This window comes from Quercus robur, chromosome 6 (genome assembly GCF_932294415.1).
Source record: "Quercus robur chromosome 6, dhQueRobu3.1, whole genome shotgun sequence".
NCBI classification, from domain to species: domain Eukaryota; kingdom Viridiplantae; phylum Streptophyta; class Magnoliopsida; order Fagales; family Fagaceae; genus Quercus; species Quercus robur.
The window spans coordinates 49,048,564-49,167,895 of NC_065539.1; the positions used below are offsets into that span (position 1 = coordinate 49,048,564).

At 35.6% G+C, this 119,332-nt stretch overlaps 9 protein-coding genes, 1 long non-coding RNA gene and 1 other non-coding gene across 14 annotated transcripts; 5 read left to right on the top strand and 6 right to left on the bottom strand.

The window, feature by feature from the left end:
• Positions 1–13,165: 13,165 nt before the first annotated feature.
• Positions 13,166–13,783, top strand: LOC126690321 (protein DMP2-like). The gene has a single exon (XM_050385429.1). The coding sequence runs from the start codon at positions 13,166–13,168 to the stop codon at positions 13,781–13,783; it is 618 nt and encodes a 205-aa protein (XP_050241386.1).
• Positions 13,784–22,076: 8,293 nt separating this feature from the next.
• Positions 22,077–23,952, top strand: LOC126690322 (protein DMP2-like). The gene is made up of 2 exons (XM_050385430.1): positions 22,077–22,663; positions 23,934–23,952. Exons 1-2 carry the CDS (start codon positions 22,077–22,079, stop codon positions 23,950–23,952), a joined length of 606 nt encoding a protein of 201 aa, XP_050241387.1.
• Positions 23,953–30,406: 6,454 nt separating this feature from the next.
• LOC126689224 (protein DMP2-like) lies at positions 30,407–31,332 on the top strand. The gene has a single exon (XM_050384342.1). It carries the CDS (start codon positions 30,480–30,482, stop codon positions 31,095–31,097), a length of 618 nt encoding a protein of 205 aa, XP_050240299.1. The 5' UTR covers positions 30,407–30,479; the 3' UTR covers positions 31,098–31,332.
• Positions 31,333–34,276: 2,944 nt separating this feature from the next.
• On the bottom strand, positions 34,277–36,995 carry LOC126689227 (uncharacterized). The gene is made up of 4 exons (XM_050384343.1): positions 35,725–36,995; positions 35,123–35,330; positions 34,776–34,905; positions 34,277–34,681 (listed from the first exon to the last, which is right to left on the bottom strand). Exons 1-4 carry the CDS (start codon positions 36,630–36,632, stop codon positions 34,404–34,406), a joined length of 1,524 nt encoding a protein of 507 aa, XP_050240300.1. The 5' UTR covers positions 36,633–36,995; the 3' UTR covers positions 34,277–34,403.
• A 964-nt stretch (positions 36,996–37,959) lies between these two features.
• On the bottom strand, positions 37,960–40,034 carry LOC126689228 (uncharacterized). Its single transcript, XR_007644446.1, has 2 exons — positions 39,631–40,034; positions 37,960–38,454 (listed from the first exon to the last, which is right to left on the bottom strand). It is a non-coding gene; the product is annotated as an uncharacterized LOC126689228 (long non-coding RNA).
• A 13,417-nt stretch (positions 40,035–53,451) lies between these two features.
• Positions 53,452–53,544, bottom strand: LOC126690695 (small nucleolar RNA SNORD116). The gene has a single exon (XR_007644731.1). It is a non-coding gene; the product is annotated as a small nucleolar RNA SNORD116 (small nucleolar RNA).
• A 5,730-nt stretch (positions 53,545–59,274) lies between these two features.
• Positions 59,275–60,515, top strand: LOC126689229 (protein DMP2-like). Its single transcript, XM_050384344.1, has one exon. The coding sequence runs from the start codon at positions 59,402–59,404 to the stop codon at positions 60,038–60,040; it is 639 nt and encodes a 212-aa protein (XP_050240301.1). The 5' UTR covers positions 59,275–59,401; the 3' UTR covers positions 60,041–60,515.
• A 13,233-nt stretch (positions 60,516–73,748) lies between these two features.
• On the bottom strand, positions 73,749–77,503 carry LOC126689230 (uncharacterized). The gene is made up of 4 exons (XM_050384345.1): positions 77,138–77,503; positions 76,926–77,027; positions 75,768–75,894; positions 73,749–74,371 (listed from the first exon to the last, which is right to left on the bottom strand). Exons 1-4 carry the CDS (start codon positions 77,342–77,344, stop codon positions 74,151–74,153), a joined length of 657 nt encoding a protein of 218 aa, XP_050240302.1. The 5' UTR covers positions 77,345–77,503; the 3' UTR covers positions 73,749–74,150.
• A 1,851-nt stretch (positions 77,504–79,354) lies between these two features.
• Positions 79,355–89,542, bottom strand: LOC126689231 (pyruvate, phosphate dikinase, chloroplastic-like). Of its 3 annotated transcripts, none has more exons than XM_050384346.1 (21): positions 89,378–89,542; positions 88,615–88,903; positions 87,092–87,148; positions 86,701–86,934; positions 86,387–86,524; positions 85,882–86,044; positions 85,489–85,724; positions 85,238–85,366; positions 84,851–85,030; positions 84,260–84,397; positions 83,660–83,824; positions 83,406–83,567; positions 83,226–83,315; positions 82,552–82,690; positions 82,155–82,332; positions 81,503–81,632; positions 81,044–81,172; positions 80,709–80,846; positions 80,487–80,564; positions 79,940–80,031; positions 79,355–79,852 (listed from the first exon to the last, which is right to left on the bottom strand). In XM_050384346.1, the coding sequence occupies exons 2-21, from the start codon at positions 88,882–88,884 to the stop codon at positions 79,810–79,812; spliced, it is 2,889 nt and encodes a 962-aa protein (XP_050240303.1). In that variant the 5' UTR covers positions 88,885–88,903; positions 89,378–89,542; the 3' UTR covers positions 79,355–79,809. The 3 variants fall into 3 exon arrangements, with proteins under 3 accessions (XP_050240303.1, XP_050240305.1, XP_050240304.1); XM_050384348.1 differs by having other exon boundaries at positions 88,615–88,906; positions 89,378–89,539; XM_050384347.1 differs by lacking the exon at positions 89,378–89,542 and adding an exon at positions 89,033–89,325.
• A 13,358-nt stretch (positions 89,543–102,900) lies between these two features.
• On the bottom strand, positions 102,901–110,747 carry LOC126689233 (putative E3 ubiquitin-protein ligase RF298). Of its 2 annotated transcripts, none has more exons than XM_050384349.1 (4): positions 110,579–110,746; positions 110,240–110,280; positions 107,818–109,971; positions 102,901–103,658 (listed from the first exon to the last, which is right to left on the bottom strand). In XM_050384349.1, the coding sequence occupies exons 3-4, from the start codon at positions 109,963–109,965 to the stop codon at positions 103,116–103,118; spliced, it is 2,691 nt and encodes an 896-aa protein (XP_050240306.1). In that variant the 5' UTR covers positions 109,966–109,971; positions 110,240–110,280; positions 110,579–110,746; the 3' UTR covers positions 102,901–103,115. The 2 variants fall into 2 exon arrangements, with proteins under 2 accessions (XP_050240306.1, XP_050240307.1); XM_050384350.1 differs by having other exon boundaries at positions 103,635–105,004; positions 110,579–110,747.
• Positions 110,748–114,651: 3,904 nt separating this feature from the next.
• LOC126689234 (uncharacterized) lies at positions 114,652–115,961 on the top strand. Its single transcript, XM_050384351.1, has 3 exons — positions 114,652–114,819; positions 114,936–114,981; positions 115,586–115,961. Exons 1-3 carry the CDS (start codon positions 114,691–114,693, stop codon positions 115,627–115,629), a joined length of 219 nt encoding a protein of 72 aa, XP_050240308.1. The 5' UTR covers positions 114,652–114,690; the 3' UTR covers positions 115,630–115,961.
• The last annotated feature ends 3,371 nt before the right edge of the window (positions 115,962–119,332 follow it).

The window sequence follows — 119,332 nt, forward strand, 5'->3', positions numbered from 1 at the left end:
CGCAACAAATCATAGGTGGTTTGTTGTTATTGGTTCAAATTTGAACCTAACATTAACATTACTTTTTTTCCCTAACAATAACAATCAGTAACAACCTATCACTTAAAATTTGTTGTAAAAATGTTAATAAAATTTGAGAACAATTGATGGTCAGATTGAGAGAACATTGCCATAAAGGTACACAACACACGTCCATCACATGCCATCCTTAGATTTGAAATCTAACCGTTGGATTCAAAGAGTGTAAAGAAAGGTTAATTCTAGTAAATTATGGTCACAATCAAATGGTTGGATTTAGAGAAAGGTGCAGTTAAAGTTTAATTAAAGTTGGTCAAACCCGGTCAAACTTAATAGATGGTCCTGAGACCACTAGATTTTATGAAATTCATATTCGAATTTGGATCATTGGGATTTAAAAGTATGGTGACATATTGGTGTTGGTGAAATTTTAGAACAATTAGATGGCCAGATTGAGAGAACATTGCTATGAAGGTACACAACACACATCCATCATACGCCAATCTGAGATTTGAAATCTAACCGTTGGATTCAAAGAGTGTAATGAAAGGTTAATTATAGTAAATTATGGTTACAATCAAATGGTTGGATTTACAAAAAGGCACGGTCAAAGTTTAGTTAAAATTGGTCAAACCCGGTCAAACTTAATAGATGGTCCCGAGACCACTAGACTATGTGGAATTCATATTTGAATTTGGATCATTGGGATTGAAAAGTATGGTGACATATTGGTGTTGGTGAAATTTGAAAACAATTGGATGGTCAGATTGAGAGAACATTGCCGTAAAAGTACACAGCACACGTCTATCACGCACCATCCTTAGATTTGAAATCTAACCGCTGGATTCAAAAAGTATTATGAAAGGTTAATTCTAGTAAATTATGGTTACAATCAAATGGTTGGATTTAGAGAAAGGCACAGTCAAATTTAGTTAAAATTGTTCAAATCCGGTTAAACTTAATATATGGTCTCAAGACCACAAGAATTTGTGAAATACATATTCGAATCTTGATCATTGGGATTGAAAATTATGGTGACATATTGGTGTTGGTGAAATATGAGAACAATTGGATGGTCAGATTGAGAGAACATTGTCATAAAGGTACACAGCACACGTCCATCACGCGCCGTCCGTATATTTGAAATCCACCCATTGGATTCAAAGAGTGTAATGAAATGTTAATTCTAGTAAATTATGGCCACAATCAAATAGTTGGATTTAGAGAAAGGCGCGGTCAAAATTTAGTTAAAGTTGGTCAAACTCGATCAAACCTGGTCAAACTTAATAAATGGCCCCGATACCACTAGACTTTTTGAAATTCATATTCGAATCTGGATCATTGGGATTGAAAAGTATGGTGACATATTGGTGTTGGTGAAATTTGAGAACAATTGGATGGTCAGATTGAGAGAACATTGCCGTAAAGGTACACAACACACGTCAATCATGCGCTATCCTTAGATTTGAAATCTAACCGTTGGATTCAAAGAGTGTAATGAAAGGTTAATTTTAGTAAATTATGGTTACAATCAAATGGTTGGATTTAGAGAAAGGCGCGGTCAAAGTTTAGTTAAAATTGGTCAAACCTGGTCAAACCTGGTCAAACTTAATAGATGATCCCGAGACCACTAGACTTTGTGAAATTCATATTCGAATCTTAATCATTGGGATTGAAAAGTATGGTGACATATTGGTGTTGGTGAAATTTGAGAACAGTTGGATGGTTAGATTGAGAGAACATTGCCATAAAGATACATAACACACGTCCATCACGTGCCATCCTTAGATTTGAAATTTAGCCGTTGGATTCAAAGAGTGCAATGAAAGGTTAATTCTAGTAAATTATGGTCAAAATCAATGGTTAGATTTAGAGAAATGCATGGTCAAAGTTTAGTTAAAGTTGGTCAAACCCGGTCAAACTTAATAGATGGTCTTGAGACCACTAGATTTTATGAAATTCATATTCGAATCTGGATCATTGGGATTGAAAAGTATGATGACATATTGGTGTTGGTGAAATTTGAGAACAATTAGATGGTCAGATTAAGAGAACATTGCTATGAAGGTATACAACACACGTCCATCATGCGCCATCCTTAGATTTGAAATCTAACCGTTGAATTCAAAGAGTGTAATGAAAAGTTAATTCTAGTAAATTATGGTTACAATCAAATGGTTGGATTTAGAGAAAGGCGTTGTCAAAGTTTAGTTAAAATTGGTCAAACCCGGTCAAACTTAATAAATGGTCCCGAGACCACTAGACTTTGTGAAATTCATATTCGAATCTTGATCATTGGGATTGAAAAGTATGGTGACATATTGGTGTTGGTGAAATTTGAGAACAACTGGATGATCAGATTGAGTAAACATAGCCATAAAGGTACACAACATATGTCCATCACGCGCCATCCTTATATTTGAATTCTAACCATTGGATTCGAAGAGTGTAATGAAAGGATAATTCCAATAAATTATGGTCACAATGAAATGGTTGGATTTAGGGAAAGGCACGGTCAAAGTTTAGTTAATGTTGGTCAAACTTAATAGATGGTCCCGAGACCACTAGACTTTGTTAAATTCATATTTGAATCTTAATTAGTGGGATTGAAAAGTATGGTGACATATTGGTGTTGGTGAAATTTGAGAACAATTGGATGGTTAGATTGAGAGAATATTGCCGTAAAGGTACACAACACACATCCATCATGCACCATCTTTAGATTTGAAATCTAACCGTTGGATTCAAAGAGTGTAATGAAAGGTTAATTCTAGTAAATTATGGTCACAATCAAATGAGCGGATTTAGGGAAAGGCGCGGTCAAAGTTTAGTTAAAGTTGGTCAAACTCGGTCAAACTTAATAGATGGTACCGAGAACAGTAGACTTTGTGAAATTCATATTCGAATCTTGATCATTGGGATTGAAAAATATGGTGACATATTGGTTTTGGTGAAATTTGTGACCAATTGGATGGTTAGATTAAGAGAACATAGTCATACAGATACACAACACATGTCCATCTCACACCATACTTAGATTTGAAATCTAACAGTTGGATTTGAAGAGTGTAATGAAATGTTATTTCTAGTAAATTATGGTCACAATCCAACTTTTAGAAATAGAGAAAGGCACAGTCAAAGTTGGTCATGCCTGGTCAAACTTAATAGATAGTTTCGAGACTACTAGACTTTGTGAAATTAGGTTCAGTGGGAAGGTTTTCAGTGGATTATTGGGTATTGGAGTAGTTGTTAGAAAAATTTAATAAAGAAATAATTTTGAAAGATGATGAACGTCATGTTATCATTGACTTAAATAAAGTTGATTAGGCAAAATGATGAAAATTTTTATTATTTTCGCTCATACATCATGTATTATCACCTCTGATTTTAATTAATTTGAATATGTATGTTATAAATATATTTTAATTTGATTTATTTACTTACTTTTGGTAAATATTATTACATAATCGATGATTGAATTGGTTATTAATTGAATATATTATGAATTTATAATGAATGTACCTTTCATATTGACTAATACCTTTCTTATGACACATGATACAGAAAAATAAAAAATTGATTCATGATACGATTCACATTTTGATAACTATGAGAATTAGTCAGTATTTTGAGTGGAATCAGAACTTTCTCAATTTTTATTATTTTATTGATTTCAAGTTTCAAATGGGTAATGTGGGGTCCAATAGTTTATGGGTCCGGCCCACGCGCTTATGGGAAGCCCACCGGTCCTAAACTGAAGGAGGCCAGGGCCCAAGCTCGAAACTAGGAAACATAAAAAGTGGCCCGAAGACACAGCCGAGGACGGTTTCGTCCTCGGCAGGTCCAAAACCTCAGGGATAGGAATGGAACACGAGTAAGCTAGAAAGATCAGAAAATATCCTGGGGAAGTTGTCTTTAATACCCTTCCCTGACATGACACTGCCCCTAACAGAGCCGGGATCTTAGGCTTTATGGATCATCTCCAGCAATTTTTGGGATTAGACTGATGGGACAGATATCTGTCCTGGAAAGATCGACCCTACACGTGGACGAAGGATAACGAACGTAAGCTAGTATAAAAGAGAATGTTATGTGACCAAAAAAAAGGGGCTCTCTCCCATCTAGCTTCTTGAGAAAGACTTGATGAAAGAGAATGTCTGGATAATATACGCCGGACACCACATAAAAACCCTCCGACGGGTAACCGGGGACAGCACCATCGCTCCTCGGACATGATCCGAGGAGCCAAATCCTCCTAGATACAAGATTGAAGGGCCTGAATATCCAGCCCAAAGCTCTTTCTCATATTGGTTCTCCTATAGTCCGGCCCGAAATGTCGCCCTGTGATCCAACGCTGGCCTTTTAAGCCCACTCTCTACAAATATTATTGTGAGGGACTTTCCGTGTGCGAGCCCAACATCGTTGTTGGGCCGTTAAAGATTTTGTGTCCTTACAATTGGCGCCGTCTGTGGGGAAGGCTTGCGCGTTGGCACGGGTGGCGCATGAATCAGCTCTCCAGCAAGCAGAGGTTCACGAGTTTTTCCCATCTCCGGCGACGTACAGTTGTTGCTCCGCCATAAGCCTCTACTAGGGGCTACGCCTTGCACTGCCAACGGAGCGGACAGCTCTAGGGGCTTGCGGCCTCGAGCCAACTCCTCCCTCCCTGGCCTAAGGGCTGACCTTCGAAAAATAAATCAGTATAGAGAGAAGAATACTTAAAGAGATCTTACAAGTAATGGACAGAACCAAGGTCTTGCATGGTCCTCGAACCCAAGCCTATGGGGAAACCAAGTACAAAAAAGAAATCTTACAAGTAATGGACAGAACCAAGGCCTTGCATGGTCCTCGGACCCAAGCCTATGGGGAAACCAAGTACAAAAAAGAAATCTTACGAGTAATGGACAGAACCAAGGCCTTGCATGGTCCTCGGACCCAAGCCTATGGGGAAACCAAGTACAAAAAAGAAATCTTACAAGTAATGGACAGAACCAAGGCCTTGCATGGTCCTCGGACCCAAGCCTATGGGGAAACCAAGTACAAAAAAGAAATCTTACAAGTAATGGACAGAACCAAGGCCTTACATGGTCCTCGGACCCAAGCCTATGGGGAAACCAAGTACAAAAAAGAAATCTTACGAGTAATGGACAGAACCAAGGCCTTGCATGGTCCTCGGACCCAAGCCTATGGGGAAACCAAGTACAAAAAAGAAATCTTACAAGTAATGGACAGAACCAAGGCCTTGCATGGTCCTCGGACCCAAGCCTGTGGGGAAACCAAGTACAAAGAAGAAGTCTTACAAGTTTTGGACAGAACCGAGGCATTGCATAGTCTTCGAACTCAAGCCTATGGGGAAACCAAATACGCAAATGAAAAACCAGATACACAAAAGCACGATCGGAGTACCCTACTTCTCGTTCGATAGATCGGATGGATTGTGAGGAGGTCATCACTCTTGGGCGACATTTGCGCGTTTATCACAAGAGTAGTCAACTGCTACCCCGGTCAGTTTCCTAAGTTTGATTTATTACAAATTATCGATATAATGCCTGATAGTGCTGATAGATGAGAGTTGATTAGATTATGCTTTAAAGTAGCTTTGTTACAAATATTCTCAAAGCAACACATACATAGAGCACATTCGTTCACAAAGTTGTATTGCCCAGTAGATCAACGCTTAAAACATGTAAATCAATTTCCATTTTTATTGCAACGAAGAAATAGTACAGTGTACAATGAAAAGCTGGAATCAGCCTACGTCAAAGCTTACTACATAAGCAAGAAAAAGAAAAATACAAGAAAGCTGGAGAAAGCCGAGGAGGTATGTCGGAGGAAAGGTTGGCTACAGCTCCGAGACCTTATTCTTCCCCCGCGCTCTTACATGCCCATAACTCAGGCAGCCAAAGAAACCCAACTTGAGCCTGGCACCGTTGAAGGAAAGGTGCAAGGAGTGGGAAACTACGGGGCTTTCTCTAAATATTCGCCTGCTGCTAAGCAGAGGCGCTGATGGCAGAGAATCTTTCTTCTGACATACCAAAGTGCTGGCATGAACAGAGCCTGCTTCGGATTTTGACTAAAAGAGGGAGAGACGCCGTTCCCCCTCGGTGGAGCTGGAGTACTCTCCTGAACTTGTGCTTCCTGTGCCCATACCTTACTGTTATAAGCCTCATGAGGACACGGCGCTTCTGCGGCGGAGAAAGTTCTTTCTTCCCAACCCTCGTTTTCAACATGTTATGCCAAGAAAGGAGAACTCCGGATATGGGAAGCGTGATGTGAGAGAAAAGTAAAAGGATGGGTGTATATATAAAGCAACCCTCTCTCCCTCCTATTTATTTGAAAAGACAAGATAATGGCAGTCAACTCACGCGGCGTCCCAAGGAGCACTACAGACAAAGTAGTCTTGGCTCAACTTCCAACGTCAACTGCAGCCAAGAGACTCAAGGAGCCTCGTAAAGGCGCGCCTCGACCCTTGGGGCGTCAGAGAAGTACTGCGTGGCCAGAGGTTGCAGAAATATCTCTTAATCCGCGGATTCATTGAATTCACGGCCCAAGCCCGCTTGGCGTGAAGGCCCAGGGACACCCTGTTTGGCACCTCGGGAAATGCTCAATGAAAGGGAAAATCTGAACTCAAAGTCTTGGACAGAACCTAAGGCTTGCATGGTCCTCGGACTCAAGCTAAAAGGGAAAACCAAGTACTGATGCAGACATTGGTCTTGGACAGAACCTAAGGCTTGCATGGTCCTCGGACTCAAGCTAAAAGGGAAAACCAAGTACTGATGCAGACATTGGTCTTGGACAGAACCTAAGGCTTGCATGGTCCTCGGACTCAAGCTAAAAGGGAAAACCAAGTACTGGTGCAGACATTGGTCTCGGACAGAACCTAAGGCTTGCATGGTCCTCGGACTCAAGCTAAAAGGGAAAACCAAGTACCGATAAAGACACAAGTCTCGGACTCAAGCCTAAGGGAAAAATCAAGTACATAAGATAAAACGCATAAGTCCTGAACAAAACCCAGGTTTTGCAAAGTCCTCGGACTCAGGCTTCTTGGGAAATCAACTGCTCGAATGAAGAAATTTCTCGGCTTAAACACTGGAAAAGGTTAAGGCTCGCGTATCATGGAGATGGCAGAATAACCTAATGATCGTCAACCTAAGGAGGCCATTCATCCGGTGGGTAACATGTCCTCGGATAACTACTTCTTACACCTTATCGAGCATTTAACATCCATCACGGCTAATTTTAAGATAAGTCTCATTCCTCACTGGTCGGATTGTTATGTTGAATAATAATTTTGTTAAAGTTATCGTGGCATCTTTTTATCAACGATTACTTTGGCCTTAGTTATTATTGATTCAAATGCCATACTATTATGCCGAGCAGCGCTTTCACATTTGTTAGAATATATAAACAAGACATACGAAATAGAGTAACACTAACTTTTATTAATATGAAAAATTGTTACAACGTACAAGGAAGGGCTTAAACAAGCCTATACAAAAAGTGAACTGCTAAAACAGTAACAACATCCGTAATACAAATAAGTAAACCATCAGGTGTCTTCTGAACTCGCCTTCAAAGTCTCTCTGAAATCTATGCCTCAGTACTGCTCATATCAGGAGAAGAACCTTATACAAAAATAATGAAGGAGAAGGAAGAAGAATTGGAACACATGGAAGCACTTCAGCAAGCTCTTGTCGCTGAAGAATGCAAGGGAAAAAGAAGATGGAGGACATGAGCGGGAAGGAGGAGAAGAAGAGGGAAGCAATGAAAAGAAAGTAAAAGGAGCAAAAGAGGGAGAAGGGGAGCCATATTAGGTATGCTCATGAGAGAGCAGATGGAGATGACAAGGGAGGTTTTCGACTCAGTCACACCAGAAATGGGGTGTGACGAGTCCCTGCTTCGGATTTTGGCTAAAAGAATGGGGAGGCAAATCTTAAGCCTCCGTCATCCTTGCCCCGACCGAGCCATCTCGAGTTTTGTTAGGACATGGCGTTTCTGGGAAAGGAAGGATTTGTTCATGGTGGATTACTATGAGAGAGGTATTATTGAATAGGGAGTAACCGGATGGAGGAAGTGGACTCTGGGAAGAACGTGAGTGATTCGGATATGAAGAAGTCACCCTCTGTCTTCTCTCTTTATATAGGAGACGAAGAAGAGGGCATGTAACGCACTCAGATCCCCAGGGAAATCCAGAGTATAACGCGCCGCTTCGTTCTCCTACACCATCAGTAACCGTTGTATCTGGGAGGTCTCGTAAATGGGAAGATATTAAATACACGTTGCAGATAACCACGCGGCATAACGGCAACGTACGCAAATCCAGGAAAAACGGCTCGTAGACCGGTACGTTCTTTGGGGAGGGGAAGAGTCGCCAGTGTTGATCAAGATCCGAAGAAAGTGAACGGCAATAAGGGCTTGACATCATCAAAATCCACCTGTCCTACCATGACGTTGGACAGCAGGATTTTGAGGGGCTAATGTGGGGTCCAATAGTTTATGGGTCCGGCCCACGCGCTTATGGGAAGCCCACCGGTCCTAAACTGAAGGAGGCCAGGGCCCAAGCTCGAAACTAGGAAACATAAAAAGTGGCCCGAAGACACAGCCGAGGGCGATTTCGTCCTCGGCAGGTCCAAAACCTCAGGGATAGGAATGGAACACGAGTAAGCTAGAAAGATCAGAAAATATCCTGGGGAAGTTGTCTTTAATACCCTTCCCTGACATGACACTGCCCCTAACAGAGCCGGGATCTTAGGCTTTATGGATCATCTCCAGCAATTTTTGGGATTAGACTGATGGGACAGATATCTGTCCTGGAAAGATCGACCCTACACGTGGACGAAGGATAACGAACGTAAGCTAGTATAAAAGAGAATGTTATGTGACCAAAAAAAAGGGGCTCTCTCCCATCTAGCTTCTTGAGAAAGACTTGATGAAAGAGAATGTCTGGATAATATACGCCGGACACCACATAAAAACCCTCCGACGGGTAACCGGGGACAGCACCATCGCTCCTCGGACATGATCCGAGGAGCCAAATCCTCCTAGATACAAGATTGAAGGGCCTGAATATCCAGCCCAAAGCTCTTTCTCATATTGGTTCTCCTATAGTCCGGCCCGAAATGTCGCCCTGTGATCCAACGCTGGCCTTTTAAGCCCACTCTCTACAAATATTATTGTGAGGGACTTTCCGTGTGCGAGCCCAACATCGTTGTTGGGCCGTTAAAGATTTTGTGTCCCTACAGGTAACATTATGATTTGAGAGTATTTTGAAGCAACAAGCCCTTTGTTGTCTCATATATATATATATATATATATATATATTTTAACAGATTTGAAAGTTTTATGTTGCTTTGGAGGTTTCAAGTTTATTTTGGTCATTCGATAAGTTTAGGGGTATTTTGGTCATTTTGACGAGGTTAATGGTATTTTAATCATTTCAAATATTTTAAAGGAATTTATGTGATTTTAAATATTTTAAGAGGCATTTGGAGGATTTGATAAAAAAAAAAAAAAATCATATTTCATCAAAATTGTTTTAGCCACATATTAGTGACGACAATCTTTGTCTTCATTAAAAGATCCCTTATAGCGACGACCGAATTCGTTGCTAATATATAATCTGCTTCCCTCCAATAATTCCCACCACTTTTTGAGAGTGAAAATTTTACCCTCCATTATATTTAGGTAGATATATTTGCGACGACATGTTGTGTCATCGCTAATAGCCTTCTAATAGCGACCACTAATGTGTCATCGCTAATAAATAAAGCATATATATAATATACTTACTATATATTTTTGGCCACATATCTGTGACGAAACATAAGGTCGTCACTAAAGATGATTATTAGCGACGACAGATGTCGTTGTTAAAATAAACCTTATTTTAGCGACGTAAATGTCGTCGCAACAAAATTTATTGTCGTTGCTAAAAGTTTCCCTCCATTTTCCAAAAGTAAATAAAATTCCCTCCATGGCGTTAGTGACGACTTTTTAGCGACTACCTTAGTGTTGTCGCTACAATACATTTATTAGCGATGACCATTTATTATTGTCGCTAATGTATGCCTAATAGTGATGACTTTTTAGTCGTCGCTAAAACATTGGTCGCAAAAGACCAAAATTCTTGTAGTGAGAATCCTAACAAACTCCCCCATGGGTAATTTCTTGACAAAACACTCTTTAATCTCTTTACACCTAGACTAAAGAGATTAAGTCGATGCACTCGACAAACGTACCTGTGTTTTCTGAAAACATTAAACAGACACATTAAATACATGAGACACAGGCAGTGTTTAAAAAACAAATATCGATCAAGTATATCAATAGAGCGTTACAACCCATACTTGACCATACACACCAACAGCCATCAAATATCTACAATGACAAATCAAACATGAGATTGATCATCCAAATATGTTAAGCATGCATGTAAGAATAACTACCAATTGACTGAATAATAACATGTCCTATAAACATGGTTACACGCACTCAACTAGAGTCAAACCATGGAACAAGTAACACAATGCATAGTAGTGATAAACAAGTTAAGCTCAATGCATAAAACATATGTGCTTCCCATTCGATAAAAGAATAGAAACCTGATTGGAAAGGACAAAATCCCAAGATCAGACTTATTGTTGTTTCCATCTGCAACTTGTTTGATTAATTATTTCGGTATGCTTCTCATATTTTCTGGCTCATCATGTCATGCATCTTTTGGAAATTTTTCGTACTGATTAAGCAGATGTCTTATTGTCTTAAATTCCCAAGTGATTGTTTACTTGCTAGATGTAGGGAAAAAGATAATGAAAACTCCAGTCGTGATTGGAAATTGGACAGGCTTTGCTATTAATAGCATTCTCTTGAAAAGTACAAACTTGCCTATGAATGAGATTGTGACAGAGTGTGGAAGAAAACTTTCTTGGCAAAGGTAAAAAAACTGAAACAAAGGCTAGACATACCTCTAGCACCAACTCTTTATAGTTTGAAGTTGAACTGCATGAGTAGCTAGGTTTTCCCGGTGGAACTTAGTTAGCTAATCAATCTACACCATCTAACCACCATAGAAAATAACCTTTCTTGTTCAATTCAAATATGTATAATGTAAGTTTTTTTTGGCTAAGTCCGTAATGTACGTACTTTCTACCTTATAGCATCATATTCAAAGTCAAATTCAAATCATAGCTACTCTTGTCGAAAATAGCGATGTATGCTTAAACAACATAATTGGACTAACATAATGTTGTAGCTGAACCTTATTGCTTATGGATATATTAGTCTATCTCTTTCAGGAAACCCCACCATGGTTCAAGGTCTCTCCGCGTTTGTTGACCCTATATCTCCAACAAGCATGTTGAACATGAGATAAGTCTAAATAAAACAAGAAACAGATTAGATGCCACTTTGATGAACTATTTAGTCATTAATTTGTAGATATGAGATCGAGCAAGCAACGTTTATTGGACACAACATATGGCACTTGGCGTCTTGGACATGCATTAATATTTCATCCATTTATTCTAGATAATTAAAACTTCATACAATATTAAAGTATGCAAATGTTGATTAGTTGACCAGGAAAATAAAGAAATAGAGCATTACGTAAATTAAATAGACTGTCCTCATCAATTTGCACTTATAAGAATTAAGAATATGAGGATCAGGTAATTAATTAATGTGTACTAAAATTTTCAAGCAATCCTTTGAAATTGGAATAAATGTATAGAAATGGGCGAGAGGCATCTATTTTTTACCATATCTTTTTGTTTGTATAAGGAAGAAATTATATAGGTTTCCCCACACGCTTTGTGAAAGTATATGCTCAGACAAAGCTTTGGATTGGTTCACCCAAAAAATTAAATAAAATAACTGCATGTTTGGTCAATCAAGATTGATTTAGCTAGAGAGCTCCAAGTCACTCTTTTATTAATGTGTGTGGGGGCTAGTGTTTGAACTTTGAAGTACTGTTTACAAGTGTAACAGAATAAATTCTGAAAGCTTGATTTGATAGAAATGTTGAATATAAAATCAATTTGAAAAATTTAACTAAAAGTAACGAAACACAAATAAAAATTTAATTATTATACAAAATATAATGTAACTTAAACTCAATTGTGATGCAGGATGCAGAAACGTTAAGAAGCAGAACACTTCTCCTTCTAGAAAATAAGAAACAAAACACATTTACTTCTAAACTAACCTTGAATATACAAGGGCCATCCTTGAATCTATAAAGAGAAAGAGTTCTAGAATCCACCAGAAAAATAATAAATAAAAGCTAGTCTGAATTTTTATTAATTTCGATAATTCTAAAAAAGATTTACAGATTTGAAAGACAAAAAAATGTATTTTAAAATAAACCCTAATTAATACCTAACCATAATAGGAACTAAATTTGACCTAAAAAAAAATATTAAAAACATCTAAAAACAAGGAAATAAATGCCATAAATAAAAAATAATGAAAATTACACAAAAGTATCAAAATTAATAAATTACAAAAATTAAATAGTAAATATAGTCCTACAGCAAATTGAAATTGGGAATTAAAAATTTTCCATGCTTGTTTTTTTTTTTATAAGAAAATTTTTCCATCCTAAACAAGTATACATGCTACATGACATTCATACTTGTAATCCATATGTGTAGATACCACATACATACTTTCATCTTGAGAAAATATTCTCTTATACTCATTTTACATCCATAACTTTATACAAAATCCATAATTAATGCACTGATTACATATTTTAAAAGTGTGGACATGAAAAAGTGTTTGTGAGAAATAAAAGCCCCTTTCATCTTATATATTACAAACTAACAAGCGTATGTAACACTATTCTTCTCATCTCATGTTAGTGTGTAATCTTCAGCAAAAAAAAAAAAAAAAAGTGTAATAGTAAACTTCACATAGACGTGAATGTGATGTAGAATGTATATATCCATAACACAATACTTTTTGCCGCCCATGAACTCACCCTAGGTATTCCAACAAGGCAAAGCTAGCTACCCAAGCCTCTCTTCAATTTTAGGCAGACCAAATCATGAAAGCTCTCTCTATATCAGCTTGCTTGCTCTGTAAATACCCCAAAACTTAGTTGCTACTTACAAGTCCCATAACCCAAAAACAAACACCAAAGCGTTCCCAAATGGGTGCCTCAAAGTCCAAGCAAAGCTCTCAGTCGTCTCAGACAACAATCAAAGACAAAACATTATCGGGACTAGGCAACCTCATTAGGCTCCTTCCAACAGGTACAGTCTTCTTGTACCAATTCCTCAGCCCTGTCCTATCCAACAATGGCCACTGTGCTACAACCATCTACAAGTACCTCACCGCTATTCTTGTCCCTGTGTCTGGCTTGTCTTGCTTCTTTTCTTCATTCACTGATAGTTATGTTGGAGATGATGGGAAAACTCACTATGGGGTTGTAACATCGAAGGGTCTTTGGCCCTCGACGGACTCTAAGAACGTGGACTTGTCGGCTTACAAGCTTCGGATTGGGGACTTTGTTCATGGCCTTTTTGCGCTGTCTATGTTTGGGGTTCTGGCGCTTTTGGACCCAAAAACAGTGGGCTGCTTCTATGCGGTGTCTGATTCGTCGGAGAAGACTTTGCTCAAGGTGTTTCCTCCAGCTGTTTGTATGGTTTTGAGTGGGCTTTTCATGTTCTTCCCTAACAAACGCCATGGAATTGGATACCCTTCAAGTACTGACTCTTCACAGGTTTCCAAGTTTGGTGGTAGCGAAGTATCATTGACGAAAGCCTAAGCAAGTTCTGAGTGTGGTTTCTTTGGTTTTTTCTTATTCTGAATTTGTTGCCTTAAATTCATGTTTCCCTGTTGTATTTACGCGTATGTAGGCCGGGAAGGATATTTCCTTATAGTAGATGTACGTAGAAATCATGTTTGGAAGTGAAAAAAAAAGGGGTTTGAAATATCACATATATTTGTACTTTTCTCTCCTTCTCGATCTCTCTGTTTATATATGGGTTGGGCTCCTAGTGTAACTTTAATTATAGGTATATAAAATTAAACAAACGCATAAAAGAAATCCATAAAAAAAAAAAAATACCAGGGACACACCACACACACAAAGAAATCAACAAGCCTTCCTTCCCCTCCCTCTTGAGCACATATCTAGCTCAATCTCTACTCAAATACATTTCAGCTAGCCAATTAATCACCGTACTTAAAAACAATACAAGAATTTCTCTCATTTTCAATGTGGTTTTAAATATTTTACTCATTCCTTATTTTCTATATTAACTCACCTATCTTTATATTTATATTATCATATTTAACAATTTTAATTACATAATATTAAAATGCTACAACAACTTGTTATTAAAACATATTGACAACTAGAGACTGTTATTAGAAACATGTTGACAACTAGAGATAGATTACTCCAGGCTATAAAGGATAAGTATGTTGTGAATTCTGCGGAGCTTACGTGGAAGTAGAAGCCGTTTATTTTTTAATGTTCATTTACAAAAAGAATTTAGAAGAAAATCATATAGGTGTGGCAACTAGGTGGATTGGGTCATAAATAGATTAGATACACAATCACCCATTTATCTATTTATGACTCATATAAATATAAATTAAATTTCATTACCCACCAAACCCATTATAATTTGGATGGGATCCAACCCACCCATATAGCTCATTATTAGATTTATATATATATACTTACAAATCAGTGGCGGCTCTAAGATTTTTTTCTAGGGGTTTCAATAAGAAGATACATCTCACGTAAAATTTGAATCTTATGGTCTAAATGGTTTTCTTATTACAAATTTGTCTAAAGTACATTCTATAGGTTTATATGACATTTTTCTTAATATAATGAACATGTTAATTGTTGTTGTTAAGTGAATTTTAATTATTACTGTTTAAAATACTTTTTTTATTAGCTTATGACAATTATATGTTTACATTGTACTATCAATGTAAGATTTATATTATAAATAATTATACTACACTCATTTGCAAAAACTATACAATTTTGTACACATTTGTTTAGAAACAATGTAAATATTACAATGATAGTACAATGTAAACTATGAATTTTTCATTAGTTTATTTAAAATTTATTACGATCTAAATGGGCTTTTTAAAACGATTTTAGATGGGAAAAAAAAAATTACTTTGTTGTTGGGCTTACTATTTCTCCCAAATTTTAGATAAAATTGGATTGTTGTTAGGCATTTTTTTTTTGTATTTAAAAAGATCAAAATATTGTTAAGATGATCATAATTAAACTTATTTCAAGTGGGTTTTAAAAAAATTTGGAGTCAAAGTGTTCAAATTTTTATTTAAGAGGGTCAAATAAAAAAATATATATTATATTTAAATAAATAAAAAATTGCTAGCACAGGGGGGTTCATTTGAACCCCCTAAACCATACATGGCGCCGCCCGTTTTACAAATACCAAAAACTTATAAATTGAGACATGGAACCCAAGGGCTTGGAGATTTTGAAAGTCTCAAAGGAGAAAAAGGTAGAGGAAAATTTTTGAAAAAAAAAAAAAAAGGAAGTATTGTGTAAATATTGTCATAAGTCATAACCTAATCTAATATGTAAATAATGAATAGATAAATAAATTTAAACACAAAATTGAATTTGTTTTCTTAAAAATCTATAAAAAAAAATATAAAAAAAATACACCAATGAGATAAGAAAGATGAAAAGTAATATAAAATATACGTAAACGCTTAAAACAATTACTCAAATATCTAGAAACATCATATAACAAAGACATAACAATTTACTACTAATTTTTTAAATAAAATATTTACAAAAAGTGAAAGGAAATTGCACAAAAACAATCTCTTTCAACTGCACAAATTGTTCTTCATTATTGTCTAAACTATCCTATTATTTTTGAAATAAACCAAAACCTTACAATAATACAAAATATGACATATTATAATATGATTTTCTCTCAAATTAGGTCAACAACAAACACCATTCATTAAAAGAATTTAATGTTGTAAATAAATGATAAAAAATACTTGCATCAAGGAATACATATGAATTAGTTAATAATAGGACAATGGGGGTACAAACCTCCCGCAAGAGATCTATAATGCACTTGATTCAAACTCCTCCTATAGGGTGGTTGTCAATTTGTATCTTTTCTACTATCAAATATTAAGCAAGACTTGTTAATAACTTTTTATAGACTTTTTATTTTAAAAATTTTATTCTTTAGTGATTTCGTTTTTCAATTATAAACATTTAAATTAAATTAGAACATGTAAAAGAAAAATTATATGTAAAGTTAAAACTGTTCAAGATGAATATGTATAGACAATTTTTTTTTTTAAATTTTTCATTAATTTATTATTTAGTTATAGTATTAAAAATAAAGTAGATGAATATGTAAAGTTAAAATTGCCTAAGATGAATTTTTAAAGCCAATATATTTATATATATTTATTATTGTCAAAAAAAAATTAAAGGTGAATAAAAAAATGATATTGTGGTGGATGAGATGCTTCAACAAGCGTAACAATAATAAATGTTAAACTTAAGTTTTTAGATATATGTAGACATAGATTAACGGGCTATTTATTTATTCTTTTAATAACAATGTCATTGGTTTTTGGTTTTTAATTATTTTTTTTTTTGTTTTTGCAATGACTTTATAAGAGTAACTATTTAGTATTTTCAAAAAGAATGACATAGTACTTCCTCCTATAACATAAATAGTTTGTTCTACTAATTGAATACATGATAGGCGAGAGAAGAGAGTAAAATCACGTTGTACACTGAGTGCCATGAATAAATTTTCCCATTATAAATAGCTGATGCTTGGCAGCCAAAAAAAAAAACCCATATACTTGCAGCATTGCATGTTTTCCTAATGCAGCCTGGAATCTTGGTTGCATCTTGATCTTAATATCAATTGTTATTTCCATTAGCAATAACAGTAATTATGGACAGAAGATCCCTAATTAAAACTTATCCTTGCATTATTAATGCTTTTATTGCACTTGAAACTAGCCATTGGATTTATTTCAGTGGTTGAAGATGCTAATTCTGGTGCATTGAAAGGGAGAGACAAGCACTCTTTGAGTTCAAAAAAGGCCTTGTTGATGATTATGGTAGACTCTCTTCATGGGGCCGGAGCCAAGATGAAAAGAGAGAATTGCTGCAAGTGGAAAGGAGTTCATTGCAGCAAGCAAACAGGCCACGTACTTGAGCTTGATCTGGGGTGATTCTGAAAAAACACAGGCTTTGCAAGGTAACATTAGTTCTTCACTACTTGACTTGCATCATTTGAGTTCTTTGGACCTCAGTTACAATGATTTCAATGAGTCAAATCCTAGAATTTATTGGTTCTTTAACTTAAAATACCTCTATTTCTTTGAGGCTCAGTTTGGACACCTTTTGAATTTGGAGTCTATAGATCTCAGTGAAAATAATTTCAATTGTGTTAGAAACCTTCAGTGGCTCCCTCATTTGTCTTCTTTAAAACAACTTGAACTAAATTTAGTTGTTAGGACATATGTGGATATTGTTAGAGACATATGTTATGTAATATTGGCTAATCTTTTGACAAAACGCACTTTACTTGTAATTGGATAGATCTATGATGAGTTTAGTACTTTAAGGAACAAGAGTTCAAGTCTAATATTGAAGTCATGCAAATCTCTCCAAGAAATAAGTGAAGAAATGTTGTTTATTAAATCTTGACAAATAGCTCAACAGATAATATTTATCTAGGTTTAATGCTTGTGCTCAACAGCTGCTCGACAAAAACATCTATCAAGAATTACGAAATTCAGATTTCCAAATATGTTTTTATGCATATCCAAGTGTATTTGTGTAGAGTTTCTTTTCTCACAACCCTAGACATATATAAGGATTATTTTAAAGGCCGTCAAATGTGATGCGCAAAGTGATGCAACTCAATGCAAATTGATTGTGCATGCAAATTGTGACCGAAGACAGAATTTGCCCTAGTTCATCATATTCCTTGTAGAAACTACTGCATCTTTGCGCCAAGAGTTTTGTAACTAAGGAGCTTCTTGATCTTCATTATTTGGATGAACTGAAAAAATTTGCAGCCAACATCTTTCTCAAGTTGGTGTGTTAGTCATGTACTTGGATCCATGCATTGATTGGTTAATCACGTACTTGAAGTCATGCATTGAAATGAGAGATTGCCACTATATTGCAAGTCCAATTGGGTATTGGGGTAAGGGTTCAACTGTAGGTTGGTCTTAGGTACTGAGATTCTTTTTACTTGTAACCGTTTATTTTGATAATAGTGGATTCTCGGAAGTGGTGACCTTAAATTCACCCGATGAGATTTTGCCTCGGTGATTTTTCTCATTCGTAAACAAATCACCTGTATCAAATTTATTTTCCGCTGCATTTAACTTAGTTGATGATTTGTTTGTGCTACCACGCTTATTGCAAGTGATTGAATCTAATTAATTTCATTTGGCTAAATTAATTTATTAAGTTACCAAAGGAGTCAATACATTCTTGGCATATCAAGTAATCGTCTCCCTTATTTAACAAAATTGAGCTTGAGTTCATGTGATCTTCCTCTAACCTCTCTCTCAACTCATACCCGTTTCAACTATTTGAAATCTCTTACTGCTCTTGATCTCTTACTGCCAACTTGAAGGTAGCATACCAAAATCCTTGGGTAATATTTGTACTTTAAGTTCATTGTCCCGGTCGGATAATAAGCTAAGTGGGACAACTATTTGAGCTTATCAATAACTTGTCTTGGTGTGCAAAAAACTCACTGGAGATGTTGAATTTATCACTGAATGATCATATCATGGGATCGGTGCCTGAATTTTCAACATTTCCATCATCAAAAGAAATATATCTTGCATACAACAATATAGTCATCATGCATGTCATGCATCTTTCGCAAATTGTTCGTACTAATTAAGCAGATGTCTTAAATTCCCAAGTGATTATTGACTTGCTAGATGTTGGGAAAAGATAAAAGAAAACTCCAGTGGTGGTTGGAAATTGGACAGGCTTTGCTGTTTATAGTATTCTCTTGAAAAGTACAAACTTGCCTATGAGTGAGATCATGCAAGAGTGTGGAAGAAAGCTTTCTTGGCAAAGGTAAAAAAACTGTGGACATACCTCTAGCTTCAACTCTTTAATTTGTAGTTTGAACTATGAAGTTGTGCTGCATGGTTAGCTAGGTTTTCCTGGTGGAACTTACTTAGGTAATCAATCTAATCCATCTAATTAACATAGAAAATAACCTTTCTTGTTCAACTTAAATATGTATATATAATGTACGTTGTTTTTTTTTTTTTTTTTGGCAAAGTCCGTAATGTATATATGTACTTGCATGCTACCGTATAGCATCATATTTAAAAAGTCAAATTCAAATCACAGCAACTCTTGTCCAAAATAGAATTGTTTGGCTTAAACAACATAATTGGACTAGCACAATATTGTAGCTGATCAACCTTATTGCTAATAGATATATTAGTCTATCATTTTCAGGAAACCCCTCCATGGTTCAAATTCTCTCCACATTTGTAGAAAATATATCTCTGACAAGCATGTTGAACATGAGATAAGTCTAAATAAAACAAGAAATAGATTAGACGCCAATTTGATGAACTATTTTAGTCATTTGTAGATATGACTTATGAGAGAAAGCAACGTTTATTGAACATAACATATATAATGGCACTTGGCGTCCTGGACATGCATAAATTCACCACCCATTTCTTCTGGATAATGAACACTTCATACAACTAATTAAGTATGAAAATTAATGTTGATTATTTGACCAGGAAAATAACGAAATAGAGCATTACGTAAATTGAATAGACTGTCCTAATCAATTAATTTGCACCTATAAGAATATGAGGGTAAGGTAATTAATGTGTACTAAAACAACATATATATAAATTTTAAAAATTTCGTGAGTATGGGCCAGAGGCGCCTATTTTTTAATATATATTTTTTTTAGTATAAAGAAGAAATTACATAGGTTTCCCCCACACGCTTTATGAAGGTACGTATATGCTTAGACAAAGCTTTGGATATCATCCTTTAAATAAAATTTATATAAAATAACTGCATGCTTGGTCAATCAATATTGATTTAGCTAGAGAGCTCCAAGTGACACTTTCACCACCTGAGTGGTGGGGATTATATGTTTGAAGTACTGTTTATAAGTGTAACAGAATAAATTCTAAAAGCTTCGATACTGATAGACAATGTTGAATATACAATTAATTTGAAAAATATTAACTAAATATAATGCAAATTAAACTCAATTGATATTGGGAATTAAAAATTTTCCTTTCTTATAACAATTATACATGCAACACCTACCGCATTCATACTTACTTGTAATCTATACGTGTAAATTAGACATGGCAAAATAGGTTAGAATTTTCTAACCCAACCTGACCCAACTCAAACCTGATTTTTTGGCCTAAAGCAAAAATGGGTTGACCCGTGACCCGACTTGTGTTTTTTGTGGGTCAACCCGACCTATGACCCGAGCCATTTTTAAAACTTTTTTTTTGGTAAAAAAAATAATAAATTTAAGACAATATTGGTTTAATCGTTTGTTGTGAGCATTAAGGAAATAATTGAGACATTTATATAACTGCATGCAAATAAATTGAAGATGAAAGGTTGAGCATTCCGTAATGAGTAAAGATTTTTAAATATTAAATAACAAAGTACATGTTAAGATAATCTGGTTACAGTAAAGTTAAAAATATAAATTTAAAATTGTAGACATGTGAGAAACATTCATAAATGTAAAAATAGTGAAGTCAAAGTATTAAATTAACATAAATTATGAATGTTTAGACCTATTTTTTTTATTAATTTATGTCCAAAATAAACGTCTTTTCAAAATAAATTATGATATTTTCTAGAGTGTGTTGTTTAACAATGAAATGATATTCATAAAGAGACCATATATAAATAAGTAAATAATCAAACTTTAATGTATATTCTTAAATTGAAATAGAGTGCCAACCACTATTGATAATAAATTATAAAATTAATTTTCAAAATTGTAAATTTCTTATATGTTTTTATTCTTTGTCAAATAAGTTATCCAATAAGTCATTTGTAATTTTGTTTTATATTTTGAGATGTTGATATTGTGTAGACATAAAACTTGTGTATTTGTTTTACTTATCTTTGTATTATTTTGTTTTAGTTCGCAATGTTGGGATTTGTATAATTTTAAAATTATTGAATAAGTATTAATAAGTTTAACTGAGTTCATTCTTGATATAAGTAGTGAATTCAAAGTAATGCATTTTATATCAAGTAATTTGTTGCATGACTTTCCAAATGGCAAATCCATGTTATTTTTCTTTATTAAAAAAAAAAAAAGTCATGAAAAATACAGATCAACCTAACCCGCAACCCAATTGACCCAAACTAATTTTTAACCCACTTAAAATGACCCATTTTTAACCTGTAACCCATTTGACCTGCAACCCGATCGACCCAACTTGAATTCGACTCAACCCACCGATTTGCCATGTCTAGTGTAAATACCACATACATACTTTCATCCTGAGAAAATAATCTCTTATACTCATTTTACATCCATATCTTTATACAATATCCATAATTAATGCACTAATTATACATATTTTAAAAGTGTAGACATGAAAAAAGTGGATGTGAGAGATAAAAGACCCTTTCATCTTATATATTACAAATCAACTAAGTGTATGTAACACTATTCTTCTCATGTCATATAAGTGTGTAATCTTCAGCAATAAATAAATAAATAAATGAAAGTGTGTCGTAATTGTAAACTTTACATAGACTTGAATGCGATTTAGCATGTATCCATAACACAATACTTTTTGCCGCCCATGAACTCACCCTAGGTATTCCCACAAGTAAAGGCAAACCTAGCTACCCAACTCTCTCTTCAAGTTTAGGCAGACCAAATCATGAAAGCTCTCTCTAGTCTCTATATCAGCTTAATTGCTCTATAAATACCCCAAAAGTTAGTTGCTACTTACAACTTCCATAACCCAAAAAACAAACACTATTCTTAAACCCATCCCTTATGGGTGCCTCAAAGTCCAAGCAATTCTCTCAGTCGTCTCAGACAACAATCAAAGACAAAACACTATTAGGGCTAGGCAACCTCAATAGGCTCCTCCCAACTGGTACAGTCTTCTTGTACCAATTCCTCAGCCCTGTCCTATCCAACAATGGCCACTGTACTACAACCATCTACAAGTACCTCACCGCCATTCTTGTCGCTGTGTGCGGCTTTTCTTGCTTCTTTTCTTCATTCACTGATAGTTACGTTGGAGATGATGGGAAAACTCACTATGGAGTTGTAACATCGAAGGGCCTTTGGACCTCGGAAGACTCTAAGAACGTGGACTTGTCGGTCTATAAGCTTCGGTTTGGGGACTTTGTTCATGGTCTTTTTGCACTGACTGTGTTTGGGGTTCTAGTGCTTTTGGACCAAAAAACTGTGGGTTGCTTCTATCCGGTGTCTGATTCGTCGGAGAAGACTTTGTTCAAGGTGCTTCCTCCAGCTGTTGGCGTGGTTTCTAGTGGGCTTTTCATGTTCTTCCCCAACAATTGCCATGGAATTGGATACCCTTCAAGTACTAGTAATCTATCTCTAGTTGTCAACATGTTTCTAATAGTTTTTTTTTTTTTTTTGGGTAAACAACATTTTTCTAATGGTCTGTAGTTGTCCACATGTTTCTAATAACAAGCTGTCATAGCATTTTAATATTATGTAATTAAAATTGTTAAATATGACCAAAAAAAAAATGTGAGTTAATATAGAAGGTAAGGAATTAGTGAAATAAATACATGTGAAAGAGAGGTAAAAGGATGCTGGTATTGATTTCTTTGTCCTTAGCATTTTTTTTTAATGGATTTCTTTTATACTTTAATTTGTTTATTTTGATACACCGATAATTAAAGTTACAGCAGGAGCCCAACCCATATATAAATAGAGAAAAGGAGAGAAAAGTACTAACATGTGTGATATTTCAAACCATTTTCTTTCACTATCAAACATGATTTCTACGTACGTCCACTATAAGGAAATATCCTTCCCGGCCCTTTGAGACCTAGTTTCTTTCACAAATTGAACCAGAAAGAAGGGATAAAAGTACAAGTAGTGCAACTTGGCATAAAAGGGCCAACGAACATATATACATACGCGTATATACAACAAGGAAACATGAATATAGGGCAACAAATTCAGAATAAGAAAAAACCCAAAGAAACCACACTCAAACTTGCTTAGGCTTTCGTCAAGGATACTTCGCTACCACCAGACTTGGAAACCTGTGAAGAGTCAGTACTCCAGGCTATAAATAAGGATAACTATGTTGCGAATTCGCTCTGCGGAGCTTACGTGGAAGCAGAAGCCGTTAATTTTTTAATGTACATTTACAAAAAGAATCTAGATGAAAATCATGGGATGGCTCTATTTATAGCCTATATATTGAGATGTATATATTTGTCACTAGGCCTATATATTGAGATGTAGTGATTTGGACTATTTAACAGTTTTAAGAAAAATTGTTAGAATTACAATTTTTGTCATAATTATTTGCTTATGTGGTGAGTTGTAAGTGATGTGATAAAAGTGATAGATCCATATGAGTCAACCACTCTACCACTCACAACTTGCCTAATGAATAAGTTGTAGCTAAAATTGTGGTCATAACATTACTCTTTTAAGGGTTAGTCTGTGCATGCATGTATGCTTGGTAGCCCTCCTTGGTCCTCCTCAGGCCTATTTATTTATTTATTAATTTTCCAATAAAGGACATGTCATAACTGAGGAAGACCTTGTTTTAGCTATAAAATAGGAGGTCAGGCATGTTTAGCGTCTAATAGAGTAATAGTGGTAATAGTAATTTAATATTTATAGAATCTTTTGCAGGAAAATGGAGTATTTCTAGACTATGCAGAAGAAATAAGTTGAGAACTCATGCAATACCTAGGGTATTATACGGGGTGTAATAGTTCTCAATGATTGAGATTGAAACTTAAAAAATTAACTTTCAACCTCAAGCCTTAAATTAAAAAAAAAAAATGTTTTAAAAAAAATGACCAATTTGGTCCTTAAACACTAACGCCATGTAATTCCGTTTGTTCACTCTAACGCCGTGTAATACCAAGCACAACCAAATGTTTAAAAAAAATGACCAATTTGGTCCTTAAACACTAACGCCGTGTAATTTCGTTTGTTCACTCTCTCCTAAACAAATTTTCAGCTCATTTATTCATTCCATTTCTTCACTCTCCCTTCTTCACCCAGAACATAAACCCTCTCTCTCATTCATTCTCAAGCCCAAACCATCCAAAGGATATACATGGCCATGTATTTAAGAAACATTCAAAAAAATCTCACTAAACCAGTGTATCCATTTTCCAAAACCATACACAGTTTCATTTGGAAATTTTTTTTACAGAACATTCAAAAAAGAAAAAAACACAAAAATCTCACTACATCAAAAAATTAGACCAAGATCAACCCAATTAATTCCAACATCACACAAGACAGTCAAATATGATTAGCTCGACCAACCAATCATCAAACATCACACCTCAAATAGACCCAAATAAATAAATAAATCAATCAAAACAAAACTCAGACCCACAACGGCGAGCATTGTGTGACCCAACAACCACCGTTCACCACAACACCACCTATCACTACCTACTCATCCTTCTCAAACCCAAACGATTCCAACTGTTAGGACACATGTGATTCACTTGTTAGGAACATATGTTACTATTATATGTAATTGGCTTATCCTTTGACAAACGCACTTTACTTGTATTTAGGTAGATTTAGAATATGTCTAAAGACTTCAAGAAACCATGTTTCAAGATCAAGTGTTGAAGCCTTCAAGTCTGTCCAAGAAAACAAGTTGAAAGTGCAGAGTTACTAAAGCTCGATAGCTAGCATGTGTCGAGGTTTAAGAAGCTGTTTCAGCCTCGTGGCTCAACAGCGAGCTCGACAGATGCTCGACAGCTTCTATTTGTCGAGGTTTAAAGAAACAAAAATTATGTTCTGTTTTTCTTGGAATCCATGAATGTGTCTTTGGGCCTTCTTTTCTCCTAACCCTAGACATATAAAATGATTGTTTTAAGGGCCGTCAAACAGTTCACAAGTTGCACAAGTATTGAGCAAACTCTGTTCAAGCAAATTGTGACCAGAGACGAAATTCTTACTCTAGTTCATCTCTTTTTCTTGAAGAAGTTGCTATATATGTGCACCGTAGGGTTTTGTGACCAATCATCTTCTTGATCTTCATCGTATGGATGAACTGAAGAACTTTGCAGCCAACAACCTTCTTAGTTGGTAATTAAAGTCGCGTACTGGGATCCGCACAATTGGTTAGTCACGTACTTGGGAGCCGTGCATCGAAAGGGGAAACTGTCACTATAGAACAAGTCCAATTGGGTATTGGGGTAAGGGTTCAACTGTAAGTTGGTAAGGTACTTGGGATTCCTTTACTTGTAACCGCTTGTTGTGATAATAGTGGAATTTCGGGAGTGGTGACCTGAAAATCACCCGGTGGGGTTTTTGCCGTTAGGTTTTCCCCATTTGTAAACAAATCACCGTATTATTTATTTTCCGTTGCATAATTAGTTTATTGGTGATTTGTTTGTGCTACCACGCGCTTTGCATGTTAATTCGATTAATTAATAAACTTAGCTAATTAATCAATTAATTCATCACAAAGGGTCAATTCGTTTTTGGCTTATCACCAACCATCCAACATCACATGATTCACACCTCAAACCCAAACAAACCCAAATCAATTTTTTTTTAAGAAAAAAACTCATACCCATGATGGAAAGTTACATTGGACAGTGACCTTATAACTACCAACCACCATGCATCACACCCAGAAACCACCATCCACCATCTTCCTAGATCGCGATCCAACCATCATCCTCTTAGATCCAGATCTAGCCTCACAGATTTAAACAACGACGTATGGCATGAGTTTTGAGGGTTAGCCGGCTCTGAAACCGTTTCGGTGGCAATGGTCTAAAACCTTATGGCTTGAGCTTGGGCTTGAGGGAGAGATGGAGATTTTACTAGCGTGAAGGCAAGAAAGAATGTAGAGAGAGAGAGAGAGAGAGATAAGAACAGGGTAATCTAAAAAATGAAACAAATTAGTTTAATAGACAAAGCACAAACGGTGTTAGTGTTTAAGGACCAAATTGGTCATTTTAAAAAACCTTTGGATGTGTTTGGTATTGTTCCAAACCCTCGGGGTAGGTTATTGTAATTTACCCAATTTTTAATTAAGAAGCTGAGAAATTGAAATTTAATTTTTTAACTCTCAATTTTAGCCAATTGAGATAGTATTGCGCCCCACCCATAAAAACCAGTGCATTGAATCAACTAACAAAAACAGCAAAAATTCTTTGAGTTTTGAGAGAATGTTGAAAATTTTGTATTATAACCTTTCTTATAACTTTTGAGAGCTCTGTTCTTGATGCCTTTGTTTGGTTTGATTTAGAAGTCATTTATGTCAAAAGCACAAACCTGGGTGGTTGAGCTTGAGAATCACACATTTAGTTTTAGCTTCATTTACTTTAGAAAAGAAAGTACTCTCTATTTTCCAGTTGACGCAAATTCTTACACAACATGGCAGAAGATTTGGACTCGATAATTGGAGGCTAATTTCGATCGGTCTTTGTTTTTGTTTTTTTTTTTTGGAGAGTTGCTGGGCTAACTAGAACCCACAATTTTGATTGCTCTTTAATTGGATTAATTAGAATTAATTTCACTTTAGTTTTGGTCAACGTTGGGTTTGGATTTCGTGAATTGAAATAGGCTTTTTTGTGAGATTTTGGAGGCCTTCGTTCTAAGTGTGATATGGTTTCATGGGTTCACCATAAATTTAGGGAATGAAACGGGTTTGTGTGATTTCTTGACTTGTAGTGAGGGTTGGTTTTGGATTATTGAATTGAAGAGGTTATTTATCCAGATATGCTAACTAATACTTTGTGTAGATTGTGTAATTTCCTCCTCATAAAGTAATGCATTCAAAAGTCCCATGATGTTTATGATTTTTTCTTTTTCTTTTTTTTTTTAGAAAATGTGTGTATGACTTAATTTGATGTAGCTAATTGTTTCTCTTGTGGCTTGACTTATTGTATGTGCCTCATGATTGTTTCCGTCGAGAAAGAATTATGTTCACTTGTAATTAAGACAAGTTTCTATTTATCTTACTCTCTTTATATATTGCTACACATCTTCATGTGACATTTCTTAATATATTAATTTTCACATTGACAAATATATATTCATTTAGTCTTGCTAAATATATTTTTTAGCATTGCTAAACATATTTCTTGACTTCTTCCATATGCTTCATAGCTTCAATTACTTGAATATGAGAAAATCATATTTCCCTTTTGTATTTTCTGTCACTCATTACACTGATCAAGTCTGGCTCAATAGTATAGGCAAATGAGGTGTTCGCCTAAGGTCCCTAAGTAGAAAAAAGACCTCCAAATTTTAACCAATATAATTATTTCTTTCATTGTAATAGTATTAATTAAGCTGAAATATTATTTAATGAATAGAATATCAATTTTTTATCAAATGAAAAAAAAAAAAAAAGGATAAATGCTACATCCACAACATTTTCACAACACTTTCATAACAAATCTTAAGTAGTAAGTTGTTACTGACTATTACTGGTAAGCAAAAAAAATAATAATAATAATCAGTGGTAAGTTCAAATTAAAACTAGTAAAAACATAACATCTAGGATTTGAATATTGTGGATGTAGCACTTCTAAAAATAAATAAATAAAAAATTTCACAATATTTGAGTTAGTAAGCTTTTGCATTATGCTAGTTGGTTCACCACATTCTGCCATTTTTTTTAGGGCTTTTATATGTTTATATTATACTTGCAATGTTAATTTCTATTGTAGACACATAAAAAAAATGGCAAATATTGTACACATTTGCAAACAACATTTTTTACTTTTCATGTGTCTAAAATGTAAATTTATATTGCAAGTACAATATAACCTTTTTTTCTTTTTTTTAATGTGAAATATGTTTCATTCTATTAAAGAAAAATTTGGATACAACAAGTCAACAAAGAAAAGACCGTAGAAATAAAAGAATAACAATGAAAATATATCATAGTTAATTTTGTGGATGCTAGTTCTTTTTCTTTTCTTTTCTTTTTAAATAAATGCATTATTCCTATTATATTAATACCAATTAAAAAATATATAAGTGTTAGTAGAACAAGATAGCAAAAATTTAATAAGTAATTTAATTTGTATCTAAAAAAACATGACAATAAATTTTAAGTAATATTTTAATTGTTTTTTAAAAGTCATATTTAAATATATAAATGTCTCAATTTAGTTTTCGCTTTAGGCCCCTAAATGTATCAAATCACTCTGGATTACATTATCTTTTTGTTTATCTTTTTGCCATCCCCGTCCAACTAACTTGTTCAAATGATGCAGTGGTACATTAGGTTTTATTTTATTTTTTATATATTAATATTTTAAAGTGATGAATTAAAGTTTTTATTTAATATTTATATAAAAATATAAGAAAAATTATGATATTCTGTATGAGCCCGAAAGAAAAAAAAAATTAACATTTTTAGAAACACAATCCAACACTAAAATACAAACAATCTAATGAGCCACAAAGATTGTCAAAGCACGTGATCATATATATGCGTCAACGAAACGAAGTCTATGGAGGGCTAAGGTAAAGGACAAAGAAAATAAACACACTGAGAAAATTAAGCATTCTCTTGAAAAGTACAAACATGCCTATGAATGAGATTATGCAAGAGTGTGGAAGAAAGCTTTCTTGGCAAAGGTAAAAAAAAAAACTGAAACAAAGGCTAGACATATATACCTCTAGCACCAACACCAACTTTTTTTTTTTAGTTTGAAGCTGAACTGCATGAGTAGCTAGGTTTTCCTGGTGGAACTTAGTTAGGTTATAATCAATCAAGACCATCTAACTACCACGGAAAATAACCTTTCTTGTTCAATTCAAATTTGAATAATGTATTACTTTTTTTTTTTAATCTAAGTCCGTACCGTAATGTACGTACTTTCTACCTTATAGTAGCTGAACCTTATTGCTAATAGATATATTAGTCTATCATTTTCAGGAAACCCCTCCATGGTTCAAATTCTCTCCACGTTTGTTGACACTATATCTCCAACAAGCATGTTGAACATGAGATAAGTATAAATAAAACAAGAAACAGATTTAGAGATGCCACTTTGATGAACTATTTTAGTCATTTCTAGTTATGAGAGAAAGTAACGTTTATTGAACACAGCGTGCATACGGCACTTGGCGTCTTGGACATGCATTAATTCACCCATTTCTACTGGATAAGAGTTAATGTACTTATTAACGTCAAGCACTAAAATAAAACAACATCCTTTTAATAATTGCATGTACGAAGTATATATGGGCCAGAGGCACCTATTTTATACTTTTTTTTTTTTGTCGGTATAAAGAAGAAATTTTAGAGGTTTCCCCCACACGCTTTTTCAAAGTATATGCTTAGACAAAGCTTTGAACTGGTTCACCCAAAAAATTAAATATTACAACTGCATGTTTGGTCAACCAAGATTGATTTAGCTATAGCTAGATAGAGCTCCAAGTGACACTTTTACCACCTGAGTGGTGGGGGTTTAATGTGTGAGGGGTTTGAACTACTGTTTATAAGTGTAACAGAATAAATTCTAAAAGCTTGGATTGATAGAAAATGTTGTATATAAAATCAATTTGAAAAATATTAACTGAAAAGTAACAAAAAAAATTAAATAAAATTTTAATTATTATTCAAAATATAATGTAAATTAAATTCAATTGAAATTGGGAAATAAAAATTTTCCTTCTCAAACAATTATACATGCTACACCACATTCACACTTACATGTAATCTATATGTGTAGATACCACATACATACTTTCATCTTGAGAAAATTCTCTCTTACACTCATTTCTCCATAGTTTTATACAATATCCATATAATTAATACATTGATCACATATTTTAAAAGTGTGAACGTAAAAAAAATGGATGTGAGATATAAAAGCTCCTTTCAGCTTTTATATATATATATATCAAATTAACAAGTGTAAGTAACACTATTCTTCTCATCTCATATAAGTGTGTAATCTTAAACTTTACATAGACGTGAATGCGATGTAGCATGTATACATAACACAATACTTTTTGCCGCCCATGACCTCACCCTAGGTATTCCCACAAGTAAAGGCAACGCTAGCTACCCAACTCTCTCTTCAATTCTAAGCAGACCAAATCATGAAAGCTCTCTCTAGTCTCTATATCAGCTCAATTGCTCTATAAATACCCCAAAAGTTAGTTGCTACTTGCAACTTCCATAACCAAAAAGCAAACACTAGAAACTCACCAAAACATTCCCAAATGGATGCCTCAAAGTCCAAGCAAATCTCTCAGTCGTCTCAGACAACAATCAAAGACAAAACACTATCAGGGCTAGGCAACCTTATTAGGCTCCTCCCAACTGGTACAGTCTTCTTGTACCAATTCCTCAGCCCTGCCCTATCCAACAATGGCCACTGCACTACAACCATCTACAAGTACCTCACTGCCATTCTTGTCGCTGTGAGCGGCTTTTCTTGCTTCTTTTCTTCATTCACTGATAGTTACGTTGGAGATGATGGGAAAACTCACTATGGGATTGTAACATCGAAGGGCCTTTGGACCTCGGAAGACTCTAAGATCGTGGACTTATCGGCCTATAAGCTTCGGTTTGGGGACTTTGTTCATGGTCTTTTTGCACTGACTGTGTTTGGGGTTCTAGTGCTTTTGGACCAAAAAACTGTGGGTTGCTTCTATCCGGTGTCTGATTCGTTGGAGAAGACTTTGCTCAAGGTGCTTCCTCCAGCTGTTGGCGTGGTTTCTAGTGGGCTTTTCATGTTCTTCCCTAACAACCGCCATGGAATTGGATACCCTTCAAGTACTGACTCTTCACAGGTTTCCAAGTCTGGTGGTAGCGAAGTATCATTGACGAAAGTCTAAGCAAGTTTGAGTGTGGTTTCTTTGGTTTTTTTCTTATTCTGAATTTGTTGCCTTATATTCATGATTCCCTGTATAAAGGTTACACACGCATACATGTATGTATTTGTTTCCTAGCAAGTTTGAGCATGGTTTCTTTGGTTTTTCTTATTCTGAGTTTGTTGCCTTGTATTCATGTTTCCCTGTATAAAGGTTACACACAAATATATATGTATGTAGATGTTTGCTAGCCCTTGAAGTCAAGTTGCACTTGTACTTTTATCCCTTCTAACAATGAGTGTTCTGGTTCAATTCGTGAAAGAAATTGGCTCTCAAAAGGGCCTGGAAGAACATTTCCATTTACAGGGGCTTAGCCAGGAATTTTTTTTTGAGGGCCAAGTTGTGACACTAATATATTTATTAAGACAACCTCCACATACACATATATTTACACACATATATATACACACACTTTTTTATTTGACAAGTTACATATATACACACACCCAACCAAAAAAAAAAAAAAAAAACTTAGTATTTTCAATCAAAATTATTTTTTATGGCGATCTTTCATAAAATAAAATTCATTTTTTTCATTTTCTTAGAGAAATTCTTAAAAAGTTTCATTTTAAATACAAATTATCAAACTTTATAGTAAAGTAAGTAAAAAATCTTTCAATTGAACTAATGAAATTTTCAAAAACATGAATGATCCAAAACTTGGAGGAATAAATTAGATTCCAAACATATTTAAAGTTACCTTACTCTAACCCATTATATGGCAACTAAAGACACATTTCATGTACAGTTTTAGTAACAAAATTTTTTTAATGAGTCAATGACTTGTTAATCACCACATAACAGGTTGAAAAAGATAAATTCAAACATGTTTGATACCAAATTTTATCAAATATTTAACAGATATAAGAGCACATTTTACAATAAAAGATAAAATTGCAAAAAATAAAGTTATATCTCTATAACTATTAGACCATTTTTTTTTTAAAGTGCATTATTGGACTAATTCAAATATTTGGAGGGGCCAACTCTTATTTTTGTAGACTAAATTTTGAAAACTTTAAAATAATTGTATATATATTTTAAAATTTTTCAAAATTCATGCCCCCCGACCCCCCCCCCCCTTGTACATACCTCCGCCCTGTCCATATAGACGTAAGAACGTAGGATTCATGTTTGATATAGGGAAAAAAAGGTTTGAAATATCACATATGTTTGTACTTCTCTCTCTCTCTCTCCCTCTCTCTCTCTCTATTTATATACGGTCTCTCTTGGGTTCCAAGTGTAACTTTCATTATAGGTTGGTTTTGATTTTTGTTGGTAGTCATGATCAAATAAGCCGTTAATCCAAAGCATGCTTTAGCCTTTAGTCAATTGGCTTGTTATTAGTATTAAAATAAGGGTAGAATAAAAACATATGGAAAACAAGAGAGCCAAAGAGACAAAAGTGTATGTATGAATAATATTTGTATATTTTTTGTGTGTATCGTTATATAAGGATTGACTTTTTTTTATATATATAAACATATTATGTGTACAGTATAAGTAATAGGCGTGCAGAACAAATAATAGTACGTTGAGCAACTAAGCCTGTTAGTTAGGCTGATATTAACAAACTAATGTATATATGTATATACTAACAATTAGATACATGCTGACAACTAGAGATTGATTAATCCATTTATTTTTTAATGTTCATTTACAAAAAGAATCTAGAAGAAAATCAGAGGAATAGAGGATGGTTTCTTGTAACAATGCCTAATTACTGTGATGTAATGAACTGGGCTATCCAAAACTTGTAAGGCAAAAGTTTTAAGGATAATTCTGTGCAAGCTTTGCTTGGGAGGCAGCAAAGGTGAGTTTTAAGGGTAATTTTGTGCAAGCTTGCTTGGGAGGATGCAAAGGTGTGTTAGAATCTATGATGTGTCAGACATGCATGTTAGAACTGAGAAAACCTTGTTCAAGCTATCAGATGGGAAGTCAGGGCATGTTTAATGTCTAATAGTGGTTCTAGTAATTCAATTTTAAAATAAAATATTTTGCTAAAAATTTGGTATATATGCCTTGGCAATGCGGAGAAATAGATTAAGATTCAATATGCAATATCTCTCAATCGGTAGAAACTATTTGTATGTCAGACATATTATAGGTAATCACCCTCTCATATAAAGGTGAACCCATAAACGTGGAACATTTTCTTTTTTGAAATAATAATTACATATGTTGGATACACTGTATATCATCTCTAATTAGTGAGCAAATTGATTTTTTTTTTTTTTTTTTTCCAAATAACTCAAAGATAAGAGAAAAAGTTTAATATATGAGAGTCCGAGCTATTGTAGGCCCAAAAAAAACTATTCTAGGCCGTGTAAATTATGAGGTACGGCCGAACGGCAAGTATTTCAATTTAGGCCCAACCTGGCCCGGTAATGCCTGTTTTCTTGGGCTAGTTCAAGCTACAAAAGTCAATCCAAAAAGCCATGCATTCCCTACCAGCTAAGTCAACAATGAAAGTCAAAGCAATAAGCAAATTATCTACCTATTGATCTTTTTTTTTTTTTTTTTTTTTCCTTTTTTTCTTTTTTTTTTGAGAAGATATTGATCTCATTCTTATTCTTTACTTTTCCCCAAAATATATATATATATATAAACCTTTTTTTTGGGTGAGAATTTGATAATTAAAATGGGAGAGGAGATATTTCAACTCTAAATGTTAATTTTAAAAACATTAAGATATGTCAATTAAATTACAAGTCTCTTGGCTCTATATAAATCTTTAGAAAAATTCTAAGAGCACATAAAATAACACAACTTGTGCCACAAATGTCCACGCGACAGATTGTGAATGGTGGAGAAAAAGTGATGGGTCCATGTGAAAGTGACAGACAGTCAATCATAGTTTAACACATAAAATAATTGTGGCAATTTATGTAGTACTAGAATTACTCAACTCTTTAACGTCTCAATTTTTCTAGATTTAATTTCATTTTTACTCATCTCAAGATTCTCAACACACAAGGAAACTTTAAAAGGTCATAATTTTGAAACTGTGCAATATGGCTGAGACTTGGTCCTCAACTAGGAGGCTGGGGGGCTCAGAAGTCTGGGAACCCTTTTTTCTTTTTCTTTTTTTATTTAATAAAAAAAGGTTAAAATCCCCTCCATGTGAGGGGCAAATCCACGACTCAATTTAAATCACAGCCCATTCACTCAAATTTTCATTCATGCCACAAACAAGCAGTTTGTAAAATATAATGTAATATATTTACACATACACATACCCATCAAAATGAGACATCACCATATTGAAATTTAATCATTGTAATAGAAACCCTTTAATCGCCAAATGCGTCTTAAAGAAGAGAGGTTTGTGATTCTCACAACCCTTTGATTTAGCTTCTTCCCTCGTCTGATGGCAATTTCTTGAGCACTCTCGCGTACTTTCTTTATGTCAACCTTAACTATGTGGTGGTCAGAGGTACCTTTGGATGAAATGACTGAGTATGTGCCGGGAACAAACTTGTATGGTGAATCTGATGATGCCAAAATGTAGTCCACTCGAGTTCCATACTTGCATGTACCCTGCACATCTGCTCTTACCATATTCACAATCAGCGAAAATTCTTTAGGCAAAAAATGTTTTAAGTATACAAGTCAGCCATATTGAGAGACAAGGTCACTTACTTTGGCCTTTGGCCAGGATGACCACTGACTCACATTCCCCTGCAAAGTCCTGTGAATCTGCGTACCCTTTTCCCTTCAAAAACCTCGTCACCTCTACCTTTGGAGTAGGCTTTCCTAACTTCTCATAATACTGCAATACATATGTTGGCTTAGTTTCCGACAAGGACAATAATTTTTGCATACAGCAGCACTTAATTGAATATTTTTCACACTTTTCACAACTACTAAAAAATAAAGATGGTGTAAGTGTTAGACTTGAGTGAAAGTAATGTTGCTCCAATCACAACAAGGGATGTCGAAAGTTGTGAAAAATTGTGTCCCTAGTATTACTTGTGTAGAAGCATTACCTTGACAATATCTGTCCATCTTTCTGATGAGTAATCTGATGCATTGAGAGAATTAAGACCACCTGCCAATATGTGCGGACAATCAGTTGATTGAATTATTGCGTTCATCTGCTTCATCCTCCAATTCTCATCTAAATGGTCAAGCTGGGTGCAATAGAAGTCAAATTCTCCACCCCATGGCAATTCAATTGTGACCTTTAGCAAGTTCCTGAATTTAACATTAAGAGTTAAGAGGATGCATGGATGATGTGGCAACAGCTTTCCAGTTACATATTACTTGCGATGAGGATTTGGGTTTTGCATTTAAGATGCTTAATTGATTCACATGGAAGGTATTGTACCTTCCCTAGTTTGATACTATAGATAACAAGTGCATATACTGTACTCAGATTTTGAAATTACTAGAATACCTTGGCACTAACCTTGGTTCTCAATTGTCAAAGTTTGTATAAAAATATTGATTTATAATTCATATAGGTTCCTTTTCTAGTAAAAATTAAGTATAGCATATTCTAATCATACTAAAAACTTGTAATAATAAATATTAAACGCTAATTGTGCTTCCAATTAAAATAAGTCTGTGAGCAGAAGGAAAAGGGTACCTGAAATCATCATCGTTAGCAATTTTCTGAACTTTCCACCTCTTAATTGGCCATTTGGAGAAGACAGCATTACCATACTCTGGAGCCCAGCTCTCAGCAAACACATAATTCATACCCAAGGCAGCTGCCAAATCAGAAAGAGGTTTCATGCCTTTCCCTTCCTCTGCCTTCACATCTTGCAGAGCCAATATATCAGCATCCAACTCTTTGAGTACTTCCAGGATGGTCCTACCACTTCCCAGGAAGTCATCACTCTGACTAATAATCATACTAGAAGGAAAGCACACAGGAGACCTCGCTGGAATCCCACTACTGTGGACTCTTTTTGGAGTCATGCTGGATGATTCCTCTTGCTCATCTTCCACAGAACTAAGCAACTTAGTATTTGCTAATGAGATCTCATTATCAGGAAGATTAATAGAAACCTTTAACTTTGATCTTGTGATCTTCTTCTGCTTAGAAACACGTTCAGGACTAGTCAGTGTGGCACGTATAGGAGATTGCTTCAAGATACTCTTGGGATGAGAATTCATAGACTTAGCCTGAAAATCATTCAGCATGGAACTCTTAAACATATTCTCCCCGTGATTGATGCTAACTGGTTTCGCAGCCTTTGGTACAGCAGGTGCCAAGGTGAACATGGCAACATTGAATGTGGCAATTCTAATTGGCCTTTCAGGTACAAAATGACCCGGTTTGCCATTTATATGAATTGTAGATCTTTTGGTGCCTGGTTGTACTTTAGACTGAAGTTTAGAGTTCCACTTTACAAGCCTCTTGATGACAACTTTTGGCCTCGGCCGCTTCCATATCAACCACCGTATCTTTGAGTAGAGGTGCCGGAGTTTCCTTCTAAGGCAACTTAACAAGTAAGATGATTGGTCATTGTAAATATTCTTAAGAACCATTTCGTTATCCTATGAAGTTCTAGCACTATATCACTACCAACAATTTGAGAGTATCAATTTGAGATAAGCATTATGTCAAAGAAATTGGTAGTCATGTGAAAACTTGAGGGATAGCCTTAGTAGGAATGGCTAGGTTCCTGTTGAAGAAGAAAAAGAAAGTGTAGCTATAGGAATGACAGTAGTCAGCCTTAAGAGGGACAAACAAAGATTCCAACTACTCCAACCAGTGGGGTGGGCGTTGAAAATGGTGCATATGGTTGATCCTCTTTTTTCCGCCACACCAACTAGTACAGTAAGCAGGGAAATTATAAGGAAGTAAAAGACTTCTGACTTCTGAGTCTCCGACACTGATTCTGAAAGTGATCTCAAACAATCTAGGATAGAAATGTAACTCTATAAAGAACATTTTTGAAGTAGATCTAATTTAAGCTCCGAAAATTTTATCAGAACATAGGAGACCACATTAGTTTTCCAGTTTTACATGTAAGGGAAAAACTTGGGCACAATTTTTTTACTGTAGAAACTTAAGTTTCACAATTAAATTCAACCCTATATTGACTATTGTAGTAAAATAAATAAATATATATATATATATAAATTCAACCTATAGCGTTCACTCTTGATAATATCTTTTTATCATCAAACTAAGATACCAATCGGTTTTTGGTGTAAACAGAAATTGAACTCCAGATCTTTTATTCAATCATGAGACTTTACCAGTTAAACTAACTGGAACTTACTAGTAAAATAGATATTATTCTTCTCCCAAGAATAATTAAATTCAACTATATAATTAATTGATCACTATAAACAGATTTCACTTTAACTAAGAAACCTAAGATTTCAATTTAACTAAGAAACCTAAGCTTTAAACACTTAAAAACTCTGCCTAAGTTTTGTACTTCCATATTAAACCTTTACAGTCAACTCTGTTTAGGTAAGTTGATGGGAAACTGTTCGTCAAAAAAAAAAAAAAAAGTTGATGGTAAACTGGTGCGTTGGTTGCGGAATTTGAGGGTGATTGCCGCCTTAAGGAGGTTAATGACATGTATAATAGTTGATTAGTTGGGGTCAGCATAAAGCAACTTTTTGGTAGTGACTTGTGGGATAATGGGCTTCATTCAGGTCTTTTTCATGTAACATGCAATAAGTCAAAAGGGCAGGTGGGGAGAGAGACAGAGAGAGAGGACCTCTAAACTAACACCACATGAGAAAAGAGACAGCAATAGGAGAGGATTGAATATTCAAATATTTCTCGTAAGTCATAACTATTAGAAAGAAAATAATAAGAATAATATGATTCTTACTACTACAGTTAACATACAGAGGTAATCCAACCAAAATAGATAAAAAGTTCATTTTAATGTCCTCAGTCACTCATTGTCTCATTGCAATTGCAACAAATTATCACTGTAATTTGCAACAAATCCCTCAAACAAGAACTTTCTCTCAGTCAATTAGTTACTTACAAAAAATTTCTCGTGTCACTGCTTATGCATGAGTTGTATATTTACTTTTCAACAGTTGAGGCAATATAGACCCACAAGCCACACTATGCTCAATGTTTGAGGCCAGTTATATCTCATGGTTAACTCTCTTCAATCAATCATCACTAAACAAGGCATCCAGAAGGTTAGAGGCTGAATTGTTAAGTCGGCTCTCATCAAAGAAACCTAGAAGCATTTTCCCCATCTAGATTTCTGCTCTTCAATGAAGGTTTCAGCTGTTTCTGTGCAGAAATCTCGTCTCACCTGTTTAACAGGTCTCTCAGTGACAGCAAACTTGGTCCCATCATGGGTTCTCTTGTGGAAGACTGCCCAAACTGGAGAAAAGCACGTGTGAGAAGTTAGTCAAGTTCTGTTTAAAAAACCTTTTTTTTTTCCAATCAAAAGTAACTGGAACATAAAATTGTTGTCACAACAACTCTAATCTTTAGGAACCACATACAGTGCGAAAATGGCACACTTGATTGGAATGTGATGCCCTCCTCTGTATGCAAAAGATTTTGTCCCCTTTATGTATGAGAAAAATCGCTAGTTAAATTTTAGCATTACTTAGGATTAGGAACTTGAATTTCTTTCCAATTACATGTGAAATAACTAATAGAAAAATGGGACAGATATAAGTTTAAATATTAATGCAAAAATCAGAACACAAATGAAATTAAACAGTAAACAACCAACCATATCAGGGGAGGCAGGATGGCTTTCTGCAAAAGCTACATTTGAAATGGATATGTTCTGTGATACAGTCCATACGGATACCCCAAATTGTTTGAGTGTGTGTTATGTGGGCATGTGCTGAGTCCCACATTAGGTGTTTATTAGGTGGATATTGGGTTTATAAGTGATTACAAGGAACCTCAATTGCAACTCGATCAGTCTTTTTAAGGTGTAAGTGCAGATATGGCTAGCGCTGGTTTGTCATTTGAGCTAAAGCATATTGGTTATCTATCATGCTTACACAGTGAAAGAGTACATATAATTCTTTGGCATAACGGCTTTGTTTAGTCCCAACAAAGTAAAAACAAAAAGAAGAGTCACATAACATAGCCTACAAACATGTATGCAATACTGAAAAAGTGCCTAGGCAGCCCTCAGTGGCATGTTTAACTTGTCACCTTGTTAGCAGTACTGTCCGTAACTGATTGAACTCAAAAATCCCAACAAGACTTTTACTTTATAATGCTTAAATTTGATTCATCCAAAAATATAAAAGGGAAGCTTCTATTCACTACTATATTATATATCTCAGCAGAAGAAATATAATTTTTTAAGGCATCACTACTGCTTAGAATACAACAAGATATCGAAAATTTACTCTCAAGCCTATGATTACCAAACAATTGAATTGTTATAGCACAATGTAAACTGAAAGGATTTAGCATACAAATTCAGACTCCCATATTTAAAGGAAACCCCATAAAGAAACAGCAAGCAAAGTAATTGAAAAATAACCCAACTATTGTAGAGAAGCAGTATATGAAGGAAATTCATACCTCGTTTCTGAGTAGAAACACAAATACCCACTTCAAGATAACCAAAAAGACAAGAGACTTTGGAGAAAGCAACACACCGAAAGAGAGTGTGAATTGGAAAGAGAGTAAAAGTGGCGGAAGCTGAGGTAGGAGTTGGAGCCAGGGCTTCCAAAGCATTGAACTCTCTCTCTCTCTCTCTCTCTCCAAAATACAATAGTACCTCCTACCCCTACCTCATTGAAATTTCAAATCAGCATTCATGCTTGTTTAAGTTTCACAATTGATGGTCATTGGTCCCTCTTAGTCCTACCTCCTCAAATTCTTTTGCAGGTCGTTTAGAGTAGCAAAAGAAATGAATGAAAATAATAATAAGCAAACTACACTGGCTGTCCTTGAGTTTGGAAGAATGACATTTACTTCTAAACTTTTTTTTGAAATACTCACCTCTCTTAATGGCACTTCTTTCCCTTTTTATTAATCTATATATATATATATATATATATATATATAAAATAGGTAAAGTTGAGAGTAACTCAAATTAGAATTTCAAATTAAAGTTCTAATTTTGTGCTGTGTCCCTAGAATAAATGAATCATAAAAATAAAATAAAAAAGTGCTTCACAATAATTTTTTTTTTTTTAATTTGACAATTTACATTTTATACCTAATCATATCCTCACAAAATTTTTTAAAGAGTTAACAAAATATAAAAAATAATTATCAATAGTATTTAAATTATATTTATATATATAAATTATATTATGCATCTTATTGTATATTTTTAAGTGTATCTATGGATACGCATGGAGTTACAAGTTAGTATATAATAATAGGTAAAGTAAAGAGAAAATCCAATTAAATTTCAAATTGGAATTCAATTAGTGTCTAATTTTACGCCACATGTCTCATCTCATCTAAATTTTAGAATTTTATGCCAAGTGAGTTAATTTAGGTCAAAATTGAATTTTAATTAGAGTTTAATTTTGCGTCTCGTGTTCCATCTAATCTAAAATTTTAAATTTTTATGCCAAATTAGTTAATTTAATGTAGAAAACGAGGAGTCCAATATAATAAACCATAAAAAAAAAATCATATAACTAAAAAAATTCAAAATTATAAGTCACATATATATATATATATATATATTAGTAGCTAAAGTAGAGAGAAAATTTAATTAAATTCTAAATTGGAGTCTAATTTTGTGTCATGTGTCATTTAATTTTTAAATTTTTGTGTCAAGTAAATTATTAGGTGCAAAAATCAAAAAGTCTAAATTCAATTAAATTTTAGATTGAATTTTAATTGAAATTCAATTTTGCGTCATGTGTCCCATCTAATTTGTTAATTTTTGTGACAAGTGAATTATTGAGGGCAAAAACCAAAGAGTCTAGATCCAATTAGATTTCAAATCATATATATATATATATATATATATGAGATGGGTTCAAGTGTAACTCCACAAGAGTTACACTTTTTTTAAGCCGTAAATTTATGAGAGATCCAACGGAAAACATCATTATCCATTACAACATTAAATACTTACCTAATTAATAGTCTCCTCATTAAATATTTCTTATGTCTCTTTTTCTCTCTCCTTATTAAGTCTTTCCTTCAATTTTCTTTACAATTTCTCCTATGTTTCTACGTTCCAAAATAAAAATAAAAAAGAAAAAAGAAAAAGAAAAACCACTCACATTAGCAACTGAAATGAAGCAAGACATATAAATTTTGAAACTTTTAAAATTGAGAAAATTTTAACCTATGTTTTGTTTCATTAAGCCATTCAAGGAGAGGTAGGGTAGATACTTGTGTCATAGCTACTGGACATGCTTAGTACATAGTGCCATCTCCACCATAATCCTTTTTCTCTCTCCTTGATAGTTCGATGAAGTTAATATTCAGGGATGAAGCAACTGAAATGAAGCAAGACATATAACCTATGTTTTGTTTTTAGAAAAATTGTGATGCCGATGCAATTCCCTTCTTCTGTCACAGGTCATTGTTAAAATCCCTATGTTTTTTCAAAAGATTCAATATAAATATTATATGCAATTATTGAATTTGAATGGACTTTTGCCAAATTCTTTTGATAGCTAATGTTCATTTACTTCAATTGCATGTACATTTTTATTCTCTCTATCGTGAAGACTGTGTTTGTGACACCAAATCACCATATTGCTTCAATAATATCTTTGCGTTTAGTGAAATTTATGAAACCTATATTTTACTGAAACATATACGGTTAAATCAGGATATAATTTACTTTCAAAGGAGAAGGAGAATTTAGACCCTCTTAATACAAATCCTGCCCCACCACAGAAACTATGGAAGATCATTTGGAGCCTCTCGGTACCACCAAAAGTCCGAAACTTTTTGTGGAGGGCTGCAAGAAATGCCATCCCTGTTAAAACCAGTTTGGTCAAACGGCAGGTGCTTTAGGAAGAGATCTGTGCTCACTGCAAGGCACATTCAGAGGACGTGCTTCATGCCTTATGGTTGTGCCCCTGTTTGAACGAAGTCTGGGAAACGGATATGTGTTGGAACTTCAGGAACACAGGCCATTGGGATGATTTCCAAAAACTTATACTGCATGTTCATGAGGCCGGGCTTGACTTGGAATTGTTCGCCATGGTTGTTTGGTTGTTATGGCATCGAAGAAACCAAATCAGAGTTAGTAGTAACTCAGCAACTCCGCTCGGTCATATTGCTGCCAGTGCTCGACAGCAGTTGCAAGATTACAGTCGGGTGCAACCAGCGAAGTCAACTACTGAGACGGCAAATCTCCACACAGCAGTGAACTGGTCTCCCCCACAAAGTCCATTCCTGAAGATTAACTATGACGGGGCGGTGTTCCAGGACTCAAACAGTGCAGGTTTAGGAGTTGTGGTCCGTGACAGTATGGGAGAGGTGCTTGCCTCACTAGCAGAGAACATTCCTCTTCCTCAGACAGTGGCAGATGTGGAGGCAACAGCTGCAAGAAGAGCCATCATGTTTGCAAGGGAGCTCAGCCTAATTAGCACGATAATCTTAGAGGGTGATTCGGAGATCATCAACAGAGCAATTCAAGCGGAGGAGCAATCCCTAGCCTCCTATGGTAACCTCATTGAGGAGATAAAATTGCATGCAGAATCTTTTCTCAGTTTTAGAATTTCTCATATTAGAAGAAATATGAATTCTGTAGCACATAGCCTTGCTAGACATGCTAGACATGTTAGCGGTTTAGTAGTTTGGATGGAGGAGGTTCCATCCCACATTTTACCTGTACTCTTAGCCGACGCCGGCTAACCTTACATATTAATAATAGTCGATTCAATTTGCTTCTCAAAAAAAAAAAATTATTACTAATTCTTTTCCTTTTTTTATTTATATAATTGGTCAAAAACAAAGGATTATGGTGGAGATGGCACTACGTACTGAGCATGTCCAATAGCTATGACACAAGTATCTACCTACCTCTCCTTGAATGGCTTAATGAAACAAAACATAGGTTAAAATTTTCTCTCTTAATTTTAAAAGTTTCAAAATTTATATGTCTTGCTTCATTTTAGTTGCTAATGCGAATGGTTTTTTTTTCTTTATTTTGGAACGTAGAAACATAGGAGAAATTGCAAAGAAAATGGAAAGAAATACTTAATAAGGAGAGAGAAAAAGAGACATAAGAAATATTTAATGAGGAGACAATTAATTAGATAAGTATTTAATGTTATAATGGATAATGGTGTCTTGTTTTTATCCGTTGGATCTCTCATAAATCTACGTACGGCTTAAAAAATGAGTAACTCTTGTGGAGTTACACCAAGTGTAACTTCATAAGAGTTACACCTTTTTTTAACCATTGATTTTTATTAGATCTAAGGGTGAAAAAAAAAAATTCATGGTCATGTCATTATTACTCCCTAAAAATTAGTAATTAAGTCTTTAACTCTTCTTATTAAAAATAGAAAAATAAAAAACAGCATTGACTCTGTCCATCATCATCTTTATCTTCTCTCCCGTTCTCACATGGTCTTGTATATTACTGCCTCCATCCCAGTTTGGTTGTCCGCTATTCCATTTTGGGATATCCCAAAATATTGTCCTATTTCTAAAAATAAAAATTATTAGTTTACTAATGTTCCTATTATACCCCTACTTTATTTTCAAAACTATTTGAAAAGAAAACTAACTAATATTTAAATAAATAAAAAAATCAATTTCATTGGGTAGTTTTGTAAACTTATACATTTTTATAAAGCAGACAAGATAATAAATGATGTTTCCTTAAAAAATTTGACTTTTCAAACAGGACAAACAAATTGGAACGGAGGAAGTATTACATAAAGAATTTAAAGTCTTATTAGCCTTTTTTTTTTTTATTACTTTAGAAAGAGAACAATAATTTTGTCCCCTTATTTTAAAAGTCTTTCTTTGTTATTTTTCTTGATCTTCTTTCTATTTTTATAGGTTTTGCGCATTAAAAGACAATAATAAAATTGGAAATATTTTCTATCTTTTTTTTTAATGAATTCTGACTTATAAAACAGGTAAGAGTACTTAAATTATTATACGTATGATAAAAAATTAATATATAAAAAAATTACATAAAAGAATTCACAAGAAACGAGAAAACAATAATAAATATATATAAACACGAATAATCCAAATAATAATTGGCGTGGAGTCAGAAGTTATATATATTTTTCAATTTTTGTTGAGTATGAGCACAGGATGGATAAGCGTAGAACAAGATTGACCTTACCACACTAGTCACATCCTAGTTATCCAAACACTGAATTGCGAAGTTATAAGATACACATATAGTGTTTAAGTCCGCCCTTGACATAGAACACAAAAGGCAAGACCCAACCTCGCAGGCACACTTGATCAGTTAGTACTTGAAAACAGATAATGAAGGATGCTTTGAGATATGGAATTTGCTCACCCTGTGAATGAACCAATGTTGGCTAGCTATGTAGTAAGAGAGAGACAAAGATGGGAGAGGAGATATGCATGGGGAGAGTGAGAAATGATTCCCAGCAGTTGGGAAACTTTCAATTATCTTTGTGTTAATTCATCATAGAGAATTACTTTCTCTGTCCCAATTTGTTTGTCCTGTTTAAAAAGTCAAACTTTTTAAGGGAACATCATTTATTGTCTTATTTGCCTTATAAAAATGTATAAGTTTACAAAAACTCTTAAATAAATTTATCAACTTTTAAAAAAAAGAGTTATTCTTAATGAGACAACTAAAAAAGTATCCCAATTAAATTGATTTTTTAAAATATTAGTTAGTTTTCTTTTCAAATAGTTTTGAAAATAAAGTAGGGATATAATAGGAACATTAGTAAACTAATAATTTTTAATAGAAACAAGACAATATTTTGGGACATTCCAAAATGAAATAGAAGACAAACAAACTTGGTCGGAGGTAATATTACACAAAGACTGCATGAGAGAGGGAGAGACGATGAAGCTAATGATGGAGAGTAGAGAGTTAATGCTGTTTTTTATTTTTCATTTTTTAATAAGAAGAGTTAATGACTTAATTACTAAATTCTAGGGAACAATAATGACATGACCATTACTTTTTTTTTTCACCCTTAGATCTAACACAAATCAATGGTTCAAAAAATATATAACTCTTATGAAGTTACATCAGGTGTAACTTAAACCCATCTCATATATATATATATATATATATAAATGGGTTCAAGTTACACCTGGTGTAACTCTAAAGAATTACACCTTTTTCAAACCGTTGGATTTAAGTAGATCCAACGGTTAAAAAAAGACCCACATTATCACAAATATTCTTATTAAGATCTCATTAATTGCCCCATTTATTACATTCTAAACCTATCTCTAAACCCAAAACACTTTCTCTCTCTACGTTTCTCTCTCTCTGTTTCTCTCTCTCTCTCTCTCCTCCTCCATTGCTCCACCTCCACAGGATGCCGACAAGAAAAATAAAAAAACTAATTAATTAATTTAAAGAAAAAAAAGCCGAAAACTAACAATAGAGGTTTGTGAGTGCTCTGTTTCTATTTTTTTCTTTTTTTCTGGTTTGTGAGTTCTCTGTTTTTGTTTCTTTTCTGGTCTAACTCTCTCTCTCTCTCTCTCTACGTTTCTTTTCTGTATCATGCTTGGTACATTGTTTGTGTTAATAGCCTGACAGACCAAATGAGATAAAGAGAATTGAAGCCACTGCTGGAAAGGTAGGGCTCAAACCATGGAAAGTAAGGGATTTGCAAAGGGGAAGGCTACTTCATTGTGTAGCCTACTGTCACTTTTTTTTTTTAAAAAAAAGGGCTTCATTATAGGAAACTATTGAAGAACAAAGCATATCAGATTTTTGTGACGATTTGTAAAGCTACTGTTCTGGATTTGTAGTGTGCATAAACGATGCAATTTATTTTGTTTAGCCATGGCATTGAACTCTCAAGTGAAAGAAGTTCTGCTTTGTTAAATATTGTACCTGTTGGGCTTAAGTTTACAGCATCAACAAAATCATCTTTGTACTTGAAGCTTGTATAAACTTTGCATAAGTTACAAAGTTTTCATGTTTCCATTTGATTTCACAGTTTAGTAGTGACTTTTCCTTAAGTGAATTTATTCTTTCTTTCTCATTTGCCATTTTCTTTGTTTGTAAATTCCTAAATAGCAGTTATAAATACTATATTTGTTACAAATTTTGTTGAGAGAGATTGCGTGGAGCTCTGGGATGAGAGTGATTTCCATGTGCAGTTGTCCTTCCAAGAGTCTTCTCAAATAGGTTTCATAATAGGTGGTGAATTTGAGAAACAAGAGGGTTGCAATGTCATTTTAGTTTTGCTTGAAGACCTTTGATGATTTAATCAGCTCAAAATATCTGTGGAAGAAGAGGGTCATTATGTTGATGAGGCAAGCTTGTGGCATAGGAGAATTGGGTCAAAATGGGATTTGAAGAAAGGACAGCCTCCATGGCTGCAACAATGTTTGGAAGAAAGGCTTGAAGTTGAAATTAGTCATGTCGATGTTAATAAGGCTTGTGTTTTGAATGGGCCATGACACTTAATTGTGTTACTACTTGGGCATTTGCTATTTCAGCTGAGGTTATTAAACTCTTGTTTGATGCTTCAGCAGTTCATTTTGTCACGTTGCAACTATGAACTATTTTCATTTTATTTTGGTTGTTTCTTTGCTTTTGTAGTAATTGTATTTAAGTAATATTATGTAATAGTACATCTATATATTTGGAGTGGATGTTATATTCTATAGCCATGCATTTTGGGTATGAATTGTAACATAAATGTGAAAAATGGGAACCTCTATTTCATTGTCAGTTATAAGTTTGTGCTGAAAAATAAGTAAATAAAAGGCTACTCTTTCAATATTATACCCAATACAACTTCAATCAGAGTAACTTTTTAACTTGAGAGAATTTTCCTAAACATCATAGCAATGTAAAGATCTTAACCAAAAAAAATATTATGTAAAAGTTAAAAACAAAATGTATAGATAATTTAGAGAAAGGATGTCGATGGTGGATTGGAGGCAAGAGAAGTGCATTCATTTGGCGAGATAGGTGGCTCCATACCCCTACCACATTCCAAATTTGCTAACCAAAACCTCCTAATTTACAAGATGCCCCAGTGAACTCTCTAACTAACATGGAAAAAAGATGCTGGAAAACTGAACTGATTAGCAACTTATTCTCAAGAGAAGACATAGATGCAATTTTGGCTATTCCTCTTCTAATACGAGATAAAATAATTTGGAGTTTCACACCACAGTTAATAGTGCCTATCGTGTGGCTAGCGAGGCTAAATTTTCAACAATAGAGGAGACTTCCATGGGCAACAATAAGAAACAGTTTTGGTCAGCACTGTGGAAGACCAAAATTCCAAATCCCATTAAAGTCCTCACATGGAGGGCATGTCACAATGAAATTCCTACTTATGAAAATCTTGGTAGGTGAGGAATTCCAATGGAACCATGGTGTCCCTTATGCAAGCTTCAAGTACAAAGATGATTTTGTTGATGCTGTAAACTTAAGCCCAACAGGCACAATATTTAACAAAGCAGAACTTCTTTCACTTTAGAGTTCAATACCATGGCTAAACAAAATAAATTGCATCGTTTACGTACACTACAAATCCAGAACAGTAGCTTTACAAATCTTCACAAAAATCTGATATGCTTTGTTCTTCAATAGTTTCCTATGATGAAGCCCTTTTTTTAAAAAAAAAAAAGTGACAATAGGCTACACAATGAAGTAGCCTTCCCCTTTGCAAATCCCTTACTTTCCATGGTTTGAGCCCTACCTTTCCACCAGCGGCTTCAATTCTCTTTATCTCATTTGGTTTGTCAGGCTTTTAACACAAACAATGTACCAAGCATGATATAGAAAAGAAACGTAGAGAGAGAGAGAGAGAGAGAGAGAGAGAGAGAGAGAGAGAGAGAGAGAGAGAGAGAGTCAGATCAGAAAAGAAACAAAAATAGAGAACTCACAAACCAGAAAAAAAGAAAAAATAGAAAAATAGAAACAGAGCACTCACAAACCTCTCTTGTTAGTTTTCGGCTTTTTAAAAAATAATTAATTAATTAATTTTTCCTGCCGGCAACCTGTGGAGGTGGAGCAATGGAGGAGGAGAGAGAGAGAGAAATGGAAAGAGAGAAACGTAGAGAGAGAAAGTGTTTTGGGTTTAGAAATAGGTTTACAATGTAATAAATGAGGCAATTAATGAGATCTTAATAAGAATATTTGTGATAATGTAGGTCTTTTTTTAACCGTTAGATCTACTTAAATCCAACGGTTTAAAAAAGGTGTAACTTTTTATAGTTACACCAGATGTAACTTGAACCCATCTCATATATATATATATATATATAAAATATGTAATTGTAATTGTTTTTAAATGTACCTGTGCATATGTACGGGGTTACACACTAGTACTAGATAATATCTCGAGCGATGTGCAGACTACTTTATAATTTCATTTGAAATTATTTTTATGTATACTAGTAGTAGACTCACGCAATACGTGGAAATATATAATTATTTTATATTATAATATAATGTATAATATTTATTTCTCTAAATTTGTTGAAGATAATTTGTTCTCTTTAAAAATTAAACAATTTCTATTCAATCCAATTAGGTCTACTTTGGTCCACTTAGTCCAATTCAGTTCACTCAATCAATTTTGGTCTCCTTCAATCCATTTTAAACTAATTGGGTCTTAAGTTGATTCTTTTTGTAGGTTTTCTTTTCAAATTTAGCTCAAAATTTCAATTTTTTTTTTCTTAAGTTTTGGGTTGAAAAGTATGAAATTTTATTATATTTGGACAAAACTCTTTAGTTTTGAGTTAAAAAATACAACAACAAAAAATAGACATTATAAATTAGAAATATGAGTCCCAAAAATGCAATAAAAATTATAAATATTCAAAAATCTTATTTGGTCCACATTGGCTCTATTTGGTCTATTATGTCCACTTCAGTCCATAAGGCCATAATCAGTCCATTCGATCCTATTTAGTCCATTTTGTCCACTAAAGTTTTATTCGGTCCATTTGGTCTTCTTCAATCCACTTCAATCTTACTCGGTCCATTCAGTCCACATTGGTCCTATTTTGTGCATTTCGGTTCTATTCAGTCTAAATTGGTCCTATTTGGTTCATTTTGTCCACTTTTTTCCTATTCGGTCCATTTTGTCCACTCTGGTCTTATTCGGTTTATTCTGTCCACTTTGATTCTATTTCATTCTATTTGGTCCATTCTGTCCACTTTGGTCCACTTCAGTCCTATTCGGGCCATTTGCTACACTTTGGTTCTACTCGGTCTATTTTGTCCACTTTGTTCTACTCGGTCCACATTGGTTCTATTCAGTCCATTTTGTCCACTTTGGTCTTATTCAGTTCATATTAGTCCTATTTGGTCCACTTCAGTCTAATTTGGTCATGTTTGGTCCATTTTGTCTGCTTTGGTCTTAATCTCAATCTATCCATTGTTATTCAATCCACTTTGGTCTTATTAGGTCCTATTCGGTTCACTTTGGTCCTATTTGGTCCACCTTGTTCCTACTCAGTTCATTCGATCCTTTTTTGTCCATTCAATCCACTTTGTTCCATTTCGGTCCATTTTGGTCCACTTCGATCTATTTTTGTGTACTTACATAATGAGAAAAGATATGTTTGGGTTGAAAGTACCAATTCTAAATCCAAATTTATTAAAAATATATATAAATCTCAAACTCGTAATATCTAAAATTTTAAACATAGCATTTGTGGGGCCAGAGAATTCATGGCCCAAGCCCACTTTACATTAAGGCCCAAGGTCTAAGCCGAGGAGAGTCATTGCCGAGGATGCATAATGAAACCCCAAAAGGAGCATAAGGATATTGCCGAGGATGACCTCATGCTCAGCACCTCACAAAATGCCTGCAGAAAGGGACAAACTCAATATAGGGGCAGAACAAGGGAAAAAGCTGCCAACATCATAATACAAAACAGTGTATCTGACAAGCCCATACTCTAAACCATGCCCTTTAACTTTCCCAACGACCCCTAACCACTCTAGGTATGGGTTGACAGGACAGGTCTGCACCCCAGAAAGTAAAACTTACACGTGGATCCTAAAAGGGGAAACGAACACTACTATAAAAGGGAAAGAAAGCGAAGGAGAAGGGAGGCCCCAGGAAAGAGGGAAAATCCTACAAAAGGGGAGAAAAAGGAAAGGGTACAATGCTCCTCGGACATTGTCCGAGGACTTGAACCCTGCAACCCGCACTAATGGAAGGCTTAGCTAGTCAAGCCAAGTCCCCCCGTAGAGAAGTTTCCACAGAAATCCCATTCAAACCGCTAACCTGTGACTAAGGTCCTGCCTTTCAAGCCCACTCTCTACAAATCATATTGTTAGGGCCCTTTACTTACGAGCCCAACGTCATTCTTGGGCTGTTAAATAATCGTGTCCCTACAATTGGCGCCGTCTGTGGGAAGGCTTGCGCATTGGCGCAGGTGGTGGTGGAGTCAAGCCTCTATCAAGCAAAGGTCTGCAAAGGTCCCTCCATTTCCAGCGACATGCAGTTGTTGCTCCGACATAAATTTCCGCTAGGGGCTACGCCTCACAATGCCGATGGCACGGGCAGCTCTAGGGGCTTCTAACATCAAGCTAACTCTCCCCATCCTGGTCGAGGGGCTAACCTTCGAAAAGTAAATAAGTGAAAGAAAAAATACAAGTTTTGGACAGAACCAAGGCCTTGTATGGTCCTCGGACTCAAGCCTATGGGGAAACCAACTACTTGAAAGAAAAAATACAAGTTTTGGATAGAACCAAGGCCTTGTATGGTCCTCGGACTCAAGCCTATGGGGAAACCAACTACTTGAAAGAAAAAATACAAGTTTTGGACAGAACCAAGGTCTTGTATGGTCCTCGGACTCAAGCCTATGGGGAAACCAATTACTTGAAAGAAAAAATATAAGTTTTGGACAGAACCAAGGCCTTGTATGGTCCTCGGACTCAAGCCTCTGGGGAAACCAACTACTTAGAAGAAACTACAAGTTTTGGACTTGAGCCTCTGGGGAAACCAACTACTTAGAAGAGACAATACGGGGTGTAAGGTTGAATTTATTCAACCATCTAATTGGCTTTATTCCGTGCCAAATTTGCTTGTAATTCAGCATTTAGTAACCCTGTATTTAGGTGGGTTTGTTGTAAGGGTAGTGAGTGAGATAGAGTGAAGATTGCTCAAGAGTGTGCAAGAAAACAGAGTGTCGCGGCTGGGACTCGCGGGTGGACTCGCGGCTGCAAGCCGCCAGAAGCTGTACACGTGCCAAGCATGCTGGAAGATGAACAGTCATGCTAGCTGGAGCACTACAGGACAAAACAGGACAACTGGCCATACGGTTAACTCGCGACTGGATCTCGCGACTTGGTCAAGCCGCGAGGTCAAGCCGCGAGCAACCCCTGTTTTGCCAAAACCTGACGTTTCACATTCCTCTCCACTCCAGTATAAATACCCCTTTAACCCACGATTGAAAGAGAGCTTCCAGAGAGAATTTTGAGAGAGAAACCCTAAAGAAAAACAAGATTGTTTCACACACAATCCCTACCTTAGAGTCTCATCATATTCCTCAACTCTCTTCCTCTCCATTGTCAAATCCTTGAGAGGCATTATACCAAACCTGGTTCTCACCATCATCATCTCTGTGAGACAGTCGTTTGGAGTTCTGGGAAGCAGTTAGGAAGGAGCCAATATTCATTGGTTGATGCTACGGTCTAGTAGCGGAATCCGGGAAGCTAGAAAAGAAAAAGGTTCGGCGCAACCTCGTTGGAGCAAGAAGCTTGGAGGGCTTAGGTGCACTGGGTAGATTAGGCTTGGAGGGTCTATTGCTGTCCTTGTATCCCAACTGTATTTTCTAGTGGATTGATTACCGCTTGGAAGGCGGCGGAGAGGTTTTTCGCCGAGGTCTTCGGTTTCCTCTTCGATAACACATCGGGTGTTATCTTTGTGTTTGCATCTTCCTTCCTCTCTATCTTTGCCTTTATTTTATCTGCTGTGGTTTTATTTTGTTATGGCTTAGATAGTTGTTTAACCTATTTCACATTATAGCATATGTTAAGTTTCCGCACACTTGTTGTTTGACATATTGCTTGTGTTGGTTAAGTTAATTTTTGGGGGTCTAAACGTTCAAAAGTGTTTTTGTACACGTTTTTGAACTTTCACGGGGTTTGGACACAACCTGGAAGTCATATGGCCCTTAGAATCTACCCCGAAGAAGTGTTCCCCATTGATAGTTGGGTTAATCCCTAGAGTGAATGGAATCCCCAATCTACTCTCGGATCCTCGATACCAAGGGAACTGATGCGACAGTTATAGGGTCAGATGTTGTCAAAAACACGGTCAAAGTCCCTCACTGCTCGGTTACCCTCTCGGACGAATTATTTAGAGTTTATCGTTCTCGGACGGCCGCCTCGCATGCATTATGAAGCACTCAGCCGTTATCTCAGTTAGTTTCATGAGTTTAATCTACTGGGAATTATCATTATTATATTTGATAATGTCGATAAGTTCAAAATTGGTAGGATTCTGTTTCAAGGTTTTTCCTGCTCTAAGCATCATTAAAGGAAAATACACATGTAATATCCCATTCACAAAGTAGTTGTTGCAGAAAAGAAAAGTATTTGAGAGGAAGCAAATCCACTTCTTATTAAGACAAAGAAACAGTACAGCGTACAATGAAAGAGCTTAAATAAGCTCATACTGAAACTAACTACATAAGCGAAAAGAAAAGATACAAGAGAGTGAAGAAAAAGTCGAAGAAAAGGTGCAGAGAAGAGACGTGCTGCTGTTCCAAAATTTTGTCTAAGGAAACCATTCATCAATACTTTTACATGCCTATAACTCAGGCAGCAAAAGAGCCCAACTTGGGGCTTGCACCGTTGAAGAAAAGGCGCAGAGAGCCCGACTTCGGGCTAGCACCGTTGAAGAAAAGGTGTAGGGAGCCGGAAGTTGAAGAGCCTCCACGTAACCACGCCTGCGATAGAGCAGACGGTGCTGATGGCGGAAAACCTTACTCCTGACGCACCAAGAATCTGGTGCGACCAGTACCTGCTTCTGATTTTGACTGAAAGAGGGAGAAATACCATTTCCCCCTTGGCAAGACGGAAGATTATTTTGAATCTGTGCCTCCCCTGTCCAGACCACGCCACCTTGAGTCTCGAAAGGACCCAGCGCCTCTGTGGCGGATGTAGTTCCTTTACCCCTGCCCGTATCTCAAACATATTGCACAAAGGGTGGATAGCGCTGAATATGAAAACTGTGATTATAGCTGAAAGATTATGATTTTGAAGAGAGCCGAAGGGTTTGTATGTAAGGAGAATAACCTCATATCCTACTTATATAAAGGGTAAGGTGGTGGCATTCAATTTGTGCAGCTTTCCAAGGAATGCTACGGACAAGGCAGATTTGGCTCAATTTCCAACACCATTCGAAACCGTAGGATCTGAAGATCCTCGTGAAGGCACGCCTCGAGTATTGAAGCGTCAAAGGACTTCGCGTGAGTGGATAAAGGAATGCCACTTAATTTGGCACGTCTCCCATGTAAATGGAAAAACACAAAAATTAGTAGAGTACCGAATTTGAACGAGCCATGATATAGGCCCAACATTACCAAAACCCTCCTTCCCAACTAAAAAGTCGGGCAGCAGGATTTTGAGGGGCTATTGTGGGGCCAGAGAATTCATGGCCCGGCCCACTTTACATTATGGCCCAAGGCCTAAGCCGAGGAGAGCCATTGTCGAGAACGCATAATGAAATCCCAAAAGGAGCATAAGGATATTGCCGAGGACGACCTCATGCTCAGCACCTCACAAAATGCCTGCAGAAAGGGGCAAACTCAGTATAGGGGCAGGACAAGGGAAAAAGCTACCAACATCATAATACAAAACATTGTATCTGACAAGCCCATACTCTAAACCATGCCCTTTAACTTTCCCAACGACCCCTAACCACTCTAGGTATGGGTTGACAAGACAGGTCTGCACCCCAGAAAGTAAAACTTACACGTGAATCCTAAAAGGGGAAACGAACACTACTATAAAAGGGAAAGAAAGCGAAGGAGAAGGGAGGCCCCTGGAAGGAGGGAAAATCCTGCAAAAGGGGAGAAAAAGGGAAGGGTACAATGCTCCTCGGACACTGTCCGAGGACTTGAACCCTGCAACCCGCACTAATGGAAGGCTTAGCTAGTCAAGCCAAGTCCCCCCGTAGAGAAGTTTCCACAGAAATCTCATTCAAACCGCTAACCTGTGACTAAGGTCCTGCCTTTCAAGCCCACTCTCTACAAATCATATTGTTAGGGCCCTTTACTTACGAGCCCAACGTCATTCTTGGGCTGTTAAATAATCGTGTCCCTACAGCATTTATTGTTACTACAGTTTTGTTGAGCCACATTAACATAGCACTTCAGTTCACTTCGGTATAGCTAAATTTAAGTGAAAGTCTTTATAAACATAAAGGCTATAAATATACAAATGTAATCTTTAGAGCAGTTATTTATTTGTTTTAACGTCGTTGCTTTTAAATGAATTGCATGAGGTTGATTATACATTTAAGAAAAATAAATAAATAAATAAATATATGTATGTATATATGTATAATTTTTATTTAAATAAATTATTCATTCTCTTAAAAGAAATTATCATAATAATCAAAACTCATATCAAAATTATACTGAATATATATAAAAAATATATATATATATATATCTATATATAATATTTATTCTTTAAATTTTATTGTAGAGAGAGAGACTACTTGTGATGAGAAACTAAAAAATACAACACCAAAACGTATGAATTTAGTACACAACATTTTTAACATCAATTTAACAAGGTTTGATCAAACAGATATGAAAGGGGAAAAATGGGGTTTGAGATGAAATGTCATTTCTCCAACCCACCCCACCCTATTGCCATCATTTGATTGATTGGTCCTTCTCTACTCAATTCCAAATAAAGAAACCAACAAATTCTAAAGTATAATCACCAGGGCTTGGTGGCTTTTGGTTTGTAAGGCCGTTTATATTTATTGTTTTACGTTATTTTGTTGTCAGATTATCTTTTATATATATATATATATATATATATATTGGAATCTTGTGAGGCTCATACCTCACATCTCAAGAAGATGCCGATATGGTTTTATATGGTGGTTTGTTTTGGTTGAAAGGATGCAAAATCTCGAATGTTCTTATCCATATCAAACAAACATTAATTCTATATTGGAATCTTGTGAGGCTCATACTCACATCTCAAGCAAATGGTCTTATATGGTGGTTCATTTTAAGAAATGCCCATATTAGTCTTTTTGTTACGATTATGTGTAACGGGTTGTATGGAAAATATGCATGTGCTCCCCACATGACCCTCACGTGTTTCCTAGAAGGACAATTTGATTAAGGGTCAATTTGGGGCCTAATAGGAAAGAAAACAAGTGAAAAATTATCATAATGAAGCCTAATGATTACCTTTATTGTTTTTTTTTTTTTTTTTTTGAGGGGGATTACTTTTATTGTTAAATGAAAATAAAACCCTCTTTTTGGTATTTTGTAGTTTTTGATAGCTTATTTGTTAAATGTGAAACAAAAATAAAATAAAAATTAGGGTAAATTGCAAAACACACCCCTGAAGTTTGGTGGCGTTTAGATTTTACACCCTAACGTTTCAGAAATTAGATTTTACACCCTGAAGTTACATTCCGTTTGCATTAACAATCCCTCCCGTTAGTTTTTGCTGACATGTCTGTTAAGTGCCACATAAACTTATGAAGTGTATTAATGATTCAATTGAAAGACAACACGTGGATTTAATTTTACATCTCAGATAAAAAACCTAAAAAACTTTAAATTATTTCTACCAAACTATTAAATAATTTAATTCTATCTTTTACCTCAAAAAATACAATAATTTAATTAATTTTTTTTTTACCTGATAGGATGAACAAACCCAAACAAAAAAAAAAAAAAAACGACAAACACTAGCGAACAACCCAGAAAAATAAAAAACGAAGAACACGATGAACAAACCAGAAAAATCAAACACAAAAATTCAAACCAGCAAAAAAACAAATTACCATTGAATTAAAATTGAAATAGATGTAATGAACAAGAATGTTGGGAAAAAAAAAAAACCAAACGAGCATTTTCCTTTCAATCTCAATTGATGAGATCTAAGAGCACTTCGCCGAATTACCCAATCCATAGCCATCAGGGCACAACAACCCATTTACCCACTAACTGTCGTGACCCATCAAAACAAAGCCAAAATGCCCATCACCCTCTCTTCTCTAGTGTTCGCTAAGCCACCGATGAGAGACCATGATTCCAGATATGGGCTTTCCAATCTCAATGTCAATCTCCTAGCCACCAATCTTTGAAATGACCACCAAATCGAGATGAGTAGCGATAGCGAGGTCGGAGAGAGCAAGGAAGAAGTTGAAGAACTTGGGGATGAAATGAAAGGCTGATGATCTTGAGTAACCACGATAGCCATAGTTAGTAGCCCAGCCCTTTGAGTATTGGTATTCTATCTCTCTCTCTCTTGGCCTCACCGATTTGTGGAGCAATTGTGATTTTTGTTTTAGTTTAGTTCCTTTATTATTTTGATAGTTTCTATGGCCTATGTGGGAATTAATTGAGATTGTACTGGGTTGGATTTGATGTTAGGAATTTTTGGGATGCCCAAAAATGTTAAAGAAAAAATATTTGAATGATTTTATTTTTTGTTTTAAGTTTATTTGACTTTGAATTTTAAAGAATTTAATTTAATTATTTAAAGTGTTTTTGGTTATTTATTTGAGATGGAATAATTAAAATAGGTAAGTCCATGTGTCATGTTTCAATTGGATCATTAGTACACATCATAAGCTTATGTGGCACTTAACAGACATGTTAACAAAAACTAACAGGAGGGGCTACTAATGCAAACAAAATAAAACATTAGGGTGTAAAATCCAACATTTGAAACGTTGGAGTGTAAAATCCAAACACTCCCAAATTTTAGAGGTGTATTTTGTAATTTACCCTAAAAAAAAATAAAACTAACTGGGAGGATTTTTTTTTTTTTTTCTTTTTCTAAAAAATCTGAAACATAAGGCAGAAAGCATTTTAGTCTTTGGCAAAAGGAATGTTTTGGTTGTGAAATCGTTTTCAATATTAGAAATAGAGAATACATCTTTAGAATCACTTTAAAGTTTATAGATATAAATATATATATATATATATATATATATAAAAGGAGCATTCTCATTTCTTTGTTTATTATTCGAACTATTTGTTTACCACGTGCTTGTTAAATTTCTTGTGTGTGTATATATATATATATATATATATATATTTTTTTTTTTTTTTTGAATTCGAAACACAATTATAATTTAAATTGAATCTAAATTAGTATTTAATTGTTTGTTTAAACTTGCATCATATGTTCAAGTTAATTTTCTTAATTTCTGTATCAAGTGACCTAGTTATAATATTTAATGTGAAAGTCAATCGAGGTGATCATTTCACTCACATAAGTAAGACTATTATATTATCACTGCTATTAAATGTTTTCATGTATAAGCATGCATATTATTTTACTATATTTTAGATTAATTACTTGAATTTATAGTCATAAGATATTGATTTATATGTCAAGTTAAATGGATGAGCTTTTAGGAGCTATTTTAAGAAGCATTTTATTAGGAGAATAATAAAACAATAAATGTTATTGACAGCTTTTTATATTTCTCATGAAAATGATGTCAAAATTTTCTTATTATGGTTTATTAACAATTGCCTTATATATCAAAAACCAATTGCCCTAAGAGCATTAATTAACATGACTCTTAATTTATTAGTTTATATTAATCACTCTTACACAACATCAAACTTTATTACTTTATATTTTTTGAGAGTTTTAACCTTATGGCGTCCGTTCCTGATGATAATTCTTTATCATCAGACCAAGACACCAATTAGTTTTTGGTGTAAGTGGAATTGAAATCCAGATTTTTTATTCAACCATCAGAAACTTTATCACTTTATACTAACTATACTACTCATGCACAAACTTTATTATCTGACCATTTTATTTTTTTTACCTAACATTGAACTTTATTAGCACACCACTCATGCACAAACTTTATTACATCACAATTTATTCCTTTAGGATCTATTACATGACTATTTAGATATATTAATATGAGTTGTATTAATATGTGCCCTTAAAGCATTTGTTAACTGACCATTTTAGAAAAAAATTAATATCATTTTTATGGAAAATACAAATAGTAGTAAAGAGAGTTTTTAAAAATATTTCATAAACCAATACTTTAAAGACATCCATTAACTTCTTCCTATTGAGAGAGAGAGAGAGAGAAAGAGAGAGAGAGAGAGAGAGAGAGAATTGTTTCAAGTTTCAACCCTGTTGTCTATGACAATGGTTATGGTGTTCAAAATTTTGAAGAATTGGGTGAAAAAAGAAAAAAAGAAGTGGATGAAACATCACAGGACCCATACAATCAACCACCGATCGATCCAAACAAAACACAAGTGGAGACAAGAGAAAGAGCAAAGATGAAAACAAACCACACACAAAGAAATGCATTGCTTTGATCAATAGCTGTGGTGAGAGTCAGAGATGAGGGTTAGAACTTTCTATGACAATGGTTATGGTGTTCAAAATTTTGTAGAATTGGGTGAAAAAGAAAAAAAGAAGTGGTTGAAACATCACCAGGACCCATACAATCAACCACCGATCGATCCAAGCAAAACACAAGTGGAGACAAGAGAAAGAGCAAAGATGAAAACAAACCCCACACAAATAAATGTATTGCTTTGATCAATGGCTGTGATGAGAGTCAAAGATGATGGTTAGAAATATGGGCCGAGACAGTGAGAGGCATAAAGAGAGACTTTGGAAAAGTCTGTACATGGGAACAAAGAGGACAGCTAGAGAGATTGAATATTCAGATGAGAGTAACAACGCCATTGCAAGCATTCAAACAGAAGCATGCACATGGGAACAATTATGACAAAAGTTGTGAATTTATTTGTGGTAGTACAATAAATCTTTGTAATATTCTCAAGAATCTCAACCTCACTCTTATCCCTTAATTGAGTAATAAATCATGAAAACTGTGTCTGGCTTTATAAATTGAAAGTATTATAACTTATTTGCTACTTGCAAGTCCAATAACAAAAACCAAAAAGGAAAAGCAAAACCACACTCTTCTAAACTCATCCCCATTAACATATATCCCTCACCAAAGCACTACCAAAACATTTCCAAATGAGTTCATCCCCCCCAACCATAAAAGAAAAAACATTATCAGGTCTTGAGAACCTCAACAGGGTCCTCCCAACTGGCACGGTCTTCTTGTACCAGTTACTCAGTCCTGTCCTAACCCACTATGGCCAGTGCAGCGAGACCATCTACAAGTATCTCACTGCCACTCTTGTAGGTATGGTTGGCTTGTCTTGCTTCATTACTTCATTCACTGACAGTATTAAAGATAAAGAGAAAACCCACTACGGTTTTGCAACAAGCGACGGTAAACTTTGGCCCTCGCCTGAGGGCATGACATTGCCAGCCAATACATTGCCAGCACTTGGCCCTAAGGACTTTGTTCATGGCTTCCTTGCGGTGTTCGTGTTCGGGGTTATAGTGTGTTTGGATAGAAATACCGTGGATTGCTTCTATCCATTGTCCGAGTCCCAGCATAGGGCTTTGCTCGAGGTGCTTCCTCCGGTTGTTGGTGCGATTTCTAGTGTGGTTCTCTTGATTTGTCCTAACAAACGCCGTGGAATCGGATACATTTCTTTAAGTAAATCTTCAAATGATTCCAACTCTGGTGCCGAAATACCAGCCGTGACGAAAACCGAAGGAAATATAAGTGTGGTTTCTGTGGTTTCATGCATCTGCCGCTAAAGAATAATTCTAGGAGCACATCCAATCGCTCATCTAATTTCATAATTTGTTAACTTGTGCAATTGTGAATGATACACATTTTTTGTTCACTATGAAAAATATGGACCTAACACTTTTCATTGATCATTCACAATCATACAAATTAGAAAGTCGTGAAATTGAGTGTGAGTGAAAATGAGTGTCAATAAGCGAACTGTTTTTTATATTGGTTGCCTTATATTCATGTCACCTGTTCTCACGGGATAAAACAGTTGCTCTAAAAAGAAAGGAAGCCTGAACAGATATGGCACTCTTATGTGATCTACATGTGTGGGCTTTGCAAAATGCGAAGCATGACTTCAGCTGACATAGGATAGCCATATCCCGTGGATGTTGTGGTCTCATTGTTGGCGGGGTTTTGTGGTTGGAGCTTTAATTGGTTTTTTTTTTTAGTAGCTTTAATTGTATTTAAAGGAAGTATGTATGGAGTATGCAATAACAAATGTATAACGAGATTTTCTCTCTCACCTAACGTTAACAATGTAGCTTATTTGTTAGCTGCTTCCTATCCTCAATGATCCGTCTCTTTTGCTGAGTTGAGTGCCCATTTGATGACAAGCACCTCAGCAACTTGAGGTTTACATCTACTTAATCATAACTATCAGAAAGATCATCTAAATTAACATCTACACTAGAAACAAAACAGCAATATTGTAACACCCCATAATTTTGATATCAATTTAATTATTATACGTAAATTAAAAAGGCCTACAATTAAATGGATTTAATTGATTTGGGCCGAAGATATTAAAAATAAGATAAATACTATGGAATATGAAGCCCAAGTGAGGTGGCATAAGTAAATATATGGGCCTTGATAAGCTTTTAAAAACTCTAGCCTTTTACCTCTTAAGATACACGTGTATATATATATATATATATATATATATAAAGATTTTCTTTTGTTTTAGCCGCAACACACAATTGAACAACTTTTTTTTTTCTGCTTTGTGGCTAAACGTGAGACTGCTGCAGGTATGTTTTCCTTTAGCTCTAAATTTAGGGAGTTGAATATTTGATGGCTAGACATGTCCCACGTTTGCAGGAAAGAGTTGTGCTTGAAATTACTTTAGTAGCTAATAGGATAATAGGTGATGATGCCGTAAATATCACCAATGAGTTATACGATCCTTGCACGCTTGTAACGAGATCTGCAAAGAAAAGAGAGAAGACCTAACAGAGAGCACCGGTGTAGTGCCGGCCGAATACCCTCCGAAGGTCAAGTTAGAACTATTCTCACAACTCTAGAGTGCTAGAGAGAGGTAAATTATGCATACCTTGATTTGTGAGAGTATTGGGGCTTTTATAGTAGTAGAAGGTTGGTCTCTCTTCCTTGGTGAAGAAGTCTTTTCCTTATAGGAATCCTCTTGAATAGTCCCAAACGTGATGGACAAGACATTTCTTTGTAGGGAAGATCTTCATTAACGCGCATATCTTCCGGAATTCTCTGTATTAGGATTCCTATTTTCCTTGGGATTCTATAATGATTCAAGCGTGTGTCGCAAGTATTTCCCATCTAGGGTTTCCGCTGCACCTTGGGCTTGCCCTCTGTCAGCCCATGGACTAGATCCGTCAGGCCCAATTTAACGAAGGTCCATCATACCATATTTTTACCCCTTCAGTTGCCCCCTTCACCCTATGGGTCTGTCATGCTTGAGTAGAAGGACCAATGGGGTGACAGTTCAATATTCTGGGGTTGACGGTTCAAAGGCCTGTAAATTAACGGATTTCAAAGAGGACGCCATGAATTGCGCCCATTCCTCACAGGTTGTCTGAAGCAATTATGGTGCATGACACTTGTCGTTCTTTGATTAGATTTTTCCCTGGATTAAAGCGTCGCTTCGTCTTCCATGCACTTCCTATAAATATATATATATATATATATATATATCACACTCCTCCTTTCTCATTTCTCCATTTTCAACTGAAACACGTTGTCAGAGCGCTACCGTCATCCTTGTTAGAGAGTGATCCGTTCAGTAGCTGTATCCGTCATCAACACAACTCCTTCGCTTATTCACAGATTTGGTGAGTATTCTCTTTTCACAAGTCCTGCAAATATACATTTTATTTTCCTAGACTTTATACACACCAGTCATCACTTCTAGATCCGTCAGAGTTTTAGGTTTTGTCGTCACGTGTAGACAATGTCTAGTGCGTCAAGTAATCAGTCAGTCGTTCGTGACGGGGTGGATTACGAGGAAGTATACCCGTCCGGTCACAAACATGAAGAGAGTCCGAGCAAAGAGAGGAGTTCGTCCACCTCTTCCTCGTCCTCAACAAATGAGGATATGGAGATGGCTAAACCAAAGGATGTTTCTGATGACGGCGAGGAACAACCAATAAAATCTGTCGTAGGTGCTGATGGACTTAGGGAGTTCATCATGCTACCAGAGTGGACGGTGCATAACTTCACATCCACCATCAAGGAGAAACACTTCAATACCCTTAGAGCTAATTTTCAAATTCCAGATAATATCTCAATCTGTCTACCCTATGTATCAGAGAAATGTTATTATAAAGGGGTAGAAGGTGTCGGGGTGTACGAACAGATGCTGAAGGCGGGACTTAGGTTCCCACTTAGTACCCTTCATCGTGAGCTTCTCAAGTATCTGGGTCTGTCCGTCACCCAAATATCTCTGAACGCCTGGAGGGTCTTCATAGCAATAGAGATCCTATATGGTGCTGACAGACAGTGCTAGAAGGTTGACGGTGCGGGAATTCCTCCACTGCTACCGTCCAGACGAAATAGACAAATCAAGGGGGATGTATAGTTTTGCTAGTAGGAGTCCATTGTTGAAGGTTATATTTGAAACCCCCGACTCCAATAGAGACTGGAAGAGTCGTTATTTCTTTCTGAAGGGTGACGAGTGGATGGGTCGTCCAAGGGACACGAAACATATGCCCGTCGACACGACTTGGGGCGTATTGAATCCATCCAATATGCACCCGTCCTAGTTTGTAAATTCTTTACATTTGTTCGGTTATAATTTCTCCATCACTTTTAACCGTCCTCTCTTTTGCAGTTAGATGGCATCCACAAGTTAGTCTTGAGGAGTTCAGTTTTCTCGAGAAGATTTTTTCCAAAACCAGGCCGGAGGAAAGGACTTGGGCAAAGTTGGTGACACCTAATACCATCCACTGGTATTGTGACGGTCCTGAACCAACGCCAAAAACCGTCAGATATAATGCTAAAATTCGTAGACGTAAGTCTGTCAACCTCACTTTGCTTAAATGGCTTTTTCTTTTGTTAGTTAATAACTTCATCCGTCCTCCTTTACAGAAATGGATGATGCCAAGAGGAGGGCACTGATTAAATCACAGGTCGCCAAGAGAAAGGAGTCCGGTGATGTGGCTCCTAAGGGGATGGGCTCAAGAATTCCGTCTATAAAAAGGAAACAACCGTCCAAAGGGGACCATCCACTCAAGAAACCTAAGGTCCCATTGGAACCCGTCATAGGGTTAATGGCTGAGGGTGCAAAAACGGTCACCCCAGCAAAGCATGGGTCTGGCAAAGGCTTTATGAAGGCCCCGTCCAGTAGCCAGGAGAAGCCACCTTCCCTCCTCCGTGACGACTCCAAATATGCCTTGGAGCAACTCTCGTCCATCATCACGTCAGAGGACTACGAGGATCTAGGCAATCACTCTACGAAAGCAATGGGGGAGACGGGGCTTTTCGCGATTGCTCAGGTAATCCTTGTCCGTCAGCTTTCCACCCGTCCATTCCACTTAGTTTTTTTTTATCTAACCCTTTCTTCTAACTTTTTGTTTCAGTCAATGATTATGATGAAAGGGCTAATGGATCGGTGCCTTAACCATGAGATGGCTCTGGAACGTGTTTGAGCAAAGGCAGAGCAGACGAAGGATGAGCTGGGTCAACTTAACAAATGGAAATCCACAATGGAGAAAAAGTTTGAGCTTTCAGAGCAGGTGAGGAAGGAGCTTGAGCAAAGGACGGACGAGGCGAGGAAGGCTATGGAGGCCAGAGACAAGGATGTCCAAGACCTAAAGGAAAAGCTCCGTCAAGCTAAGGAGGTGGCGATACGAGAGTACCGTGACTCCGATGCCTTGCTGTCCGAGCTAGGAGACTCGTTCCTAAGGTTTTGATGATGTGCTCCGTCAAGTTAAGAAGGCCTACCCTGACCTGGATGCGTCTATGATTAAAGTTGACGACCAAGCCCAAACGTCTGCTCTGCCCGTCGCCTTAGAGAACACAGATGATCTTTTTGTTGAGGATGCATCCCAAGGCAACAGAGAGTCAGCTCAAGCACAGAATGTTCAAGGCCAAGAAAAAGATGCAGACCCTGAAGAATAGAGTTTTTTTTTTTTTTTTTTTTTGGCTAAGTTTGAGAACAATCCGTTATTAAATTTGTGTATTGAACAACTGCCCTTCGTGGGTTTTATCCGTCAATGGTATTTATTTTGTTTTATTCCGCAGTTTCATGCCCGTCTTATTTGGTCTTCTGTGCGACGGTTATGATATCTATTATTTGAACGAGATGTATAAGTCTCCGTCTTTTCAGGCGTCCACTTCCTGGGCTAAGATTTTCATCCTTAACGGATGACCTGTCCTCTTTTTATCAAGGACAGGCTTATCATTCAAGGATGGTCCGTCTACTTTCATGACTAAAATCTATCCGTCCAATTTATGGACTAAATTTTTAACATTTTGGACGATCCATCCACTTTAGAACCGTCCACCTTTATGGACTCGTACATAATTTTAGATCTTGTATGGACGAATTGTCCACCTCAAATACTAAGTAGTTTATCCCGTCTTTTTTGTGGACTTAGAATTTTCACCTTATGGGATGATCCGTGCTTTTGGTGGTTTTTGGCTTATGTTCGTCCACGTTTTTGGACATTGGAACTTTTCATCCTCATGGGACAATTCGTCCAGTTCGTGGACTTGTATCCGTCCACTTATATGAACTTAAGAAATTCCATCCGCCTAGGATGATCCATCCATCTTGTGGACTTTGTTTTTATCCGTCCACATTTATGGACTTAAGAAATTTCACCCATCTGGGATGATCTGTCCATCTTGCGGACTTTGTTTATATCCGTCCATATTTATGGACTTTAAATTTTCATCCTTCTTGGGATGATCCGTCCAAGATGCGGACTTAAATTGTATCCGTCCATTGTTGTGGACTTAGGTTAAAAAGGCAATTATGTCTAAATATTCTTCTTAAAAAATCATATGTTTGTAGAAAAGTACCTGCCCCCTTGGGCTTAAAAAGATACTTGAAGTATTGTAGCAAAAAGTTGTAAGTAAAACTAATAATTGTAGTAAAAACTAAAAAGAAAAATTGGAAATAGCGTCGTTAATTAAAAAGAAAAACTGGAAATAGCGTTGTTGCTCTCCATGCTGTCTTTACTGATAGTATTTCCGTAGGTGCTCCGTGTTCCATGGGTGCTGAAGTTTTTGTCCGTCCAGCGTCTCGAGGTGGTAGGTGCCCTTCCTCTACAATGATGCAATCCTGTAGGGTCCTTCCCAGTTGGGGCCGAGCTTTCCTTATGAACGATCTCTAGTAGCGCCCATTACCTTTCATAGTACAAGATCTCCGACCTGAAAGTCTCTACGCCTGACGTTGGAGTTGTAGTGTTTCGCCATGAGATTCTGATACCGTGTTATCCTTTACTCCGCTGTCATTCGTACTTCGTCCACTAGGTCGAGCTGAAGTCACACGGCCTCTTCATTCTTATTCCCGTCGTAGTTTTCCACACGAAAGCTTGTTAGCCCTACCTCTGCTGGGATGACAGCTTCACTTCCATATGCTAGTCGAAATGGTGTTTCTCCAGTGGGCATTGTCGCTGTAGTTCTGTATGCCCACAGGACGCTTGGTAGCTCATCCGGCCAGATGCCCTTCGCCCCCTTGAGCCGAGTTTTGATGATCTTGAGCAAGGACCGGTTCGTGACTTCAACTTGCCCGTTGGCCTGTGGGTGTGCTGGCGACGAGTAGTGATTCTTGATACCAAGCTCCGAGCAAAAGTCCCTAAATGCGCTATTGTCAAATTGCTTTCCGTTGTCAAAGACAAGCACTCTGGGTATCCCGTACCTGCATATGATATTCCTCCAAACAAAACTTCGAATATTTCTCTCTGTGATAGTAGCTAGGGCTTCTGTTTCCACCCACTTAGTGAAGTAGTCGATACCAACTACCAGAAATTTTAACTGCCTAACTACTATCGAGAAGGGGCCCATGATATCTAGCCCTCATTGAGCGAAAGGCCAAGGGGCCATCATGGGGGTTAGTTCCTCGGATGGTTGCCTGACGAGATTATTGAACCTTTGACACTTGTCGCAGGCCTTGACATAGGCCTGTGCGTCCTTCATCATTGTAGGCCAATAGTATCCTACTCGGATTAACTTGTGCACTAATGACCGTGCCCCCGAGTGGTTTTCACAGATACCCTCTTGGACTTCTCTCATGATGTAATCTGCTTCCTCATGGCATAGACACCTCAGGTACGGTCGAGAGAACCCTCTTTTGTATAAAACATCTTTTATCAGCACAAATCGTGATGCTTGGACCTTTACCTTTCTAGCAGTGTCATTCCCGTCTGGTAGAATGCCAGTCTTCAGGTATGATATCAAAGGCGTAGTCCAATTGCTTTTAGAATTTACTTCCTGCACATTTGTTTTGTCATCAATAAGTGAGGAGTTTTGGACAAATGACAATACCTGTTCGGGGACAAGCATAAATTCTGCCGAGGCTGCTTTTGCTAATCGGTCGGCGCACTCGTTTTCCCCCCTCGGGATTTGAACGAATCTGACTTCGAGGCTGCTGATTCGATTCTTTACCTCTTCTACATACCTCTTCATCCTTTCATTCTTACACTTGTAGCCACCATTAATCTGACTTGTTACTATCTGTGAGTCGCAATGTACGACCACGTTTTCAGCACCTGTAGCCTTTGCGAGGTCTAGCCCTGCCACCAAGGCTTCATATTCTGCCTCGTTATTGGTTGTGGAGAAATCTAATCGAATCATGCACTCGATCTTATCCCCCTCTGGGATTTGGATCACTACGCTAGCCCCTCCTACTCGTCTATTTGAAGATCCATCCGTATAAATATTCCATTGTCGTGTATCCTCTGCCCTCTAACCGTCTCCAAGAGTGAATTCGGCGATGAAATCAGCCACCACTTGCCCTTTTACAACTGTTCGTGGACAGTACTGTATGTCAAACTCGTTGAGCTCTACTACCCACAAAGCCATTCTTCCTGCTACCTCGGGGCTACTCATGACTCTTTTCAAGGGCTTGTCCGTCAGGGCAACGATGGTGTGTGCTTGAAAGTACGGTTTAAGTTTTCGTGCAGCAGTTATCAATGCGAAGACCAACTTCTCCATCTGAGGGTACCGCTCTTCTGCTCCCCGGAGCGCTCGGCTTGTGAAGTAGACTGGTCTCTGAGATCTATCTTCCTCTCTCACCAAAGTTGCGCTAACAGCGGCTTGTGAAACAGCTAAATATAGATAAAGCTCTTCTCCCGGCTTGGATGGACTAAGCAATGGTGGAGATGAGAGATATGCCTTTAAGTTATCAAACGCCATCTGGCATTCGTCTGTCCATTCAAACGATTTCCTCAAGGTGCGGAAGAAAGGTAGACATTTGTCAGTCACTTTCGAGACGAACCTGTTCAGGGCTGCGATTTTGCCATTCAGACTTTGCACTTCCTTGACCGTCCTCGGCGGTTCTAATTCTATTATGGCCCATACCTTCTCCGAGTTAACCTCTATACCTCTTTGGGATACCATGAAGCCCAAGAATTTCCCAGCCGTCACTCCGAACGCACACTTGCCTGGGTTCAGCTTCATGTTATATAACCGGAGGGTGTCGAAGGTCTCACGGAGGTCGCTAGATGATCTTCTTCGTGTAGGCTCTTTACCAGCATGTTATCAACATAAACCTGTACATTCCTCCCAATCTAATGCACGAACATCTTGTTCATTAATCTTTGGTATGTTGCTCCAGCATTTTTAAGTCCGAATGGCATTACCTTATAGCAAAACAATCCCTGGTTGGTGACAAAAGAAGTCTTCTCTTGATCAGCTTCTTCCATCTTAATCTAGTTATAGCCCAAGAAAGCGTCCATGAAGCTCAAAAGCTGGTGTCTTGCGGTTGAGTCTACCAAAGTATCTATCCGAGGGAGTGGATAGCTGTCTTTAGGGCAGGCCTTATTAAGGTTCGTGAAGTCTACGCACATCCTCCATTTCCCATTCGCCTTCTTAACCATGACGACATTTGCCAACCACTCAGGGTAGTACACTTCTCGGATGAAATCTGCCTCAAGCAACTTTCGCACTTCCACGACAATGGCTTTGTCCCGCTCCTAAGCGAATACTCGTTTCTTCTGCTGGATTAGGGAGGATATGGGTGATACATTCAATTTGTGAACCATGATTGTGAGGTCGATCCCTGGCTTATCCTCATGACTCCAGGTGAATGCGTTTTGATTGTCTCTCAAGAATGTCGTGAGCTCCTGGCGCACCGGCCAGCTTGCCAATGTACCTACTCTAGTCGCCCATTCTGGCCTTGAGTCATCAAGGATTATTTCTTCTAACTCTTCAACTGGCTCTGCTACTGTCCGTTGTTCTTCTATGCACATTGTTTGTTGTTGATCGTCCATCTCTAGCATAACAATATAGCATTCTCGTGCTACCACCTGATTTCCACGCAATTCTCCTACTCCATAATCCGTTGGGAACTTGATCATTAAATGGTAAGTTGAAGTTACAGCCTTCCATGAGTTGAGGGTGGGTCGTCCGAGAATGGCATTGTAAGCGAACGAACAGTCGACCACCAGAAATGTTACTTCCTTAGTGATCTGCTGGGGGTAATCTCCCACTGTTACTGTCAATGTGACGACGCCAATAGGGAACACTCCCATCCCCCCGAAGCCAACTAGAGGGGCATTAACCGGGACCAACTGTTTTCTGTCAATTCTCATCTGCTGAAAAGCCGGGTAATACAGGATGTCTGCCGAACTGCCGTTGTCAACCAGAACCCGATGCATGTTGTAGTCTCCTACCCTTAGGTTGACAACAAGCGCGTCGTCATGCGGGTGGTGCAGCCTTCGAGCATCTTCTTCTGAGAATCCGATGACGAGGTTGTCGATCCGTGCCATCTTGGGTATAGTGCCTGTGAGCTGGACGTTCTGGACCATTCTTAGGTAGGTCTTCCTGGCTTTTTTGGACGACCCAAAAGTTGTCGTACCCCCTACAATCATTCTTATGTCTCTAATGGGTGGCCTTGGGTGCTCATTCTCCCATCGCAGGGTCTGCTCTTGGGGCGGATCCGCTTTCTCCTTACTCACGAACCTCTGTAGTTTCCCCTGTCTTATAAGGGCCTCTATCTGCTATTTCAGATTGTAGTAGTCAGCCGTGTCGTGCCCGTGGTCTCGATGGAAGCGGCAGTATTTATCCCTTGGTCTCTTGCTGGGATCTCCCTTCAACTTACCTAGGAACGTCAGGGTTCCTTCGTCTTTGATCTGCATCAAGACCGGATCTATTGGGGCAGTTAACGGGGTGAAGTTTGTAAATCTCCCAGTGGGGGGTTTGGAGTGTCTATCATCCCGTCGTTCTCCGGTCCTAGCCACTTTGCGCCCCCTATCCTGTCTCGTGTCCTCCTGTCTTTCTCTTTTTCTGGGCTTATCGTCGCGAGCCAACAGTGCGTCTTCCTTGTCAATTGAGAGGGCCTCCTTGTTGAAACGAGTTATGTAGGACCTCAGCGCCTCGTCCTCTCACTGCTTAATGTTCATCAAGCATGCAGTTGACTTCTTGTATCTGTGTCCTCCGATGAAGTGCGAAGTGAACTAAGCACTCAGCTCCTTGAAAGTTCTGATAAAGCCAGGTGTTAACCAACTGAACCAAATTCTCACAGCACCCTTCAACGTTGAAGGGAAGGCCCTACACATGATCTCATCTGCAACTCCTTGAAGGTGCATCAAGGTCTTGAAGGTCTCCAGGTGATCTAAAGGATCCTTGACTCCTTCGTAACTGTCTATATGTGGCATGCGGAATTTATGTGGTAGAGGGAAGCAATTGACGGAGGCAGTGAACAGTGAGTCGTTCGGTTGACTAGGTCGTCAAGATCACTGGATACTCGTCCCTTGAGGGCGTTCATCATAACTTCCATTTGCTCCTTCATTGCCTGCATCTCCGCGACAATAGGCGGAGCCACATCCATGAGGGTTGGGAGGCTTATGTTTTGTCGCTCCGATCTGCTTGGGGCGTTACTACCCTCCGGTCTCTCCTAGTTCCTGCGATCAGCACTGGCACCTTCTTGATTTTCTTCTTGGTTTCTCGTCGCCGCGTTCTTCTGTCACAGCTGTTCTTCTAGAGTCTGGTTTTGTCTGGTGACGTGCTCCACTACCGCTGTGAGGATTAGGACCTGTCTCTCCAAGGCAGTAGGTTGTGGCTCATCTTCCTGAACGTTGTTGGTGGTCGCCATCGAGCGTGTAAGTACCATGCAGCCCTTTGTTCGGGTAGCGTTTGTATGGCCTACAAGCTGCAGTTACGATGCTACTCTTTTCCCACAGACGGCGCCAACTGATGATGCCGTAAATATCATCAGTGAGCTACATGATCCTTGCACGCTTGTAACGAGATCTGCAAGGAAAAGAGAGAAGACCTAACAGAGAGCACCGATGTGGTGCCGGTCGAATACCCTCCGAAGGTCAAGTTAGAACTATTCTCACAACTATAGAATGCTAGAGAGGGGTAAATTATGCGTACCTTGATTTATGAGAGTATTGGGGCTTTTATAGTAGTAGAAGGTTGGTCTCTCTTCCTTGGTGAAGAAGTCTTTTCCTTATAGGAATCCTCTTGAATAGTCCCAAACGTGATGAACAAGACATTTCCTTGTAGGGAAGATCTTCATTAACGCGCGTATCTTCCGGAATTCTCTTTATGTTAGGATTCCTATTTTCCTTGAGATTCTATGATGATTCAAGCATGTGTCGCAAGTATTTCCCATCTAGGGTTTCCACTGTGCCTTGGACTTGCCCTCTGTCGGCCAATGGACTAGATCCGTCAAGCCCAATTTAACGAAGGTCCGTCATACCATATTTTTACCCCTTCAATAGGCATCACTTTATAAAACCTAACCTATAAATATATTAAAAGAAAAAGGACTTCTAAGCATATATCTGACCTGTCAATCTCCATCTATCCTTTTTTCTTTTTTCTTTTTTGAGAGAAGGAAGACGTTGAACTTTTATTAAGTAATTCCAGCTAAATCAGCTCGGAAGACCGGAAAACAATGTGGTGGAACAATCTCCATCCACACAACAAAGTCAGAGACATGCTTAGTATACCTAGCTAGACTATGAGCAACCTTATTATCTTCTCTCTTCACATGAGAGTAAAATAATTGATTAAAAAACTAGAACGACGACGCACATCCTTAAGCAAGACTCCACTATAGGACAGCACCTCTAAATTGTCAGCCAATCCTTTTCATTAAAATTTACGAATCCCCCTCTAGGACAGCATCACTAAAACCAATATCAGAAGCAAACTAAAGGGCTTTACACGCAGCTAATGTTTCCACCTCCTCTGCTGTATACACCTGATTGATTTGTTGTGACATTGAAGCGAGAACCTGGTCAGCACTGTCACGAACAACAACACCAATTCCTGATTTTTTCAGCTCTGAAAAATTAGCTCCGTTGAAGTTTATCTTCACCGCATCTGCCTGTGGAGGTTACCATTGAGCCTGAGGTTGCAGAGGATGAGGTCGAGGTAAAGGATTTATGTCAAGGAACTCAGCCAAGTGGGCTTCACACTCTTGCGCTAGCTGCTGCAGATTACAGCAAGGCTATTGCAGTCGTGTTTTGTTCCTTTAAGTCCATATTGCCCAAACCATAAATGCAAACAAATCAGGCCTGTGGTGCTCCTTCATAATCCACCTATTCTTATATTAATGGAGAAGATGACTTATAATTATTATTATATTGGAGTAAGAATGATGCATATAGCCTTTTTGTTTTCCCCTATTTTCATCATTAGATATAGTCTTGACCTTTCAGCCACTAGCAAGTTGAGATGCCTTCTTAAAACAAGAAATTTCCAACAACAAAAAATATCTAGGGGCCCGTTTGGTATCACAATTTAAACACATGTTTCAATTTTTAAACAATATTACACGTATTTTCACATACTTTTTTACCCACACGTATTTTCACACATGTTAAGTGCATGTACCAAACACCCTCTAGATATTTCTTATACCCTTTCCAATGACATCAAAATAATGCTTTCATTGTCTTTCTATATTAGCAAAGAAAACGTCCACTAATTAGGAATGAAATTGGGCAGTAGAGAGGGAAAAAAAAATTTGAGCAAAACTAGGCCCTACATATAGTTTGAATTATAAGGCAACCTCAATACCGAAATCAGAGTGGCACAGAGAATCTAACATCTCTGTAGGCTTTAATATTGATAGATTAAACTATTTAAGTGTGAAAACTGATTTTAAGTGGGAAATTCGTGTATTGATGAACCTATTTTTGGTGTTGCTAGGTCTAATTCTATTGATTTAGTATGACTAAAGGTGGTTGATTTCATATTTTGCAAATAAAAGGTAAGTGGTGTTTACTAATTTTGGGAGTTTTCCCAAAATAGTGTTGATTATTAAACTATTCTCATATCAAGAAATATGTTGATATTCTATATATAAATTGATATTTTATAAATGTTTGATGTGCACATTGACTATTCATTTTATGAAAAACTTGTGGGACAACCTGAATTTATTTAAAACTTGTACGTGTGAATATATCTTTATATTTTTTAGAATTATGAATGGTTTATTTTTGTGAGCATATTGAATATGTTTTAAAAACCTATGGCAAGTCGTGATTAAAAGCTCAGTATTGTATTTAGTCTTTAGTAAGGAACAATCATACTACAACTAGTCCTTAGTAAGAAACGGTCCCAGAAAAAGGGATAGTGCACATTTGATAGCTCCTTAACAAGGAAGTATACTATTGAGGATCCAAAAAGGAAGTTCTTTAGTAAGGGAGTACACATTTAGGTTCCAAAGAAGCCATCCTTAAGAAAAGGGATGAAAATGAGGTTGTAGTCCTAAAAGGGGACAGCACAACCCTGTCAACGTGGCATAAACGTTGACCACGAGAAAAGTCTAGAAAATTGTTTATATGATAGTATTGATATATGTATTATGATGGCTCACAATATAAAGATATTTTTTTATATATATAAAGTATTTGATGATAAAATATTGATAAGTTACAAGTTATGAATTTATTGTAAGAATTATTTATTAGAAAGATTTGTTCCCACACCCCAATGTTAGTGAATTCCACTTATTGAGTTATCTCACCTCCTTTATTTCCCCTTACAGATACATTAGAGGGATTATTAGAGTAGAGATTCTTAGAAGACAATAGTTTCAAATTATCTTATGAAATTGGGGATTTTATTATTATTCTTATGGCATTAAACATTGTACAGGAGAATTATTTTGAGGATGTTTTATCTTTGGTGGATTAGAGTTTGTGATGAGAATTTAAGTTGCTGGTTGCTTTTATTTAATATTTTTTATAGATTATTTAGATTGAATAGACTTTTATTATTTATGATTTTGGGGTGTCACAGATATAGTAGATTGAGTAATCTAAATTAATTAACATCTACATGTGAAACTAAACAGCAATATAGTAGATTGAATGGTGGGATATTTCTTAAAAATAGAATATCCCTCCAACAAAAGAACAGAAAATATTATCCTTACTACTGCACTTACATAGAGAGCTAATTAAGCAAAATAACAAAATTTTCATTTAATATCTTGAGTCACAAATGGTAATTGACTAATCGCATTAAATTCTCACTGTAACTTGCAGCATATCCCTCCAACATGAAGCTTCTCTCAATCAGTTACCTTGCAACAATTTTCTCTCGTAATGGACTTTTATCAAGTCATTGCTTTTTTAAGAACTGTATGTTTCCTTCTTTCAACATTTGAGGCAATATAGACCCACAACCCACACTATTCTCAATGTTTGAGGCCAATTATATCACATGGCTAATTGCCTTCAATCAATCATCACCAAACAAAGCATCCAAAAGGTTGGAGGCTGAATTGTTAACTCCACTCTCATCAAAGAAACCATTAGAAGCATTTTCCCTTCTAGATTTCCGCTCTTCAATGATGGTATCAGCTGTTTCCGCACAGAAACTTCGTCTTACCTGTTTAACAGGTCTCTCAGCCACAACAAACTTGCTCCCTTCACGGGTTCTCTCAGGGAAGCCTGCCCAAACTGAAGAAAACTTTGCTTGAGAAGTTAGGTCAATTTCTGTTTAAAAGAAACGTAGGGTTTTTTTTTTTTTTTCTTTTTTTTTTTTCAACCAAAATAAACTGGAACATAAATTGTTGTCACTACCACACTATTTTTTAGGAACCACATACAGTGGCCTTTGGCTCACTTGATTGGAATGTGATGCCCTCCTCTGAATGCAAAAGGATTTTCTCTCCTACTTTATGTGAGGTAAATTCTCTAGTTAAATTTTAGTGTTACTTTTAGGAACTTGAATTTCTTTCCAATCAGAACACAAATGCAGTTAGAAAGTAAACAAACTGACCATATTAGGGGAGAGATGCAAGCTTTCCACAAAAGCTTCATTTTAAATGGAAATGTCATATAAACTGAAGATCTTGTGATTACCTATAGATTGCAAGGATACAAGCATTTATGCTAATTCAGGTTCATGGTCTTAGTTAACATGAGTGTTGGTCTACACACATTAGCATGTCTGCAGATCTCAAGAGGAGTATTTAGCATTAGCTGTAGAAGTATCAAGTACTTTGAAAATTTGCATGATCTTTTATAGAATTCTTTTACGCATGAATCTTGAAGAGCTCTTTATCCCCATAATGAACAATGAATACCATATAAAAAAAAAATGCTTAAGGACCACCAATAGAGCTGCCATACCTTTTCATTAATTTCATTAACTAAACATCCCCCTCTTCTTCTGTTTTTTTTTTTTTTGGGTAAATTCAAAAGTTGGGAGAGGAAATTTGAACCCTGGATGTCTCGGTTGATTATTCAATATATGGTTGCAACTATCTTCCTTGTTTGTTTATCAGAACCACCCAACAACACTATACTAGTTTAGAATTTGATTCCAGGGGCTGGGGCTCTGTACATATGCTATGTGCTTGGGGCACACAAATTACTACGGGGCACTACAACTGCCTGTTAAGAAAACTAAGTCAACAAGCAAGTAAGAAAGCAAGGAAAACACAATGATTCATTTAGGTTGAGCATGAACAAAAACTGTAAAAACAATAAAAAAATAAAATGGATGAAAACGGGAAGAAAAATTTTCACAAAAACACTCAGTGGGTCTTGAGGACAACATCCTCCATGTTTATCATGCAAGCACACAGAAGGGGGATTTTCCCATCTGAGCTAAAGCTCATTGGTTATCTTTTTGTAATTTCAATAGTTGGAGGTGAGGGGGGTTTGGAACCCTAGATGTCTCTGTTGGAAACACTAGGAAGTGCCAACTAGTTGAGCTACACTCTTGGAAAAGCCCATTGATTATCTATCATCCTTACACTTTGAAAGAGTACATATAAGTGGAAAGCCTGCATGCTCTAAAAGGTGAAATTTACTTATGAAGTACTTTGATGATTGTCAATGAAATTACCTCCAAAATGATGCAATACAATAGAAGCCGCAACTGTGACATTCAAAGAAGCAGTACCACAACCATACTGTGGGATATAAACAAAAAAGTCACATATCTCACATTCTTTGGCAGAAAGGCCTGTTCCCTACAAAGTAAAAACAAAGAAGCATCACAAAAATAGCCTAAAAATTATGAATACCCAAATGATCTCAAACTAAACTACAGTTTCTTCTTCCAGTGAGCTTTATTGCAATACTGTAAAATAAAACGCCTAGGAAGCCCTCAGTGGCATTCCTAACTTATCACCCTCTTGGTACCATGGGTAACAAACTGAACTCAAAAGCCCAACCCCACCTTTCAATGCTAAAATTTGATTCACCCAAACTGCGAGAAGGCTTGTCTTTTGTGGAGTTTTGTCTTTAGAACATTTGGAGTCTCATGGGTTTTTACTAGGAAGGGTGATGGATCTGCTATTTGGATAAAGGAATTGGTTGGGGAAGCACTCGTCTGAAATTTGGAATTTGACACTGTTGTGTTTGATGTGATGCATTAGGAGGGAGCATAATAATCGCAAATTTGAAGATGTGGAGAGTTTGGGGAATCAGCTCCTTGCCTTGTTAATGGGCTCTCTGTTTGATTGGTCTCAGGCTTAGGGGCTCACATCTAGTGATTCCCTTCCAATGCTAATATATTTGCTTCTTCTTGTTCATAGTTGTGTATTTGTTTTGCTTTTATTTGTACATCTTTGCTGCTTTGTGATCTTTTCACATGAAGTAGTCTTTTTTCAAATAACATTTTTCTTACTCATCAAAAAAAAAAAAGTAAAAAAAAAAATTATTCACCCAAATATTCAAAAGGACCACTTCCATACATTAGAATAGATATCCCAGCAAAAGAGACATATCTAGGCATCACTAATGCTTAGATTGCAACTTGCAAGCACATATTGTATTATTCCTCTTAAGCCTATGATTACTAAGCAATATAATTAACTTAGCACATTGAAAACTGAAATGATAAAGCATACAAATTCAGACTTCCATACTTAAAAGGAAATTCCACCAAGAAACACCAAACAAACTAATTGAAAAATAACCCAAAATTTTAAATAACCAAAAGATCAAGGAAAGTCACAATATACATATATAAACCAGCAAAAAATTCAAAACCCCATACCTCATTTCCGAGTAGAAAAGCTGTGCTTTTCTTGAAAGGGTGCTGATTGACAGCCACAGCAGTGTCTGTAATCTCGACCCCACAAATATCACAATCTTTGTCCTGAAACACAAATACCCACTTCAAGATTTCACATTCCAAACCCAAAACAACCAAAAAGACAAAGACTTCGTAAAAAAAAAAAAGCAAACACACCCACAAAATTCTCGTACCTTGAGGAATTGGCGAGCGTCAGAGAGAGAGTGGAAGTGGCGGAAGCTGACGTGGGAGGTGGAGCCGTGGCTTCCAAAGGCGTTGAAGTCTCTGCGGCCAACTAGAATGAGCTCGGAGACGCCGAAGGCGGTGGCGCTCCGGGCCAGTGTGCCAACGTTGTGTCGTTTTGCTATGTTGTGCACCACGACGTAGCACTCCACGCTCATTTTGTGAATGATACAAGAGTGAAAGAGAAATGGGGTTTGGGGGGTTTTGAGGTTTTTTGGCAGTTTTTATGGTTTATGGGATTCGGGAAGAGAATTCGGTTGTGGCGGCCGACCATTTTAAGCAGCAAGAGCAAAGTACAAGAGACACAAAGACAATGAACGACGTCGTTCTTCTTTGACGAATTTTATTTTTCTCTTTTTTAAAGAGTTTTTTTTTTTTTTTTTTTTTTTTTTTTTTGGTAATGTCGAATTTTAAAATACAATTAGCTGGCTCCATTTGCTTAGAAAAAATAGCTGAGCATTACTGATATCATATAGCCCCCGTTCAATCTAACTACTCGCTAACGTGTGCAATGCACATATAGTTAGCAAAGGTTAAATATCATTATTTTGAATGCTACAATGAGTTGAAAAATAAATTAATAATTCTAATTTAAAATAAAGAACAAAGGCACACTACTAATGTTTCTATCATACGATTTATTTTCATAAAAACAATTGACTGACTTTCACAATATAAGGAAAGACATGACAAACAATTGACCAAAATGGACCGAACCGAATAGATCGAAGTGAACCAAATTGGACTAGATAAAATAGAATGGATCGGATAGGCCTAAATTGGACAGAATAAGACCAAATAGACGAAATAGAAACAAAGTGAACAGAACGGACCGAAAAGAACTAAATTGGACCGTATAAGACTGAATAGGACTAAAGTAGACCGAATGGACCGAATATAATTAAAGTTAACCGAATAAACCTAGTAGGACCAAAGTGGACGGAATAGAACCGAAGTGGACAGTATGGACCGAATAGGACCAAAGTAGCTCGAATGGACGGAATAGAACTAAAGTAGACTGAACAGACCGAATAGGACCAAAATGGACCGAAAAGAACCGAAGTGGACAGTATGGACCGAATAGGACCAAGTAGACCGAATAAGACCAAGTAGACCGAATGGACCAAATAGAACCAAATAAGACCATTGTGGACTGAATAGGATCAAAACTAAGCTATTTGAAATTTTTCTGGAGGGTGAAAGATAAGGGTATGCCTGTGAGCTTTTATTCCTCCTATTATGGCAGTTGAAACAAGTGTCTTAAAGGTGTTTGGGATTTTTTTGTAGGTTTCAATTAGCTTAACTTGTGAAATTTCTTGTCGTCAAACAAAAGATTTGAGATTCGAATCTCACCTACACCAAAAATTGATTAATGTCTTGGTTTAATGATAAAAATCAATCATCATGAAGCCCATAGGTTGAAATACTATAATATCTATAAATAAATCAATAAAAAAAATAAAATAAAAAACTTTTTGGAATTTTCTTTCAACAAGTTGTTTGAAATATTTCATTTTGGTGAAGTTGGATTTTGTAAAGCTCCTTGAGGTAATCTTATATTTCTTCAAGTTTGTTATGTAAGCTCAAGTTTTGTGTTACAAAACTTGAGTTGAAAGCTATTGTAACATGTTAATTATAATGGATTATTCGGAGCTTAATCTGTGGGTCTAAGCTTAGTAATGTAAATCTTGTGTATATTTTATATGTCTTCTATATGTTTGATGCTCTTTCTCTTGGATTCCATAGTACATATCTTGCTAGCTTATCATTGGGTATTTGATGGGGGCAACTTCTATTACATTTGTGTTGGTAACACTTTGTTGACAATATTGGTTGAGACTTTTCTCTCACCAAAAAGTGGGTAGTTTTCCCAACATTTCTCACATTCTAAGATTATCCATAAGATCATAACTAAAATTATTTTCCTATATTTTATTATGTGGAAAAGATAAAAATAAAATAAAATTATTTCATCTATTTTGAAGAAAAATCTTCAGACTTAATAAAACAAAACTATAAATGAATTGTCATCATTCTTCCCTTTCCTCTCTTCTCACTTTTAAGCCAAACATCTTATTCTTCCAATGTACAAAAAGCAACACATTCCTTTCATTCTTAGTCAGGATTGAATTTCATTCTGCAATCTAAAGTTCTACCATTGTTCCATGTATGTGCAATAGAGAAGCAAGCTATAATATATTTGGTTGAGTTACAAGAGATCCAAGCATTACATATACATGGTACAGCCCTGCAAAATTAAATGTGCTGATGTAACTTGTACCCAAATTATGACTTGTTTAGCTTCTTCTTTTTCCCCCTCAGTTCGAGTTGTTTACAGTTACATATTTCTTTTGAATGTACAAATTAATTTATTTTTAAAACTCTAAACAGCAGAATTATTATTCACAGAGGATTTTCTGTCAACCATAAATACTGATCCCCTCTTCTCCATAGGAGGACTTGTCCATTCTTTTTCACTTGTATAATGTTGATAGCATTCCCTTTCTCCTTGCCTTCGTCTTCTACACCAATGTAATTATTGAATGTTTCTGTATATGTTATATGCATATTCAACTGCAATTACTACACAAGGTCAAGCAATGTGTTGAAGTAGTTAATCCTCTCAGACAGCAACTTGAGCAGCTGCGAGCCTAGCAATAGGAACCCTGTTGATAAAATTTAAATCAGGATTTTGTTCCAATTATGAAAGTAGTATAAGTATAGGAAAATTCTAAGTGCCAAGACAGGCCAACCTGAATGGAGAACATGAAACATAGTCCAGTCCAGCCTCTGCAAAGAAGGCAATGGAAGAAGGATCCCCACCTTGCTCTCCACATATTCCAACCTGTTTTATCACCATCATATCTCAAGTCAAGAAAAATAATCAAAAATGCCCCTACATTACAATAAGCTATTAGCAGAGCTGCCTGCATGGGATATATGAAAGAATTTGAGAATTTATATCACGTTCCAACTTGATCATAGATGGGGCACCATGAAAACATTTCATTATTTATGAGTGATGAATGCTGCAAAATGCAGCCCCATCATCTTGACAGAATGACATGCCAGCCATCATAAAATGCATGAAGTTCAATCTGCAGACAGCTCGAATATTGTCATAAATGGCTAATTGAAGCTATGCATTGCTTGGTCTGGTCACTTTAATGTGATTTGAACATCATTTTTGTCACAATCATGAATTGTTATCTTGCTCTGTTAAACCCAAATGTCCTATCAACTCTCCATAGACAGGAACATTTCTACATATTTCAACAGTACAAGTGCACCTTATAATACCTTTAAGCTAGGCCTAGCTGCACGACCCCTTTCTGTGGCAATCTTGATGAGTTGACCAACACCTCTTTGATCAAGTACCTGCAAGCAACAAAATTGGAATAGAAGAAATCAGTTCCTATTTGTCTCCATTCCCCTAAATATGAACTCTTCTGTTTCTCTTAGCATAATCCATCTTCCCAAGAAGCCCATGGACTTGTGTCAAGATAATTAAAAAAGACTAACCTCAAATGGATCATTCTGTAGAATGCCTTGGGCTAGGTAAATAGGGAGAAACTTGCCAACATCGTCTCTACTGTAACCAAAGGTCATCTGTGTGAGATCATTGGTTCCAAAGGAGAAGAACTCTGCTTCCTTTGCAATCTGTAAATCATGCATTACAGGATGCAAGGCATTATTAGCAGTAATGAATATTACATTCCTTTATCTAGGTTGAAATTTATAATGGTTTGCCAAGCTTCAAAGAGAGACATTAAAATAATGTCTTTCCTCATAAAGACTTCCCTATGGCTTAAAGAGTATTTATAGAAACCTGAAAGGAACATTTCAACTTAGCATACCTCATCTGCAACTAGAGCAGCTCTAGGGATTTCAATCATGGTCCCCACCTTATAGTTCAAGGAGGAACCCATCTCAGAGAACACCTTCTTAGCAACACTTCGTATCAAACTCACTTGATGTCCTAGTTCCTGACATAGCACAATGTCAACTTATCTCAGAAAAAGCACTTTGGGTGTCTGTTCCCTTAAATATTAAACTGTAAGAATTCTGATCAGTTTTAACTTTTATGATTATGAGATCAGAATTGGTAGAAAAGCATATCTAAAACTGCATGAAGTTTAATCACACTGAGGTTTCTTGTTTTGAGTGACATACACAGATTCAAGATAAAGAAATGAAAACATGGTTTAGAATGAGAAATGTAAATTTAGTTGCATCTTTTTCTCTCATTCTAAGCATAATAAGTGAACCTAATATTACACATGAATAATAAGACAAAAGAAGAGACAGAACCATGCCTGAGGTGTTCCAACAAGGGGAATCATTATCTCAGGAAAAACTTTAACACCTTGGTTGCTCATTGAGACAGCAGCCTGAAAGATTGCACGTGCCTGCATTTCAGTGAGTTCTGGATATGATATCCCTAGCCTGTTGAGACAACAGAAAAAGTTATTTGTGAATAACAATGAAATGGTTTTTTGTATATATCTTGTATTCTTTACAAGTGTTGCTCAAGAAAACTAGTGTTGAGAGTTATTTCAGAGTCATCCTAACAACAATGTAATATGAACTCGAGGATAGTCAAATAACCCTATATTGTCAGAAAAGGAATGAGGTAGTTGTGGGTTGCTGGTCGAATTATCAATACTCTGAAATGTGGCCAAGATGAAGATGCAGTCAGTGCTCAATGTATCACATGCATTTTTAGTTCAGAGTGATGAGAGTTGGAGCCCAACATGATGTAAGAGGCACCAAAGTGTAGCGTCTGTTTAATAACATCTTTATTGGCTTTTAACTAAGATTCTATATCAGTTGTGTATTCAAAAAACTTTATTTTTTTATAATACTACTAGCAATTAAGGGAGCACTAGTTATACTAGTTGCCAATTACTATGAGAACAAAATTTGAGCAATCTTTGAAACAAGAGCCCATAAGAAGGGTCACCAAACCTGCAGCCTCTGAAACCAAGCATGGGATTTACTTCTGATAACTTTTCAATTCTTGAAAAAACTTCATCTTCATTTACTCCTGTCTCTGTAGTTAGTTCGCTTACTATCTGTTGTAGGTCACCTTCTGGAAGAAATTCATGAAGTGGAGGATCCAACAGTCGGATTGTTACTGGCAGGCCTGAAAATTCCATATAATCTTGGTTAATTACAGATTCAATATATATATATATATATATATATAAAGACTTAAATGTAAACTGAGTGCCCAAAATACTCCAGGTTTAAGTTTTCCATCTCTCTCTATTGTAATTGTCATTGCAGTTTACCAAATTTGTTGCTCCACAAGGCAGATATTTCATAATTTTCAAATTTTCAAAACAAAAGAAGAGGAAAGTACCATCCATTGCACGGAAAATTCCTTCAAAGTCAGATCTTTGATAAGGTAACAAACAGTCCAGAGCTACCTTCCTTTGTTCAGGAGTAACTGCCATTATCATCTTCCTAACAGTCTTTATCCTTTCATCTGAAGCAAAGAACTGAAACAACCCAAAGCATGAGAAAAATAAAATCTGTAACCTTACTGGACCAGATAAAAGATGATCTAGAAAGTAAAGCTAATTTTTTGTTTTTAGTTAACACCAATATACACTAACCTTCATGCATATGAATCATTTGTGAAGAAATTTATAAAAGAAGTATGAGGGATGTTTGAAATCAAGAGAAGAACTTGATTAAGTTCCTCGAGCTCTACCATGCAATTGGATGGAAGTTGGGGATTTACATGGATACAACATTGTAATAAAAATAAAGGTAATATCTTAAATTTATAATGTCCTTGTTTCGACAATTGTCTAAGAAAATTTGTGCTCATATATGTATATTGTATACCCTACTACTGTGGTACAAGCCATGTACTTGACTCATATTAGATCCTGTCTGGAAACAATGAACCGTTCAGATTTGAAGATACTTCCAAAATTCCATTGATAATTAACTATACATATCTGGAAAAATTGTTTCTTTTACATGCTATGATGAGGCAGATGACAGTGAAGTAAGAGAAACAGTTACCATGTGCTCTGTCCTGCAAAGGCCAATCCCTTGGGCACCATTGTTTCTTGCTGTTAGGGCATCTTCAGGTGTGTCAGCATTTGCCATGACCTGTTACAGCACCATACCACTAAATTAGATTATAGAATTTCCCACTACTGACAATACAAGCACTTACAGCAGTTAACAGAAATGTAGCACCTTGAGTTGCCTTATCTTATCAGCCCAAGACATAAAGATCTCCAAGTCACCACTTAAAGCGGGAGGAGAGAGTGGTTGTTTTCCCAATATCACTTCACCTGTTGACCCATTGAGTGAGAGCCATTCTCCTTCCTTAATCACCACATCCCCAATCACAACAAACTGCATTGTTTATAAACAAAACCTATTTGTCATATTCCCTCTTACTCTGAAGCAGCTATAATGCATAGGAGATCCAATTTTTAGAATTTTACCTTCTCATTGTCATTTACACGGATTTCAGAACAGCCGGAAACACAACACTTTCCCCACCCACGCGCTACAACAGCTGCATGAGATGTCATGCCACCTCTAGCTGTTAAGATACCAGCAGCTGCATGCATACCCCCCACATCCTCAGGGCTGGTCTCTGTCCTTACCTTCAATCACACAAAATCATAGAAAACTTCAGTTCTAATCAGTGAAATGGGAATAACAAGTCGAAATGCATATGAAATAAGATGTTGTGAGTGGAGTGACCAAAGTCATAAATAAATATGTTTCCCGTATAATGAAATTTGTTCAACCTAATATCATAATGTTCAATAATCTGACATGCAGCTATATCCTAACTAAGCGTACATGTTTTAATACAAAGAGTGTGTTTTTACTCGTGTTACAATAAATGGCATCAGTGAGCAAACTGCAATGCCATTAGAATTATAACTAAATCTATTCCATCAGTAATATCAAGCCATAACCATAAGCTGCATTTTTTGTCCAACACAGGAAATTTCTCTTTATGCAGCTCAAAATAAACTAACAGCTCTATGAAAGAAAAGGAATTGTGAAAAAGGGTATTAGTTTGAGCATACCAAGATGGCACTCTTTCCTTGTGCATGCCATGCTTCAGCATCATCAGCTCCAAACACAATCTGCCCCACTGCAGCCCCTGGAGATGCTGGCAAGCCCTTGGCAACCACTTTGTCTTTATAAGCAGTCGGATCCTCAAACTAGTCCAGCAACATTCCAATGAAGTTAGGAAGACCTTTACATTATCACATAAATGTCATCATATGTAGTTGTATGCATACAAATGTCTACAGTGCATTGTTAGAGCAGATGTAGGGATCTTCATCATAGAGAAAAATAAAAATGATTATCAGGAATTTTTTTGTGTGCAAAGAACAAACATAGGAACACCAGATATAAAAGACATGACAAGCTAGCTTAATTAAATAGATTGATTGAGATATACTGAATATACAGGCCCATGTTAATGATTCTGCATATACATTCAGCCATTAGCCTATACTTTGCATCAAAGTTCATTTTAAGTTCCTTAAATGGCAATTAATTAATATTGATTTCAGTTTGACCCATGATTTTTAATTTGCGGTTAAGATGAAAATGCCAACCTATATGCAGATATATTTGCTATTAGACCACTGTCGACATATATATACCTGTGGATGAAGAAGTTGGTCAAGATGTTGTGGCTCCACCATCTTAATTGCAGAGCGCATATCAACAAGCCCTTCATTTGCCATGTCTACAGCTATCTTTACTGCACCTTTACCAGTACGCTTTCCAGAACGGCATTGCAACATCCACAACCTATTTTCTTGGACGGTGAATTCAATGTCCTGTATTTATCAGAAAATACCCCATCCCAGTATGTTACTAAATTATAATAGAAATCATATTATTGTTAAATGTCGCCATATGACTGACTTGTACTTCAGGCTTTGAGAACATGAAGACCATTATAATCTCAGAAATCAAGAAGGTAAAGAAAGTAATACTGACAATTAAAATCATCTTCCTAACAAATGAGAACTTTTAAGTTTTACCATCATATCTTTGTAATGTCGCTCTAGAATTTCGCAGTTCTCCACAAGCTCCTTGTAAGCTTCAGGCATGCAACTTTTCATGGTGTCCAAGTCTTCTGGTGTCCTAATTCCAGCAACCACATCTTCTCCCTATTCAAAGCCATTCTTCAGCTACACTCATAAAATCAATACTAAGATAACCTCTACTGATATGTACATTAATATAGAAGTTAAGTCTTAAAGTAAGCTCAAGATGGGACTGGCATAAAAACCTGAGCATTGATTAGAAACTCCCCATAGAGCTTCTTCTCACCAGTGCTAGGATTTCTAGTAAATAGAACACCTGTCCCTGAAGTATTTCCCATGTTCCCGAACACCATGCATTGAATGTTTACTGCAGTTCCCTTCAAACCAGTTATCTGATTGATGCTCCGGTATTTAATGGCCCTTGAGCTATCCCAAGAATCAAAAACAGCTTTAACAGCCAACAGTAATTGCTGTTTGGGATCTGTAGATAGATACAAGCAAAAGGGGATGGGTTGAAGGGAAAGAAATATACAAATAGTCTTTTCCAAATTTTCTTATGCATTCTTTATTAGCCAACAAAAAGATTTTTCTAAGAAAAGATGGAAATATAAATAAGTTTTTGGTGTCATACTTGGTACCTGAAGGAAACTTTTCACCCTTGGTTTCAAGGTAAACATTCTTGTACTGTTCCACCAGCTCTTTGAGGTCAGAGGATGTTAGTCCAGTGTCAAGTTTGACTCCTTTTGCATTCTTCAACATTTCTAACTTTTCCTCAAATAATGTGTGTGGAATTCCCAATACCTCCAATTAAAGATGACAAGGTTTTCAATAAACATAGCAACAAGAAAAGATGGCAGCATGATATATTTACTCCATTTAGAATAAAAGGAAAATAAGCACATACACAATTGACAGATTCAAGCAGTTTAGAAGGTGCATTTTAGTTTGGTAATTTTAATGTTTCAGTACCTAACAAATAGTGAAAGACTAGTTAGTATAACAAGCAACATCTAGAAGAAGCACTTACAACATTTTACTATAAATGAACACTACTAAGTATGACAAGCGACATCTAGAAGAAGCATTTTTATTATAGATGAAAACTAGTTAGCATAACAAGCGACATCTAGAAGAAGCACTTACAACATCTCCAAACATGTCTAGAAAACGTCTGTACGAGTCATAAGCAAAGCGCTCTCCACTTTTTGATGCCAAACCTGCAACTACCTCATCATTAAGCCCGAGGTTGAGGACAGTGTCCATCATGCCAGGCATGGAAATCTACATATTACATAAGTAGGAGGCAAATTAGTTGATTTTCTTTTATTATTGGAGCGAAAGTGATATTGCTCCCACAAGTCATGTCAACAGTTGTGAAAAATATTGTGTCCTTATTAACATTACTCTTATAGATAAACAATATGTAGCTACTATATATTCATGCAGCAAAAGCTTACCGCAGCACCAGAGCGGACAGAGAGAAGAAGGGGCTTAGAAGGATCACCAAGGAACGCTCCCATGTCCTTCTCCACAGTCTCCAAACCTTCCAATATCTCCTCCCATAAACCTTCAGGCAACTTCTTTCCATTCAGCTGATATTCTTGGCATGCTTCTGTTGATATGGTAAGTCCTGGCGGTACAGATAACCCAATGCTTGCCATTTCTGCAAGGTTTGCTCCCTTCCCTCCCAACTACAATCACACACACATGCATAAACATTCAATATATCCATTCAATTTTTCCTAGACGTCCAAATACTCCATCAACTTGGATCACAACAGATTCTAAAGAAGTAACCATAAGATGTGGTTCATGTGCATGTAGATTAGAAAGATAAATAAAGCTTACCAAAGTCTTCATGCCCTTGTTGCCTTCACTCCTTCCTTTGCCAAAAGTAAACACTCGCTGTGTAAACCAAACGAAAGACTAATATCAGGCTTGCAACACTTGATGTAACAAGTGCTTGAAGATCCCTGTAGCTCAGTGACTCTGCTTAGTCTTTCTTGTGAGGAAAACCAAGAAATGAATTATCCAATAAAAAAAAATGCTTGTACTATATAACATTAATTTGGTGACCTCACCATAATTGATGCGACACTAACACAATTAGCAACCAATTTGCTCATACAATTTAACGGAAGACACAATGTGAAGTACTTAGAGTAAAGAGGCCATGCCTTATGTCCACCATGACACACTTAACTCTAACCTTATTTTCCATCATAAAACCAACTCTGTTAAAAAACTATATATATGCCAATTGCAAAAAAAAAAAAATAAGTAAAATGTTGGGACTTAGATTCTAGCTAGTCTATGATAAACCTTAAACCATATGTTTAAAGGAGGAGGCTTCCACCACCTCCCAGAGCTACAAACATAACAGGCAAAAACATTTTATTCTCAGCATTCCATAAACCAACCACCCTCCTTCTCTCCTCTCTATGTCCCTCCATTCCAAACACAAAGAATATTTTCGTCTTAGCAATTCCTTTACCAAACTAATTCATATGACTTACTAGGAAAATACTAAAGCTAATACTAATTTTATTACAAAATACTTATAAATTGACATGACAAATAATGTGGTTTGTGTAATTTCAACAACTTAATAATTAAATAGTTTAATTATTTTTTTGGTGATTAGTGGCACATTAGTCTATAAAGCTTATGTGGTAAAATTTATAGTATCCTCAACATCACTCAACTTATGCAAGTCATTCTTTCCTCATTTTCAATAAATGTTGAAAAGAAAAAGAATTACACAATTGTTTTTCATGTCTCAAAATGTTTTTCATAGGTCCATATTTCTTACAAAAGATATTATTATTTCAATAGTTAATATTTGTTTAAATATAGATCACATGAAAAAAAATCTCAAGTTTAATTTAGCCGTAAATTATTAACATTTTTAGAGTTAAACTCTAGAGGACATTAAAACTTTACCGATTAGAGAAACTCTAGGAACACAATTTGTATGCTACAACTCAAAAGTCGTGTAATTTGTGAAGAAGAAGTCGCGGGTCTTTGTGAAAGTGGTTGTCCACCGCTCACCTCCACCAAGTTGTGGTAAAAGTTTGTGGTAGTCCAAAAACTGAACCAGTTAACATGATGACTACAATAGCTTTAGTTTAATGTAAAATTGTAAATACCAATATTGGACTTGGGCTCTGTTCGAACTGGGCCATTGGCTAAAAAATAGCTATTTTGGGCCTTAATGTCAACCCATGTCCAGCTCCACTCCCTTTTGGACCGCTGAGCCATAGGTTAAACAAGTGGTATTTTGGGCTAGCCTAGGCCCTACTTCAAATCCCATGTAGGCAACAAAGGGTGAACAAAGGACCCACACCATGTGCAAGGAATATTTCCCTTACCTTTTGGGTAGTTGGAGTAGGGTCAGACACCGGTGTGAAAATGGCTTGAGCTCGGGTTTGACCACGAATCGACGGTTCATAACTCTTGGGCTTGGCATTGTTGAGCCCATTTACAATGATGTTCCCTGAGTTGTGATAGCGTGCACTCCCAACTCGAAGGTTTTCTTTGAGAACTTGAATTTGATCCACACACTTTCCCTTGAATAGTCTTTCGTTGCAAATTCCTGGTGTAGTTGTCCTTACCAGCATACCTTCCATTGTTGATGACATTTTTTGCGCCCAATATCCACTGCTAAACAAGTCAAAATATTAGGCTAAATGAATTGGATTGGATTTATGATGTTCTTATTGTTGAAACAAAAACCATAGAGCAAGAAAGTTCAACGTGTGAAGACATATGAAATATAAGAAAGATTACATAGAATTTCATTCATCCCACCAATGAATAAAAAGAACACCAGGGTCTGTTTTTGTTTTGCCTCAACAAATGTTTATTTTTCTTCTTTCTTTACAATTTTTCCTTGTGATCGTTCTAGTAGCTTCAAATAATATAATAGCAGAACTGCAGAAACCTCACTACTAATCTTGAAGTAATGGATACATGATAGACTATACGTTAAAGTAATATATAACACATCGACATGCTATAGTTTTGCATGTAAGAGTATATACAAGAACTCATTGATTGACAACAAAGAAAGAAAAAGATTTCAAGATTATTTGGTTGTCAAATTGTTAGAATAGTAATCAAATTTATACGTACCTGAAGTTGCAAAGAGAACTCTTATCTATTTTTGAGATATTCAATTGGCCTTGATGAATCTTGAGGTCCAGAGAGCCTCTTTGATTCTCTAAAACCAAAAAAAACAGCGGTTGGTGTTTCTTTTTTTTGTATTTTTGTAATAAGTCTGAGACAAGCTAAGAAGAGTGACATGAGTGGACGAAATTATGGTTAACTAAAATTTCAAATAATGGTTTTAGTGAGTACCCACATATAGACACTAGCCCATTCAGGGACGGAGGCATTAATTGACCAGGGGGCAATGGACCCCCCTAAATTTTTAAAAAAATAATAAAATATATATATGTATATATATTAGTATATATATGCATAAAATTTAGTAATTTTATTCTATAAAATTACATTTTACCCCTTTAACAATATCTATGATTCTTTTTAGAGTAATATTACAGTTACAAACTCATCTACAACATTTTTATATGGGTTATGCTAACGAGTGCCCTAAATTCATTAATAAGCCACTTTATGAAAGTTTTAATACCACTTTTATGGAAAATGAAAAAAACTGTCAAAATATTAATTACTTTTTTTTCATTTCCCATAAAAACTTTCTTTATATGGATTATTAACCAGTGCCCTAAGGCACTCGTTAACATTTCCCTTTTTATATACTGTTGAGGTACAAATTCTTATTGTTTTGTATATAAGCCTATCACTTACATCACTTTTTTACTTACCAATAATCACTCGCTATATCAACAATATACCTCTAGCACTTTCCTCATTTTAAAGGCCATTAAAAAATTTATAGATCTAAAATTTAAAACAACATATACTAGCCCAAAAACATTTGTACAACAACAAAAATCACCAATAGCAAAGCTAAAAAAAATGAAGTCCAATTAACCAACTTTACTCAAACAAACAATTGTCCCTTTAAAAAATTTTAAATAAAATAATTTTGCATTTACCCAACAGGCGCACACATCAAAAACTCATTTAAAAAAAAAAAAACCTCAATGACTAAGAAGCTATTGAGCTAAAGGTCAGAGTTGCTTCCCTTAACTCAAAGTCCTGACTCCATCCCTAAGCCCATTTGCCCTTCACTCGATGAGAAACCATTGGTGGCTTTACTTTGGAGAAGTGCTATTATATGTTAAGGCCAATTGCATATATGAATGAAGCTATGGACGTGTAAGAAATCGGTTGGGTTACTCGTGTACTTTGAAGTTGATTGAAGGTCAATTCTTACCTCTTGGGATAAACTGTCACCCACATTTTGGGTTTGTGTGTGGGGATAACAGGCTCATGGGCTAATGACACGCATTTTAAAAACCGTATCTTTTTCTTCTTCTTTTTTGTGAAACAACCATATCTTCGGCTGAGGTATTAGAGGATGTATTGGAATCAAGACACAAATTAAATAGTAAATATATTCTTAAGTTTATTGTATTTAATTTAAATTTTTAATCATAAAATTGATACATTTCAAATGAGGAGTGAAAGGGGAAAGACAAATGGGTCTTTCAACAACCCCCTAAGGCAAGCGTTCAATCCAAGCAATTTTCTGCATAAGACCGATATCTACAAGGAAACCTTGCTTCATCCTATTGAGTAAAATTCTTTGTACACCAATTAGAATCCGAGCAAGGCTCCTTCAAACATGGAGCACATGGCACTAGGCAGTCGAACACCTAGGGGAGCATGGCGTCATGCCCCAATTTGGGCTATTTAGAACTCGGCAACAGAGCACCCTTATCTCATAAGGAGCACTTAGGAAAGGTCATTAGTCCATCATGTTAGCATTAATTTTTTTTGGTTAATGGGGGATAATGCATTAACTAGCCATAAAAGGCTAAGTGTTGGCTACAAGCCTTAAGGAGTACATTCCAAGAGCATCAGAATTTAAAATATTACAAAGATCTTCCGAAATAGGAATGTCCAAAACAACAAAATTCCCATCAAGGGTGCAGCCACCTGTAGCAAGCAAATCCGCACATCTATTCGCTTCCCGAAAGACATGGTTGACCCTCACTTGCTGGAACTGGCGAAGGAGGTATCTGCAATCATTAAGCAAAGAAGAAAAGGAATTATTGCAAGTTCTGGAAGAGTGAAGCAAGTTAACCACAATTTGAGCATCCAACTCCACAAGAAGCTTAGAGATGCCAAGTTGGGAAGCAAGCAGCAGCCCATCCTTCAACGCCCAAAATTCTGCAATGATACTAGAAGCAAAACTGATATGCCTCATGTACCCTTTAACCCAATTCCCTTGATAATCACGTATTAGACCTCCCCCACCCGCCTTGCCCGGGTTTCCAAGTCCATCATGTTAGCATTAATTATCATAACCAACCATAATCCCTTTTGCATTAAATACAATGGGACAAGTCTTTACTATATAATATTAGAAGGAATACCTAACGAACACGTCCCCTCAGTTGACATAAAAGGATTGCGTATTATTAGCATCCCTCTGACTTTATAGGGAACTAGTCAATAGTCACTAGCCCACATTCAAAAACCATATAAATACATTCTCTAAGTCGTGAATAACAACATGCACTCTGAATCTCATTACTTTACAAATTTTCTTTGAATCTTACTTTGGGAGCCCATTCACTAAACTTGACATTTAGGCTGCCTCCGACCTAGCACACTAATTAGTCCAAAGTCTAGGAAGTAGGTTATACAGCATGCCCTAACTTGGTAGATTTTTGTTCATCCATCACTATATGTCCAAAATTAAAATATATTGGTTATCATATAACATAATTGAACCTAACATCAGATTTAACATAGATACTATCTTATTTGACTTTGTTATAGAGTCTATTGTCAAAAAAAAAAACTATGAAGTTATTGCTCAATGTAACCCGAGTTAGTAACAAATATAACAAAATTATTATCAAGTGTAACTTTGTTATTAGTAAAGATACCATACCCAAAAAAAAAAAAAAAAAAAAAAAAAAGAAAAGAAAGAAAGGAGAAGAAAGATATTATAGAAATTTCCCTATTTGTTACATAAGATAACATCTTATCATAACCAAAAAAAATTTATTGATACACTTTATAAACCTAAACTCTTGCTAAAGTATTCACCATAATGGGAGGATACTTAGGTTATGTTTGGTAACCATTTTTGTTTTTTATTTTCAAAAACTTGTTTTGGGGAATATAATGAAAAAACAATTTTCTTGTATTTTTTTTAAATCAAAAACATGTTTGGTTAGTTGAAATTTAAAATAAAAAAAAATTGAAGAAAAAAATAGAAAATATTAAAATATATTGTTACTAGGATTTGAACTCTAATGCTAACTCATTAAGATAGATTTATTAAAATAAATGCATATTTTCATTGACTTTTGAAAATTAGAAACTGAAAACAGTCTTTTGCATCTTTTCAGTTCCCTTCACAAATTGAGTTTTGAAAACATTTTTTGTTTTTTGTTCATTTTGGGTTGTCAAACAAGTTTTTTAGTCTCAAAAATAGAAAATTGATTTTGGAAACATAAAATAAGGAGAAAAAATAGTTACTAAACATACCCTTAGATTCATTCTAAGGGCCTGTTTGGGATCCACTTATTTTGCTAAAATTGAAAAAAAAAAAATTTGTTGAAAGTACTGTAGATAAAGATAAAAGTAAGTTGAAATAGTACAATGGGACCCATAAATAGTACTAAAAAGCATAGTTGTCAGTATTGTACGATACGTGATATGTATCGTACGATATGTATTGTATCATGTGAAAAAAGTTTCGTATCGTATCGGCATATCGTAAGTGCTCATGAATTGTACAATACAATATGCATATCTTATGAATCGTATCATATCGTAAAATTATACGTATCGTACGATACATAGACAAATGTTTTAAAATGAAACGTTTTGTTAAAATTTGTACTTTTATTTGAATCTAACAAGTTGTTAGACTTGTTTTTAGCAAAAAAATATTAGTTTACTTAATTTAGCCTACTAAAATAACATATTCATAATTTTTTTCTCCTCTCTTCTACAATTGGACTACACAATACACACTTACCTTTCACTTTAATATTTTAAAATTTTTTTATTTTTATCGTTATTGTTATAAGTCCAAGAAACTAAAATGCCAAAAAAAAATTTTAAAAATTATTAAAATAAAAAGAACAAGAAGAGATAGTAAATGTTTTTTTTGAAAGCCAAACCAACTTCATTCAATTAGACAAGGAAAACGAGTCCACATACAAAGCTTCTGGCGCCAGAGGAGGATCCTCCTCCAACCAAACAACTTCCTCCCTAAGATGTCTAGCAAACCGAGCTAAAGAGTGGGCTACTCTGTTAGCAACACATCTAATGGCCCTGAATTCCACCAGCCACAACCTTCCAGCCAAGCAGCGAATATCCTCATAAAGGTTCCCCAGTCGAGACCAATCTGCCTGAGTTGACACAATGGACCTCATAACATTTGAATTGTCACCTTCCACGATTAAGAATGAGAATCCAGCTTCTATCGCAAACTCCAAAGCTCGTCAGCATGCCAAGACCTCTGCCTCTTCACTGTCCATGACTGCGTGGCCCCTTGACGACATTGCTGCCATCACCTGACCGCCAGCATTTCTGATCATCACGCCCACACCTGAAGTTGATGAATCTATGAAGACCGCTGCGTCAAAGTTCGGCTTATACATTGAACCATCAGGAGGCCGCCACGACAATGATGGGCCAGCAGGGGCGGGGATTGCAAGCAGAGACTGAGCATCCTTATACTCTGCCAGGAGGCTGCGTGCACGCTCATTCAATGTACCCGGCTCCTGCAAAAAACCACCATGCACTACTCAGTTACACCTATGCCAAAGCAGCCAGCTTTGCACCAGAAAAAATTCAAGAGCATCCTCGGGCAGCTTTTGCATTAGCTCCTCAACTAACCGAAACACAAAGTCCTGGACAGTCAGCCCTTTCTATAGCACACGGTGAGAGCAACCAGCCCACACGTCTTAGGCTACTCTACACTCCCACAATGCGTAAATTATTGTTTCAGGGGCTTGCATGCATATGGGGCACAGCGCATTTTCAATAATCCTTCGCTGCCTAAGCCTTTCAAGCGTTGGTAAAATATTATGACAAGCTCGCCACATAAAGACTTTTATCTTATTTGGTAGGCGAAACTTCCAGATTCTAGCCCAAACTTCGCTGCTAGGCCTTAAATTGGACCCCTCACCTTCCTGCTTTAACTCATTCCACAAGCACCTTGCTGTATGATAGCCAGATCTCACCGAGTACCTCCCATTTTTGTTATACAGCCAGAACAGCTTGCCTGGAACATCGCCTACTCAAAGGGATCCGATAAATAGCCTCTACATCATACCTACAAAAAGCCATGTCAATGAAGGCACGGTTCCATTGGATAGTAGCCCAATCAATTAACTCCGACACATGCCAATCTTCTTCTACTTCATATGGTGGGACTAGAACTTTGTTAGTTGGATGGCCTGGCAGCCATTTTTCAGATAACACCCGAATGGAAGAACCCGAACCTACACGCCAACAACACCCTTTCCTCAAGATAGGCTGAGTAGTAAGTAAGCTCTTCCAAACATATGAGCTATTTCGGTGATCAACCGCCTCTAAAAAGGTGCACCGGGGAAAGTATTTGGCTTTAAAGCAACGATAGACAAGAGAATTGTGATCGGTTGACATTCTCCACCCTTGCTTTGCCAACATAGCAAGGTTGAAGCTTCGAATATCTCTAAAACCCATACCACCCCCCTTCTTTGGCTGGACAAGGGACTCCCAACTCTTCCAATGAATCTTCTTATCATCTCCACATTGACCCCACCAAAACCTTGCACAAATCATATTTAATTCGTTACAAAGTTTCACTGGTAATTGAAACACTTCCATCGTGTATGTAGGAATTGATTGGGCCACAGCTTTGAGTAGGACTTCCTTCCCCGCCTTAGATAACAGCTTCCCCTTCCACCCCTGGATCTTCTTCCAAACCCTTTCTTTAAGGAAAGAAAAGGTTTGATATTTTGACCGGCCAATCAATGTGGGCAAACCTAGATAGGATTCAAATTTCTCTACTTCCTACACTCCCAACTCATTTTTTATCCAGTCCCTTTGCATCCTCAATGTATTATTACTAAAGAAAACAGAGGATTTTTCTAAGTTGATACATTGACCAGAGGCCACAGCATACAATTCTAGAACATCAAAGATCACTTGCACTTCCTCCTGTTTATTTTGGCAAAACAAAAGAGAATCCTCAGCAAATAGCAAATGAGAGATAATAAGGGCATACCGACTAATGGACACACCATGAATCCTACCATTCTCCTCTTCCCTGGCCAGCAGAGATGTGAAGGCCTCAGCACAAAACAAGAATAAATAAAGGGATAGCAGATCACCCTGGCGAAGCCCCCTAGTAGGTCTAAAATTAATGACGAATAACGATGAAGAAAATTTTAATGAAGAAATAAATTTGCAAAATTATAAACATGATGATAGCATTGACTTAGATGAGGTTGTTTAGGCAATTTGATGAAAATGATGAATATAAATTATTATTTTTGGTTCATTTGTAATATATTATCACTTCTGAATTTAAGTAATTTGAATGTGTATATTATAAACACATGCTAATTTGATTTATTTAGTTAGCTTGTTAAATATTATTACATAAATGATGAATAAATTAGTCATTAGTTGAATACATTCAAAATTTATAAAGAATATACCCTTTATATATATATATATATATATATATATATATATTTATAAATTTTATTAAGTATTTGTGTATTTTACGATACACCGATATGATACACGATACAAAAAAATTAAAAATCAATTCACGATACGATTCATGTTTTGAGAACTATGCCAAAAACTATAATAAAACTTATAAATAATAACAAAAATAAGCTTAACTTGGAGTCAAATGTACACTAAAAATATAGCAAAAACAATAATGATAAAGAGAAATAAAAGTGTCCGTTCTTAATGGTTGAGGGCTTGAGGCAAGTGATGATGAACGAGCAAACTATAACCAAAAGGACGTTTCAGGTGGGCCCTTCGCTCTATGGAGAGAATATATGTACTTTGAAGCCTATGAAATGGTGCCACATGGCTCACTCATGGACATAAAATAGTTATAGGCAATCCTGCTCTCTCCTTTCTTATCCCTGCAGATACCTACTACAGTGACACAAATACTGCAATCACAATAGTCTTGACCAATCTCCCATCTTATTTAAATATTAATGGAATAATATTCATATTTTGATTTTTTATTTCATCTTTTATTTTTATTTTTTGTTTTTTATTTGAGATGCAAGTGACTACTAATATTATTTTTTTATTCAAATCCTACTAAGATTTTCTTTTCAATCGATAAATTATTAATTCACTTAATTTGATTGATCTTAAATAGAATTTTATCAATTTTTATTTTGGATAACTTCTTTCTGTCTACACAAATATAATGTATTGTTAGTTAATATTTTATAAGCGATACATGCATTAAAAAAATATTTAATCTTTTTACATAACTTAGTATTTTTTTTTTTTTTTGAGAAAGAAAAATGGGGATCTTTATGGTTATATTACACCCCCGAGCAAAGCACCGGTCGGAGGTAGCAGCTGGGGCCCCTTTCGTAGGCGTCAGCTACGCATACCCGATCGTGTGAGGGGTTACTCCACTAAGGATGCCCACCAACGAACTCCTGCTAGTAGCGGGAATCGAACCTGAGCGTGTTAGGCAGAGCGAACAAATCATACCTAGCTGAGCCAAGCCCCCGTTGGCAACTTAGTATGTTAATTGGGCTATTTTCATTTATTTATAAAATGTATTATAAAAATATGGTTTTGTGAAAAAACTTGTGTCTCTATACTTATATATTTTATATATGCACAAACCTGATGTGATTTTAGATTAAAAAAAAATTATCAAATCAAAAAAAATTAAATTGCTTATGATTCCTACCTTGTCAAATTGTATAACATGTCAAATTCCCCAATTCTGGCACAAAATTAAAACAAATTAGAAAGATTGAGATTTCAAAATATGGTTTAACTTATTCATTTGTATCCATTTCAAATGAGGGGTGAAAGAAGAAACACCTTAAAGCCCAGATCAAATGGTCCTCCAAACAAGACCCTAAGGTCAACGTCTAGCACAAGCAAGTTTCTGTATAAGACTACATCCATAAGGAAACCTTTGCTCCATCCTATCAAGCAACACTCTTTGTGCATCAATCAAAATCCCAGGAATGCTCTCTTAAACATGGAGCATGTGACACAAGATAGTGAAACACCTAGAGGGGTTGATATTGCCTACTCTAGGAGTATGCAATAATTTTCCCACCTAGTGGCGCTTGGTCTCATGCCTCAATATGGGTTTTCTAAAACTCGGCAATTGAGCACCCCTAGACCCTATCTCAAAAGAAGCACCTAAGAAAGGTCATTTGTCCATCATGTCAACATTAATTATCTTAACCAACCATTGACACTTTTGCATTAAAAGAAATGCAACAAGTCTTCGCTATACAATATTAAGAGTACCTTAGGAACACGTTCCCTCAATTGACTTAAAGGGATTGTGTATTGTCAAAACCCCTCTCACTTTATAGGAGTTAGTTGTCAACGCCCACTCAAAACCATATAAATACCCTTACTAAGCCATGAACAATAGCACGCACTCTAAATCTCAATATTTTTTTTAATTTTTCTTTGAATCTTACTTTGGGAGCTTTTTCACTAAAATAACCTTTAGAGTGTCTCTAACCTATCACATTAATTAGTTTGAAATCTAGAAAGTTCAGTGAATTTTTGTTCATCCATCACTATATGTCCAAAATTAAAAATTTTAAAAAATGAAAGATATTGATTATCATATAACATAGCTGAACCTACTATTAGATTTGACATAGACACAATCTTATTTGACTTTGTTAGAGAATCTATTGTCAAAAAAAAGAGAAAAAGTCTAAAGTTACTCTCAATATAACCCAAGTTAATAACAAATGTAACAAAATTGTTATCGGGTGTAACTTTGTTATTAGTAGAGATATCATACCCCAAAAAAAAAAAAAAGGATTTGAAAAATTATTCCCCTACACTAATTGATTTATGATAAACAAATCATTCTGTTAGTTTTTTTATATAAGTCTAATGGATATACTCACTTAATATACAGATGTGATACTTATTGATGATGTAGCAAAGATCATATACATTCCACATAATTAAGTTTTTAGATTTTAATGAAATATAATAAGAGAATTTTGGATTTGTAACAAATCAAATATCCAAAAGATTATTTGTCAAAGAATCAATATAGTGATATACATGTCAAAAACCAATAGTGATATTTGAATTAAAAAAGAAGAAACGTCTTTTTCTTTTACCCCTAGTTTATAGTATAGAATAACCCCTAACATCTGCAGGTAATAAGGATTAACAATTTTCTGTTCACTTTTCTTAGCGAGTGCTTGAGGTCAGACATAAACCATTATGATTTTATTTTTAAAAATGAAAATAAAGTGTAAACAAATATTAAGAAAAAACACATCCAATTCTTCTTGAATTTGTACACATTAACCTTTTTTTAACAATTCAATTGTTACCAAATAGTGGAAAAATGATGATTTGAATTTTGGTTCTTCGCATCAAAAATAAAATGTAGTACCTAAGACTCACATACAAATAAACCTTATTTATATATATATATATTATCATTTTATAAAACATGCATCATTTAAGAGCAATGGAGTATTGCATGATCCTTTACTTGTAGCTTAGAACACCCAGTAAACCCTTCTTGTTATCTATATTTATCTAAAAGCTAAGACGTAGCATTTAATATTGTTGTGCTCCTGCTGAGCCACCTCATTAGCCACATCATACTCTTTTTCTTTTTAAGTCATTTTTCTCTTTATGATTTTTTAATTTTTTTTATATAAAATAATTAAATACAGATTATTGATAAACATTATTATTCATTAGATAGAAATATTTGACTATTCAGCTATCCTAATTGATTTCAACTTTTCGCTTTCTTCTTTCTAATTTCAAGTAATTGTTAAAATTGAATAATTCATTAAAATATTTTAAGTGTCTCTTTGTTTATCTACCGTTATAATGTTTCATCTTCCAAACTTTCAGTTTTTCACAACCTTATTTCTCTCTCACTCATACATTGATTATTTATTTAAGTTTCAAAATGTTATATATACCAATGCACATTTTAGATACAATCACCCATCATCTACAATAAATAATTTAGTACAATACTAATTGTTTTCCATATTTTTCAATCAAGCATTAGTTTTCACCATTTTGAGAAGACATCAAGCATTAAGTGTCTCTTCGTTTATCTACCATTATAGTATTTTCTCTTCCAAAATTTTGGTTTTTCACAACCTTATCTCTCTCTCTCTCTCTCTCTCTCTCTCTCATACATTGATTATTTATTTAAGTTTTACAATATTATATATATCCATGCACATTCTAGATACAATCACCCGTCATCTACAACAAAAAAAATTAGCACAATACTAATTGTTCTCCATATTTTTCAATCAAGCTTTAGTTTTCATCATTTTGAGAAGACATCAATTATTTTTGTTAGAAACTTTCAAAGTTAAGGCAACAATAAGAAGACCATTGAGGCAAACAAAACGCACAATCAAAAATGATCTCTCTCTCTCTCTCTTTTGTTTTCCTTTCTTTTTAGTATTCTTGCATTTGTTGAAGTGATTTTGTTGTTTTCCTTTCCAAATTTTTCAATGATATTGACTTTTGTTAATTTTAATTGAGACTTAGAATTGTTATTGCAATTTTATTTGGCCTATCATTGTTGTGGAAATTCCTAATGTTGGTATGAAACATATTGATAATGAACATGTTTTATGCTTATTTGTAAAGTGTCAAAAAGTCAAAGAGCTTTTAGTGTAGTAATTTTTTTTATTGTTGCATCCCATGTGTTTGATAAAATTTCTTTTAAAAATCTTATGCGTCTTTTCTCAAATCTGTTTGTGATTTTTATTTTGTTCATTATATTACAAATAATAAGAATCACCACCATTAAAATTTTAGCTAATTTGAGCTTTTACTCTAGAGCATCATTATGCTATTAACGTTTTTATGTATAGATACTTAAGGAATTTGATTAATTCTTTCTTGGAATTCCTATTATCCTTACGTCTAGCCTCTTAGATTAATTTTTGGGGGTTCAAGTGATAGCCTAGCAACATTCTTTATGGTGTCCCCTATTTGTGGTTCAAAAACCCACCATTCCCCCTCCACCACCATCTGCATATATATATATATATATATATATAATCGGCTGTTCAAATTAAGAATTCCCATGTATTACTCTTTAAAGATTTATTAGATGTATAGATAGTACTTTTGGTTTATGAAACATGATCAACAAAACGTGATTTTTATATAATTATATCTAGACTGTACTACAATGTCATGATCGATGGATTGATCTTATTTTACTATAAAATCTAAGTAATCATGTGGTTTATGAATTTGAAGAGTTATATTGTGGGATTTGTTCATATGATGAAATAAAGTTTTCTTTTTGCATTTTATTTTATTTTATATTTCCACTTTATGATATATGATTTATTGATTATGATCTATTGCATAGTATCTTTATATACTTTTTCACTTAGTTTCAATTGTGTGGAAAAAAGAGACGTGGATCTATGTTTTGGAGAAAAATATATCTATAAGTGTTGAATCGCATACATCTGTATAGTAATAAACAAAGTATACATAGTTAGAACTTAGTCTAATAGTTCTCATGCTCACACGGTAAAAAAAAAAATATATATATATATATATATAATTTAGGCAAAAATGCAAAACTGACCCTTTAACTTTCACTCTTTTTCATTTCAGTTCTCTAACTTTCAGTTTTTTCGATTCAGTTCTCTAACTTTCAATTTTTGTCAATGCAAGATTCCGTTAAACCCCAGTTATGGACTGCCATTAATGTCACTAAAACGACGTTGTTTTTCCTTTTCTTTTCTTTTCTTTTCTTTTCTTTTTTTAATTTTGGAATTAAAAACTGAGGAATCACTCCACACCCAAAAAAAATTCTGATGGTTTTTGTTTTCAGCTGAGCTTTTGATTTTAGCTTTTAGAAATGAATTGTTGATAATATTTTTTCCGATCATTTCTTGAAAACCAAAAAAGAGAGAAGGAAAATAGTTTGGCGGAGAAAGACAATGAAGACACCGACGAATGGTGCCGAAGCTGCCTCCGCCACATTAGCATCCAATTCCTGCGAAGGTCATCTCTCTCTCTCTCTCTCTCTCTCTCTCTCTCTCTCTCTCTCTCTCTCTCTCTCTCTCTCATTGAATGAATCGGTGGACCTTGGATCAAATAGTATTTAGTTTGTTTTTGTACGGACTATCTAAGCTAAAAACAGTCTATTCATAAATTTATTTTCTCTTTTTTGATTTTCTCGAGAAACAAACAAGAAGCTAGTAATACAAAGAGTTAATTAATAAATGATGAGTGCAAGTTTTTTTTTTTTTTTTTTGAATTTTAATTTTGTTGGGTGGGTACTGACAAATGGGATTTGGGTATGGAGTTTCCTCGGTTTTGATTTTAGGGGAAGCAGAACGACGTCGTCGTTCCCCTTAAATGTTTTCTTTTCTTTTCTTTTTTAGACATTTTTCTTTTTTATTTTAATTCCCAAATTATAAAATTATAATAAAAAATAAAATAAAATAAAAATAAAAATAAATATTTAAAAAAAAAAAAAAAAAAAAAAAAAAAAAAAAGAAGAAGAAGAAAAAAAACAGCATCATTTCAGTGACATTAACGGCAACCCATAACTAGGTTTAACGAAATCCTGCATTAACAAAAATTGACAGTTAGAGGACTGAATTAACAAAACTAAAAATTAGAGGACTAAAATGAAAAAAGAGTGAAAGTTAGAGGGTCAGTTTTGCATTTTTGCCTAAAATTTATTGTATTGTATTGTATTGTATTTTTATACATATTTCACTATATATAATACCCAACTACAAAATATATTTAATTTGTTAGTTGTTACACCACAAAAAGACTCCTAATATAAAACATAATTTCAAATAACACATATTGACTTTTAAAAATATACAATCTAATATATTAATTCAATAATTATCCAATAAAACATATTTATATCAAATTTTGCCCTATATTACGCGGATCTGTGACTGGTATATATAATCAACAAGGTGTTTTTTTTTTGAGAAACAGGCTTCAAAACTTTTAAACTAGTAAAAAAAAATTAAAAGAGTGAGAGTTGTAGGATATACAAATGCAAGTACCAGTTACAAATATGAAACTCCGAAGAGGCATGACATTATTTAGTACTTAGCAACTCCTCTACTTACAAGGGCCAAATCGAATTCAAACATTTGTCTAGGCCCGCAGCTTGAGCTCAACTACCTCAATTATGTACAGTAAGTACTAATATATGTAATTAAATGTGTATATAGAAATGCCAGCTTCCATCTTCTGCATTCTTCTTAGGTAATTGTTAATATCCACAGTGAGAGCCAATTGTTAACATACTTTTATAGAGATTAAGAAAAAAATTACAAGACAAAACTGGAAGAAGGTGGGAAAGCATACTATTATCAACCTTGCAAAAATAAGGCAATTTGAGTTTTTCAACTATAAAAGGGGCCAATCAAATGCATTATTCATTTTGGAGGAGTCCCGCAATCATTATTCAGAACACTCAACTCAACCACCCTGAAAACAATTAAGAACGAGCATAACGAACAGAGACTCGCCGCTGTATGGGGCTCCTACAAGAAGGGCAATCCTTCATGCCCTGTTTCTCATGGAGCTCATTGCATGTTGTACAGACCACCTGGTGAGCACATGGGAGAAAAACCACAGACATCTCCTCTGAAAGGCACATCACACACTCCCGTTCCCGTTTCACACCACCTGACTCAGAGTAGTCCTGAAAATCTCTCACCACATCTGAGATATAAGGGGCCCAGGAATTCTGGTGATCTAGGCCATTTCTGATGTCTGTAAGTCTGCTGGCATAGCTTCCATCAATGCCCCTCTTGAGTGCAGCAATTTTTGAAGAATCAGTCTTCAGTCTCAATTGGGAGATTTCTTTTTCAAGCTTCTCAATGTCATCTTTGTATTTCTGCAGATTTTTTTCCGCTTTGGATTTAATCATATCCTCTTTTGATTTTGTTGAAGCCTCAATTTGTTCTCTTTCTTTTCTTATGGAATTGGCCTGCACAAGTAGTTCTTCCTTCCCTTTTTCCTCCTGTTTCCATTTAGCCTGTGATATTTTTTATATCAATGAGAAAGGGCCCAGTGGTAAAACTCATAATCACAAGAAGCACCAAGAGGAACTAGGAATGACATCTTTGTGGAACCACTAAGCAGTATACTTTCAAAGCATTAACAGAAGGGCACTTTAGAACTGCCCTATTAACATGCTTCTTCCGACAGCTACTACAATACACTTCACGTGTTTCTTTAAAAGCTTTACTTCAGGAATAAGTTTTGGTCGGCCAAAAAAATGAAATGGAGGAAATATCCGGAGTTTGGAAATGCATAAAAATGTGCACGATTACAGGCTTACAACATGCATGTGCCTACTACTTAGGTACAGACAAGCCCTAAAAGAAAGTTGAATAAAATTTATTTAAGTTCAAGTCACCGATCAAAATGTTAAGATAACAAGTAAAGAGAATGTGTGAAGATAAGCTTTTTAGAAGATCAATAAGATTTTGACATCCATACAAACAAATAATAAATTTTTAGCAAAAATACAAATTACACCCTTTAAGTTTGGTCAATTATCATTTTGGTCTTGCAAGTTTTATTTTTGACATTTTAGTCCTATATGTTTGCATTTGTTGTCACCGTTAGTTGTTTCGTCCATCCATAACTTCTGTCAACTACTCCATTAAAAAATAATTTTTAATACTAAAAAACTATTAAACTTATTTTTTCAAAAAGTAAAAAAATACAACTTACATCCTTCAAGTTTGGTCAATTGTCATTTTAGTCCTATAAATTTCATTTTTGTCATGTAAGTTCACATTTGCCGTCACCGTTAGCTCTTCTTAATGGTAATTTTTTCAAAGGAAAGGAGGACGAAATAACAATGACAACAAATGTAAACTCACAAACCAAAATGACAAAAATGAAACTTATAGACCAAAATGACAATCGACCAAACTAAGGGTGTAATTTATATTTTTGCTTTTTTTTTTTTGATAAGTAATAAAAAATTTATTCAAACATTAAAAAAAAGAGTCACCCAAGTATACACGACATATATAGCAGGGGATCAACACAATTAGGAACACAAATTACAAGCATTCATCAAATCATAATTTGAAGAGATAGAATGGTTTTCTACGATAGACATCCAATATAATAGCGTTTTAAAAAATAAAAGTTTTAGATCGATTACTGTCCTTTCAAAATCCTCAAAACACCAGTTGTTTCGCTCCAGCCAAATGCACCACATCAAACAAGGAGGGACAGCCATCCAGGAAATGTTGTTGCGATGACGACCAAACTTCCCTTGCCAACATGCTAGAAGGTCAACCACAGACTTCGGCATTACCCAGTAGAGCCCAAACAATGTGAATACCATAGACCAAAGCTGGACTGCAATAGGACAATGCAACAAAAGATGATCCACTGATTCCTGCTGCATTTACACATGTAACACCAATCTAGAATCCATAATTTTCTCATGCATAAGTTATCGATCGTCAAAATTTTCCCCAAAGAAGCTGTCCAAGCAAAGAACACTTCTTTGGAGGGAACCTTTGGCTTCCAAATGCAAGGACTGATCACAAACACCTATCAATGCCCAATAATAGCTACTCCCCTGAAAACCCCTACTCTTGGCAGGTATCCAGCAGAACTTATCCTCACCAGTACCCCTCAAAGAGACATCATATATAATATCAATAAACGTAGACAAGGATTCCAATTCTCAATCTTGAACCGCACGCAAAAACTCCATATCCCAATAAAGCACCCCATTGGGGAACTTCATGAGATCAACCACATAAGCCTCCTTATCCCTACTAATGTTGAATAACTCTAGGAAACTCAATTTGAGAGAACTATCCCCACACCAAACACCATGCCAAAATTTTACTCTTGATCCATCTCCAATATCAAACAGAACATAACGAGAAAAGTTAGTCCATCCACTACTAATAGGCTTCCATAAACTTACCGCATAAGGACATGGGACGGACTTAGAGCACCAACCTCCCCCCTCACTTCCATAGCTAACCCCTATTACCCTTCTCCAAAAAGCATCTCTCTCAGACCCTAATCTTCATAACCATTTTCCTAACAAAGCTTCATTAAAGCATCTCAAATTTCTGATCCCTAACCCCCCAGACTGAATAGGAGAGTATACCGAGCATACCGTAGACCAATTCACCAGATGAGTTTTCGAATCATCTCCCATACCACTCCAAAGAAAATTTTGTTGTAGTTGTTCTAGATGATTTGCAATATCCACCGGAATAGGGAAGAGAGAAAGAAAATAAGATGGCAAGTTAGATAAAATACTTTTTATTAAAGTAACTTTACCTGCCTTAGAGAGATACAATTGTTTCCAACCTACAAATTTCCTTTCCACCTTCTCAATAATTGGATTCCAGATTGATCTATCTTTAAATTTTAAATTTGCACCCAAAGGAAGACCTAAATACTTCAAAGGAAAGGAACCCTGCTTGCACCCCAAAATACCAACTAGTAGATCAATATCTGGAACCACACCCACAGGGACTAATTCAGATTTCCCCATATTTATTTTTAATCCTGACACAATCTCAAACCATAGTAGAATCAAATGCAGAAATACAATCTAGTCAAGATCAGCATCACACATAATCATTGTATCATCTGCAAAAAAGGTGGGTCACCTGTAAATGATTACATGTGGAGGTACCCACACTGAAACCAGATATAAAACCATCTCTTGAAGCCTTATCCAAAATTTTGCTAACCGCCTCCATGACTAAAACAAACAATAAAGAGGACAACGGATCACCCTCCCATAGACCTCTAGATTTCTCAAAGAAACCACAAGAGGCTCCAGTAATTAAAACCGAAAATTTAACTGTAGATAAACAGGAAAAAAATCCAGTTTCTCCATTTTTCAGGAAAACCACAGCGCTTCAGCATATAGATGAGAAATCCCCAATTCACAAGATCATACACCTTCTCCACATCCAATTTGCATAACACCCCAGGCACTCCTAATTTCAACTACTATCAAGGCACTCATTTGCAATAAGAATTGAATCTAGAATCTTCCTATTCTTGACAAAACCATTCTGAGATTCTAAAATTATGTCCCAATCACCTCTTTCAACCTATTAGCCAACACTTTAGCAATAATTCTGTAAACTCCCCTATCAAAGTAATAGGACGGAAATCTTTCACTTCACGTCTGATTTTTTTTGGGATTAAATAAATGAAGGTAGCATTTAGGCACTTTTCAAACTGACCTCACATACACATCAGTGTGTCTTAAACCTAGAAAAAAATAATTATGAAAATTACACTCACTCATGGTATAAAATTGATGCTTGAATTTGCCCTAAAGGAGTAACCTAAATTTTCTTGACCAGAAGGAAGCCTAAGGCAGGCCTTAATAAGGGTTATTCCTACCATATCTACACTTCTTCTCATTTGTTCAACTTCTTTATAAGCACATGCATGTACCCTACATACAATGCATGCATGAGTGCACGAAGGAATACGCCAAGCAGTGTCATTTGCACCTCGACAAACTGTGAAAGGAGCATTAACTGCAAAGAGTTTTAGGTCCAACTTTTTAAACTCCTATGCCAGATATCATCCTAATTGGATGTTTGTGACCTCATCATCTATAAAAAAAATTTCCTTATGATAGTGGCAACCACTTTTGATTATCTAACAGATGCAGCTAATGTTATGACTTCCAATCATGTCAATACATTGGCAATGACAAACCTTAATTAAAAAAAAAAATTATTAAAAAAAAATATATTAAAAAGAAAAAAGAAGAAGAGTGAACTGTCAATGAGAAACCAGTTAATGGTTGGCCTCATGTGGGGGTCCATTATTAAAAAAAAAGGGGAGGGGGAGGTGGGGGCAAGGAATTATATTTGAACTTTTACAATGTTAAAATAATGGTTAAATAATTATACTCATTATTTCCTAACAGTTTAAGTTTTGGCACAAATGGTAGTTTATCATGGTATCAAATCGAGTGGCCAAAATTCACCTTGTTTCCACTCTATCCCATTTATAAAGTTAAAAATCCCGCATGCTATGCCCCAGTTGTGAAGGGAGAATCTAGGCTCACTCATGAGGGAGAGTGTTAAATTAATGGTTAAATGATTAAATTTACTATTTCACAACACCTTAAGATTTTGGGATAAGTGGTAGTTTATCATAGAACATACCTCAAGTTGCCCTTCAAGACATTTGTCTTGCTCTAATTCCTGTAGCAGCTGTGTTACTTTGCGTTTTTCTGTACTAAGTTCTTCCTGGAACAAGGTTTTTTGCTTCTCCCATGACTGAAATTTCATCAGCGTCTTCTTCTCTCTCTTGGAAACCTCCTCACAGCTTGCAGCTGACTCTACAGCACGTAATTTAGCAGCTTCCATCTCCTGCCTCAGTTGAGCATTCTCCACCTCAAGCTTTCGGACAGCAGAATTAGCTCGCTCAACCTGCCCACTAGCCTTGCACAAAGCATTCTCCATCTCAGATAGCTTCTTCATAGTGTTTTCTTCCAAAGTCTGCTTCTCTTTCTTGAGACGTTCAACTTCTTCTTTTTCTTGTCTCAGAGTTTTAAGTTCAGCCTTTTCCTTACTCAGCCTTCGAGCAGCCTGCATAACCTTCTGATTTGCCCACTCTGTCCACTCCTGGAGCTGATTTTGCAGGTCCCGAACTCTCGGAACCAGCTTCAAAATTAACTCATCCTTCTTGTCCCGGGGTACCCACTGCCCCAGAGATTTATCATATGGTATGCCAGCAAAACTACAATTAGATGGCTCAGCATTACAGCTTGAGGGCACCAAAGCAGAGTTGCTCTTAGTAGGAAGTGAAAGAGAAAGTTCAGTATCGGCAGCTGATAATGAAGGTGGTGTACTAGGTGCAGGTAATGCAGGTGGAGAATTAACTGCAGCTACTGTTGTTGAAGTGTTGGTCTTAGACAATGCTGAAATGGTATTAATACTTTCCAGGTTTGAAGCTGCAGAGGAAGGGAGCCCAGAGTTGACTGAAAGACTATGATTCCCATTGACTTGAGGCACATCAACTACCACTGGTTTATTTATCTTTAAGGAAGCACTTTTGAGATTAACTGCAGTGGATTCTGATACAGATTTCAATTTTTTATCCAAGATTAAACCACCAAAAGCACTAAGCTTTCCTCCTCTTGAAGACCCTTTAGATCCATATGTCCGGTAATGTTTCTCCACATGAAGTGACTTTTGTCGGAGTATGTATTCTCTCTTAGTAGTACCAGAATGGACCTTTCTACTTCCCCCAAACTTTTCTTCCGCTGCAGGAGATTGAGACGTTCCTGCAACATTAAAGGATTTATCAATAGTATCAGATGTTGTAGTTGTGCCCTCTTTCTCTGATACTAGTCCATTGAGAACAAGGGAATTCTTTGGTTTCATTATGTTGGGAACTCCTGCCATGGTGGGTGCTTCGGATTGAGTACTATGAGAACAATTAAACTGTTTAGAAGAACTTGGAAGATTCAATTCCAAGCTTTTGATTTCTGTTTTAGATTGAATTTGGGTGGAATTATAGGAGCTCCCACTTGAGGCCCCATCACCCACAAAACTACTCAAGGGATCTCCATCCATTGCACAAGCATGTGAAACATTCATATCACAAATCAACAAGCACCACATTGCATCCCCTGTGCTGAAGAAAGGCCTAACCTCTCGAAGAACACAAACCAATTCTGCCAATACATACTTCCCCAGCTGCTGTAAATCCTCGAAATAGTGCTCCCTTGAAGGATCAATTTCTTGGCCACTTCTAAGAAATGCTAAAGCATTATCCACTATATTTGACACTGTGTCTTTACACCCATAACAAAGGCCAGACCTTAAGATAGCCTTTGTAGCAACTTCTTCAGTGTAACCAAAAGCAATGATTTTTTTTATTGCACTCTTGAAAATGGCGTCTAAATTGCTTAAAACAAGTTCTTCAAGCTCAGCTTCCGTAAGATCACTCCAATCAGCATCTTGGAATTCATCTGCCTCTAATTCTTCTCTAGGCCGGCTAGGCCCAACTTCAGTTGCACCTGCAGCACTAGACAATCCAAGATCAAGTTTCAACCCATCAGAATGATTTTGGTTAACACAACACAGATCACAGGCACTTAATTGTCCATGACCTGGGGCAATGTCAAATTTCTCCGCTGAAAATTCATAACTTGGGCATTCATTTTGAGGCGACAAGATAATCTTATTTGGGTCACCACTTAAAGGCGGATCAGCCCGAAATTTCCTCTTATTTCTACTCCCCTTTTCTTGTATAGAAACTGAAGAAGACACCTGACAATTAACTTTAGCAACCATTGATGCCATTTTCAGCTGCACAAAATAATATCTTTCAATACATTGATCAAGCCTATCTATCATCATCTATCTATCAATCCCCAATGAGTCAATGCAACACTAAAACACTGATTAACCAACACTATCAAACCCATTGAAAAATAAAAATAAAACATTAAAATTAACATTGGTATCAGAGATTCACAATCCCAAGTCATAAGATCAGCTTCTCATAACAAAAATACAAAAAATCGACAACTAAAACAGATTGACCATTGCATGCAGCAAGTACTAGAAAACATACCTATGAATCCCAGTATCAAGAAAAAAACGATAATCAAGATTCTGCAACCAAAAAAAAAAAAAATCCAAAATTAGTTCTTCCCAGAAACGAAACAATATTCAATCATCAATGCATTTACAGACATACACAGTTGCCAAAAATATCAAAATTCAAAGAATCCACACGAATTTCTATACAAATCTAAATTTTGAAACCAGCCCATAGATCAATAAAGCATCAAATAAAGTTCCCAAAATCCATATATATTTGTAGCCACTGTCAAATATTATTGGAAGATCCTCAACAGCAGTTCGAGAATTTTGAGGTTTTATAATCAGAATATCAACGATCGATACGTACCAGATTGGAGCTAATGTTCAACAAATCGAAGTTACGAACAACCTTAGAACATCGGATTGTCAAAAGGGAAAATTTATTTGCTATTTTTTTTTCCTTTATTTTCTTTTTATGTTAAGCTCTTAATAAAGAATTGAACTCTCTCTTCACTCTCTCTCTTATATTTTTTCGGTTAAGGGATTTTTTTATTTTTTATTTTATTTTTTTTTTTGTTAAAATCAAGTAACCATGGTTATCCAAATATGCCTCCCAAAGATAACCATGGTTGATTAAAATTAGACATCTACCTCACTTTTTTTTTTTTTTTTTTGATGAATAATTTCTCCTTTCAAGAAAAAAAAAATGTGATAATTTTTTTTTTTTAGTTCATTCTTGTGCCACCTACCCTCATATAATTCTTTTTACAAATTGAATGATGGTTCTCATTTTTCTTTTTTCTTTTTTCTTTTTTTCTATTGTGAATATATTCAAGTTAAGAAAAAGAGAAGAGGGGTCGACCTAGTCCATTTCCAACCTCGAAGAGAAAAAATTGGGAGGAATATAGGAGATGGGAAGAATTTCATCCCAATTACAAAATATTGCCTAATGGGCTACATTATCGGTTGAAAATATCAACATCTTAGTACTCATTTGGTTTAGTTGAAAAATGTTAATCAACTTAAAAAACATTTTCAATGTAATAGTAAAATAACCTCTCGTAAGACGCAAATTGTTATACCCTTACCTTAGTCCACAACAAATCCTCCCCCCCCCCCCCCCCACCCCCCCACCCCAAAACCATGATTTAGCTACAATCCACCTCTCTTTATCTCATGATCCACCCCCATCATAAATTGACCCACCCTTGCTATGCAACCCACCTTTTCGCAAATCCACCCACTTGTTAGTATGGGTGCATTTTCCAAACACTTTGTTTATTGTTGCTAGTCCTACATTGGTTTGGATTGAGCTTCCTTTTGTGATTATAAGCCATTGTAAGTCTCTAATAATATCTTAACTTCTTAATATATTATGCTTAGTGTGGACTTGGGCCTTATAAATATCACACACATATGCATCGCCCTACCCTATTTCATCTCACACTTGAAAGTCGATGCTACAGTACGAACTAGTGGGTTGATTGGCTAAGAGAGCCATTCAGACCAAGCTTTACTCCAAGTGGCACTCGAACAAGAGAGTCATTCGAACCGAGTTCTACTTTAAGTGGCATTAATCAACCTTTAAAAACAATGCTTTTGCAATGTGATTTTATAAGCAATATGAGCTCATTCTAAACTTTTATTCATTTTTTGTTCTTGCTAATTATTGATTATTATTCGGGTTATTATTTGTTATATCAAGCTTGTTTATCCACTAAAATGTTTCCAACACCACTCCCATTGTCCCACAATCTGGTTGAAAACTCGAGTTTCGGGTCAAAATAGCATTAGATTACATTTTGGAGCCATCCTTCAAAAATTACAAACTTAAGATTGTAATCATTTGCCGAATTTGTTGCTAACAAAGCAACAAAAGATTCACTTGCGGCTTGCCTAAGTAATCGAAGGGGGTCGACTACCTTTTTTTCTTTTCTTTTTTTTTTAATAACAAGGGGTAAAAATACTTGAACGTGCAAAAATAATATCATCCATATCACTGCTGCATATATAACAGCCAATATTCTCCTTTTTGGTCCGATAGCACATCAAAATTAAATTTGTTAATGTACTGATACAATTTTATCAGATGTCTATGAAAGGGAATTTAATAGTTTATGAAAATTTAGGCACCTACTCTCTCTTGGATTCTATTTCGTATTGTTAATAAATGGATTAGTAATGTGAATGTCACATAACAAACCAGTGCAAAACAATTTGGCAATCTTCCTTTAATCCAAGTGTGTATTTTGTGCATGTGTGTGCATTTGGTAAGGGTGAGAATAAATTGTGAACCAATCTTTTTTAGGAAATTGGAATTCATCTAATTATCATCTCCAACACCATGAATCTTCATAACAACAACCAAAAAAAAAAGCTAAAAAATAACTCCAGCCTCATTATAAATTTGTTATTTAGAACAAACCAACATGGCCAAGGATTTTTCTTTTTCTTTTTCCCAATGGTTTATAGATCTAATGGCATTTGCATTGTTTGTAATGGAAGAACAATTTAGGAATCCTAATCTAAGGGTTAAGACAGAGACTCTTATAACATTGTGCAAAACAAAACAAAAAAGAAGAAGAAAAGAAAAGGACCATTTTCTGTTTTATGCACAAATGTATGGATGTGAGTGCATATATATACGTGTGGACATGATATTACATTACAATGACTTCAGTGAGTTTTCATTTCATGCTCTTTGTGGTTTTTTATGGAATTTTTTGTCAGAGAATGTCATTGCAATAAAAGTCTAAAAACCTAATTGCATATGAACACGCAACAAGGCACCATCTCCCATTTCTATTCTCCCCTAAAACCCTTCGTTTCCTTGTCAACAAAATAGACCTTCTTATGCATCATCTAAAGAAATTTATTAATCTGTCACCCTCTTATTATGGTGTCAAACATATTTTATATGCTTCTCTTCACATTAAAATAAAAATTAAGTCAATACAATGACTCATTGCTTTGTATGATTAAGCGATTGGTGTTGTCTATAGGAAAAAAGGAAAGGGTGAGATGCTTGCTCTTTGCTAGCAAAAAGATTGATGGGAAATCAAGTGGTACCACCCATTAGAAAATAGGCTAAATAGCATTGGCAAGTGGAATTTTGTGAAGAGCACACTTCTTCTCCAAGATAGAAGGAATAATTTCTTTCTCCTTTGATCTTTCATTGGTTCAATTATTCAATCACATATTATTGAAACAATTTCTTGAGATGGTAAGATATGAATAATGGCCAAGAGCTTTATAGATTAATTAGCACCTCTTAACGAATATATCTGAGATTTTTTTTTTTTAGAAGAAGATATCTAAAATTTAAATCTCTCATCTCCAAATTATCAAATTCTAAAATTAAAAAAAAAAATTGTAATAGTTAATAATCACTTTTACATAAATCTATCATTAACATCATTTTATTATCAGTCATTTACAATTAATCATCTTTAAAAATGATACAAAAAAGATGTGACAAAAGTTGTCTTACTAGTAGGGCTATTCATTCAACTTATCAATTGTAAAAGGAGTCAAGATTCTTTGCCCATTCTTAAAGTCACACAAATTCTCAATTGGATTTGCATATAAAATTGTAATTCACTTTTTTTAATTTTTTTTTTAATGTAGGAGATGAAATAAAAGTATAAGAAAGTTTGTTGTGCTTATAAATTGATGAGATTTAAAGCTCAAACTTGCAATTAGATTATGTGTTTAAAGAATCAAACTTTGCAACGATCTTCATCAAACCAATAATGTGGCTAAGAAACTAATAATTAATATCCAATTCAGACATTGGTATTTCTTTTAAATCAATATTTTCTCTTTAATTCTAACTATGGACACAGGTTAAATATGAATCCTTAATCGATGGCAACATATAATATCTATCTTCTTCTTTTTCGGGTAATAAAAATGTTTAGGAGGTGATGGTGACAACTCCTACACACCTAAAGCAACACGAAAAGAGATAAACACTAATGTGCTTATTAGTATAAATAAGAAAAACTCAAATCTTAGACCTATTTCCTATTGGTTCAAGGCCTAATCATATATAATATCTATCATGCCATCGTTGAACTATACTAATGTTAAATTTTTATATTCTTGTTTTTCTTATCGTATTCACTCAATTTTTTTTTTTTTTAATTAAACAAAATATTTAACCACCTACCCTAGTTGGTTGCCGCACAAGTTTGGTTCCTTTGAATAAACAAGAATAAACATCATACGAAAAGGTCATCTCCCTAGTACTCTCTTGACTCTTCCTTTCTTTATTATCACTTTTGAAAATTAATTAATTAAATAATTAAATTGGCAATGGCTTAAGTAATAATTAATAATTAGTACTTAAAAAAAAAAAAAAAAACAAGGGTCCCACATTGTACCACGCGGTCCACATCCGACCAAAAGAAAAGAAAAAAAACACAACAATTACAAAGCCAAAGTGCAAAAAAAAAAAAAAAAAAAAACAAAAAAAACATGGAGCAAAAGGCACCCCAAATAGAGCCACAGTCCCAGAAGGCAAGTCTTCATCAGAGTGACGCAGATGATGATGATGAGAACGTGAAACAGCTCAATGAATGTTCTTCTCTCTACTTGTCCTTGCAGGTAATTTTCTTCATTTTTGAAGTTTCATCTTAAACCCTAAACCCTGAACACTATTTACTTTAGGGCTACTGTGATTGATTTGAAGAACCCATTTTTTTTTTATCCATGATTTGCAGGATTGTCTTATTAAAAGTAATAGAAATTGGAAGTCTTGCCAGATGGGTATGCGTTTTTTTAAGTCTCTATTCTCACTCTCACTCTCTTTTTTTTTTTTTTTTTTGTGGGTTTAATTTCCTGTTTACAAGTATATTAGGGTTATGAGAATTATGAAGAATTTGGACTTTATTCTCTCTTTTGAGTTCATTGCAGAAAGAGCGAAAATTTAATGTTGAATTTCTTTAGTTTTATTTTTTGCTTATACACTATTGGTTCTGAAGTTTAAAGTTTAAAGTTTAAAGGTGATCACTAGTCTGTTAGACGATTTGTCCAAATTAAAAACTGACATGTCATTTCATAAGGAGTAAAAACGATCACTTTTAATTTTTTAGGACTAAAAACGGTCACTTTAAGTTTGTTAGGGACTAAAAGCAATCATTTTAAACTTTAGGGACTAAAATTGCCCTTGCGCAAAGCCGCTAACGTTTAGAGACTAACCATGTATTTTGGCCTTTTTTGGGGTATTGGTAATTTGGTATGAATTCCCATTTGAAAATCTGGGAAATTTCTTGTTTTTGTATTGATGCATTCTATTGGTTTTTTCCATTCACTGTGCTTGCTTTCTTATTGAAGTACTTTTGTATTTCTATGTTGTTAAAATATTTGGCAGAAGTTCAAGCTTTGAAGGCATGCAATGAAAGAAGGAAAAAATGACAAAGGGAACTGAGAATTTTTGCATAAAAGAGCTGGACTCTGCGGATTAGCACCCTGACCATATATTTGAAGTTTTGGTTTCTATGGTTGATTGAACAGAACCATCTGTCATGTTCTGTGATTTTTAAGTTTTTGTTGATGATTCTTCAACAAATTCATCTTATGATGGATTGTTCTAAACACTTGTCTCCGAATTATTGACCGGTTGCTAGATTGTAGTTTAGTTTAAGGCAATTTAAAGGGGGAATGAATGAACTTTTGAAATGCAACTTTGATATATTCGAACTTTCTTTTTTGTTTTGATAAATTGATATATTCGAACATTTTACTGAGCTCTTGGCTTCTTCATTGTACTCATGCTTAATTTAAATATGTTTTCATTTAGTTGTTGTGAGATTTTATCACTTGGCACTTGATCTTTTCCAAGAAATAATGTTATAAAGTTATTGTCAGGAAATATAGCTCACGCAAATGAAGGAAGATAAAGTTTTGCTTATCTGTTCGCGGGTTTTTTACTTTTCATGACAATATCCTAATTTCTCTTGCAATTGGTAAGTACTAATGATTTCATGAATGGCCTTTGTACAAATTGATTGTTTTGCATCGTGGTGTTTGTACTTTATAGCCAAGGGCTGCTTTAAATTACATGTGAAATGCAATAGGGATCTTTACAATTAGTATGTCTGATTTCAATCTACTTCACTGAGTGTGTACTTGAATCTAATATGATCAGGAAGATGACAATAAAGCTAGTTGATGAATAAAATAATTTTTTAGAGGAAGAACTGATGAAGGTAGAATCCGCAAAAGGAATAGTAGGTTTGAGTATCATAAGTAGAAAATGGGTTTGTCAATGGTTTTTTTAAGAGAAAAGGTCACATCTGTCGCATCCTCCAAAGGAGTGATAGGTTTGAGGGTATCATTAGGAGAATATGGTCTTGTTTTAATTCCATTTTCACTAAATAAATGAAGAGATGTTGCCCTTTGTGCTCCTGTATAGATGGTGTATATTTCCGCCTTTATGTTGTCACTACCAGTGAGCAATTTAATCATTGAATATGAGGTTTGCAGCACCTTGTACTTGTTGGTCATGAACCATAGCCGAGAGTCCAAGGAACAGAGCCACTCCTATTGGCTGGCGGAGTGGTACATCCACCCAAACTCGGCTTGCACAAGAAAGGGGCCACTTCTTTCAGCTCCGGAAAAATAAAGCAAACCATTGCATGAATTCACCTGATCAAACTCAGAACTAGGCAGGTTATTTTCTGCTTCTAACCTTGTTCTCTTGACTTGAATAGGAGCTCCTCATGTCTTTTACATGGGACAAATATAGTTTTCACAATTCATTTATTTAGGAGAGAAAAGATGGGGGAGAGATGGGGGGTAACGGTCAAGATGTCAATAGCTTATTGTAAGGTGAAGTTGAGTCAAGTGAGGATGTGAAATCTGATAGATGCCCAAATGAGCCAAGTATTAAAATTTCAAGATCGGTTCATTTTTTTTACCCTTCACAAATATATGTTAATAATTATTAATGAAATTATATTTAGTTCAATCTGATAGAATGATTTTTGTTTATGAATTTATGAAAATTAGATTCACAAGCGTTGCAATGTTATAAATTATATATTAATTTTTACTATGAAATGGACTATTTATATTATTTATAAATTACAAATAATAATTCAATATCTTATAAACTTATTTATTAATTTAAAATCTTAAGTTAAATAAGTTCATTTTTATACATGTGTATATATATAACACACAAAATATTATATGTACTAGAATCAAATCCCACACTCTAAGCTTGTTCACAAACATATTATTATGTTTGAGTTTAACTTATTTAATAATGGCAAAAATGCAAAACTGATCCTCTATCTTTCAATTTTTTTCATTTCAGTTTTCTAACTTTCAGTTTTGTCATTTCAGTCCTCTAACTTTTAATTGTTGTCAATTTAATACGCCGTTAAACTCCAGTTATATCTTGCTGTTAATTGAGCCAAAAGTACGTCGTTTTGGCTCTTTTTTTTTTTTTTTTTTAATAAATTTCGGAATTTAAAGAAAATTTAAAAAAAAAACTGATATTAAATAATAATAATAATAAAAAAAAAAAATGAGCCACGCCCAAATCACTCGCTGGTAAATTTCCTACACACTTCTCAAACTCAAACCAAATCCTCCACATTGTAAACCCAATACACAACAACAACAAAACTCCCACTACCACTTTCAGGAAACTAGCTACTCATCAATCTCTCACAAAAAAGTTTCAGCTTTCTTTCCACCATTTCATGCCAAGATTCAATCTTTCAACATCCCATCTCTTCCAATGTCCAAGAACACTCCTAAAACTGAAGAAGACAATGGATCTGACCCTGACCCAAGATTCAATCTTTCAACATCCCGTCTTTAGCAAAACCCATGAAACTGCCACACCCACAAAAATGCTCTGTCTGCCCTCTATTCAGCACTCTCCTCCTCATAGTCTTCGCTGCCACCGTTAGCTTCTGCGCTGTGCTTCGCCGCGCCGACGTCAACGTCAACCTTAGCGCGTGGTCCTCGCAGAAGAAAACCCATGTCCTCAACTTCAACTCCACTGAGGTTTTATCGGTATTGGTTGCAGTTTCGAACTGGGTTTTCATAACATAAATGTTTTCTTTTTCTTTTTTCTTTTTTTTAATTTTCTTTAAATTTCGAAATTTATTAAAAAAAAAATAAATTTAAAAGCCAAAATGGCATAGTTTTGGGTTAGTTAACACCAAAACATAACTGAAGTTTAACGGAATACCAAATTTACAACAATTGAAAGTTAGAGGACTGAAATCACAAAACTGAAAGTTAGAGGACTGAAATGAAAAAAATTAAAAGTTAGAGGGTCAATTTTGCATTTTTGCCTTTAATAATCGAGTCTAAAATTAAGCTTGCTTGATTTATTTGTTGAGTCATTTGCTAAATAAACAAACATGATAATTGTTGTTGAAGTCAAATCCAAGCTATTCATAAATAGATCGTTCATTTACAGCCTTATAAGAAGGTGGCATGTGTTGGAGAAATATATATGTGCATGGACTTGTTTGTTCGCATTCAGCCATTCTATTCCTTATCTGCTGCTGCTTATTTGAATGCTTGGGGGCTCTTTTTCTGTTTTTGTGGTACATTTCTTTTCATTCACCAAGGTTACTTCAGAAAGGACTGAGTGTAGGCAAAGATGTAACAGGAAACTAGAATCTCTGGTCAAAGGGTCTTTCAGAGAAATTTTGCCGCGAGTCTTGTGTCCGTTAAAAACTAGAATCTCTGGTAATAGTTTAGACAGAGAGTAGGAGCATAACTCCACCTGTTAACTTGCTAATAGAATTAAGGCTCAGTTGGTTTTCTAGATGCTTTCAAGGGCTGATCCTTGCTATCTGTCTCTATTTGGGAAGTGCATTTTGCACGTTTTTCAAACGTCCTGTGCACTATTGACATGACTTATTAGTACCTTTATTTAGCATTTTTTTATTCTTTAAAACTAGGTCCTACGGTATTATTTACATTTTTAAAAATTATTTTACTACAGTGTTTTTAGTTTTTAGCATTCAGCAATAAATGATATCCAAACATACTCTTTATGTAAACGTGATTGGCCAGTTGATAAAATTTATAATCCCGTGGTAGTATGCTCATAAACCCATATGGATATCCTGTAGTAGATAAATGA

Coding starts and splice junctions, on each gene's coding strand:
- LOC126690321 (XM_050385429.1), top strand. CDS start 13,166: ATGGGTGCCTCAAAGTCCAAGCAAAGCTCTCAGTCGTCTCAGACAACA.
- LOC126690322 (XM_050385430.1), top strand. CDS start 22,077: ATGGGTGCCTCAAAGTCCAAGCAATTCTCTCAGTCGTCTCAGACAACA.
- LOC126689224 (XM_050384342.1), top strand. CDS start 30,480: ATGGATGCCTCAAAGTCCAAGCAAATCTCTCAGTCGTCTCAGACAACA.
- LOC126689227 (XM_050384343.1), bottom strand. CDS start 36,632: ATGGTTCTTAAGAATATTTACAATGACCAATCATCTTACTTGTTAAGT. Junction 35,331..35,724: donor GCTAACGATGATGATTTCAG/GTACCCTTTTCC, acceptor TGTTAAATTCAG/GAACTTGCTAAAGGTCACAA. Junction 34,682..34,775: donor CATCCTGGCCAAAGGCCAAA/GTAAGTGACCTT, acceptor TGGTAAGAGCAG/ATGTGCAGGGTACATGCAAG.
- LOC126689229 (XM_050384344.1), top strand. CDS start 59,402: ATGAGTTCATCCCCCCCAACCATAAAAGAAAAAACATTATCAGGTCTT.
- LOC126689230 (XM_050384345.1), bottom strand. CDS start 77,344: ATGAGCGTGGAGTGCTACGTCGTGGTGCACAACATAGCAAAACGACAC. Junction 77,028..77,137: donor ACGCTCGCCAATTCCTCAAG/GTACGAGAATTT, acceptor TTTGTGTTTCAG/GACAAAGATTGTGATATTTG. Junction 75,895..76,925: donor CTTTTCTACTCGGAAATGAG/GTATGGGGTTTT, acceptor TTTACTTTGTAG/GGAACAGGCCTTTCTGCCAA.
- LOC126689231 (XM_050384346.1), bottom strand. CDS start 88,884: ATGTCATCAACAATGGAAGGTATGCTGGTAAGGACAACTACACCAGGA. Junction 85,725..85,881: donor GGGTGAAAAGTTTCCTTCAG/GTACCAAGTATG, acceptor ATCTATCTACAG/ATCCCAAACAGCAATTACTG. Junction 79,853..79,939: donor GTTTCATGTTCTCCATTCAG/GTTGGCCTGTCT, acceptor TTTTATCAACAG/GGTTCCTATTGCTAGGCTCG.
- LOC126689233 (XM_050384349.1), bottom strand. CDS start 109,965: ATGGCATCAATGGTTGCTAAAGTTAATTGTCAGGTGTCTTCTTCAGTT. Junction 103,659..107,817: donor GTCTTGAAGGGCAACTTGAG/GTATGTTCTATG, acceptor AAAATATCACAG/GCTAAATGGAAACAGGAGGA.
- LOC126689234 (XM_050384351.1), top strand. CDS start 114,691: ATGGAGCAAAAGGCACCCCAAATAGAGCCACAGTCCCAGAAGGCAAGT. Junction 114,820..114,935: donor CTCTCTACTTGTCCTTGCAG/GTAATTTTCTTC, acceptor CATGATTTGCAG/GATTGTCTTATTAAAAGTAA. Junction 114,982..115,585: donor TTGGAAGTCTTGCCAGATGG/GTATGCGTTTTT, acceptor AATATTTGGCAG/AAGTTCAAGCTTTGAAGGCA.